Genomic DNA, 126684 nt, shown 5'->3' on the forward strand with positions numbered 1-126684 from the left:
ATATATATATATATATATATATATGTCTCTATATACCACAACATGTAGTTTTTACAATTTTGTAACGTTCGTGAATCGCCGGTCAACTTGGGTGATCAATTGTCTATATGAAACTTATTTCATTTAATCAAGTCTTAACAAGTTTGATTGCTTAATACGTTGAAAACATTTAGTCATATAAATATCTATCTCAATTAATATATATATAAACATGGAAAAGTTCGGGTCACTACAGTGCTACATCGTGCGGACGAGTACATTAATAGTCATTGTGAGCACCGATGGTCATGCGAGTACCATTCCCTCATTTGCGTGATGGTGTGAACCAAGTGCTGGTAGCACCATAGCGTGTGTATTTGTGTTAGGGTGTGAACCAAGTGCCGGTAGCACCATAATATGTTATGGTTAATCGCATTGCGTGCATTGTTTATCTAGCATTTACATATAGATTGTATGCTAATTGGTTATTGGTTTGTGTGTGTGATATTGTGTATGTGAATGCAAGTAAGTAAATTATATATGTATGTGTATAATTGTTGCATTCGCTAAGCATTTTGCAGACTCTCTCGTTGTTTATCTTTTTAGATTCGGGCGCAAATAAAGGCAAGGGTAAGCTCGGGGACTAGAAAACTCCCGCTTCTTGATTGCTAGAAGATTGCTTTTAGATATCGACCTAGGTTTAGGGTAGTTTAATCCAAAACACCATACCCGCCTTCTGTTTGGAAGTTAAACTCTTGTGAGTCGAAATTACTATACGGTTCTATTAAATGGGTCGTTGGAGTTCCATGGGTTTTTAAACCCGTTTTGATATTTAAACATGTGTAAATGATATTTTGAAGTCGTTTAATCAAGGTTGATAGTTATGAATTAAATTCGGTGTTAAAGTGATACATTGGAAGCGTTTTAAAGATGCAAGTGTTGGTATTGTTGTTGTTTACACTCTATAAAAAATATTATTTCATTTTTCGATAACAAGTTTGGGTCATTACAGGATTTTAACTATATTGTTTAATTGATCGTGAATCATTATAATTTGTTGAATAATGAGCATTTTGGATAATAATCTTTCACTCTCATTTGATGACAAAAATGTGTGATAATCTAAAAAAACTGAAGAACCTCCTAAAAACCCATAAAAAGACCTATAAACTCCTCATCTCGTTACTTTTGGTTATTCGATCATTTCGCGAGAATTTATTTCCACAAAAGTTACTTTCTCTATTATTGTTTTTTTATTTGGTATTGTGATTGCAGCTAGGTACCAGCCATGTTATGGCTGGTATGAATATATGACTTTAGAAAACGTGTATAGTGTTCAATGATCGAGTGAATCCTCAACTTTTACTGGTGGTGTTTATTTTTGGTACATGCCATCTTGGAACTCTAGGAATGAGTCGAGAGATGTTGGCGGAGGTTAGCGTTTGATCAAGAATATTGATGACATTCCTATAAATCTAATGGAGAGATACAATTTGATCGGGGATTAATTTAACCGGGGATTATAACAACATTCCTATATTTCTACTAGAGAGTTGAATCCTTGTGGGCCCACCATGGAATGATTATGGGCCATCATAATCATTCCTATATTTCTAATACCCAATCGGCCTCAACGGTTGCCATCATCAGCCTAGCTATTGATGTAGAGGAATTATAGGTGATAGATTAGGATTTTTGGGAGATTTACGATGATCGTAATGATTATACTCCCGAGATCGAAGTGGTGGGGATATCGAAGAGCATGATGATGAAGAGCTTGACATTAAGGAAGCATTAGAGGAGTGCTTACCTCTTCTGGAAGGTTGGGGATAATCTGTTTAGACAGGAGCTGCCGAAGAGAGTATACCTAGTTTTCTAAGCCGCACTTAAGGATACTCATTTATTAACTCTCGGGTTGGGTCATCCTTTTTCAAGACACTGAAAATAACTATCAAATACATATTATACACCACCCAAGGTGTAAATGATTGGATCACCTTACTGGTTCTTTAAACCTTTTCTACTGACTCCATATGCCGTTCGATAGGTGTGGTGGAGTTTGACCTACTAGGGAAAAAAAGATGGGGTTGAGTCAAACTCACAACTCGTTAATAGATAAGCACTTGTATTTTATTTTATTCTCTTATTTTCTTTTGCTTGTTTTTATTGAACAAGCATGGGTAGCTTTTAAAGGTCAGCATGCATGTACTTGATGTGCGAGCGGAGGTGTACGAAATATACTATTATTTTTACTATAAAATATTATACGATATGATACAAGTTTTAATTAATTTACGGATGGGATATACCTAAACCTTGCTACAACACTTATAGGCAGTGTACCTAATAGTAGAGTAGTTTAGCTTTTAGTAAGTCCGGTTCATTCCACAGAGAGCTAGTGATTACGTACTATGTTTTTAACAACTATATTTATATAATATATAATATATATATAATTATATATAGTAATATTATTATTATAAAAAGGGGGTTTACCGTTTAATGACCGGTTTGTCGATTTTATATTTTAAGCGTAAAGATGAATGACAATAATTAAAGTGCGTAAAATAAATGAAAAAATTTAAATGACGACATATAAAATTGCGAATAATAAAATGACAATAATTAAAAGTACGATGAGAAATATAATAAAAGTATTATGCTTATTTAAACTTCCGTAATCATGATGTTTAACGTTTGGATTTTAATTTATTACTCTGGGTTAATTGTCCTTTGTCCTGGATTATTTGAAACCTATCTGGTTTTTGCCCATAATAGTCAATCGGTCATAATTATAAAATGCTCGTCAAATTAACCTTATTCCCGAAGTCAAATATTTCAACTAATTAGGGATTTAGACTGTAACAAGGTTTTAATACTTTGTTAATAATTACACCAGGTTATCGACTGCGTGTAATCCAAGGTTTTAATACTTTGTTAACAATTACTCCAATTACCCTTGTATGTAATCCACCCCTGTTTTAATAAGATATGAACATTAATTTACCCACTTGATCAGTTTGAATAATCAAATACCCAACCCGAATAATTAATTAAATGATCATAAAAGATGTCGTATAACTGTCACTAAATAGGACATGCATAATCATTTAATAATTATTAGATTAACTAATTTGAAGATAGGTTCGACAGATTCCAATGAGTTGTCATTCGATTAGACAATACCCCCCATCTATTAATAGTCCATAGTCCAATGTCCACAAGTGTCAGTCTTTTTTCCAAACACTAATTATGGTACAAAATCCAATAATCCCGTCTTAATATTTAGTCCAACATCAGGATTACTTCGGCTTAAATAAGCATAATAATAACTTAGTTACGATACATTGATTTAAAAATGAAGAACATAGCTTACAGTGATTATTAATAGCGTAGCGTTACACGGACAGAGTTCCGACTTTAAAACCCGTAAAACATTCCTTATAATAACTCAATTATTATTAACTTAATATTATAATTATAAATATATATTATGTTTACAGAGAGAGAGAAAGAAAGAAGAAAAGGTGCAATGAACTCGGCAGAATACTGAGCTATTTATAGGACATTTTGTGAAATTGATCCCCATGCAAGTGCATGAGGTTTTAGTGTATTTGCCATGCACTTGCATGGGCTTGGTTTCCAACTCCAATTGTTTTCAAAACGTGGGCGGCCAACATATTTTAATATTTATAATATAATATATATAATTTTATATAATTATATATATATTATATTATATTCTTGTGCATAGTTGACTTGTAATTTTAGCTCTGTTGAGTTGTACGTTGTTACTCTTAGATATCTTGTACTTTACGTTCCGCGGCTTGTACTCTTGTCATTTTTAGACGTTATTCATCAATAAATTGAACTACTTGGATTGTATCTTGTACATTTGAGCTTTTTGGTCATTTGCGTCTTTAAATCTTTATTTGCGTCTTCAGTCTTCGCACTTACTTATTTAAACGAATATTACTTGAAAATAGAATAATTGCAACTGAAAATTCTACATATTTGAAGGATATTGTGCCTAAATATATGTTCATTTGGAGCACTATCAAATATCCCCACACTTGAACGTTGCTTGTCCTCAAGAAATATAGAACTTGAAATTAAATCACACTTCACTCGAATCACTTTTTTATTCTCACACTTTATACATCAGTGATTTTGATATGGTAGTATAAACAATGATAGTAATGATGTGGTTTACAGTCCCACATGACTATGAAAATTTAGATCCTTAGGGAAATTGGATCTTTATGAAAACATTTGATCTTTTGAAAATTCATTCTAGCTTTTACCCTAGATAAGTTTTCCGGAATAACCCTTCATCGGTGTTTGCAAAATATTTTTGTAGGTTTTGTGGGTTTCAGATTTTAAAATTTTAGCTTAAAACTTGTGGTTTTGTGTCACCCACTTGCTAACCTTGTATTAGGAAAGCACACGTCCAGTTTACTTGTCCCTTATATTACCTTTCAGTAAACGACCGTCTGGTTTTAAAGGAAAGCGTTGAACAAGCAACTATTTAGGCGATGTCTAATGACATGCAGATGTTCATGGTCCACAACGTGTCGGATGCAATTACTATCCTTTGTAGGAACAATAGCAAAGATCACCCTATAGTTTTTCGGTCTTGCATAAGGTCCTGTCTTCAACCATGCTATGCAACCACCGTTCTTACGGTTGACACCCGATTTGGTTCAGGTGACCTAATGAATTCCGATGAATTCTCAGGATTTTACGTTCAATGGTAATGAAAGAATTGAAAATAGGTTTTCAGAAAACAAATCAGTTTTAATTTGATCAAAATATTTTCTCGTTCAAGCTCTAGTTTAGATATCATCGAATTCCATGAGTTTGTAATTCTCAATCTTTAAGGTCAATCTCAAAGATTGGGTAATATAAGGCTTAAACGCTGATTTTTGATCTTTAAAGGAGATTATCCTTTCTGGGGGTCTGATTCATTAGTCTTATCAAGCTAATTTGTGCGGCGCCCTCCCCATTTTATGAGACAAATCCTCTCATGATTAGGATAAGTCTGACCACTTGGCGACCCTGTTTGATGCTGAGGTCCGTGGATTTCCTGCTGATTTTAGAGATGACTTTTCTAGATTTTTCGTCAACCTACAGCTGGTCTGGACGACAACTTCCTGACCTAAATCAAGAAGCGCATTTCTTTTTAAGAAGACGTTACTTCATTTTTAATGATGGAATTGATTCATCATGTAGATCCATCTTTTCTTTCAAATGTATTACAATAAACCAGGTAAAACTGATTAATATAGTTCAAAACAAAAGCACCTGCAATAACTTTACAGAAACATGTGATAGATAGTTTTTAATTGAATAACTTGGTACATTCTCCCCACACTTGGCTTTTTTCATGCGTTTTTTTATTTTTAATAAATAAATTCAAGCGTTTTAGTTGTTTCTCAATTTATGTCCTCTTTTTAGGGTAACAATAATTTCGGCATTAACACCTAGTTTATCGTTCATAAATATGTATAAACATGTTTTTGAATTCATTTAGTTGAAAATTTTCCAAATTTTCATAAAATTTAGAAAACAAACCAAGTATAAACCCAAGAGAATTTATAACCCTTCCCCACACTTGAGATCATGCAATGCCCTCATTTGCATGAAATCAAACTATAATTATAAATTCACGAGGGTGATTAGTGTAGCAAAATGATTAAAAATACCCAGTTTGTAATTGCAAAGCTCGTCGAATGATAGATGGAGCGCCTCATCGTTCATTACTTTTGTTATTTTATCACACATGTTTTTCTTCAAAAATGGTTGCTTTTATGAACTGTTTGCTAATCTATGAAAATATGTCTTTTACCCTAATTTATTATGCATTTTTATTAACGAGTTATGCACTAACCCGAACCCCGAATTTAACGTTAAGTGGGGTTAGATTTCCCCACACTTAGCTGACGACATGTGAAGTCGGTAGAATAAGTTCCATGAATTAGAATAGTGAGCCAATTATTTACATCTCGGGTGGTGTTTAATATATCAATGGGTTTAAAGTTTAGACCCACCCGATCGTCACTACTTAATTCTTTTTTAAGTGCAGCTTTTAGTAAATGGATATTTCTCTTTTCTGGTTCTTGGTCAAATGGATCGTTATACACTGACATACATATTTCTTTAGGGTGGACAATTCCTAACATTTCCTTCTGTTCATTCTCGGGATCAAAGTTTTCACCTCTATTACCCAATTGGGTGAAATCCGAGGTGTCATTATCTATTATAGTTCGTAGTTCATCTTCGGTAGATGACTCGTTTATTGAGAATATTGGGTTGGAAGGTTGTGGGATGGTGAATTTCGGGATCGAAGCAAATTCTTCTTCATTAACGGTCCTTATCGGTCCCACCACTTTGGTCTCGGGGGTAAGATTTTCAACGTTATCGTTTTCCCAAGAGTACAAATTTCGTCGGTAGAGGCTATATGTTGTGAAATTGGTAAAACTGAATAAAAAGTATCATCGGGATAATTGGTGATTTCGGAGCTCTCGAATTTATCAAAATTCAATGATATGATATTTTCTTGCACAATACTCCTCATATCAACATGTGTGTAGTCTGATAGAGTTTCAGCTTGCTTATTTGCAAACTCTCTCATCTGTTCATTTTGAGCATCAAATTCTTCGAGTTTGATTTTCATATAATCTAATAAATTTTCAGACACATAATTTTCCTCGTCCTCTGGTTGTTGACTTTGGATATATTCTTGGGAATAATCCTAATTTGAATTGTATTCCTCATAATCATTCCATTCAGGTTCTATGGGTGCATAATTTTCCATAGGAACGTAATAATAACATTCCCATGTTGAATGATAATCTCCACAGATTTCACAACCAGTTATTGTTTGGTCATTCATGATCTAAGATTGACCGAACGAATTGTCATCAACACCCATTTGAGAGTATTGATGTGATTGATTTTGGATATCAGAAAGAGTTTCCAAAATATTTTCGAGATTTTCCATAATACGCTTATTACCAAAATTTAGCTACAATGTGGTGCATTTACTAATTATTCTATTAGTTTCAAAACTAAAAATTATATAAGTTATCAAATTAATAGACTTTTCTGCTTTTGCCCACGTTTCGAATAGCCAATAGATGTAGCAGGTAGCCAGGACCCTTTAAATCGGAAGTCCACAACTCGCCACTAACAAATCCAACTATTACTACGAACCAGAAAATTAGCGTCTATTGATTTAAAAATATTTTTTTTTTATTTTTTATTTATTTTAATTTAAAGTACAATACTTACAACTAATAGAAATAAAAAGAAAATATTACGGAGTAGGCAAAAATGGGTTGGCAGAATCTTTCTTTGAATGCTTTGAACTTGTAAATCATATGGGGTTGAATATTGGTTTTTGTGTGTGACTCATTGAATTTGTGTAGGTAGTCAAGAGTCTCAGTGAACTAGCTAGCCTACTGATCCTACCACCCTTTTATTTTATTTTTTTATTTTTTTAACAAATTTTTTTTACGAATTTTAATATTAATTTTGTATAATACTATTTAGAACTTGTAAATTAAAATGAAATAGAAACAGACGAATTGAGTTGTTTACGTAGTGTGTTCATTGTCAGGGAATCTTTTTAATTCCCCAAGAGCATGTTTTCTTTTTAGTCAAAAGTTCCTCTTTTTATGAGCAAAATCCATGTGAGTGTGTTATGTAATATATTAAATAATACTCCCTTACAAAATAAGAAATTATATATTTTTAAAAAGATATAGTTTTAATAAAATATAGCATTTTTCACCGAGTCCCCGGCAGCGGCGCCAAAAACTTGATGTGCGAGCGGAGGTGTACGAAATATACTATTATTTTTACTAGGAAATATTATACGATATGATACAAGTTTTAATTAATTTACGGATGGGATATACCTAAACCTTGCTACAACACTTGTAGGCAGTGTACCTAATCGTAGAGTAGTTTAGCTTTTAGTAAGTCCGGTTCATTCCACAGGGAGCTAGTGATTACGTACTATATTTTTAACAACTATATTTATATAAAATATATATAATTATATATAGTAATATTATTATTATAAAAGGGGGTTTACCGTTTAATGACCGATTTGTCGATTTTATATTTTAAGCGTAAAGATGAATGACAATAATTAAAGTGCGTAAAATAAATGACAAAATTTAAATGACGATATATAAAATTGCGAATAATAAAATGACAATAATTAAAAGTACGATGAGAAATACAATAAAAGTATTATGCTTATTTAAACTTCCGTAATCATGATGTTTGACGTTTTGATTTTAATTTAATACTCTGGGTTAATTGTCCTTTGTCCTAGATTATTTGAAACCTATCTGGTTTTTACCCATAATAGTCCATCGGTCATAATTATAAAATGCTCGTCAAATTAACCTTATTCCCGAAGTCAAATATTCCAACTAATTAGGGATTTAGACTGTAACAAGGTTTTAATACTTTGTTAATAATTACACCAGGTTATCGACTGCGTGTAATCCAAGGTTTTAATACTTTGTTAACAATTACACCAATTACCCTTGTATGTAATCCACCCCTATTTTAATAAGATATGAACATTAATTTACCCACTTGATCAGTTTGAATAATCAATTACCCAACCCGAATAATTAATTAAATGATCATAAAAGATGTCGTATAACTGTCACTAAATAGGACATGCATAATCATTTAATAATTATTAGATTAACTAATTTGAAGATAGGTTCGACAGATTCCAATGAGTTGTCATTCGATTAGACAATACCCTCCATCTATTAATAGTCCATAGTCCAATGTCCACAAGTGTCGGTCTTTTGTCTAAACCCTAATTATGGTACAAAATCCAATAACCCCGTCTTAATATTTAATCCAACATCACGATTACTTCGGCTCAAATAAGCATAATAATAACTTAGTTATGATACATTAATTTAAAAAGGAAGAACATAGCTTACAGTGATTATTAATAGCGTAGTGTTACACGGACATAGTTCCGACTTTAAAACCCGTAAAATATTCCTTACAATAACCCAATTATTATTAACTTAATATTAAAATTAATATTATAATTCTAAATATATTATGTTTACAGAGATAAAGAAAGAAGAAAAGGTGTAATGAACTCGGCAGAATACTGAGCTATTTATAGGACATTTTGTGAAATTGATCCTCATGAAAGTGCATGAGGTTTTAGTGTATTTGCCATGCACTTGTATGGGCTTGGTTTCCAGCTCCAATTGTTTTCAAAACGTGGGCGACCAACATATTTTAATGTTTATAATATAATATATATAATTATATATATATATATATATATATATATATATATATATATATATATATATATATATATATATATATATATATATATATATATATATATATATATATATATATATATATATATATATATATATATATTCTTGTGCATAGTTGACGTGTAATTTTAGCTCTGTTGAGTTGTACGTTGTTACTCGGTTTATGTCCCGGTTTCGATTTTTTGAACGTCTTTTCGTACGCTTAGATATCTTGTACTTTGCATTCCGCGGCTTGTACTCTTGTCATTTTTAGACGTTATTCATCAATAAATTGAACCACTTGGATTGTATTTTGTACATTGTAGGTTTTTGGTCATTTGCATCTTCAAATCTTTATTTGCGTCTTCAGTCTTAACACTTATTTATTTAAACGAATATTACTTGAAAATAGAACAATTGGAACTGAAAACTTTACATATTGGAAGGATATTGTGCCTAAATATATGTTCATTTGGAGCACTATCAGTACTGATCATACATCACTTGATCTTGAAACTACCCCAATCCGTTTAACCAAAAACGGCGTACATTTTTTTTATAAGATAGGTCTCAATAGCATCCAAGTACACAACCATTTCAAAATAGTTTGTCGTATACAAATTATCATAATAACACGTTAACATTTTATCTCGACTCTTGGTTTACAAATGCCATCATACATCCTTACGAGAATGTATTTCACATACAAGGTTTTACTCGACACAACCAAACAATACGACCTCGAAACATTTATTCAACACCACGATTAAGACACGATAGCCCAACCCGATACCAAGAGTATAATCCCAAGGATCTACCAAATCCCCAATCCACATCCATATCCGAAAGCTACCCCATCGAGCCCAGGCGCTCCTACGCAACTAGTCTATCAACTAGCTAGCTTAACAAAACAATTCCTGTAAAAAGGTAAACAACGAGAGGGGTAAGCTTGAAGCTTAGTGAATGCAATAATTATACACATACATATATAATATACCTACTTGCAAACAATTACACACATACCGCATATACGCTAGTAATATAATTAGCTTACCATCTCAAGTACAAAGCTACAAACCTCCAATCCCACAACCAGCATAATCGTTAGCATATAATCGAACAATATAAATATGCTATACTACAACACATACACAACAATATGGTGAACCATACACCCGTCATGGTGCTACCGACGCTTTGGTTCACACCATACGCCTTAGTCATGATGCTACCGGCGCTTTGGTTCACATCACAACTTGAGTCATACTCATGTTAAAGTGCTACCGGCTCTTTGGTTCACACTCTAACAATTAACGCGAATGTGCTACCGGCGCTTTGGTTCACACCCTAACAATTTACACTTTAGTGCTACCAGCTCTTTGGTTCACACTACAACATATATGCCATGATGCTACCGGCACTTTGGTTCACATCATAGCACATTCGTACATGCTATGGCACTACCGGCGCTTTGGTTCATGCCATAACACACGTACTACTATGCTACCGGCTCTTTGGTTCACATCGTAGCACACCCGCACATACTATGGCACTACCGGCTCTTTGGTTCATACCATAGTATTCAAATAAATACATTATATACCTACGCATATAATTATTCCACTCACCTCGAGATGCCCGCACAAGTCATAATGTAAGTCGTCTCCAAATGCAACCGAGCAATCTTTTACCTATAATTCGCATATAGATATACACATAATCAACATACATTCTTTACAAGAGAATTCGACGACAATGCCCTTAACCAAGGGTTTATACCTACCTCCACAATCCACCCATTTAGACACCTAAAGTGCAAAGTACACCTTTTTATACTTTTAACGACACTCGAAGGTCCAAAACTAACGAGACTAGTTCCCGCGTTCCTGAAATACCAAAATACAACAACTTAGCCTTTAAACGCATATTATCTTGTATATTACACAAAAAACCCATTTCATAGTTGACCAAGTTTGACTTTATGGTCAAAATAACAATTTTAACCCGAAATCATTTTCAACGATTACTTTCATTCAAAAACTTCATTTAACACTTAACAAAAGTGTTTAACATCCCTTTGACCAAAACTAGTGTCATCATCAAGTTTGACCCAATTCAATTTACCCATTTTGAACAAAGTCATAAAAATGCCCAAACTAACCAATAAACACTAACACAAGTGAAAATGGCCCTAATACACGAATTAAACCAAATCACAAGTGTTAAACACTTAGCTTACCCAATTTGACACATAAACCCTAATTTTGACCCATTTCAAAATTAGTCAACCCAAATACACCCAAAAGGGTTCTAACACTTCCAAAATCACTAAACTAAGTGATTACACCCAAAACCAAAGCCTAATCATGGCTAAAACGTCAATCAACCCAAAACCCGCCATGTATCAAAAATAACTAGTTTTCATAAACCCACTTCATCATCTAAATGGGTTTTACAACTAACAAGCTCAAAACCGTAACTTGAATATCAAATCATAAAGATGAATTTCGGAGTTAGAACTTACCATCACTACCACAACATAGCCGTGAATGAGGAGAACAACATTAACTCTTGAGACTCGACATGAATCACCCTTCTTCTTCTCCAAAACCTTGATTCTCTCTTTAGAACCTCTTACTGTCTCACTAGGGTTTCAAATGAATGGGAAGGAAGAAATGAGAAGGAAATGAGGTTTGGATAAGGTTGGGATCAGTTTTATGGCCAAAAACCCGTCCACATGTGAAATACCAATTTTGCCCTTCATTTAACTCATTAAAAGGCTGAAAAGCATCAGATCATGCCTATTGTCGCACCGCAGAGTAAACCCTCCGCGTCGTGGCCTAAAGGGTGATTTTAGATCACATTTTCAAGCTTTCTGACCCTCAAAAAGCATCAGATCATGCCTGTTTCATCCGAACTTCAACAACTTGTTTTGGCCATAACTTTTTGACCGTAACTCCGTTTTCGATGAATCAAATATCGTTGGAAATGTAATAAGATTTCCTTTCTAATGGTAAGGTTTTGAACATCAACTCAAACTTTATTTGGGGTCAAAAAGGTACGTACACACCTTGTAACTCAAACAACGTCCAGTTTTCTTCGACATTCGAACAAGCAAAACGTACATGATTGGTACCCTTCATACACGCATCATACAATCATTTTTATACAATTATACAACCAAGTATGAACACTCTAAAGATCAATTATGTACCTCGGACATGTATGATGAAAAACGGGATGTTACAACTCTCCCCCACTTAAATTGGTTAACGTCCTCGTGATCCGCACCATCACTAGAAATTAAGCACTTCTCCCTCGAACACTTCCGCTTCCAACATGGAGTTACACATGTAGTAAATCACGCATCCGAATTCTCGCTTCGTACACTAACGCATCATTTTACAACAACCATACTTTATACTTCCACTCAACTAAAATTTCCACCACTCACTCGGAAGTACACCGTGGAAAGTTCATAATATTCTTCCTATGTCCTTATCATTCCATTGTTTTCAACGATATCGGGTAATCAATCCACGAAACAAAACAACCGCAACTGTTTGCTCCTACACTGAGTATCCAAACTCGTACCATACACCTCACAATCGTCCTAAAAGTAGAGCAATTCACGACAATCATAAATGTTCTCTATTCCAAGAACCAACCTCTCTTGTCTCCATAACCGGGTTATTCCTTCAACGAATGAAATTTTGGTACCGCCAAATAATCACACTGGGAACACAAACTTTCCCATCAATCGATCCGCACACGACCACCAGTCTCAGGATTAATTCAGGACGACATTAATACACCACGAACTAGGCAAAACATCAACACTCGACACAGGGTTTCTCCCTTAACCCTACAACACATCCACACACTACGGCTTCCTAGTACTAGCATGGAAACTATTCGTGTACTAGAATCCCGTCAACCACGAATTACCATCACAACAATTAGCAATTCATCGCGCGACCCACCGAATATCCTCCAACGCCGAGTAAATCTTCCTACTTAGACCGTCCGTTAGGGATGGTCTCGACATCTCAATGCAACCTACGGGTCACATCACTAGGGTACACACTCTCGCAACCAAACAACATCTGCGTGTCTCTACGTGAGATAATCAATACCGAAACTTCCGCCTCACAATCGTCCATAAAGTGGAATAATCCACTCGACAATTTCTACGATCACGTTTCCCGATAGGAAAATACATCATCCACCACAATATTGAACTTGTACCCATTCAATAATACTATCCGAGTTTTGTAGCAACCCAGCTTTTACATTATGAGAGCACCTGCAACAGCAACTTCATTCTCTCACTCCGAGATTTCAAACCTCACATTTGGTCTCACACCGCACAATGGTACTACACGACCATCTTACATAAGAAAACTTACAATTCTTTCGATCCCATCATCACAATCTTCAAGCATAACATTTGCGGAATTGTAACTCATGATCACAATGAACAATCTCGAGTCGTCATCAACAACCCATCACTCTTCCTCGTTAGGAACTCCGAATACCTATTGAGGCTTAGCACGGTACATTCCGACACTTTGCTATACGTAACACCACCGGACATTCCTCGGACGGTAGTAAAAATTCCCCACTTAGGTTTCAGCTCCACCTTCTCACCGCTAAGATGATAGCATCACGCGGAATTACCATTCCACAACACACATGATCATTCTCAACACTGATTATAAACACCGAATCACCGCAAACTCACTATAGGCTCTCAGAGCCGTCATACACAATCACTAGAGATGTCGTACACGCGACGACCTCGCACCTTCATACCACAAATCACAACTAACGGCCCTTTATCGTTCGCAAAGCGGACTCCACCAAAGTTCTACGTATGCCTTTAAGCCTAGGCATATGCCACTCCGCTTAATCAGTCGCGTATCTCAGTCGAGATCACTCGACCTTCCACGCAACGAACCTTTACCAACAATTGCTCACTCTCATGGAGAAGAGTGACCAATCCGACACAATAATTGCATCGACCGCAATATCAACACTTCATCATAGCCTTCGGCCTAACCGTCCACGAACTCCATTACCGGCTCACCGGTTATCTTCACCCATTTAACACTTAAGAGCAACAAGATTCGGTTATCCGTAACTTCCCAAGAAGTATTTACCGAAATGCTCTTAAACTTCGATTTTCATAACCGTCGAATTACAATCACTCGTCGATCACTATTGTAATCTCCGCTGCTTCTAAGGGCATATCACGGTCACCCTAAGCATAAAGTGATCACACCACTACCGGAGTTAACCATTACACTAGCAGGTATAAAGAGGCACCTGATGCTGTGTCATGCAGACTCCCACCACAATCTACCAAAATTTAGAACTCGATCTTTGGGTTCCATACACCCGATGTCGCCCACCTCTCCACAATAATGACCCGAAGTCATAACTACCCAAAAAACCTTACGGTTTATTGTCTTATCGAAGGTTTCTACCGATCACACACTACCCGCAATTTCCACAAGGCCAAACGATATAGCCTAATGAAACCTTCCGTCCTACACCAAGGAGATGCTCGGGAACACCAAGTCTTACTCCCTTTCTCACATCGGCACAACCACTACAACAAGGGATATTCCGTTAGGAATGTTACCCTATAATCCACAACCCAATAACACAATCATCATTACACGGGTCTCACTCACATGAGTTTAACGACCCGAAGAATCCTCGATTCACCAATTCCAAGGCAAAATTACCACTAGAATCCTCACACGATCCTCTAACCCTCTCACTATACCGAGTGTAACCTAATTCTACAATCATTAGACTCGATATGTTCCATCACGAGATTTAAGTCTTCGTCACATATACACTCACTAATCGGTCATCCTAGTTACAATGAGTAACTACAACGAATGACAATCTCAAAATGCACCCACTACTTAGTGTGACTAAGCACGCACCAAACTCGTGAGTTGGCTCACTCACTTAACTAAACGAATCCACCGTAACACTTCCCGACTCACAAGGAACTCAATGTGACAACAAGCACATCACCCGAGACAACTATAACCTAGGAACCATAAAAGATTCCTCACCCATCCCGATTCTAGCCCAACCATGCCACGTTTCCTCCGCTCAGTACTCGTTATGTCATGCTTGGTGTCAAGATACACGTTCGTAATAATGGTGATCGGTCACTATTACAAATGCGTACCTTACCATTTTCACATGGTCACGCAAAGTACTTTACCCAAACTGACGCAACATTCACACAAGATAACACGCGATAAATCCTAGTACCCGAATGACCAAAGTCCTTACCGTGAACTTGATCACTCAAAACCGTCAAACATTTGAATCTCTCCAATAGATTCATCCCTAGGACACCGCACTAATTAGATACATGTATATATATACACCTATATTCAATATAATAATAAATGTACACAAGTACACCGCAACAATAAGTCAACCTACAACCTAGGTGACTATCACTAAAACAATATCCAGGTTTACCTACTTACATCAGGCACTTTCAAATCTCAGTCTAACCCGTATTCCTACAAGTCTCGCAGATAATGCATAACCGCCAATAAGTCTAAGACTAGGCACCTATTCTAAGGTTACCTAATTCCCTTAGACTATGCTCTGATACCACTTGAAACAACCCCAGTCCGTTTAACCAAAAACGGAGTACATTTTTTTTATAAGATAGGTGAGACGACCCGTCCTAATTCATAAGGACGAATACAATAACATATGATTACATTGCGAGGTATTTGACCTCTAAATGATACATTTTACAAACATTGCATTCGTTTTTAAAAGAAAAACTTTCATTACATCGATAGTTAACAGGCATGTATACCATTTCATATTATATCAACTATCAATGACTTAATAATAATCTTGTTGAACTCAACGACTCGAATGCAACGTCTTTTGAAATATGTCATGAATGACTCCAAGTAATATCTTTAAAATGAACAAATGCACAGCGGAAGATTTCTTTAATACCTGAGAATAAATATGCTTTAAAGTGTCAACCAAAAGGTTGGTGAATTCATTAGTTCATCAAGAATAATCATTTCCATTAATTTAATAGACCACAAGATTTTCATTTTCATTTCTCATAAACATCATGCATCTGCATAAAAATCATTCATATGGATTGAACCCCTGGTAACCGACATTAACAAAATGCATCTAGAATATCTCCAAAACAGAACCACTCATCTGTAGAGAAAAATCGAAGTACTAAAGCAGTTCAAATTTTATGACTCGGGCGTGTCAAAGCCCATAGATCTATCTTTAGGATTTGCATCAATTAGTGGCAGTTATAATAAACACCAATTCTTAAGCTACCAAGTTCAACAAGGGCGGTATCCGATATAAAAATTCAACCATAGAATGTAGTTTGAATTACTTGTGTCTATTTCATCAAACATTTATAGAAGTGCATGTATTCTCAGTTCCAAAAATATATATTGCAAAAGCATTTAAAAGGGGGAGCAAATGAAACTCACAATACTGTATTTCGTAGTAAAAATAAATACGATGGCATTGAACATGTGCAAAGTTGGCCTCAGATTCACGAACCTATATTAAGTATATATATTTATATGTTGTTCAATATCTGTCTAGCAATTTAGGTCAAGTCGTAGTGTATCACAATCCTAATGCTCGAGATTATCATGCAAGAGTCAACAAAAGTATAATTGACCAAAATGACTTCCAAAATATATACATGTTTAATATATAACATAAATATAGTAGTTTTATATATTTAAATATATTTATTAGATTTTATTAGAGTAAATAAAATAAATCGTAAAAATTTATATTAAAATTTATATATAATAAAAATATACTTTTATATATATCTTAAGTAATAAAATTTATAAGGTTCTCTTAATATCATAAAAAATATAATGGTATGTATTATTAATGTAATTATATTACATGTGGTAAAATATCTTTGTATCACATATTCATTTGATAAAATAATATTGATAATAATAATAACAAGTAAAAGTTGTATTATTTTGTATTAATAATAATTATTATTATTATTCAACTAATAATAATAACAATATTTATATTTACTAATGACGATATTAATTATGATAAAATGATAATTCTAATCATGATAATCTTAATAATTTTGGTATTTTTTAATATTAACAGTAATAATAATATTTTATAAAAATAATAATTCTATTCAAAATGATAATTTTTAATAATAATAATACTAAAATGATTATAATATTTTATAATAACAGTGATATTTCTATTTAAAATGATAATTTTAATAAAAATGATGGTTTAAATATTAATGATACTTTTGATGATAAAAATAATAAAATGATAGTTTTGATAAAAATATTAATTACTTTAATAATATTAATAATAATAATAATAATCATAATAATAATAATAATAATAATAATAATAATAATAATAATAATAATAATAATAATAATAATAATAATAATAATAATATTGATTATTAGATAATAATAATAATAATAACGACGATAACGATAACGATAACGATAACGATAATCATTTTAACAATAATACTTTAAAATTATAGATAATTCAATTGACGATATCTTTTAATCCGTTCATCGAAATCATACACTTTCTAAATGAAAATTTATTAATTTTTCGCCAGCTTTCCAACGACATGCATATCATATACCTTATTTCAGTAGCATATGTATCAAATTCATAATTCATCAAAACTATCTACCGACGAAATTAAACATACAAGCTTGCATAATCATATATACTCGAGCACTAGTCAGGGATACATTACTAATAAAAGTTAAGTTATGAGTGCTCACGTATCAATATTGAGATTCAATATTGCAGGAAAGTACGTAGACGCAACGGAAATGATAAACACTAGATTGACCTCACGAAGATATCCCCGAACTTTACCTATAATCTCCATAGCAATAACCTATAATTCCCTTAGCTTTGACTCACTCGAAAACCATTTTTGAAATCGATTGGACATGACTTCATCGTAGTATTTTATGTATAAATACTAATAATAATAATATGTTAATAATAATAAGATTAATATTAATAATCTTAATATTATTAATAATAATATTAATAATATATATATATATATATATATATATATATATATATATATATATATATATATATATATATATATATATATATATATATACGGAGGAAGTAGAATATATGAGTGAATGTGTGTGTGATAAACAACTGAAATCGAGCGAACTTTATAGATCATTTCTGTCCCATGATTCCATGCGATCACATGGGTTTAGTGAGCATTTCTCATGCGATCGCATGAGCCTGTTGTCCAGCTGTCATCCATCGTTTTATCCTTGCCGACACTCGTTTATTAGTATTTAATATATATATTTATTTAATTTATATAATTATATATATATATATATATATATATATATATATATATATATATATATATATATAATATAATATTCACATGCATAGTTAGTTTGTAATTTTCGTTCCAAAGACTCGTACATTTACGCTCGACTTATGTCCTGGATTTGGTTTTTCAAATGACGTTTCGTACGCTATAAAATCTTGCACTTTACATTTCGTGACTCGTACCCTTGTCAAAATATAGACTAAAATCATTGATAAATCATATTACATGAAGTGTAACTTATACATTTGAGTGTTTTGGTTATTTGCTTCTGTAAATCAACTTCTCGTTGTTTATTAAAATATATTTAATAATATTTATATAATGTTACTTAAATCAAAACGTTTTATAATTATATTAATATTACTTTGTAAAATATATATATATATATATATATATATATATATATATATATATATATATATATATATATATATATATATATATATATATATATATATATATATATATATATATATATATATTCATATCTTTATTTAGGAATATAATTTATATATATATTTGGAGTATTTATTTATTATAATATTTAGTTTTTCAAAAACTAGTTATATTTATAATTTAAACTCGTTTAAATAATAGAAGTTATTATATCAAATAATGTTTTGAGTAATATGAAAACTAAATAATTAATTTACCAAGGGTCACGAGGCAATCACTGTAAAGTATGCTTTTGAAATTTAAACGAGAATCTTTATTAACTCTTGACTAACTTTCATTAATGACACTTTTGTAAATCATATTTCCAAATATTTCGAATACTGATAAAAAGGACAGATTTCTTAAATCGGAGTGGACCTCTCAATAGAGACTCGTAATCAGTGAATCTTGATAACTCAATCATTTGATATAATCATTCAATTTCGTCGATAAATATATCAAACATATACGGAAACAAATACGTTCATGTAAAGTATTATATGTCTAATACCTTGTTAACATTTTCAAGTTACAATATATATACATATATATATATATATATATATATATATATATATATAAACATATTCATTTATATAATGATTCGTGAATCGTCGAAACTTGGTCGAGGTTAAATGAATGCATGAACACAGTTTAAATTTCTTGAGATTCAACTTTACAAACTTTACTTATCGTGTCGGAATAATATAAAAATAAAGTTTAAATTTGGTCGGAAATTTCTGGGTCGTCACAGTACCTACCCGTTAAAGAAATTTCGTCCCTAAAATTTGATCGAGGTTGTCATGGATAACAACAAGAATGTTTTCATGACGAATATGAGTTGATAAATAGAATTTTATCATCATTGAGTAATATAGATAAAATAATTTGATTACACGAAGAGTATAAGTGAAGCTATCACAAAAAGTGAAATGAATAAATGCAGATTCATTTTAACCAGTGACGTAGTCACGGTTGCTTTCCGGATTTTAAGGAATTTAGAGAAAATCTTCTTCATACGATTTGGTCCTTCGATAATTAAGGAAATTTAGATCCGCTTTGATTAAATGCGATAATCTGTTTTGATTGCCCTGTCGAATATTTTACTATATATCCACCCTCTTCGTTTCCTTATTTCCACATCTCATACCTTCAATTCTTTCTCCCTCAATTCATACTTTGAAGCATTCGTCAGTATGCTCCATCCAGTTCTAATTCTTGATATACTTCTAACTTTTATATCTGTCATTCTTCTTTTTTATCTGCCACCGGAAGAATCTATTTACTTCTACTATACTCTTGGTTTTATATTGTTTTAGTCATCCCGTGTCTTTATATTGCTATATGCATCGATATATATACGGTTTATAATTTCTGGGTGGTTGTTGGGTTTTATATCTTCATTTATATTTCGATGTCTCTGCTTCTGTCTTTATATAATCATTGACATTCACAGTTAATGCTTTCTTCTATTTGCTGTGATTTACACTCCAATTTCTATTTCGGAGCTTCATTCTTTTATTTTCTCTTCTTCCCGTTAAGCACCGCATGTAATGGTTTAGAATTCGAAGATATGAATTTCGGAATGAACATGGTTAATGTTCTAAGAAAGAAATTGTAATGTCACAATCTTGATTTTTCAAATTACCAGAATACCTCGAAAAAGACCGAATCATCAAGAATTATTTTCTTGATATTTTAGAGGTTAAATAGAATACAAGAGTCGTGTAACATGGCACATGATAACGGTATGGTCTATGAATCGTCATGTCCCATTAGAAACTCAGCATGACTTACTGTAATATAATCACGTTGATCAAGTGTCATTATATTATAGTAACTCATGCTTCAGTTCCCAACACCACTTCAAAAACATTGATATTTTAAACTCGAAGGTTTCAGAATTTAGAAACTAAAATAGTTTCTTTTATGATGTAACACATATAGCGTGAAGAGATAAATAATCTCAGATGAGAATAGCTATGAATATATCTTCAGAAATATCGAGGATATTTATAATGAAAGATACGATGATATCTTAGAATATCTAAGGTCAGAGGAAGATGAAGAATATTGTCCTCAAGGGTTTAGAGTAAGGAGCAACGTATTCGTTAAAGACTTCAGTAGGCATTGAATGATTTAGATTCTTTGAAGGTAGATTTCATCTTTGTGATTTTTCTACATCCTCCTTCATGGTTTGCTCAATTCGTTTTCCAGTTCCAAACCTTCTCTTTTTCTGAGCTTTGCTAACACACTATTCTTTATCATCAAACTTTGGACCGGACCGGTCATCTACTGTTTCTGCTGCTTCATTCAGCTTTTCTAAAAATTCAGAGAACTAAATCGTAGATTGGGGTGTTTTTCAGAAACTTCACATTCGAAGTATATAAGTCTAGGAGATAGACGTTATATGTACACATATAACTGTTGGCGTAGACATGCTGCAAGATTTCAAAATACTGATTGCTGATTCCCAGTATTTGGCATGACAATTCTTGTTACAAGATGCGGATGAGTAAATGATGGAGTTTCGATAAATATATTGATTTTTAGGAAAGTCAAAGATCAGTGAAGTTGTTGGTAAGTTTATTGCTAATGTGGTGAGATATAAAAGGTTCACCGGTAATAATGATTAAGGGGTAATCGTCATAATAAGGCTTATTCGAATGAACAATTGAAGTTGATTTGTTGGAGCTGTGACAAAACTGTCTACTTTGAAAAGGGACTGAAAAGTTATTTTTGCTAATAAATGCCAAAGAATCTGACGCGAATACGTGTTTAAACTTTTACTTTGGTTTTCAAGAGTTTTTCAGGTACATAACTGTGGGTAACATGTGGTTGGATCATCATCTCGATTGTTCATTAATTGAAGTGTCTTCAGGAATTTCGAAGGGTTTGAACACAGATTGTAATCGTTAATATACCTATGATGTTCTAGAATTTTTGAATGATACGAATATTTTTCTGGGTTTTATGAATAGAAGTGATTTTCTATCACAGTTTTGAAATCAAAATATAGTTTTGAAAGATGTAGGAATCTAAGAGTGATGATACCGGTTATATCTCGAATTGAATTCTGAGGTTTCAAAAATCAGAATATGTAATTGGATTTGAATGAGTATGGTTGTTTTTGATTTCCATAAAAGAATGTATATCATTATGAAGGTAGTGAGTATAGTTGATGATTGCTGAATCAGAATCGAGGAACGTAACATATTAATTGTGAATTTATATCTCTCGGATATTACCTACCCGTTAAAAAAAATTTCACAAATAACATTTTTGTACAAATGAATTTTATTACAGTCTTTATGAAAATATATATGTATGTATATTTTCTTCAGATGTAATGTAGATTTAATGAGTTAATATTAAATTAAACTCATTTGATTTTCGGCTGGAGTTAGAAATGAATAATTTCTAAAACTTTAGAAATTTCCTAATTTTCTTGGATTATCACTTCATCGTAAATGAAATTATGAATCAATGCTTCATCATTCATTTTTTACTGATATTTACTCAGTGAATGATGTTGGTGTTCGTGGGATTCTTGTAAACTTCGCAAGATACGAATGATGTTCTCTAAAAAGTTTCCAGTATATCGAAAGTGTAAAATCAAATATGTAATTTAATAATACATTTAGTTTATTATGAAATGGAATTCATTGAATTGAAACAGAAATTGTAATTAATGATGCTTAAGTTGTTAACGAATGATGTACATCATAGCATATTAATAATATGAATTTAACCTAGTAGTATCTACCCCTTTTTAATTCATACATAATAGCTTCATACGAAAAGATATATTATGGTTTCAAAATTTATTTATATATAAGATATACATATAAATTCTTCAGTGAAAATGAGTTAATACTTCATAACTTGTTGATACAGTATAGTGATGATGTTTGTGGTGATTATAGATCAAGTTGAACTTGTGATTTGTAGGTGCTGCTGATGCTGACGATGCTGACGGCACTGACGGTGCTGGTGATGCTAACGGTATTGTTGATGCTACTGGTAAATCAATTCTAGCTTGTAAATCGTGCACCATTCCAGTCAGGGTTTCATTTCATCATTTCGCTCACTCATCTGGTTTACAATTAGAACTAGAATAAATAATCTCTAAAACTTTTAGAAACTATATATTCTTTGCAGAGTATTTCCTCGATGAAGTTATGAATCAATACTTCATCGTTTGTTGTTGTTGGTATCCCTTAGTTTTTACGGTGCGTATGATGTTGATGCTCTAGATACAGATTATGATGTTGAGGTGTGGGATGCGGATGTTGTTGGTGGTGGTAATGATTATGTTGGTGTTGATGATGGTGGTACTGTTGATGCCGGTGCTGCTGCTGGTATTTGTAACCTTTTCACCATATTCTCTAAAGCCAGTACCCGAGCGCGAAGATCTCTAACTTCTTCTATTACTCCAGGATGATTGGTGGTTCGGACGAGTGGGTGAATAAGATCTAGAATTTGAGATAATATGTAGTCGTGACGAGACACTCTGGAAATGAGAGAGAAAATGGTGTCTCGGACAGGTTCGCCGGTAAATGCTTCAGGTTCATCGCCAAGAGGGAAATGTGGTGGATGGAAGGGATCGCCTTCTTCTTGTCTCCAATGATTAAGTCGACTACGAACCCATCCCCAATTCATCCAGAATGATGATGGCTGATTGATTGATCGGTTTCGGTCACACTGCTTTCGGAGCTCGAGTGAAACTCCATATCGGAATCCGAGGAACTTGAACTAGTGGCGAGTTCCATTTCGTACGATTGAATAAAGGATATTTCGATATGAAATGATTTTCGACTTTCGGATGGTATTCTAATTATATAGAATATCTATATATATAGAACAAAATATTTCGTAGATTACGGAGGAATTTACGGAATATGTCAGGCAGAGTTTACAGTAACAGATACGCTAAGATATGAATTAGCAGATACGCTAAGATATGAATTTTGTCTATACACTATTCATGCAATCAATGCAGCAAGATGTGTCTAGACTAAGAATGATAAACATGTAATTTCCGACAAGAATGATAAGCAAACTTTTTGACATGCAGACACGGTCGAAGTCCAGACTCACTAATGCATCCTAACAACTATCAGCTAGACACACTAATGCAAGACCTGATTCGCTAAGACCACCGCTCTAATACCATATGAGACGACCCGTCCTAATTCATAAGGACGAATACAATAACATATGATTACATTGCGAGGTATTTGACCTCTAAATGATACATTTTACAAACATTGCATTCGTTTTTAAAAGACAAACTTTCATTACATCGAAAGTTAACAAGCATGCATACCATTTCATATTATATCAACTATCAATGACTTAATAATAATCTTGTTAAACTCAACGACTCGAATGGTACGTCTTTTGAAATATGCCATGAATGACTCCAACTAATATCTTTAAAATGAGCAAATGAACAGCGAAAGATTTCTTTAATACCTGAGAATAAACATGCTTTAAAGTATCAACCAAAATGTTGGTGAGTTCATTAGTTTATCATAAATAATCATTTCCATTAATTTAATAGACCACAAGATTTTTATTTTCATTTATCATAAACATCATGCATCTGCATAAAAATCATTCATATGGATTGAACCCCTGGTAACCGACATTAACAAAATGCATCTAGAATATCCCCAAAACAGAACCACTCGTCTTTAGAGAAAAATCGAAGTACTAAAGCAGTTCAAATTCTCTAACTGAGGTGTGTCAAAGCCCATAGATCTATTTTTAGGATTCGAGTCAATTGGTGGCAATTATAATAAACACCAATTCTTAGGCTACCAAGTTCAACAAGGGCGATATCCGGTATAAAAATTCAACCATAGAATGTAGTTTCGATTACTTGTGTCTATTTCGTCAAACATTTATAAAAGTACATGTATTCTTAGTCCCAAAAATATATATTGCAAAAGCATTTAAAAAGGGAGCAAATGAAACTCACAATACTGTATATCGTAGTAAAAATACATACGACGACATTGAACATGTGCAAAGTTGGCCTCGGATTCACGAACCTATATTAAGTATATATATGTATATGTTGATCAATATCTGTCTAGCAATTTATGTCAAGTCGTAGTGTATCACAATCCTAATGCTCGTGATTATCATGCAAGAGTCAACAAAAGTATAATTGACCAAAATGACTTCCAAAATCTATGCATGTTTAATATATAACATAAATATAGTAATTTTATATATTTAAATATATTTATTAGATTTTATTAGAGTAAATAAAATAAATCATAAAAATTTATATTAAAATTTATATATAATAAAAAAATACTTTTATATATCTTAAGTAATAAAATTTATAAGGTTATCTTAATATCATAAAAAAATATAATGGTATGTATTATTAATGTAATTATATTACATGTGATAAAATATCTTTGTATCACATATTCATTTGATAAAATAATATTGATAATAATTATAAAAAGTAAAAGTTGTATTATTTTGTATTAATAATAATAATAATTATTATTCTACTAATAATAATAACAAAATTTATATTTACTAATGACGATATTAATTATGATAAAATGATAATTCTAATCATGATAATCTTAATAATTTTGGTACTTTTTAATATTAACAGTAATAATAATATTTTATAAAAATAATAATTCTATTCAAAATGATAATTTTTAATAATAATAATACTAAAATGATTATGATATTTTATAATAGCAGTGATATTTCTATTTAAAATGATAATTTTAATAAAAATGATGGTTTTAATATTAATGATACTTTTGACGATAAAAATAATAAAATGATAGTTTTGATAAAAATATTAATTATTTTAATAATAATAATAATAATAATAATATTAATAATAATAATAATAATAATAATAATAATAATAATAATAATAATAATAATAATAATAATAATAATAATAATAATAATAATAATAATAATAATAATAATAATAATAATAATAATAATAATAATAATAATAATATTGATTATTAGATAATAATAATAATAACGATAATAACGACGATAACGATAACGATAACGATAACGATAACGATAACGATAACGATAATCATTTTAACAATAATTCTTTAAAATTATAGATAATTCAATTGACGATATCTTTTAATCCGTTCATCGAAATCATACACTTTCTAAATGAAAAGTTATTAATTTTTTGCCAGCTTTCCAACGACATACATATCATATACCTTATTTCAGTAGCATATGTATCAAATTCATAATTCATCAAAACTATATAACGACGAAATTAAACATACAAGATTGCATAATCATATATACTCGAGCACTAGTCAGGGATACATTACTAATAAAAGTTAAGTTATGAGTGCTCACGTATCAATATTGAGATTCAATATTGCAGGAAAGTAAGTAGACGCAACGGAAATGATAAACACTAGATTGACCTCACGAGCATACCCCCGAACTTTACCCATAATCTCCATAGCTATAACCCATAATTCCCTTAGCTTTGACTCACTTGAATACCATTTTTGAAATCGATTAGACATGACTTCGTCGTATTATTTTATGTATAAATACTAATAATAATAATATGCTAATAATAATAAGATTAATATTAATAATCTTAATATTAATAATAATAATAATAATAATATAAATCTAAATATATATATACGGAGGAAGTAGAATATATGAGTGAATGTGTGTGTGATAAACAACTGAAATCGAGCGAACTTGATAGATCATTTCTGTCCCGTGATTCCATGCGATCACATGGGTTTATTGGGCATTTCTCATGCGATCGCATGAGCCTGTTGTCCAGCTGCCATCCATCGTTTTATCCTTGCCGACACTCGTTTATTATTATTTAATATATATATATATATATATATATATATATATATATATATATATATATATTTATTTAATTTATATAATTATAAATATATAATATAATATTCACATGCATAGTTAGTTTATAATTTTCGTTCCAAAGACTCGTACGTTTACGCTCGACTTATGTCCTGGTTCCGGTTTTTCAAACGACGTTTCGTACACTATAAAATCTTGCACTTTACATTTCGTGACTCGTACCCTTGTCAAAATATAGACTAAAATCATTGATAAATTATATTACACGAAGTGTAACTTATACATTTGAGTGTTTTGGTTATTTGCTTCTGTAAATCAACTTCTCGTTGTTTATTAAAATATATTTAATAATATTTATATAATGTTACTTAAATCAAAACGTTTTATAATTATATTAATATTACTTTGTAAATATAAATATATATATATATATATATATATATATATATATATATATATATATATATATATATATATATATATATATATATATATTCATATCTTTATTTAGGAATATAATTTATATATATATTTGGAGTATTTATTTATTATAATATTTTGTTTTTCAAAAACTAGTTATATTTATAATTTAAACTCGCTTAAATAATAGAAGTTATTATATCAAATAATGTTTTGAGTAATATGAAAACTAAATAATTAATTTACCAAGGGTAACGAGACAATCACTGTAAAGTATGCTTTTGAAATTTAAACGGGAATCTTTATTAACTCTTGACTAACTTTCATTAATGACACTTTTGTAAATCTTATTTCCAAATATTTCGAATACTGATAAAAAGGACAGATTTCTTAAATCGGAGTGGACCTCTCAATAGAGACTCGTAATCAATGAATCTTGATAACTCAATCATTTGATATAATCGTTCAATTTCGTCGATAAATATATCAAACATATACGGAAACAAATACATTCATGTAAAGTATTATATGTCTAATACATTGTTAACATTTTCAAGTTACAATATATATACATATATATATATATATATATATATATATATATATATATATATATATATATATATATATATATATATATATATATATATATATATATATATATATATATATATATATATATATAAACATATTCATTTATATAATGATTCGTGAATCGTCGGAACTTGGTCGAGGTTATATGAATGTATTAACACAGTTTAAAATTCTTGAGATTCAACTTAACAAATTTGCTTATCGTGTCGGAATAATATAAAAATAAAGTTTAAATTTGGTCGGAAATTTCCGGTTCGTCACAATAGGTCCCAATAGCATCCAAGTACACAACCATTTCAAAATAGTTTATCGTATAAAAATTATCATAATAACACGTTAATGTTTTATCTCGACTCTTGGTTTACAAATGACATCATACATCCTTACGAGAAAGTATTTCACATACAAGGTTTGAGTCGACATAACCAAACGATACGACCTCGAAACATTTATTCAACACCACGGTTAAGACACGATAGCCCAACCCGATACCAAGAGCATAATTCCGAGGATCTACCAAATCCCCAATCCACATCTATATCCGAAAACTACCCCATCGAGCCCAGGCGCTCCTACGCAACTAGTCTATCAACTAGCTAGCTTCACAACACAATTCCTGTAAAAAGGTAAACAACGAGATGGGTAAGCTTGAAGCTTAGTGAATGCAATAATTATACACATACATATATAATATACCTACTTGCAAACACTTACACACATACCGCATATACGCTAGTAACATAATTCGCTTACCATCTCAAGTACAAAGCTACAAACCTCCAATCCCGCAACTAGCATAACCGTTAGCATATAATCGAACAATATAAATATGCTATACTACAACACATACACAACAATACGGTGAACCATACACGCGTCATGGTGCTACCGGCGCTTTGGTTCACACTATACGCCTTAGTCATGATGCTACTGGCTCTTTGATTCACATCACAACTTGAGTCATACTCATGTTAAAGTGCTACCGGCTCTTTGGTTCACACTCTAACAATTAACGCTAAGGTGCTACCGGCGCTTTGGTTCACACCCTAACAATTTACACTTTAGTGCTACCGGCGCTTTGGTTCACACTACAACATATATGCCATGATGCTACCGGCGCTTTGGTTCACATCATAGCACATTCGTACATGCTATGGCACTACCGGCGCTTTGGTTCATGCCATAACACACGTACTACGATGCTACTAGCTCTTTGGTTCACATCGTAGCACACTCGCACATACTATGGCACTACCTGCTCTTTGGTTCATACCATAGTATTAAAATAAATACATTATATACCTACGCATATAATTATTCCACTCACCTCGAGATGCCCTCACAAGTCATAATGTAAGTCGTCTCCAAACGCAACCGAGCAAGTTTTTACCTATAATTCGCATATAGAAATACACACAATCAACATACATTCTCTACAAGAGAATTCAACGACAATGCCCTTAACCAAGGGTTTATGCCTACCTCCACAATCCGCCCATTTAGACACCTAAAGTGCAAAGTACACCTTTTTATACTTTTAACGACATCCGAAGGTCCAAAACTAACGAGACTAGTTCCTGCGTTCCTGAAATACCAAAATACAACAACTTAGCCTTTAAACGCATACTATCTCGTATATTACACAAAAAAACCCGTTTCATAGTTGACCAAGTTTGACTTTATGGTCAAAATACCAATTTTAACCCGAAATCATTTCCAACGATTACTTTCATTCAAAAACTTTATTTAACACTTAACAAAAGTGTTTAACATCCCTTTGACCAAAACTAGTGTCATCATCAAGTTTGACCCAATTCAATTTACCCATTTTGACCAAGGTCATAAAAATGCCCAAACTAACCAATAATAACTAACACAAGTGAAAATGGCCCTAATACACGAATTAAACCAAATCACAAGTGTTAAACACTTAGCTTATCCAATTTGACACATAAACCCTAATTTTGACCCATTTCAAAATTAGTCAACCCAAATACACCCAAAAGGGTTCCAACACTTCCAAAATCACTAAACTAAGTGATTACACCCAAAACCAAAGCGTAATCATGGCCAAAACGTCAATCAACCCAAAACCCGCCATGTATTAAAAATAACTGGTTTCCATAAACCCACTTCATCATCTAAATGGGTTTTACAACTAACAAGCTCAAAACCCTAACTTGAATATCAAATCATAAAGATGAATTTCGGAGTTAGAAATTATCATCACTACCACAACGTAGCCGTGAACGAGGAGAACAACATTAACTCTTGAGACTCGACTTGAATCACCCTTCTTCTTTTCCAAAACCTTGATTCTCTCTCTAGCACCTCTTACTCTCTCACTAGGGTTTCAAATGAATGGGAAGGAAGAATTGAGAAGGAAATGAGGTTTGGATAAGGTTGGGATCATTTTTATGGCAAAAAACCCGTCCACATGTGAAATACCAATTTTTCCCTTCATTTAACTCATTAAAAGGCTGAAAAGCATCAGATCGTGCCTATTGTCGCGCCGCGGAGTAAACCCTCCGCGCCGTGGCCTAAAGGGTGATTTTAGATCACATTTTCAAGCTTTTTGACGCTCAAAATAGGCAATTGTCGCGCCGTGGCGATTCTGGTCGCGCCGCGGAGTTTGCCTGTTTCATCCGAACTTCAGCAACTTGTTTTGGCCATAACTTTTTGACCGTAACTCCGTTTTCGATGAATCAAATATCGTTGGAAACGTAATAAGATTTTCTTTCTAATGGTAAGGTTTTGAAACATCAACTCAAACTTTATTTGAGGTCAAAAAGGTACTTTAACGACCCGTCAAAGTACACTTGACGACCATCGTTATCTTGGTCCCACAGCTTGATCGAAACTCTATATGAATTTAATAAAACAACCTTGCATTCTTTATTTAAAAATGATTTCCTATAAAGGAAACCTACCAAAATGTATAAGTTTAAAAAAAAAAAAAAACTATACATAAATATTTTAACCAAAAGTTGACCAAAACAATGTCAACAATATCCACTATTAAATGTATCAAAATAGAATGCAAGTTAATGTTTAACAAAAGCTGCCATCATAAATATGCAGACCCTCTAAGCACAGCGGAAGCAATCAATCATGAACCTGAGAATAAAACATGCGAGTAACTGTCAACAAAAATGTTGAGTGAATTATAGGTTTAATATTGCAAACAATATTTAATTTAAACAATAAAAATTTATGTTTGAAACATAAAATCTCCTTTTTGGACCATAAAATTACATGCTAGAAAACATATAATAAAACATTATTCCATTTTCCGTGAGCCACCTGGTAACCACTTAACCCTTTATTTACCCTTGCCAAACACAATAAATAATATACACCGAACAAGTGTATCTACAACAAAATACGAAGTACTAAACATTCCGATTATAAATTGCTAGCGCGACTAGCTCGAAATGGGGTTGTCAAACCCGATAGATCTATCCGTAGGATTCGCGTTCACTAGTAGAAACTAGTGATTACAGTTACCAGACTAGGGAATATTTTTGTTCAACTCACAATGAATAATTTAAATCAACTTCCACTTGTGTCCAAAATATAAAATAAATTGCATGTATTCTCATCCTAAAAGAGTTAAAATAGAAAAATGAGACTATAACTCACCTTAATAGCAAAATAAGTAACCACACAAATATGCGAACAGCAAACGAAGTATAGTGATCAGGAATGATCACAATGCCGACCTATAAATAAAGCAGGTCGATATAAATAACTAACTTAGGTCAAGTCTTAGTATGATAACTATTTTACATGTTGCAAGTAGACATAGAACAACACTCAACATGCATCGGTTTGATCGGAACAACGTACGGACACATACTTTCTATTTATAGAAAGTTTCTATTTTTAGGAGATTTCCATTTTTGGAAAGTTTCTATTTTAGGAAAGTTTCTATTTTAGGAAAGTTTCTATTTTTGAAAAGTTTCTAAAATTAGAAAGCTTCTATTTTTAGAAAGTTTTAAGTTAGGAAAGTTTCCTTATTTAGAAAGTCAACAGAAGTCAACTAAAAGTCAAAGTCGACCGAAAGTCAACTCAAAAGTCAACTTAGTCAAACGTAGTCAACATTAATTTTAAAAGTGTAAGTTATAATAATAACATAAGTTATAATGTTTATTAAAGTTAAATATGAACAATTATGTCATAACATAAGTTTAATTAAATTAAAAAGATTTATTAAAGTTAACATAAGTTTAAATGATATAATTAATATAACATAAGTATTTAATTAATTAATTAAATATTAATCATAATATAAGTATTATTAATTAATAATAGATTTTAAATCACCTCGTAAGTATTATTAATTAATAATGAATTATTAATCATATCATAAGTTTCTAATTATAATTATTAAATCATATGTATTTAATAATTAAATTATAATTAAATAATAACTAAGCCTTATAATAATTAAATAATTAATTAATCCTTATTATAAGTCTAATAATAATAATCTCATAATATAAGTTTAATACTTATCATAAGTATTTTCCCATTAATAATAAAAGTATTATTAATCATAAGTTTAATTAAATCATAAGTAATTAATAAATGATATAATAAATATATCATAAGTCTTAAATTAAATTAATTACTTTTTATATCATAAGTAATTTATTAATAATTAAAATCATTATTTTTATCATAAGTCATATTTAATAACCATAAGTTTTAATTAAAAGTTCATCGGGTCATAACTTGAGCCCCGGGAATCAGTTTTCGGCGAGCCTTATATATATCTTCGCCTAACCAACCCACCCGACACACTAGTGTGCTCAAGAACATCCCAAGAACAGTCACCAAGTCGTGACTTACAGCTCTTAATCAGTTTGGACCTTTAATCCGCTCAAAAACGTGTTTTAGTCATAACGGGTGATCCGTGGCTCGGATTTCGATGACCCGAACATGCAAGTTCATCCCATCATCAATCCTAACACACTAGTACACCCTAAGGACTCTAAAAATGACCACAAAGTCGGACCATAACTGAACCAATTCGTTTTCATGATTTAATCTTAACAAAACACCAATTTAAGCATATCTTAAGCTCCGGGAATCGAAACGACATGAATCCGGAGTCTAAAATTAATGTATTGATGAGAGGAACTCATCTAAACACTTTAATTTCACTTTTATATCAGTTACATAATCAGAAATCAACGAATATGCTGCTGTCCCAAATTAATCAAACCGAAAACATATGTAATCGAGCATTTCTACGCATACAATCAACATTACAATAACATATAAGCATCATACTATCCATATAACATCAAAATACAGAAAATATAAGAAAAATTGAAAAGCTAGGGTTAGGGTTTATACCATAATCAAGAATTGATTAATATAGACGCGTAGAGAAGAACGAGAGCAATCCGTTGATGCTAAAAGCCCCAAATTCCAAGCTTGATTTGATGTTGAAATGATGATGATGGTGGATGTGTAGGTGACGGCCAAAAAGGAGAAAGGGAGGAGATGGGAGAAAAATTATAAAGGCTAGGTTATGTGATAACATGTAAATGAAAGTGAAATCTCAAAAATGAAAAACAAGGAGGCTATACCCCCTCCCATTTTCGGCCAAAAACTGAATGGGGTGGGCCCCATAGTGGCCCAATTTGATAAATGATAAAATCCTAGTGGCCCAAATGCCCGAACGAAACCCGAAACGCGAAAACACGACTACGCGATTGAAAATTCGGAGAGATAACAAATACGCGACGAAAAATATATATAAACACTATATATAATCATATGACATTAAAATATCATATTTAAAATAATTAGGACTTAAAAATCCCAAAAGCTCGACCGTTGGTTTGAAAACCGAAAAGATTCGCCGGATAGAAATCCGCGACACGTAGAGACGTGTAACTTAAAATATGAATACAAATATTCACATAACTCATAATAAATAAATATATATATTATTATAAAAATAATAATATAGGTCATAGAAATGACGTGGCACGAATAATAGCTGACGGTCGTTAAATAATTAACGGCAAAAGATAACGAAAAAAAAGTAGGGTAGTTACAGTACCTTCCCGTTACGGAAATTTCGTCCCGAAATTTAAGCAGGTGCAGGGGTTGACTCGGCATCTGAGAACAAATGCGGGTACTTCTGCCTCATCTGAACTTCACGCTCCCAAGTGAACTCGGGACCGCGTCTGGTGTTCCATCTAACTCGAACAATAGAAATTCTACTCTGCTTAAGAGTCTTAACCTCTCGACCCATAATTTCAACAGGTTCCTCGGTAAAATGAAGTTGCTTATCAACTTGAAGTTCCTCCAAAGGAATAGTCTCATCGGCCTCGGCCAAACACTTCTTCAAATTCGATACATGAAAAACGTCATGAGCAGTACTGAGTTATTATGGTAATTTCAAACGATAAGCCACGAGTCCAACTCTCTCAATAATCTCAAAAAGGTCCAACAAAACGAGGATTCAACTTTCCTCTCTTACCAAATCGTACCACACCCTTTCAAGGTGATACTTTCAACATAACACGGTCACCGACCTGAATTTTCCTTCTCTTATCGGCATAACTCTTTTGCCGACTTCTGGCGGTTCTCAATCCTTCCTTAATCTGTATGATCTTCTCAGTAGTCTAATGAATTTTCCTGGACCTGTGAGTTGAGCATCCCCAACCTCATTCCAGCAGACAAGAGACCTACTCTTTCTACCATACAGTGCTTCAAAAGGTGAGGCTTAAGACTTGCAGGATAGCTGTTATCATGAGATATTTTAAGCCAACGGCAAGTATCTATCCCAACCATTACCAAATCAATTACGCATGCCCTCAACATGCCTTCCAACGTTTGGATGGTCCTTTCATTTTGACCATCCGACTGTGAATGATAAGCGGTGATCATATCCAATTTAGTTCCCAAAGCATCTTGTAAGGACTGCTAAAACCTCGAAGTAAATCGACTGTCTCGGTCCAAAATAATCAATATGGGAACACCATGTCTCAAAACAATCTCCCTCACTTACAAACGAGTAAGCTTATTCATTGAATCAGTTTCCTTAATTGGCAAGAAATGAGTTGACGTAGTGAGTCGATCTACAATCACCCAAATAGTATCATAACTACCCACAACTCTCGGTAATTTCGTAATAAAGTCCATCGTAATACCTTCCCACTTCCACTCGGGAATTTCAGGTTGCACCAAAGGTCCGGACGGTTTCTGATGTTCGGCTTCAACATTAGCACATGTCAAACACTTAGCCACATAAGTAGCCACATCAGCTTTCAAATTAGGCTACCAATTCAGCTCCTTAAGATCATGATACATCTTTCCTGAACCAGGATAAATAGTGTACCTAGACTTATGAGCCTCCTATAGAAAAAAAAGTTGTCGCAGATCACCAAACTTCGGAACCCAAAGGCGTCCCGCAAAATACCGAGTACCATCGGTTCGTACCTCTAACTGTTTACTCAAGCCTCGCACCTTCCCGTTACAAAATTCTCCTCCTTCAAGGCTTCTTGTTGAGCTGCAAGAATCTGCCATGCGAGGTATGTTAGAATGGTCATATTTAAGGCTCTAAACCTACGAGGTTCAAATTTATCTTTTCGACTAAAAGCATCTGCCACGACATTGGCTTTTTCCCCGGAATGGCTAAAGGTGTTCACAATCATAATCGTTCAACCATTCAACCCATCTTCACTACTTCATATTCCACCGTCTTTGATCAAAGATATGTTGAAGAATTTTGTGATCCGTGTACACTGTACATTTGACCCCATATAAGTAATGTCTCCAATTCTTGAGTGCGAACACAACAGCTCCCAATTCTACATCATGAGTTGTATAATTCTGTTTATCAATCTTCAACTGACATGACGCGTAAGCAATGGCTTTCTTTCGTTGCATCAAAACACAACCAAAGTCTTGACACGAAGCATCACAATAGATAACAAAATCATCATTACCCTCAGGTAGTGATAATATCGGTGCAGAAGTTAACTTCTTCTTCAGAGTTTGGAAAGCAGACTCTTGTTCACTCTTCCACTCGTACTTCTCCCCCTTATGCGTTAAAGCGGTCAGAGGTTTCCCTATTCGTGAAAAATCTTGAATGAACCTTCTATAATAGCCTGCCAAACCTAGGAACTGACGAATCTGAGTAGGAGTTTTCGGAATTTCTCACTTCTCAATTACCTCAATCTTAGCAGGATCAACTTGAATTCCCTGGTTACTAGCAATATGTCCAAGGAATTGAACTTCTCTTAACCAGGAAGCATACTTAGAGAACTTAGCGTACAACTCTTCTTTTCTCAATATATCAAGCACTAACCTCAAATGTTCTTCGTGCTCTTCATCATTCTTAGAACAAATAAGGATGTCGTCGATGAAAACAATAACGAATTTGTCCAGATAGGGTCTACACACACGGTTCATGAGGTTCATGAACACAGCAGGTGCATTTGTCAATCCGAACGGCATAACAAGAAATTTGTAGTGACCATAACGGGTACAAAAAGCGGTTTTCAAAATATCGGTTTCTTTAACGCGCAATTGGCGATACCAGAACGGAGATCAATTTTAGAATAAATGGACGAACCTTGAAGCTGATCGAACAGATCATAAATTCTCAGAAGAGGGTAACGATTCTTAACCTTAAGCTTGTTCAATTCACGATAATCAATGCACAAACGAAACGAACCATCTTTCTTCTTAACAAACAAAACAGAAGCTTCCCAAGAGGAATGTATAAGGACGAATGAGGTATAGTTGCAGCCAACAAAGGAAGAAATATTGAGAGTAACCAATCGGTGGTAATGATGTTTAAGACAATTCCTTCAAAGGGAATAACGAGGATCATGAACTTCAAAGTAAATTTTCATTATATTTCCGAAAGGAAGACGTGCAAAAGGTGTGATCTTTCAACGACAGTGAACTTCCTCGCACAATGAGCAAGTCAATCTAGGATTCATCCTTATTCTTCAATTTATATGCGGATAAAAGGAAACGTGAATCGTGGACTATATAAAAAAAATAGTCGACTCCAGGTGAGATGAATCTCAAAAATGATTTCGTGCACCTCAAAGTACTGAATCATAGGGTTGATGTTGCGGTTGACAGCGAATATTGAGAGTAGAAACTCCTCAAACGGTCTAGTGTAATATATATACATGATACCCACTATAACAATAGTTGGGGTAGAAACCCACCTAGCGTCTTTTCTACAATAGGGTGAACACCGAGTGTACCCCCAAAAAAATTGATTTATCGATCTGCGTTTCAGCCATGTCCAACCATAAGAGGGAAAATTTTATGGGCGCAAAGACTTTCCAACAATTTTATAAAACCGGCATCCAAACTGGTGTAAGAATTTCTATCAATGAAGTTAATGGTAAATTTCATCCTTAAACGGAGGATGAGAAGAACTGGAATCCAAACACTCTGTAGAGTAATGCGAAAATTCTAATGTAATCAATCAAAGAAGTTTTTGAAAAAAAACTTTAAACGTCTGATGTAAGCCCATAAACGGAACGAATCTCTTAGTAAATTTAGAAGTATGTACAACGTGTACCATTTTACGTAAAACAATTTGAGTTAGCTAGACAACTCAATAAGAGTGGTTTTAAAATAATTTTGAAGGTATAATTTAGTGTATACTAGCCAAAATAGGTAAGGGTAAATTTATCCATTTGAATCCATACGTACATATATGATTTTATAAATTGTATACATGACAAAATATTTCATTACTTCTATTCGCCCATAAATCTCGTGAGAACCGCCCAATTACACAAATGTGTAAAAATTTTAATGAAAAGCAGGGTATCCGCATTTCAGAGGTTACGAGTTGAAGTAAGATCGTTGAAGCTCGGGTGAAGGACTTGAATTGTTTTGCGACATCTAATCAATAAATGCTACGAGGTCATGAAAACCAATGAGTTAAATGTTGTTTTGACTTTTATCAGAACATAAGTCATTGGGTCAAAACTATTCACATGCGAAGCTGTCACTAACAAGCGAGTTATAAATAATAAAACATGGGGTAGGTAGTTCGGTTAAGACGAGTCTCTCGTATATCAACAAATAAGATAATGAGAATCTTCCTTACTCATGTAATAACGTTAGAATTTCCGAATGAGTGGTGTACAAATTTTCTTTGACTCGCTTTCTATTCCTCATGTCACAATATTGGGACTTTTTATGAATTAACGTAATATAATCACGTTGGCCTGACGCCATTATATTTCACTAACTCATAGTTCCATTCCAATATCACTACATAAGGTCAGGAAAGGTGATCAACCTCGAATTTCAACACAATTTCCCTAAAACAGTTTCTTAAACAATGTGCTAAGGATAGCACAAGAGACAAAATATCATGAGTAACGAATAGGAGTAACGATGACATAGAAATGTCTTCGAAGTACCAAAAATCTCTAAAAGTCAAGAATGACGTTTTTCCGATTCGAAAACCAAAGCACCAGCGCACAAAGGCACAAGGGCACGTAATATAACAAGAATATTATATACCTAAACATAATAGCTGACATTGAAATGTCAAGCCTTTAGAAGTCAAGAATGACATCTCGCATAATATAACTCAAATGTTATATACATAACCAAAATAGATGACATAGAAATGCCGAGAATTCTAGAACACATAATGTAACTCAAACGTTATATCAATAAACACAATTTATGACATAGAAATGTCGAGAATTTCAGAAGTCAAGAATGACACCCCCTCGGTTTCACTATCTGAGGTGTTCTTGTAAAGATAAACTCGCATGCGTCGGAAAATACGTTTAAATCGGAATGGGAGTTCCTCCCTGATTTAGAACATAACAAAGGTGTATGTGTGATAACAATATACATACCAATACGATACAAATAATCACATATAATAATATATTATAGGCCGGGCTGTAGACTAGACTCACTAATGCACCCTATTGACTCGGGTAACGACATCAATGCAGCCTAATTCCCTACAACCAACGCTCTGATACCAACTTTAACGACCCGTCAAAGTACACTTGACGACCATCGTTATCTTGGTCCCACAGCTTGATCGAAACTCTATATGAATTTAATAAAACAACCTTGCATTCTTTATTTAAAAATGATTTCCTATAAAGGAAACCTACCAAAATGTATAAGTTTAAAAAAAAAAAAAAAACTATACATAAATATTTTAACCAAAAGTTGACCAAAACAATGTCAACAATATCCACTATTAAATGTATCAAAATAGAATACAAGTTAATGTTTAACAAAAGCTGCCATCATAAATATGCAGACCCTCTAAGCACAGCGGAAGCAATCAATCATGAACCTGAGAATAAAATATGCGAGTAACTGTCAACAAAAATGTTGAGTGAATTATAGGTTTAATATTGCAAACAATATTTAATTTAAACAATAAAAATTTATGTTTGAAACATAAAATCTCCTTTTTGGACCATAAAATTATATGCTAGAAAACATATAATAAAACATTATTCCATTTTCCGTGAGCCACCTGGTAACCACTTAACCCTTTATTTACCCTTGCCAAACACAATAAATAATATACACCGAACAAGTGTATCTACAACAAAATACGAAGTACTAAACATTCCGATTATAAATTGCTAGCGCGACTAGCTCGAAATAGGGTTGTCAAACCCGATAGATCTATCCGTAGGATTCGCGTTCACTAGTAGAAACTAGTGATTACAGTTACCAGACTAGGGAATATTTTTGTTCAACTCACAATGAATAATTTAAATCAACTTCCACTTGTGTCCAAAATATAAAATAAATTGCATGTATTCTCATCCCAAAAGAGTTAAAATAGAAAAATGAGACTATAACTCACCTTAATAGCAAAAGAAGTAACCACACAAATATGGTAACAGCAAACGAAGTATAGTGATCAGGAATGATCACAATGCCGACCTATAAATAAAGCAGGTCGATATAAATAACTAACTTAGGTCAAGTCTTAGTATGATAACTATTGTACATGTTGCAAGTAGACATAGAACAACACTCAACATGCATCGGTTTGATCGGAACAGCGTACGGACACATACTTTCTATTTATAGAAAGTTTCTATTTTTAGGAGATTTCCATTTTTGGAAAGTTTCTATTTTAGAAAAGTTTCTATTTTAGGAAAGTTTCTATTTTAGGAAAGTTTCTATTTTTGAAAAGTTTCTAAAATTAGAAAGTTTCTATTTTTAGAAAGTTTTAAGTTAGGAAAGTTTTCTTATTTAGAAAGTCAACAGAAGTCAACTAAAAGTCAAAGTCGACCGAAAGTCAACTCAAAAGTCAACTTAGTCAAACGTAGTCAACATTAATTTTAAAAGTGTAAGTTATAATAATAACATAAGTTATAATGTTTATTAAAGTTAAATATGAACAATTATGTCATAACATAAGTTTAATTAAATTAAAAAGATTTATTAAATTAACATAAGTTTAAATGATATAATTAATATAACATAAGTATTTAATTAATTAATTAAATATTAATCATAATATAAGTATTATTAATTAATAATAGATTTTAAATCACCTCGTAAGTATTATTAATTAATAATGAATTATTAATCATATCATAAGTTTCTAATTATAATTATTAAATCATAAGTATTTAATAATTAAATTATAACTAAGTCTTATAATAATTAAATAATTAATTAATCCTTATTATAAGTCTAATAATAATAATCTCATAATAAAAGTTTAATACTTATCATAAGTATTTTCCCATTAATAATAAAAGTATTATTAATCATAAGTTTAATTAAATCATAAGTAATTAATAAATGATATAATAAATATATCATAAGTCTTAAATTAAATTAATTACTTTTTATATCATAAGTAATTTATTAATAATGAAAATCATTATTTTTATCATAAGTCATATTTAATAACCATAAGTTTTAATTAAAAGTTCATCGGGTCATAACTTGAGCCCCGGGAATCAGTTTTCGGCGAGCCTTATATATATCTTCGCCTAACCAACCCACCCGACACACTAGTGTGCTCAAGAACATCCCAAGAACAGTCACCAAGTCATGACTTACAGCTCTTAATCAGTTTGGACCTTTAATCCGCTCAAAAACGTGTTTTAGTCATAACGGGTGATCCGTGGCTCGGATTTCGATGACCCGAACATGCAAGTTCATCCCATCATCAATCCTAACACACTAGTACACCCTAAGGACTCTAAAAATGACCACAAAGTCGGACCATAACTGAACCAATTCGTTTTCATGATTTAATCTTAACAAAACACCAATTTAAGCATATCTTAAGCTCCGGGAATCGAAACGACATGAATCCGGAGTCTAAAATTAATGTATTGATGAGAGGAACTCATCTAAACACTTTAATTTCACTTTTATATCAGTTACATAATCAGAAATCAACGAATATGCTGCTGTCCCAAATTAATCAAACCGAAAACATATGTAATCGAGCATTTCTACGCATACAATCAACATTTCAATAACATATAAGCATCATACTATCCATATAACATCAAAATACAGAAAATATAAGAAAAATTGAAAAGCTAGGGTTAGGGTTTATACCATAATCAAGAATTGATTAATATAGACGCGTAGAGAAGAACGAGAGCAATCCGTTGATGCTAAAAGCCCCAAATTCCAAGCTTGATTTGATGTTGAAATGATGATGATGGTGGATGTGTAGGTGACGGCCAAAAAGGAGAAAGGGAGGAGATGGGAGAAAAATTATAAAGGCTAGGTTATGTGATAACATGTAAATGAAAGTGAAATCTCAAAAATGAAAAACAAGGAGGCTATACCCCCTCCCATTTTCGGCCAAAAACTGAATGGGGTGGGCCCCATAGTGGCCCAATTTGATAAATGATAAAATCCTAGTGGCCCGAATGCCCGAACGAAACCCGAAACGCGAAAACACGACTACGCGATTGAAAATTCGGAGAGATAACAAATACGCGACGAAAAATATATATAAACACTATATATAATCATATGACATTAAAATATCATATTTAAAATAATTAGGACTTAAAAATCCCAAAAGCTCGATCGTTGGTTTGAAAACCGAAAAGATTCGCCGGATAGAAATCCGCGACACGTAGAGACGTGTAACTTAAAATATGAATACAAATATTCACATAACTCATAATAAATAAATATATATATTATTATAAAAATAATAATATAGGTCATAGAAATGACGTGGCACGAATAATAGTTGACGGTCGTTAAATAATTAACGGCAAAAGATAACGAAAAAAAGTAGGGTCGTTACAGGTACGTACACACCTTGTAACTCAAACAACGTCCAGTTTTCTTCGACATTCGAATAAGCAACACATACATGCTTGGTACCCTTCATACACGCATCGTACAATTATCTTTATACAATTATACAACCAAGTATGAACACTCTAAAGATCAATTATGTACCTCGGACATGTTTGATGAAAAACGGGATGTTACAGATCTTTCATGGATTTTTGCATTTCGCTTATAACCGCGGGGAAGTACTCGTTCCCTTATACTTTTCGCTCTCAAATTTACTTTATTTCGGATTTCATGTAAGTGAGGGTATGGCATAATCATATTAATTGATTATGTTAAGAGTATATGTAGAAGGTTTTTCCGTGTTTGAGCTACTCGGGAGGGTAACTAATCCGACTTATACTCTGATGTTTGCAGCCCAACAATATTATCACCTGGCTGTTTCCATCCCTTCTCTTGCCACCGCAAAATATTATTTAATATTATTTTTTAATTTAATCTTGCAAATTGGCAATTATAATCCAACGATGACAATGTTGAATTAGTATCTAGTAATTTAAATTATCACCATCGATCTACATTTAAAAATAACTTGGTAAAATTTCCGGGCGGTGTGGCGGAATAGCGTGATTAGTTTAGCGAAACGATAAAGGGGTGAAAAGGTGATTATTTAACTATAAAATAATGGCTAAGTCAATAAATAATTTAATAAAATAATGACTGCAATTTAAAACTGTGTAATCATAATTGAAAATTGCATAACCATTATTGAAATTACAAAACCTTTACAAACCTTTATTTGAAACTATTTAACTATTATTTAAAATTGTGTAACCATTATTCGTGTCTTAGAGTTTCATTAATATTTATACATATATTTATATTTTGGTTCCTACATTTTTTAAGGAAAAGTTTACTACTTTTAACAAAAAAATAAAGTGTTTGGTGTCTAGATTTACTTGTAAAAAATGTTTAATAAGTTTAGCAATAAAAAAAAGTTTGGTGACACCACAATTAATGCGAGTATGATCACGAGCTTGCTTATGCTTAGTAGGGTTACGTTTTTTGTTTCTTCATTAATATTTAGGGTTTATATATTTAATGTTACTTAATGTCACGTGACTAGCATAAGACTGAGACTCACGGCGAGGTTTAACAAAAGTTAAGGCATGGACTAATTTAGGACGTATTTTGACATTTAAGAATGATTATTGCAGTTATGTAAACACACGGACGTTTTGAACAAATATACATAAACACGAACGATTTGGCCAATTTTGTGTTTAGCGTTTCAAAAAACTGAAAAGAAATAAACAACTGGTTAAAATGAATGTTAATAAATCTGAAATTAAACAGACATGATTTACTAAATAAAGTTCGTTCGATTTACAACGGATAGTACAGATATTCTATTTTCTATTCTACGTATAATAAACCCTGTTACTTGTTCTGCGATAATCACCCAAAACAATTCGTTCGTCTATCTCAATTTCTTGTTCTTGCGATATAAACAATCAACAAGGATCTTCTCTTCAAATTAATCTTTCTATTTAACTTGTGATTTCTGTTTATAGATTTTGTTTTATTTCTTTGCTCTAAATTTGGTTACTGAGTTAGGGTTTATTGTTTTATTTATTATTGTTTTATAGTCGGATAAATTGGATTACCTCACTATTCGTAACCATAGATGATGAAATTTGTCCAGTGACAAGTGTCAAACGGGCACCTGATGGCCGCCACATCGCTATCGGCTTAAACAATTCCGATATCCAACTTTAGGATTCTACTTCTAACTGATTACCGGTTAATCATCTTATCATTCCACGATCCAACATTAATTTTTTTTTTTTTTTTTTTTTTTTAAATTTGTTCACTTAATTAATATCTTCATTTAAAACAGTTAAGAATAAGAACGTAGAAAGGTGGTCAGTAGGGATGACAATGGCTACCCGATACAGTGGATATCCATGCGATCCACCCGGTTCGTGATGGATATGGATAATCTAAATGAATATGGATACGGATATAGATGAACCTAAATGGATATAGATATGGATATGGATATGGATAGAAGAATATCATCCATGGATATATCCATTAACACCCAAAATACATACAAGAATACTTAAATATAGATATATGCAAACACTTTACTATTATATATGCATTTATCATTACCCATACATTTTGCTTTCAACCATATAACGAATTATGTATGATATATTACAACAAAACACGCATATATGATCAATTAAAGAGACAAACTACACAATTAATTTGTCATAGTCCATGTTTAATGGTATATATCTAACGAATTGTATTGTAACTTCGAAAAAGATTACACATTATATATATATGTTTGTTATATTACTTTTTTGTTTATATGAAATATTAGGAAATTTTATAACATTTTTCAATATCCAATGGATATCCATTAACCCGCTTAATCCACTGGATATGGATATGGATGGATGAACAAAAATTAAATGAATATTGATATGGATATGGATGAACAAAAACTAAATGGATATGGATATGGATACGGCCTCACTCGATCCATATCCGATCCATTGCCATCACTAGTGGTCTCCAATCTGGAATTGGATCATTGGATTGGAACAACCATATCCTCATGATCGGAGATATCGATGGCCGGATCATAGATAACGATGTTAGAATAAGATCCCATATAGTCGAAACATACTCGGGCCACCACTGAGAAGTTTGCGAGTTGAAATGGTCCACTTCGGGCCAACTATTAGCCAGTAGTGGAAACGACAATCTTGTTCACATATGGGATTGAGTAGTGGATTCTGTAAATGACCCGACTGGTTATCTTTACAGGCTAAAGGATCACACTTCAGCAGTAAAAGCACTCGCTTGGTATCCATTTCAGGCTAATCTTCTTACTTCAGGTGGTGATATATAAGCGAGAACGACTCTACATGAGACGTTTTAACAAATTTCATTTGCAGCGGAAACGTAATAATGTTTACATAATGAAATTCATATGTAAATAACAAATGATAAGTTCTAAACATGTGGACTCCAATGCATCAGTTAGCTAAACATCATAGGGCAGCACATAAGCTAATCTTCACCTGAGACAAACATGCTTAAAATGTCAACACAATGGTTGAGTGAACATCATAGGTTTTTATAATCAAAAAGTTTTTAGACTACAAGATTTAATTCAAAACATCAAAATATTCAATATGCCATGAGTTATAATATCGAACTAAACATTAACCCCTGACACTGTACGGGTGTCGGCAATCATTATTATGTACCCCCTTGACGATCACGCCAATGGGTAGAGACGTCACTCTCAATAGGCCTACTCACAATAATTAAGCTTGCAATATTTCAATTCCAGCAATTAACGATATTATGGCGGGGATTTGCATGTAAAGATATAATCAATGCAAGTTAACAAAATTCTCACGAAGTTGTATTTCAAATAGTTTAGGTACTTGTGTCTAAATTGTAAATCATTTAAAAGCAAGCATGTGTCTCACCCCAAGATTTATAAAATACATTAAAATATGTAAAAGATGGGCTATGAAGTTCACCTTAGTAGCAAGTAAGAAATTCCACGCAAGATGTAAGAACGGTGTATGTGTTCGGAGATCTCAACCTAGAGATATAACCTTTGATTAGTTAATGTCTAATAGACATAAAGTTTGTTTATTAATATAATGAATATATTTACAGTGACCGTTATTGTCAACAGACAAAGTGTATTTATTGATATAGTAACTATATTAACAGTTGTTTTCGAGAAAAGTTTCTATTTCTCAAAAGTTTCTATTTTTGGAAACCTACCATTTGTGGAAAGCTTCCACTTATAGTAAGCTTCTAGTTTTAGAAGTTCGGGTTATAATTCTTAACAAAATGTTGTACAATCTCGCCCAAACTTTGTTACTATCATGCAAGTCACTCGAATGATCTATTGTTACCGGGCGCCCAGGATTCTTGACCAGAATCTAAGTCATGGCATTTGAAATCCACAAGCGGTTCCCATAAGGCAACAAGGACCACCCTAGGCCACATGTCTCGGTGATGTTTGTAGACTTTGTACGTTACCTTTAATTATAACCTTCACGTAATATGTAACGACCCTGGATTTTCGAACGTTTACTTATTAATATTTATTATTAATACTTGTGTTTTATTGAATGTATTGCTTATATACATTTACTTGTTACCACGATTAACTTTGAATGCCCCGAAACGTCTTTGTGACACACATACTTTTCACAAATGATATTTTTAAATATCATTTACATTCATGATTAAGTTTTATTAATCATTTTAATTAACTAAGGTTACTAGTTAATTACTTGGACTTTATTGGATTTATTTGTTAATTAATGGAACTTGGACTTTTATTAGTGTTAATGGACATAAGAGCCCACCCTACACACTAAATGGATTAACTAGCCCATTACTCATGTAAGTATTACCTAAAAACTAAACTAGATAAATTAACTTGGTATGGAATCTAGTTACTTACACCTTTCCCATGTAAACACCCCTAATTACCAACTTTTGAGCCATAAACATGCAAGAACCTTGTGGACAATTTTCTTCCCCCTTGACCCTTGGAGACCGTCGGCCTTAGTAGGCCTTGAGGAGTATTTTTGTTTCATTTTTTGATTACTTCTTACTTGTATCCTCTCATTCCAAACACACACTCTTACTTGCAACTTTCTTTTTCTCTCATATTCTCTCATCTTGTAGGTAACTTGAACAAATATTTCTCTTCTTTTCCCTTACTAAAACAGTAACATATACTCATATAATCATCATCATCACTTGTTGTTCATTGTTGTTTAGTTACTTGTTGTTTATTGTTGATTACTTACTAGTTACTAAGAACCAAACTCTTTAGTTTGTTCTTCATTTATCTTGTTCATACAAGAACATACAAGAACATAAACTTTCTAGTTTATGTTCTACATTTAATGTTTGAAAGATTGTAAGTTCATGTGTTGTAAATCATTACTTGAATTCATGTTAGTAAACTTAAAGTTTACTTCCTTAAAGATCAAGACTTTGGCTTGAATCTTTAAAGTATGAACAACCATGACTTGTTACTTGTTTATCTAGCTTATTTCTTCATTTATTGCTCTTATAAATTCGTGATTCATATGGTTGTTGGTCAAGTGTTACTAGTTAACTTTGATCTCATTTTTCTTGAACTAAAGTTAACTTTATGATTTCAAGAACATGGAAGTATAACTTTCTAGTTATAACTTCATAAACTTATGAAAGATCTAAGTTCTAAAGCTTATGGTCTATTTATTTTGTCATAAACAAAAGCTTGTAAGCTTACATAAACTTTACAAGATGAAAATCTAAGTTTTGTAACTTATGGTTTCTCTAAAGTAAAGATTCAAGTATTATTACTTAGGATTTAACTTAATAACTTTAGATCTAGACCTTTAGGTCTTGGATCTTCAAGATCTAACTAAGAACTATGTTCTACATCTTAAGATCTTGATTAGTTAGTTTACTTTCAAGTTTTTAGTTCAATATTACTTTTATAGTTTATGTATGTGTCGGATCTAAGATTTTGATGTAACCTTGGTTCATCAAGCTACTTGCAACACTTAAATGAGTTGTGCTACATGTCTTAGACTTACACAAGTGTTATGATGGTCAAACCTTGGTTAATATGATGCAAACATATCAACGAGTTGTACACTTGAAGCTATATGCATCAAGGATGAGAACCGTGAAGAGCATCGAGCACCAAGAACCCACCGAAACCTACTGTTTACTGTTTTCTGGAACAGACCCGAATACTTGGGCTACTGTAAAGTTGATTTTCAGTTATCTCTATTCGAGTAGATAATTTTTCGTTTAAGACTCGTCTTAATCCGAGTTACAATTTAGGATTTATGGCCCTCCGATCGTCACTATGTCCTTTTAACGTTGTGCTGAAAATTCTGACCTACTCGCACTTAGACCGTCCCCACGGTCAAACGAAGACGAGTTTGCTTCTGGAATTTTTACCACAATTAGAGGACTCATATACGGAGCCATGGCTACAAGTCTTATCTTATTTCAGTAGGTATAGAGGCTGTGGTGACTGACCGAAGTCAGCCTTTGTTTTAAACTCTTTTCATGAACGAAACTTACTTTACACCTTTTGTTTGATGATGAATGATGATGACCCTTAAGACCTAATTTACATACATTTAAACCTATTGGGAGGATTTACTGACTTAGTAATATTTGACTTAGTTTGAGGACTTTCCGGACCTACGTACTTGCTTACTTCCCGACTCGACTTTACCACTAGTTTACCACTGTGAGTTATAGCATCCCTTTTTACTTTAACTATTTTGGGAACTGAGAATACATGCGCATTTTACATTTTACATACTAGGCATGAGTACTTAAACTTTATGTATGTGTGGGTTATACAACAGCATAAACATTCCCTTTAGCTCGGTAACGTTTAGTCATTGGTTTTTGAACCGGTGAACGCGAATCTTAGATATGGATCCATAGGGTTTGACATCCCCATTCGGGCTAGTCGCGCTAGCATTTAATGAGTATTTAATACTTCGTAAACATACGCACTCACCAAGTGTACTTTCAGGGGGTTTTAAACATTAAGTTAGTTACCAAGTGCCCACGGTTAAACATATACTTTATCATACTGTTTGAAACGCTCTTTGCAGCACTGAAATCTCGTGGCCTACCTTACATTACTGTTATACTTAAACTATAGCTCACCAACCTTTGTGTTGACGTTTTTAAGCATGTTTTTCTCAGGTGCTTAAGGTTAGCTGCTTCCGCTGTTGTACTAGTCTTGCTGTAGACACCCGCTGCTTTAGAGATGTCACCGCATGAACGTTTAGCTTGCATTCAAACATTAATACTTTTGAACTATGATTTGTAATGACCTGAGAGTCACGTACTATTTCTAATTGCTTCTGTTCATTGAGGCATACTTTTGATGTAAAACATTTGACGTTGGTTATGACGTCACATTTTTTCATGAATGCAAACTTGTTTTGAAAACGCATATAGTGTTTGACCTTGTAATGATCCTGTTGTTGATGGTCCGTACATGTTGATTTAGTACAGGGCGTCACATTTGGTATCAGATCATTGGTTGTAGGGAATTAGGTTGCATTAGTGACTCTAAGACCGACCCGAGTAGGATTCACTAATAGGACTAATCTACAACTTGCTAGTTTACTTGTTTCCGCTGAACTTACTGCATGCTGCTGCTTACTTTTACTGCTATATGCCGTATGCTATTACATGATTTTACTACTGCATGCTATTATCTGCTTTCGATTGCATGATACTTGTCGTTACTTACTGTTACACATGATCTAGACTGTTGTAGTTACTTGGCCTAATACGTGCTTGCTTTATGACTTACTGACATGGAAAATCTATTTTTCCTTGTTCAGATGTCGGATATTCCACCTGCTATCATTTTAGGCTGCGACACAGACTCATCAGCCACTTCACCTGCCGCTGTTGCCGATCCTCAGATCCCGTCGGCGACACACTCTAGTGACCCAGGTGCTTCGTCCTTCGAAGCTAGTAGTCATGCGCCTGCCCCAGTGGGTACTGCAGACGGAGCCCAGGACCTCCCGGAGATTCCAGCTCCACTTGCCCCGGTACCTCAGGAGCCACAGCACCATCCCGGTGGTGTTGTGATTCCCGCATAATTTGGGGAAGGTCCATTCCGTAATCAGTATCGTCATTGGTGCCGACGCGCTCCTGATGGACATTTGGTGTCGATCTCGCCTTTCAGATATCGACAGATGATGGCAGCCCGAGGAGAGCCAGTACAGCCACCTGTGCAGCCACCTACACATGATTCAGATGACCCATCATCCGATGACACATCCTCAAACGACTCTAGTGTCGAGGATTCCACCGATGACTCCGATGAGGAGGACCCCGATGATGCACCTGTTCAGCCACCCTCCACCTCGGAGAAGAAGCGGTACCGTTTTGATGGTACCGTCATTCCAGGGATTAATGGAGGTCGAGCATTCACTGATGCATATGGTTGGCGTCGTAGGGTTACCACCCGTAAGCGGTTGTGCCATATCCTGCTGATCCCTTCATCCGTAAGCCTTACCACTTCGCAGCCTCTACTTCTGGAGCCGGACCGTCTGCACCACCAGCTCCACCAGCACCACCCGTACCGACTGAACTTCCTACCCCACCATCTCCCACTGTCGAGGAACTGACAAGGGAGGTGGAGATCCTCCGTGTTCGGGTAGCTGAGCTCGAGGACCAGATGTCCCACGTATTGGACATCCTACACCCACCTTCACCGTAGGACTTTTGTAGTAGATTTCATTATGTAATCTCTTTTGTAGTTTCTTGTCTTACTTATGTATTGTACGAACCTACGCGAATGTATGAAACTTATTATTAATGAATGGAACTTTGTGTTGTTTACTTTTTGCACAAGTGTTCTATTTACGTTACTGTATGATGGATTTGTGGTACTTGTATCTAGTTGCTCTACTTAATTAACATGTGATGTGCTATTTCCATGTTGGTTGTTATATACTGTATTATTATATATTGAACGCTGGATTTTGACTTGAGTCAAAATGTTTGTTTAGAACACCATGGCCAACGGACGATCAACACCTACCGCAGCCCAAATCGAGGAGATGATCAATGAGCAAGTCACCGCAGCTTTAGCAGAAAGGAACCTCCAAGCTCCACCGCCACCGCCACCGGTTATTCAGCCCATTCGTAATTGGTGCACGTACAAAGAGTTCCAAAGCTGCAAGCCTCATAAATTTAGCGGAATGGAGCGGCCAGTTGGTCTCACTAGATGGTTCGAGAAATTAGAATATGTGTTTTGAGTTAGTAACTGCTCAGAAGTGAATAAAACCAAGTTTACTTCATGCACTATGTGTGACGGCGCACTAACATGGTGGAACATGTTGGCTCAAGCAAAAGGTATTGATGAGGCATTTGCTACTCCATGGGAGGAATTCAAAGGGGCCCTGATTGAGGAATATTGCCCTAGGACCGAGATCCAGAAGATGGAAATTGAGTTTATGCAGTTGAAGGTTGTGGGAAACGACCTCGATGGTTATAATCGTAGGTATTTGGAACTAGCCCTGATGTGTCCTACCATGGTTACCCCAGAGTTCAAGCGTATGGAAAGATATTTGTGGGGACTTCCTAAGTCCATTAAGGGAAACATTACCTCTTCCAAACCACCCAATGTCCCGGAAGCGATGTGCATGGCGCATATTTTAATGAACCAAATCATCAGCGATGAACCAGAGAAGGCTAAGTCTGAAGCGAGTAGTAGTGAGAAGCGCAAATGGGATAACAAAAGGGGAAGGACCTATGATCAAAACCCGGCGAAACGACATGAGGGTTTCAGAGGAAACAATAACGGTGGAAACCCCAATCCAAACACCAACTCAAACCCCAACTACAAGGGTACCCTACCACAATGCAAGCGGTGCTACAAGCACCATACTGGGTATTGTAACATTGTTTGTGAAAAGTGCCAACGGACTGGGCATATTGGTAAGGACTGCAAGGTCACCACCACGACTGGGAAGCCGAACCCCAATGGACCAAAAAAGTGCTACGAATGCGGACAAACGGGCCATTTTAGAAATGCGTGCCCCAACAAGCGAAGAGACGGTGGACCACCGTGTGGTAGAGCTTTCAACGTTAATGCAAGGGATGCACGCGAGAATCCCGACTTGGTGACAGGTATATTCACTATCAACAATCTATTAGCTTCTGTCTTATTTAATACTGGTGCCGATAGAAGTTATGTATGTAGACACTTTTGCGATAAGATTAATTGGTCGTTAGTCCCTTTAAAAGAGAGTATGCTTGTCGAAGTAGCCAATGGTAAACTTGAAAAAGTTAACCACATTAGTCGAGGAGCTATTATCAACATAGCTGGTGTAGATTTCGAGATTGATTTGATACCCATCAAATTGGGAAGTTTTGACATGATCTTCGGTATAGATTGGTTGACCAAGATAAGGGCCGACATTATCTGTGGAGATAAAGATCTTCATATACCACAAGGAGATGGTGAGCCACTGATCATTTACGGAGAGAGATGTACCTCAAAGCTGAACCTCATTAGTTGCGTGAAAGCGCAAAAGATCATGAAGAAGGGACGTCTTGCTGTCCTAGCGCATGTGAAAACATTAGAAACCGAGGTGAAGAGTGTGAACGATGTTCGAATTGTGAACGAATTTTCCGATGTCTTTCCTGAAGAATTGCCTGGATTACCGCCACCAAGAGCCGTAGAGTATCAAATCGATTTAGTGCCAGGAGCTGCACCTGTAGCTCGCGCACCTTATCGACTTTCACCTTCTAAGATGCAAGAGTTACAGAGTCAACTACAAGAGCTGTTAGATCAAGGATTTATCCAACCCAGTTTCTCGCCTTGGGGCGCACCTGTCTTATTTATGAAGAATAAGGATGGATCTTTCCGTATGTGTATCGACTACCGTGAACTCAACAAATTGACAATCAAGAATCGGTATCCTCTTCCCCACATTGACGATCTTTTTGATCAACTTCAAGGATCGAGCGTCTACTCCAAGATCGATTTGCGATCCGGTTATCACCAGTTGAGGGTGAAGGAAAGTGATGTGATGAAGACTGCATTCAGAACCCGTTATGGTCATTATGAGTTTCTCGTGATGCCATTCGGATTAACCAACGCACCTGCCGAGTTCATGGACCTCATGAATCGTGTCTGCAAGCCGTACCTGGATAAGTTCATTAGCGTCTTCATAGATGATATTCTCGTCTACTCCAAGAGCGAAGAAGAGCATGAGCAACATCTTCAATTAGTACTTAAACTCTTGAGGCAAGAGAAACTTTATGCGAAATTCTCCAAGTGTGAATTTTGGTTGAAGGAAGTCCAATTTCTGGGTCATGTTGTGAGCGACCAGGGTATCAAAGTTGATCCCACCAAGATTGAAGCTATCAGCAAGTGGGAGACCCCCACTACTCCGACTCATATTCGCCAATTTCTAGGTCTCGCCGGTTACTACCGAAGATTTATTGAAGGATTTTCTCTGATTGTGCGTCCTTTGACCGCACTGACTCACAAAGGGAAGAAGTTCATTTGGGAACCCGCACACGAATCAGCATTTCAAACCTTGAAGAAGAAGTTGACCACCGCACCTATCTTATCTCTTCCTGAAGGCAGTGACGATTTTGTCGTTTATTACGATGCTTCGAAAAGCGGTTTTGGTTGTGTACTGATGCAACGCACAAAGGTTATCGCTTATGCTTCTCGTCAAATGAAGATTCATGAACGGAACTACACTACTCACGACCTTGAACTTGGAGCCGTTGTATTTGCGCTCAAATTATGGAGACACTATTTGTATGGAACGAAAAGTACTATCTTCACCGACCACAAGAGTCTCCAGCACATGTTTGATCAGAAGCAACTGAATATGAGACAGCGTCAATGGATCGAGACACTAAACGACTATGATTGTGAACTTCGTTATCATCCTGGAAAGGCCAATGTTGTAGCTGACGCTTTGAGCCGAAAGGAGAGGATGGCACCTCTTCGTGTACGGGCTCTGAACATCACCATTCATTCAAATCTCAACAGCCAAATCCGAGTAGTCCAAGATGAGGCTCTCAAGGAGGAGAATATATCTCATGAACATTTGAACATTCTTGTCTCTCGATTCGAGGTTAGGGAGTCTGGACTCCGATGTTATGCCGGAAGAATTTGGGTACCTCTTTATGAAGATCTACGAAACCTTATACTTGATGAAGCCCACAAATCGAGATATTCGATTCATCTCGGAGAGGGCAAAATGTACCACGATCTTAAAGAACAGTATTGGTGGCCGAATCTTAAGAAAGACATTGCAACTTATGTTGGTAAGTATTTGACTTGTTCGAAAGTTAAGGCCGAACATCAGCAGCCCTATGGATTACTTCAACAACCGGAAATCCCGCAATGGAAGTGGGAAAGGATAACAATGGATTTCATCACCAAGCTACCAAAGACGGTGGGCGGATACGATACCATCTGGGTTATCGTTGATCGTCTTAACAAATCTGCACACTTTCTAGCGATGAAGGAGATGGATACAATGAAGAGACTTGCTCAACTATACATTAAAGAGGTTGTATCTCGTCATGGTGTACCTTTATCGATCATCTCAGATCGCGATCCCCGTTTTGCCTCTAGATTTTGGCGTTCTTTGCAAGAAGCCATGGGAACTCGTCTCGACATGACTACTGCATATCATCCACAGACTGACAGGTAAAGTGAACGAATGATTCAGACCTTGGAAGACATGTTGCGTGCATGTGTTATTGATTTTGGAAAGGCCTGGGAAAGGCATTTGCCACTCGCCGAATTTTCTTACAACAACAGTTATCACTCGAGTATTAATGCCGCAACTTTTGAAGCATTGTATGGCCGCAAGTGCCGATCTCCTATTTTTTGGGCCGAAGTAGGCGAAAAGCAAATCACCGGACCCGAGGTAGTCCATGAAACAACGGAAAAGATTGCTCGAATTCAAGCGAGACTTAAGACTGCCCGTGATCGTCAAAAGAGTTATGATGATCTTAAACGTAAAGACATTGAATTCAACGTGGGTAACCGTGTAATGTTGAAGGTTTCACCTTGGAAAGGTGTGATCCGTTTTGGAAAACGTGGAAAGTTAAACCCGCGATACATTGGTCCTTTTGAAATTTTGGAGCGTGTTGGACCCGTTGCTTACCGTCTAGACCTCCCGACACAATTGAGCTCAGTTCATCCTACCTTCCACGTGTCAAACTTGAAGAAGTGTCTTGCTGCACCCGAACTCATCATACCACTGGAAGAACTTACCATTGACGACAAACTCCACTTCGTGGAAGAACCTGTCGAGATTATGGACCGTAAGGTCAAAACTTTGAAACGCAACAAGATTCTGATCGTCCGAGTACGATGGAATGCCAAACGAGGACCTGAGTTTACTTGGGAGCGAGAGGATCAAATGATGCAGAAGTATCCTCACCTTTTCCCGACTCCTCCATCTACCTCAACTTAAAATTTCGGGACGAAATTTTCTTTAACAGGTGGGTAATGTAACGAATCTGTATTTTCCAACATTTACTTATTAATATTTATTATTAATACTTGTGTTTTATTAAATGTATTGTTTATATACATTTACTTGTTACCACGATTAACTTTGAATGCCCCGAAACGTCTTTGTGACACACATACTTTTCACGAATGATATTTTTAAATATCATTTACATTCATTATTAAGTTTTATTAATCATTTTAATTAACTAAGGTTACTAGTTAATTACTTGGGCTTTATTGAATTTATTTGTTAATTAATGGAACTTGGGCTTTTATTAGTATTAATGGACTTAACATCCCACCCTACACACTAAATGGATTAACTAGCTCATTACTCATGTAAGTATTACCTAAAAACTAAACTAGATAAATTAACTTGGTATGGAATCTAGTTACTTACACCTTTCCCATGTAAACACCCCTAATTACCAACTTTTGAGCCATAAACATGCAAGAACCTTGTGGACAATTTTCTTCCCCCTTGACCCTTGGAGACCGTCGGCCTTAGTAGGCCTTGAGGAGTATTTTTGTTTCATTTTTTGATTACTTCTCACTTGTATCCTCTCATTCCAAACACACACTCTTACTTGCAACTTTCTTTTTCTCTCATTTTCTCTCATCTTGTAGGTAACTTGAACAAATATTTCTCTTCTTTTCCCTTACTAAAACCGTAACATATACTCATATAATCATCATCATCACTTTTTGTTCATTGTTGTTTAGTTACTTGTTATTTATTGTTGATTACTTACTAGTTACTAAGAACCAAACTCTTTAGTTTGTTCTTCATTTATCTTGTTCATATAAGAACATACAAGAACATAAACTTTCTAGTTTATGTTCTACATTTAATGTTTGAAAGATTGTAAGTTCATGTGTTGTAAATCATTACTTGAATTCATGTTAGTAAACTTAAAGTTTACTTCCTTAAAGATCAAGACTTTGGCCTGAATCTTTAAAGTATGAACAACCATGACTTGTTACTTGTTTATCTAGCTTATTTCTTCATTTCTTGCTCTTATAAATTCGTGATTCATGTGGTTGTTGGTCAAGTGTTACTAGTTAACTTTGATCTCATTTTTCTTGAACTAAAGTTAACTTTATGATTTCAAGAACATGGAAGTATAACTTTCTAGTTATAACTTTATAAACTTATGAAAGATCTAAGTTCTATAGCTTATGGTCTACTTATTTTGTCATAAACAAAAGCTTGTAAGCTTACATACACTTTACAAGATGAAAATCTAAGTTTTGTAACTTATGGTTTCACTAAAGTAAAGATTCAAGTATTATTACTTAGGATTTAACTTATTAACTTTAGATCTAGACCTTTGGGTCTTGGATCTTTAAGATCTAACTAAGAACTATGCTCTACATCTTAAGATCTTGATTAATTAGTTTACTTTCAAGTTTGTAGTTCAATATTACTTTTATAGTTTATGTATGTGTCGGATCTAAGATTTTGATGTAACCTTGGTTCATCAAGCTACTTGCAACACTTAAATGAGTTGTGCTACATGTATTAGACTTACACAAGTGTTATTATGGTCAAACCTTGGTTAAGATGATGCAAACACATCATCGAGTTGTACACTTGAAGCTATATGCATCAAGGATGAGAACCGTGATGAGCATCGAGCACCAAGAACCCACCGGAACCTAGTGTTTACTATTTTCTGGAATAGACCCGAATACCTGGGCTACTCTAAAGTTGATTTTCAGTTAGCTCTGTTCGAGTAGATAATTTTTTGTTTAAGACTCGTCTTAATCCGAGTTACAGTTTAGGATTTATGGCCCTCCGATCGTCACTATGTCCTTTTAACGTTGTGCTGAAAATTCTGACCTACTCGCACTTAGACCGTCGCCACGGTCAAACGAAGATGAGTTTGCTTCTGGAATTTTTACCACAATTAGAGGACTCATATACGGATCCATGGCCACTAGTCTCACCTTATTTTAGTAGGTATAGAGGCCGTGGTGACTGACCGGAATCAGCCTTTGTTTTAAACTCTTTTCATGAACGAAACTTACTTTACACCTTTTGTTTGATGATGAATGATGATGACCCTTAAGACCTAATTTGCATACATTTAAACCTATTGGGACGATTTACTGACTTAGTAATATTTGACTTAGGTTGAGGACTTTCCGGACCTACGTACTTGCTTACTTCCCGACTCGACTTTAGCACTACTTTACCACTGTGAGTTATAGCATCCCTTTTTACTTTAATTATTTTGGGAACTGAGAATACATGTGCATTTTATGTTTTACATACTAGGCACGAGTACTTAAACTTTATGTATGTATGGGTTATACAACGGCATAAACATTCCCTTTAGCTCGGTAATGTTTAGTCATTGGTTTTTGAACCGGTGAACGCGAATCTTAGATATGGATCCATAGGGTTTGACATCCCCACCCGGGCTAGTTGCGCTAGCATTTAATGAGTGTTTAATACTTCGTAAACATACGCACTCACCAAGTGTACTTTCAGGGGGTTTTAAACGTTAAGTTAGTTACCAAGTGCCCACGGTTAAACATATACTTTATCATACTGTTTGAAACGCTCTTTGTAGCACTGAAATCTCGTGGCCTACCTTACATTACTGTTATACTTAAACTATAGCTCACCAACCTTTTTGTTGACGTTTTTAAGCATGTTTTTCTCAGGTTCTTAAGGTTAGCTGCTTCCGCTGTTGTACTAGTCTTGCTGTAGACACCCGCTGCTTTAGAGATGTCACCGCATGAATGTTTATCTTGCATTCAAACATTAATACTTTTGAACTATGATTTGTAACGATCTGAGGGTCACGTACTATTTCTAATTGCTTCTGTTCATTGAGGCATACTTTTGATGTAAAACATTTGACGTTGGTTATGACGTCACCTTTTATCATGAATGCAAACTTGTTTTGAAAACGCATATAGTGTTTAACCTTGTAATGATCCTGTTGTTGATGGTCCGTACATGTTGATTAAGTACGGGGCATCACATAATAGGTGTATGCACACAATGAATTTTTAATGTACTTAATATTTATATATATAGGTGATAATATAACTTAGTGTGATTAAAGTGTTACCATATAGATAGGTTTATAAGTTATAATAATAATATTATTACTCTAATTACTTTTAATTAATCAACCCTCATTATGTAATCTCATCATTACATGTGATATATATATATATATATATATATATATATATATATATATATATATATATATATATATATATATATATATATATATATATATAAGTAACTAGAGGGGGGTGAATAGTTACTTAATACGTTTTTAACACTTTTTCGATTGATCACCAAATTCGATTTAACTTTGATCAACCAACTCAACTCAAACTTGATGTGTATAGTGTATATGTTCAAAATGATAAATGAAGTAATGTAAAGAACATAGACACAAGGATTTATAGTGGTTCGGGTGGATGTTAACTAATTCACCTTAATCCACTCCCCGATTACACTAATCGAGATTTGTTGCTTCACTAAGCACTTTTCTCCAAACCCGGTGGAGATCCGATTTACAAGTCTTCAACTTCTTTGGTAGACAACAAATCTAATCTTTCAATCCCTTTGAAAGATCAACTCCAACCTAGATCAACTTGTCTTCACCTTGGACAAGTATTAATCTCCAAATAAGATTAATCAACTTCCTAAGTCCCTTTAAGGAAGTGGATCACTAAGCTAGCCTATGCTTCTACTAATTGAAGTTACAAGACTTATACACTTTGCAATGATGATCCTAACACAATACTAGGACATACATTACATTAAGTAAACTCACAAGATAAATGATTTTGATTAGTAAGTTTACAACAACCCAATTGTATATCTATAAGATTATAGAATCTTCTCTTGCTTGGTCACATTTGAGTAGTAATTGATGCACTTGTGATCACTGGAGATAAGCCTTTGAAATATGCAAGAGGTTCAGCTTCAAATGCTCTTAAATGTTTACCTTTTATAGTGAGATTCAAAAAATAGCCGTTGACACACGGTTGCCTGAACGGTCGACCGTGGTGCGACCGTGCGTGCTCCAGTCTAAATTAGGTATCTGTTGTATAGCCGTTTGACTCAAATTTGAACACCATATTTTGGCACCTTTACTCCTTCTAGCACCTGCAAAAGAAACCAAACATCCTAGACAAGTACTATATGCATTAAGCGTGTGAGATTTGGTCTTAATGCATGAAAGTGACTAATCATTCCAAAAGTGGCAAACCCAACATTCTTGGAGAAGTGTCTTGATTGATATTTAGGGAAATTTCAGTTTAGTCAAGACTTAGTTAGTCACATTAATGTCTTTGGTTCAATTCTAAAGACTAGTCACTATGTCATTAACTTCCTAGTTTCAATTAATAACAAGTCATGTTCTTTTTAAGTTTAGTTAGAGATTAATTAAGCAATGTCTCTATAAGATAATCATGAAGCATGTAGAGACATCAAAGTTAAGTCATAAGCAATCACCCTTAGTTAGTTAGACTAGATCAAATAGACAATTGACTATACTTTCATTGTGAACCATTTTACACTTAATCTATTGGAGTAGGTTAGTTACTTGAATCCTAACTAATGAGCACATAGCAAACATATTAATCAAGTTGAAAAGTTTATGAGTATTAAGCATATTGGCAAGTAGCAAGTAATACTCACATAGCAAAAGATAGTTATTCTAGGATCAATCATATAGATACTTGTATAACTTATAATTTAAGCACTTAATAAGTTTAATGTGCAATATGTAACATTACATGATTAATGTGTAAGCACACATTAATGTCCAACACATGCACAAGGGAAGAGCAATCTTTAGTTGGGACTTGGTGACTATCCTAAATGTATCTAAGTGTGTTTTAGGACTACAAGTTATTACTAGTTAATCTTGAGAGCATTGTTCCTCATTTAGCCTTAATTAATAACTAAGTCATTTCTAATAGCAATCATTGTTCTATTGACATTGGCTTAAGTGTGTTGGTACTTGATGATCATACTAAGGATATCTAGATAAGAATTAAGATCACAAGTCGTTGATTAACACTTATGTGTTATGCCTAATCTTGGTTAATTTGTCATTAAGATATCATTAGGCGCAATTAATCACAATTAGTGTTTTTATGACCAAACCTTGGTTGAGTATGAAGAAGGCATCTATTCTAAGCATGTTGAGAAAGGTTTCATGAATTACAGATGTCGGGAACTAGTAAAACTTTATTTGGTCGAAAAGGGTAACAGAGAAAACTGCGGTCGCACTGCGGTTGACCGTGGTGGCGATCGTGCAACTTGTTTTCACAAAACTGCGTTGCAATTCAATTTGGGTTTTCACGGTTGACTATGCGGTCGACTGTACCTCGACCGTACGTTTAGCTGAACTTTTAGTTTCATTCTTTAACCTATGTTTGACTTGGTCGTTTGCAAGATAAAGTATGAATTAGTGACCTTGCGTGTTTTATGTTAAGATGTCAGTCATCACTTATGCATATGTATGTGTCATCATCAAAACATATTCTTTGGTTAATCACACTTTGGTTAATCATACTTAAGTTTATCGTTTAGTGCATTAATCCACATTCAACCAACATTCTCCCCCTTTTTGATGATGACAAACATACAAGTGATGAGGAACATTTTGCTATAAATACGCAAGTGTTAACAATCAATTGTATCCATCTTTCTCCCCATTTTGTCGAAGCAAAAAGGTTAGCTCCCCCTAGAACTAAGCTCGCCCTTAGAACAAAACTCCCCCTTAAGTTGTGCATATTGGAAAAACATATATATTAAAACACAACAAGCACACATTTTATTCAAAGCAATCATGAAACATAGTAATGCATATATGAAAATATGTATGGAGGGTACAACAATTGAAAGTAGCTCTATTAAGCATGGGTGATGATGCATTTGGTTCCTGAGGGAAATGTGAGGTTCAGTGCGTTGAGATGCTTGAACAGAAGCGTCAAGCGGCGACCATAAGGATAGGATTGTGAAGGATCTTGTTTAAGATCTTGGATCCTGGAAGCCATTATGTAGGAAAGATTTACTTGTATGGACTTGGTTAAGCACCGCATGAGTCCAAGTTCAGTCATGGAAACTTTATCATCATCTTCTTTTCTAAAGAAAATGTTGTGACTTATGATCATTTTGCATGTTCCATACTCTGGTCGAATGTCATTGTCAAAAACTCCTTCTTGAGAGAGAGTACTTAGTTTTAGTTCTGGATCAATGAAGAGTGAGGTTAGTGCTCTTATTGGAATGAACTTTGGAAGGAGTTGTATATAATTTTTCGTATCATAGAACTCAGCTCCTTTTGTGGGCACTCTAAGGACGTAGTCAAATAGTTTAAGTGTCATCACATGGTCTTGATCAAGCAGAGTGAATTTTACCCTTCGGTCAGAGGTAAATTCAAACTTTGAATAGAATTGCTTGACAAGTGAAGGAAATGTGTAGGTTTTAAGTGAAAGAAATGATCCCCATCCAATTTTATCAAAATCACTTTGAAGAGTAGGATAGACATAGAACACTTCATGTTCTTCTTGGATGTGTCTTGAATCATCTTGAGAGTTCTTCTTTTCATCACATGGAAGTTTGTTGTGAAATTTTATCATTTTGAGATTTAAGTGATGTTTGGAGTTTGAGAAGATAAAGGGTTTTGGAGAGCTCATTGTTTTGAGGTGCAAGAAGTTCTTTGAGAATTCTCAATTTAAAGAATCTTGAGCAAGGATTTCCATCCATTTTGAGTAATTGTTTTGTTCAAGAATTTTAAAGAAGAAGTTAAATTTGATTTCTTTTAGATATTGTTTGTAAGTTAGTGGTATTGATTTGCTATAGGTGTGTATTTAATGAACCTTGAATGAATTGCAGTCAATCTGCTGTCACTGTCACGGTCAGCCGTGCCTGCAACCGCATGTTATCTGCAACACATTTTTATTTATTTAGTCTTTCACATTTTTGGGTAAGATTAAGGCATTATAAAGTTCAAATGCATTATGTCTACATCCAATCATAGAATCATAGCAAAATTGTCTTACACATTCCTTGCCATAATTATTCTTTTTCAAGGAATTCTTAGATTGATTCACTTGAATTTTCATCCTCCATATCGCTTATCTTGTAGGTCAACTTCTTTATTACTCCTTTCATCATCTTCATAATCTTTGACTCCTTTTTGAGATTCTTAATTTGTTCCTTGTAGATTTTTTCCATCTTTGCCATTATCTGACACGCTTGAACTTGTTCATCAGCTTCTTCGTCTTCACTGTCAGGTATCTCAGCATTTTCTCTACCGATCCTTACTTCTCCTGACGTCCTTTTTCGTTTTCAGGAGGTTACTTCTGAGGTTTTTGGTCCTTTGAATATGGCAAGTGTAGGATGAAAGTTATCACTTGTGACACCCAAATAATCAAACACTTTATTGAGATGTAGTCCATAGGGTAATGCACGAATGGTTTCCGTAACAGTTCCGTTCATTCTTGATGCCATGAGATATGCCATATTTACTTTGATATCATTTTCTAAGCACCACATCAGAGCAAATTGAGTGGCGTGGACATTTGAGTGATTGCCTGATTTGCAATAGATGTTGTGGATGATGATTTTGTTCAAAGTGTCATACTCAGGACGAAGGTGTTTTCCTTGTACTCCAGATTTCTCAATTTCAGTTCTTGGAGCATCATTTTTGCACAGTGTATCGATTAGAGGAGTTTTATTTGAAATGAAGTCAGGAAGGTTCGAAAGATCATGTAGTCTGTTGTAGAACATTTCTGCCTCAGTGGGAACATCCAACATGATCCCGAAATCCTTGAGTGAATAACGATAATTAACGCCCAGAAGATTGAAGAATACTTCATCATTCATAAAGTTGAAATTAGCGTAAAATTCTCGAATAAGTGAGGGATTGGATAGGGCGGTTTAGAGTGAGAAAATATTTCCATTTGAGTTTTTCAAACTGCCTTACAAGTTTAGGCATTTCGGTGTGAGCGACTCTTCTCCCGTCGGCAATTTTTCTGCCTGTAAGAAATTCAATGTTGTTGGCAATTCTCTCTTTAGGATCAGATGGTTGATCATATGAGTCTTTTCTTTTTGCTACAACAGTCTTGCCTTTTCTTCTAGCCATTTTCTACACAATGATACTTTAGATTAGTTCAAGGTGTATACTTCAATTGTAGCTAACAAGTTTTGCAAACTTAAATTATCATCAATACTTAGGTGTTTTGATGTTAATATTCTTCACATTTTCACTCTTCATTAGTGTCAATGAGTTTGCTACTAGATTAAGATTTTCACAAAGTTCATATGTGTTCTAGACTTTTGAAATCATCGTCAACACATGTTTTGACATTCAAAATTATTACACTCAATTTGCAATAATGTCATTCATATCATATGAACAATGCTTCTATGGAAATCTAACCTAGATGTATAATGAATCCTAGAATTATCCAAAGTTAAATTAATACATAGATATACAATAATCATTACCACAATCATTTCTAAATTGTTCTTCAAGAACAATTTCAATTGTTTGCATCAATTTAGGTTTTGATTCATTCTAGTTAGGGTTTCTTCATAACCCTAATTCATCATACAAACACAATTAAATGTTAGGAAAGCAAGGATTAATCATACCGAAAGTAGGAATTGAAATTGAAGGAATGAGCATTCTTCTCCGTGCGGTCGATCTCCTCAGCCGTGTGTAGGTGTGTGTGTTTTGAAGTGGGTTGAAAAGAAATAAAAGTGAGGGTTTAGTTTAATTTAAAGCAGAATCAGGCCACGCACGGTTGAAGCACGGTCGACCATGGTGTTAGCCGTGCAGATATACTCACATGTACAGGACAGGAGTCTGCGGTCGTGTATACGATCAGCCTTGGTGCTGCCGTAGATCCTTCTGATCACTTGTTTCTTCACTTCTTCTTTCTTCGAACGCGTTTTGACGATTCTTAGGCTCTATAGAATACTTGAGGACAGGTTTTCTTTTCCTAACATTGAATGATTACATCCTCCTGATATTTAATCATCAATGACACGTAATATACTATATCTATATGTATGTATGTATGTATGTATGTATGTATGTATGTATGTATGTATGTATGTATGTATGTATGTATGTATGTATGTATATATATATATATATATATATATATATATGTGTATATATATATATATATATGTGTGTGTGTGTATATATATATATATATATATATATATATATATATATATATATATATATATATTCATATTTAATCATTCATATAGTATACACAAAACGCATTAATCTAGTATTTATCATGCAATATATATTTTCACATAAACACACAATCCTAAGGCAAGTAAGCTTCCTACACTAATCTTTTGAAATCATTTTTCAAAAACAATTTTGCATTTGTAAGAAAAACCTTTCATTAATACAAAGACTTTTTGAGAAGGTTATTCTCATTAGCATTTTGATCATTGTTTTTGATTGATTTTAAGATTACTCAATCCTTGACTTATCCCTACCATGGAATTGCTAGCTTGGTCCATTTTTCTCATATTCTCAATTTTATTAATAATGGACAATGGACTTTGATTACAAGATTTGTGTTTGATAGAGTCGTGACATATATTCATTTCATGTTTATCTCTTGATGAATCACAAATAGTTATCCTTTCAAGTTTTCTTTTCAAGGTGTTATTTTTATCAATTAAAACTTTGTTAAGTTGTCTAACTTTGTGTAATTCTTTCTCCAAAAGTTTTACTTTGTTACGACTACTATCATACACAAATTTAATGGTCTTGTAATCATCTAACAATTCTTCATAATTAGAAGGATAGAATACATGTACCTCATTGCAATCCATGCTTGAGACGCCATCTTCTTTGAATGGAGATTCAACCTCTTCTTCACTTTGACCATCTTGATCCAAATCATTCAAAGAACTCATGAGGCAAAAGTCTTCATTTCCATCCAACCCTTTTGCTTGAGAATCACCAACCTTTTCCAAATCCTTCCCAATTCCTTTACCCTTTAAACTTCTAGAGTTTAAATCTTCTTGAGAACATAGTGAATCCCAACATTCTTTAGCACTTTCACATGAAATTATCTTTAACCTTTTTTACTAGGCAGAATTTCATGAAGTAGTGAAATTGCATCAAATTGTTTCAAAATATCATTGTTTTGAAATGTTCACTTCACTAGCCTTGAACTATCTTTTGGTACAAAGTCTCCTACTTTGATTATTCTCCACAAGTAGTAATCCTTGAATTTGAGATAAGACTCAAATCTTAATTTCCACACATCAATATTCATCTTATCAAAGATTGGTTCTTCTTTCACAAATTCTTCCAAGTATCCCATAGTTTGAGTTAATCCGAGAATCGCTGACTCAAGTTTTTGCACAAAACGAATTTTGACGCTTTCGCGATCATTTGTAGTGCAATGTTTTGAGCAACCGCTCTGATACCAATTGTAAGTAACTAGAGGGGGTTGAATAGTTACTTAATACGTTTTTAACACTTTTTCGATTGATCACCAAATTTGATTTCACTTTGATCAACCAAGTCAACTCAAACTTGATGTGTATAGTGTATATGTTAAAAATGATAAATGAAGTAATGTAAAGAACATAGACACAGGGATTTATAGTGGTTCGGGTGGATGTTAACTAATCTACCTTAATCCACTCCCCGATTACACTAATCGGGATTTGTTACATCACTAAGCACTTTTCTCCAAACCCGGTGGAGATCCGATTTACAAGTCTTCAACTTTTTTGGTAGACAACAAACCTAATCTTTCTATCCCTTTGAAAGATCAACTCCAACCTAGATCAACTTGTTTTCACCTTGGACAAGTATTAATCTCCAAATCAGGTTAATCAACTTCCTAAGTCCCTTTAAGGAAGTGGATCACTAAACTAGCCTATGCTTCTACTAATTGAAGTTACAAGACTTATACACTTTGCAATGATGATCCTAACACAATACTAGGACATACATTACATTGAGTAAACTCACAAGATAAATGATTTTGATTAGTAAGTTTACAACAACCCAATTCTATATCTATAAGATCATAGAAGTTTCTCTTGCTTGATCACATTTGAGTAGTAATTGATGCACTTGTGATCACTGGAGATAAGCCTTTGAAATATGCAAGAGGGTCAGCTTCAAATGCTCTTAATTGTTTGCCTTTTATAGTGAGATTCAAAAAATAGCCGTTGACACACGGTTGCCTGAACGGTCAACCGTGGTGCGACCGTGCGTGCTCCAGTCCAAATTAGGTATCCGTTGTACAGCCGTTTGACTCAAATTTGAACACCATATTTTGGCACCTTTACTCCTTGTAGCACCTGCAAAAGAAACCAAACATCCTAGACAAGTACTATACGCATTAAGTGTGTGAGATTTGGTCTTAATGCATGAAAGTGAGTAATCATTCCAAAAGTGGCAAACCCAACATTCTTGGAGAAGTGTCTTGATTGATATTTAGGGAAATTTCAGTTTGGTCAAGACTTAGTTAGTCACATTAATGTCTTTGGTTCAATTCTAAAGACTAGTCAGTATGTCATTAACTTCCTAGTTTCAATTAATAACAAGTCATGTTCTTTTTAAGTTTAGTTAGAGATTAATTGAACAATGTCTCTATAAGATAATCATGAAGCATGTAGAGACATCAAAGTTAAGTCATAAGCAATCACCCTTAGTTAGTTAGACTAGATCAAATAGACAATTGACTATACTTTCATTGTGAACCATTTTACACTTAATCTATTGGAGTAGGTTAGTTACTTGAATCCTAACTAATGAGCACATAGCAAACATATTAATCAAGTTGGCAAGTTTATGAGTATTAAGCATATTGGCAAGTAGAAAGTAATACTCACATAGCAAGAGATAGTTATTCTAGGATCAATCATATAGATACTTGCATAACTTATAATTTAAGCACTTAATAAGTTTAATGTGCAATATGACACATTACTTGATTAATGCGTAAGCACACATTAATGTCCAACACATGCGCAAGGGAAGAGCAATCTCTAGTTGGGACTTGGTGACCATCCTAAATGTATCTAAGTGTGTTTTAGGACTACAAGTCATTACTAGTTAATCTTGAGAGCATTTTTCCTCATTTAGCCTTAATTAATCACTAAGTCATTTCTAATAGCAATCATTGTTCTAGTGACATTGGCATAAGTGTGTTGGTACTTGATGATCATACTAAGGATATCTAGATAAGAATTAAGATCACAAGTTGTTGATTAACACTTATGTGTTATGCCTAATCTTGGTTAATTTGTCATTAAGATGTCATTAGGCGCAATTAATCACAATTAGTGTTTTTATGACCAAACCTCGGTTGAGTATGAAGAAGGCATCTATTTTAAGCATGTTGAGAAAGATTTCATGAATTATAGATGTCGGGAACTAGTCTAACTTTATTTGGTCAAAAATGGTAACAGAGAAAACTGCGGTCGCACTGCGGTTGACTGAGGTGGTGACCGTGCAACTTGTTTTAACAAAACTGCGTTGCAATTCAGTTTGGGTTTTCACGGTTGACTATGCGGTCGACCGTACCTCGATCGTGTGTTTAGCAGAACTTTTTATTTCATTCTTTAACCTATGTTTGACTTGATCATTTGCAAGATAAAGTATGGATTAGTGACCTTGCGTGTTTTATGTTAAGATGTCAGTCATCACTTATGCATATGTATGTGTCATCATCAAAACATATTCTTTGGTTAATCACACTTTGGTTAATCATACTTAAGTTTATCGTTTAGTGCATTAATCCACATTCAACCAACAATATATATATATATATATATATATATATATATATATATATATATATATATATATATATATATATATATATATATATATATATCCATACCTACATGTTACATATACATATACTCTTTATTATTATGTTATGTATATGTTTATAGCTATAATATATATGTATATATTTTATGTATGTGTTACATATACTTAAGTGTAAAGATGGTACATATATATACATATAACTACTTATCAACTTTTTGTAATTTCTTATAATGTATACATGATACATATACACATGCTCATACATATATATTTTCTTTTTAGGTTTTACTAACTTCATATACATATACATACTTACTCATACATACACTCAACGTACAAATACATACATGTATACACATACATACAGACGCATGTATATACATACATACATACATACATACATACATACATACGAGTATACCTACCCTATACATATACATACGTACGTAAGCATGCATGTATTATTATCACATAAAATCATAACCTTATTATCATATTCAAGTTCATAATTCATAATACTTAATCTTAACATAACTATCATCATGATCAATTCATAATTCGTAATCTTTTAACCATATTCATCTTATTCATAATCATTAATCATAATATTTACTCATATTCATAATCCCTAACTTATTAATCTAGTTTTATGATAATCATAATTATTTATAGTTTATATTCATAACACTTTATTCATAATAATTAGCTAGTTCAATATCATAATAACCTAACCATAATACTTATAATTCAACATACTTAATCTTATTTATCATAACCATAATCTTTAGCTATTTTCATCTAGTTCATGATCAAATTATAATCATACTTATTATCAACAACATAACAACTTAAAAGTAATAGATTAAAAAGCAAGATTAAGTTAAGGTTCTAGGTATACCTCAACAAGATTAGAATCAAGAAGATGTGATGAATATGGACCGAAACAAACACAGAATCCAATCAGCAAAACACGACCCAAACAGGAGGTTAATGGGTCTGTTTTGTCACGCAAACAAGCAGGAAAATAGGCAGCAACACGCAGCAAAACAAGTCGATCTTGGGCTGTCTTTTGATCACAAAAACTTGCAGGAAAAACAGGAGGAACAGCAGGAAAAAATGTAGCAATTTCAGCAGCAAGAAACAACCCAAACGAATGGGTTTTTGGGCTGTTTTGGGTCACAAGATATAGCAGAAAAATAGCAGCAGGAAAGCGACTTTAAGGGCTGTTTGGGTGTCAATTACAGCAGGAAAAAGGAGCTATTTTTGGGTCAAATAAAAGGATGGTGATGGGATGCAAAACTGCCGACGGAAAACAAGGAAAAATGGAGGGATTTATGGTTTAATGTGTGATGCAATTGTGAATGAGAAAAGATCAAGCTAATGGGTCTTTTTATAAGAGATTAAGAAGTGTTGTAATCACATTAGGATTGTTAGGAAATAACTTAGTGATCAAGGACTACTTGGAGAGAAAGGATTAAGAGTTAGGATTAGGATAGGATTAGTTTACTTAGTGATCAAGTTATTCTTTTTTTTTAAACACCTTGGCCGATTTTATTTACATTTATATTATTTTTTTATATAATTCAGCACTTATATATATATATATATATATATATATATATATATATATATATATATATATATATATATATATATATATATATATATATATATATATATATATATATATATTACTACTTGATAAGTGTCATTAATTTATCATTTTTGTTCTACAAGTTTAATTAATTTTATTTGTTTCCTCACTGTTTTAAAAGTTTAACAAAAATGACACATTTTATTAGTTACAATGCTACATGTATATATATATATATATATATATATATATATATATATATATATATATATATATATATATATATATATATATATATATATATATATAAAATTTATCATTTTTGTTCTACAAGTTTAATTAATTTTATTTGTTTCCTCATTGTTTTAAAAGTTTAACAAAAATGACACATTTTATTAGTTACAACACTACATGTATATATATATATATATATATATATATATATATATATATATATATATATATATATATATATATATAATTTGATTAGAGTAGAGTTTATAATAATAGGGTTTATATTATTATTAAATAAATATTAGGGTTAGGGTTTAAGGTCTTAAGTTACTAGCATTAATTTACAGGAGGCTTAATTAGTCGAGCACTTATTATATCTGAATAAAAACCCTAACTATAATACACAGAACAAGATAATGAATCCTAAGGCAATTTAGTATATTCAGAATGGAAAAATGAGGGTTGTTATAGTACCTCCCCGTTAATAAAAACTTCGTCCCGAAGTTTTAGGTAGACTTCTCGGACGCATCTACGGTTGAGAAGAGATGGGGATATTTCCACTTCATTTGGTCTTCACGTTCCCAGGTATACTCGGGGCCTCTCCATGATTTCCAATAGATCTTAACAATAGGCTTTGTTTCAAGCCTCTAACCTCACGATCCATAACCTCTATTGGTTCTTCAATGGAATGCATTTTATCATCAATGCGGATATCATCCAAGGGAATAACAAGTGTGTCATCAGCAAGACACTTTTTAAGATTCGAGATATGAAATGTATGAACTTTAATTAATAGGAAGTGTTAACTAAAAATTACCATTCAGTCAATGTTTTGTTAAAGCAAAGTTTACACTTAATTACGGTGGGGATCTACATTTTCATCCGTATGAGGCCTCCAATAAAACTCTTTCACATCGTGATACATTTTACTAGAGCCTGGGTGAATAGAATACCTAGTCTTATATGCTTCATCCAAGACTAGTTCTCGAAGATTTTCGAAGATTGGGACCCAGATTCGGTTATCGAAATACCTTGTTCCGTTTCCCTTGAGTTCAAGTTGCTTTTCGAGACTTTTAAGTCCCTCGAGTTGGACATTCTCTTCCTTCAATGCCATAAGTTGTGCTTCACGGATTTGAGATGTAAGATTCGTACGAATACGTATTTTTAAAGCTCGGACTCGGATCGGTTTGGCACGATCCTTTCTACTAAGGGCATCGGCAACTACACTCGCCTTACCAAGATGATATTTAAGCTCACAATCATTTAATAATTCGACCCAATGCCTTTATCTCATGTTCAGTTGCTTCTGGTCAAAGATATGTTGAAGATTTTTATGATCGGTAAACACCGTAAATTTTGTCCCGTAGATATAATGTCTCCACATCTTCAATGCGAATACCACAGCTCCTAACTCTAGGTCATGCTTGGTATAGTTCTTCTCATATTTCTTCAATTGTTTAGATGCATAAGGTATAACTTTGTTACGTTGCATTAAGACACATCCGAAACCTTGGTTCGAGGCATCACAATAGACTACAAAATCATCGGTGCCATCGGGTAATGATAGAATCAGGGTTGTGGTCAATTTATCCTTTAAAGCAGATCCCTGTTCTTCGAACCACTCAAACTTCTTCCCATTATGAGTTAGCTTGGTGAGGAGTTTTGCTAGAATAGAAAGATCCTTGATAAATCTTCGGTAATAACCAGCAAGTCCCAAAAATTGGCGAATATGTTTCGCACTCTTAGGAACTTCCCAGTTTTGAATAGCGGTGATTTTCACTGGATCGACATGTATTCCTTCACTATCAACTACATGTTCGAGAAATTGTACGGTTCGTAGCCAAAATTCACACTTGGAGAATTTGGCGTACAGTTGTTCCTTCTTTAAGAGCTCTAGAATCAATCGCAGATGTTTCTCATGCTCTATCTCACACTTGGAATAGATTAAGATGTCATCGATGAAAACTATCACAATTTGGTCAAGATAAGGTTTGCATACATGGTTCATAAGATCCATGAATACAGTAGGAGCGTTCGTTAAACCAAAAGGCATGACAAGAATATCATAATGTCCATAACGAGTTCAGAAAGTAGTCTTAGAAACATCAGCTTCTTTGACTCTCAATTGATGATAACCCGACCTAAGATCAATCTTAGAATAGATTATTGATCCTTGCAGTTGGTCAAACAGGTAATCAATGTGCGAGAGTGGATAATGATTCTTGATGGTTAGCTTGTTGAGTTCTCAGTAATCAATACACAATCTCAACGTGCCATCTTTCTTCTTAACGAATAGAACGAGTGCACCCCACGGAGACGAGCTAGGACGAATGAAACCTTTCTCCAAAATTTCTTGGAGTTGGTTGGATAATTCTTTCATCTCAAGTGGAGCTAAGCGGTATGGTGCCTTTGCAATAGGTACAACGCCGGGGGTCAAATCGATCTGAAACTCAACCTGTCGTCAGGGAGAGAGACCAGGGAGTTCTTCAGGAAACACTTCAGGAACGAAGCATGCCTTATAAGGGTGTGGAGACCTTTCCTAGCATGACGCGTTTTGGGACCACAATTGCAGCAGATCTCATGAGAACTATGCAGTTAACGTGCTCAGGTGAGAGCACTAATAGGATGGGTGACCTCCTGGGAAAGTGCTCGTCGTGTGTGGTTGCCAAGAAAAATCTGTGTGCCTACGGGCAAAGCGGACAATATCATGCTACGGGGAACGTTTACCGGGGATGTTACAAATGGTATCAGAGCCAGGCCCCAGACCAAACGTGCACAGCGAGGACGTTGTGTCCCATTAGGGGGGAAGATTGTAACATCCGCATTACATCCATCCCACATCGGTTGGAGAGGGGAACGAAGCATGCCTTATAAGGGTGTAGACACCTTTCATTTAGGACCACAAGAGCAGCAGATCTCATGAGAACTCTGCAGTTAAGCGTGCTCAGGCGAGAGCACTACCAGGATGGGTGACCTCCTGGGAAAGTGTTCGTCGTGTGTGGTTTCCAATAAAAATCCGTGCACCTACGGACAAAGTGGACAATATCATGCTACGGGGAACATTTACCTGGGATGTTACATATATTGGCCGCATGAATATTATAACATGGTATCAGTTGTTTTCACGCTTCCAAAACCCTACGCCTAACTACAAGAATTCATCTACTGCTCCTTTTTTTCCTGTAAGCCTGCACCTAAACTGCAAGTTTATTGTTTATTTTTTTTTATTCTCTGTTTCGTGCCTAACTGCAAGAATTCATCTACTGTTTTTTTTCACTGTATGCCTACGCCTAAACTGCAAGTTTATTTTATTTATTTTTTTATTCTCTATTCATGTGTCTCTGGTATTGTTCTTCGTACCTTATTCTTCATGGCAGCCACTCCTTATGATAAAATATATACATTGACTTCGGTCACCCATCTCATACCTGTAAAGCTTGATTTAGCCAAGCTCAATTACCCGCAATGGAAAAAGCTATTCACAACGCATTGCATCGGTTTTAATGTTTTAAAGTTCATCAATAGCACTAGCACAACTGAAGAAAAGGCAACAGAGGCATGGCTTAAAGTCGATGCTGTGGTCTCTACGTGGATCTTTGTTACTATTTCAAAACCATTGCTTGAACGTGTCTTGAACTCTGAGCCACAAACTGCATATGATGCATGGCAATTCTTGGAGAAAATTTTTCAGGATAATAAACGCTCCAAAACTATGGAGCTTAACGCTGAACTTCGATCGTCTAGATATTGGTGATATGTCTATCGAGGCTTACTTCCGAAAAATAGATTAAATTGCTGCTCACCTTACTAACCTTGGATCCACCATTGAAGATTCAGATTTGGTTTTGTATACGGTTAATGGATTGAACGACAAATATACTCATGCTAAACACATCATTCTACATTGTGAGCCATTTCCTACACTAAATACAGTTCGTTCCATGCTCACGATGGAAGAGATGACCGAAAATCGAAAGAATCTTTCGTCCAATCACATTGCCTAGTCCTCCAATCCTACGGTTCTTTTGGCTCAATCAACAGATTCAACTCCATCAACAGGCTCGGCTAGGCCACCGCAAACCAACAATCGAAGTACAGGCTCATCGACTCAAGTATGCAGGAACCTTTCTAGAGGTTTTTGCCCATTTGCGGACCAGTGTCGTTTTCTTCATCAACAAGTCAATCGGTCCAATTTTGCACGAAATAATCAAAACAACAATAATACTTATCGGACCAATAGCTTATCCCAAACCCAGCTACTTAATATTATAGCTTCCCAGTAACAACAACTCGCCTCTCAGGCCCACTCTGTCAGGACCAGTTCGTCCGGGTTGGCTCAATTTCATAACGGGTTGGCTCACTTTCCTAATGGACCTGTCCCATTTGGTAATTCCAGGCCGCAAGCACATGTCTCTAGACCTCCTAGTTTCCATAACGGGCCTGTTTATAATGGCCAAACATATGGGCAAGCTGCCACTAGCCCACATACCTATCTTGCGGGCTGACCCACTTCATACGGATCGTTTACTGTGGATTCGCAAGCTTAGAATTAGGCAACTATTCTTCCTAATGCATTTAGTTCCATCACACTTCAGGACTATGGGGCCGCAGGGTGGAACATGGACACAGGTGCGTCATCTCACCTTACTTCATGCGTTAATAATCTAAGTACTATATTTAATAATCGCATGTATCCGTCAGTCGCTGTTGGTGATGGGAATTCCATTCACGTTACCAACACCGGCCATAGCATGTTTCCTACCTCTCACCGCCCATTACACTTATATAATGTCTTTGTTACCCCCAATATTGTAAAAAATTTGATTTCTGTCCGTCAGTTTACTCGCGATAATAAAGTTTCTGTTGAATTTGACCCGTTTGGTTTTTCTGTGAAGGATTTCCAGACTCGACGCCTTCTGCTCCGATGTGATAGCACCAGAGATCTCTACCCATTCACACCTAATGCATCATCCTCCAGCCCTCAAGCTCTTGTCACCAATCATGTTATGTGGAACCAACGTCTCGATCACCCGGGCAATGATATTTTTCGTCGTTTAGTTTCCAATAAAGACATTATTTGTAATAAAACGGAGTCTTCCTTGTTCTGCCATGCATGTCAACTTGGCAAACATGTGCGACTTCCTTTTTCCATTTCTAGTAATACTATGTCTTCTGCATTTGATATCGTTCATTCTGATTTATGGAAACCACCTGTATCTAGTCTTAGTGGTTTGAAATATTATGTTATTTTTCTTGATCATTATACGCATTATGTTTGGGTTTTCCCATTACGCAACAAATCTGACGCATTTAACAAATTTACGTCTTTTCGTACATATGTTAAAACTCAATTCAATAAAGAAATTAAAGCTTTCCAATATGACCAAGGCGGCGAATTCGATAACTCCTCCTTCAAACAACTTTTCCATGACCATGGCATCCAACTACGTCTTTCGTGCACACAAACCTCGCAACAAAATGGGAAATCCGAACAAATGTTACGTACAATCAATAACCACATACACACACTCTTATTTCAAGCTCATCTTCCCCTCACTTACTGGGTGGAAGCACTACACATGTCTGCCTACCTACTAAATATTCTTCCATCTTCTGCCATTCAACATGAAATTCCCCATACACGTCTCTTCCACACCAAACCTGACTATTCTACTCTACGCGTTTTCGAATGTCTCTGCTACCCTCACCTTAATCACACTTACAAACTTGCTCCCCGTTCCACGCCTTGTATCTTTCTCGGTTACCCTGATAATCACCGTGGGTATCGCTGCCTTGACCTCACCACCAATAAAGTCATCATCTCTCGTCATGTCACGTTTGATGAAACATCCTTTCCATTCAGTTCCATGACTCTTACTAAACCTCCTTCCTACACATTGTTAGATACCGCGCCTCCTAACCTTTTCTCTCGCACCCTTGTCCCAAATGAACCGCCACCACCAAATACTCCGACTTCTTCGGCAGGTTCTCCTCCTGTCGTGCCCTCCCCTATACCACCACCACCACCACAACCACAAAATCCTCCATCCACCTCCACTCATCCCATGATTATGCATACCCGTGTTGGCACAACCAAGCCTGTCAACCGATTAAACCTTCATACCTCCACCATTTCTCCAATTCCTCACACTTATTCTCATGCTCTTAATGACCCTAATTGGAAACATGCTATGATTGACGAATTTAATTAATAATAGTACTTGGAAACTTGTGCCTCGACCATCGGACACGAACATATTTCGTTCCATGTGGCTCTTCAAGCACAAGTATAACGCAGATGGTACACTGAGCCGTTACAAGGCTCGATTGGTTGCTAACGGTCGCAGTCAGCAGGTTGGTATTGACTGTGATGAGACTTTTAGTCCAGTTGTTAAACCGGCTACGATTCGCACTGTTCTTAGCCTAGCTGTTTCTCGACACTGGCCGATACATCAGCTAGATGTCAAGAACGCATTTTTACATGGTCAGCTTACATAGACTGTTTATATGCACCAACCACCGGGGTTTCGTGATACTCGTTACCCTGATCATGTATGTCTTTTACAGAAGTCTCTTTATGGTCTTAAACATGCCCCTAGTGAAATGTCCAGTTCATATTGATTATAAACGTTCCATATTAACTGATTTCGTTGCGAGGTTTTGACCTTTATATGAGACGTTTTTCAAAGACTGCATTCATTTTTAAAACAACCATAACCTTTATTTTATCAATAAAGGTTTTAAAAATATTACGTAGATTATCAAATAATGATAATCTAAAATATGCTGTTTACACACGACCATTACATAATGGTTTACAATAGAAATATATTACATCGACATATGTTTCTTGAATGCAGTTTTTACACAATATCATACAAACATGGACTCTAAATCTTGTCCTTATTTTAGTATGCAACAGCGGAAGCTCTTAGTATTCACCTGAGAATAAACATGCTTTAAACGTCAACAAAAATGTTGGTGAGTTATAGGTTTAACCTATATATATCAAATCGTAACAATAGACCACAAGATTTCATATTTCAATACACATCCCATACATAGAGATAAAAATCATTCATATGGTGAACACCTGGTAACCGACATTAACAAGATGCATATATAAGAATATCCCCATCATTCCGGGACACCCTTCGGATATGATATAAATTTCGAAGGACTAAAGCATTTGATACTTTGGATGGGGTTTGTTAGGCCCAATAGATCTATCTTTAGGATTCGCGTCAATTAGGGTGTCTGTTCCCTAATTCTTAGATTACCAGACTTAATAAAAGGGGCATATTCGATTTCGATAATTCAACCATAGAATGTAGTTTCACGTACTTGTGTCTATTTTGTAAATCATTTATAAAACCTGCATGTATTCTCATCCCAAAAATATTAGATTTTAAAAGTGGGACTATAACTCACTTTCACAGATATTTCCTTCCTCGGAAATAAGACTTGGCCACGGATCGATTCACGAACCTATACAAATATGTATATATATATATCAAAGTATGATTAAAATATAATTACAACCATTTTTATTATGTTTTAAAGATTTGAGTGTATTAAGTCAGCTGTCCTCGTTAGTAACCTACAACTAGTTGTCCACAGTTAGATGTACAGAAATAAATCAATATATATTATCTTGAATCAATCCACGACCCAGTGTATACACGTCTCAGGCTAAATCACAACTCAAAGTATATATATTTTTGGAATCAACCTCAACCCTGTATAGCTAACTCCAACATTACTGCATATAGAGTGTCTATGGTTGTTCCAAATAATATATATACATGGGTCAATATGATATGTCAAAACATTTGCATACGTGTCTATGGTATCCCAAGATTACATAATATATTAGAATACATGTATAATACAATATAAGTTAGCTAGGATATGATTTGTATAGATTTGTTAAACATTTCCCGTAGCTATAAAGATCAAAAATATCCAATCTTGTTTTACCCATAACTTCTTCATTTTAAATCTGTTTTGAGTGAATCAAATTGCTATGGTTTCATATTGAACTCAAATTTAAGAATCCAAGTAGAAAAAGTATATGTTTATAGTCAAAAATTTATGTTACATGTCAATTACTAAAGAGGTAGTCATTTCCGTCGAAAGAACGACATCTTGATGACCATTTTGAAAAACATACTTTCACTTTGAGTTTAACCAAGATTTTTGGATATAGTTTCATGTTCATATGAAAAATAATTTTCCCAGAAGAACAACTTTTAAATCAAAGTTTATCATAATTTTTAATTATCCAAACCAAAACAGCCCCCGGTTTCACTACGACGGCGTATATCCGATTTTATGGTGTTCATCGTGTTTCCAGGTTTTAAATCATTAAGTTAGCATATCATATAGATATAGAACATGTGTTTAGTTTGATTTTAAAAGTCAAGTTAAAAGGATTAACTATTGTTTGCGAACAAGTTTAGAATTAACTAAACTATGTTCTAGTGATTACAAGTTTAAACCTTCAAATAAGATAGCTTTATATGTATGAATCGAATGATGTTATGAACATCATTACTACCTCAAGTTTTCTGGATAAAACTACTGGAAATGAGAAAAATGGATCTAGCTTCAAAGGATCCTTGGATGGCTTGAAAGTTCTTGAAGCAGAATCATGACACGAAAACAGTTCAAGTAAGATTTTCACTCGAAATAAGATTGTTATAGTTGTAGAAATTGAATCAAAGTTTGAATATGAATATTACCTTGAATTAGAAAGATAACCTACTGTAAATAACAAAGGTTCCTTGATCTTAGATGATTACTTGGAATGGATTAGAAAGCTTGGAAGTAGACTTGAAAACTTGGAAGTATTCTTGATTTTTATGAAACTATACTTATGGAATTTATGAAGAACACTTAGAACTTGAAGATGGAACTTGAGAGAGATCAATTAGATGAAGAAAATTGAAGAATGAAAGTGTTTGTAAGTGTTTTTGGTCATTGGTATACGGATATGAAATTTTGTTTTCATGTAAATAAGTCATGAATGATTATTCATATTTTTGTAATTTTATGAGATATTTCATGCTAGTTGCCAAATGATGGTTCCCACATGTGTTAGGTGACTCACATAGGCTACTAAGAGCTAATCATTGGAGTATATATACTAATAGTACATACATCTAAAAGCTATGTATTGTACGAGTACGAATACGGGTGTATACGAGTAGAATTGTTGATGAAACTGAACGAGGATGTAATTGTAAGCATTTTTGTTAAGTAGAAGTATTTTGATAAGTGTCTTGAAGTCTTTCAAAAGTTTATGAATACATATTAAAACATTACATGTATATACATTTTAACTGAGTCGTTAAGTCATCGTTAGTCGTTACATGTAAATGTTGTTTTGAAACCTTTAGGTTAACGATCTTGTTAAATGTTGTTAATCCATTGTTTATTGTATCAAATGAGATGTTAAATTGTTACATTATCATGATATTATGATATATAATATATCTTAGTATGATATATATACAGTTAAATGTCGTTACAACGATAATCGTCACATATATGACTCGTTTCGAAAACATTAAGTTAGTAGTCTTATTTTTACATATGTAGTTCATTGTTAATACACTTAATGATATATTTACTTATCATTTAACATAATTAACCAAGTGTATCAATATCTTAATATGATTCATATGTACCTAGTAAGACGTTATAACGATAATCGTTATATATATCGTTTTCGAGTTTCTTAATTTAATAGTCTCATTTTTATGTATATAACTCATTGTTAAAATACTTAATGAGATACATACTTATAATAAAATCATGTTAACTATATATATAACCATATATATGTCATCGTATAGTTTTTACAAGTTTTAACGTTCGTGAATCACCGGTCAACTTGGGTGGTCATTTGTCTATATGAAACCTATTCCAATTAATCAAGTCTTAATAAGTTTGATTGCTTAACATGTTGGAAACACTTAATCATGTAAATATCAATTTCATTTAATATATATAAACATGGAAAAGTTCGGGTCAATACAGTACCTACCCGTTAAATAAATTTCGTCCCGAAATTTTAAGCTGTTGAAAGTGTTGACGAATCTTCTAGAAATAGATGCGGGTATTTCTTTTTCATCTGATCTTCACGCTCCCAGGTGAACTCGGGTCCTCTACGAGCATTCCATCGAACCTTAACAATCGGTGTCTTATTTTGCTTAAGTCTCTTAACCTCACGATCCATTATTTCGACGGGTTCTTCAATGAACTGAAGTTTTTCATTGATTTGGATTTCGTCCAACGGAATAGTGAGATTTTCTTTAGCAAAACATTTCTTCAAATTCGAGACATGAAAAGTGTTATGTGCAGCCGTGAGTTGTTGAGGTAGCTCCAGTTGGTAAGCTACTGGTCCGACACGATCTATAATCTTGAATGGTCCAATGTACCTTGGATTTAGTTTCCCCCATTTACCAAATCGAACAACGCCTTTCCAAGGTGAAACCTTAAGCATGACCATTTCTCCAATTTCAAACTCTATATCTTTTCTTTTACTGTCCGCGTAGCTCTTTTGTCGACTCTGGGCGGTTTTCAATCGTTGTTGAATTTGGATGATTTTCTCGGTAGTTTCTTGTATTATCTCCGGACCCGTAATCTGTCTATCCCCCACTTCATTCCAAAAAATCAGAGACCTGCACTTTCTACCATAAAGTGCCTCAAACGGTGCCATCTCAATACTAGAATGATAACTGTTGTTGTAGGAAAATTCTGCTAACGGTAGGTGTCGATCCCAACTGTTTCCGAAATCAATAACACATGCTCGTAGCATGTCTTCAAGCGTTTGTATCGTCCTTTCGCTCTGCCCATCAGTTTGTGGATGATAGGCAATACTCATGTCTAGACGTGTCCCCAATGCTTGTTGCAATGTCTGCCAGAACCTTGAAACAAATCTACCATCCCTATCAGAGATAATAGAGATGGGTATTCCATGTCTGGAGACAACCTCCTTCAAATACAATCGCGCCAACTTCTCCATTTTGTCATCTTCTCTCATTGGCAGGAAGTGTGCTGACTTGGTGAGACGATCAACTATTACCCAAATAGTATCATAACCACTTGCAGTCCTGGGCAATTTAGTAATGAAATCCATGGTAATGTTTTCCCATTTCCATTCCGGGATTTCAGGTTGTTGTAGTAGACCTGATGGTTTCTGATGTTCAGCTTTGACCTTAGAACACGTCAAACATTCTCCTACATATTTAGCAATATCGGCTTTCATACCCGGCCACCAAAAGTGTTTTTTGAGATCTTTATACATCTTCCCTGCTCCGGGATGTATTGAATATCTGGTTTTATGTGCTTCTTTAAGTACCATTTCTCTCACATCTCCAAACCTTGGTACCCAAATTCTATCAGCCCTATATCGGGTTCCATCTTCCCGAATATTAAGATGTTTCTCTGATCCTTTGGGTATCTCATTCTTCAAATTTCCTTCCTTTACAATCCCCTGTTGCGCCTCCTTTATTTGAGTAGTAAGGTTAGTACGAATAATTATATTCATAGCTTTTACCCGTATAGGTTCTCTGTCCTTTCTACTCAAAGCGTCGGCTACCACATTCGCCTTCCCCGGGTGGTATCGAATCTCAAAATCATAATCATTCAACAGTTCAATCCACCTGCGTTGTCTCATATTCAGTTGCTTCTGATTAAATATATGTTGGAGGCTTTTTTGGTCGGTATATATAATACTTTTGACTCCATATAAATAATGCCTCCAAGTCTTTAATGCAAAAACAACAGCACCCAATTCCAAATCGTGAGTTGTATAATTTTGCTCGTGAATCTTTAATTGTCTAGATGCATAAGCAATCACCTTCGTTCGTTGCATTAATACACAACCGAGACCTTGCTTTGATGCGTCACAATAAATCACAAAATCATCATTCCCTTCAGGCAATGACAACATAGATGCCATAGTTAGCTTTTTCTTCAATAACTGAAACACCTTCTCTTGTTCATCCTTCCATTCAAATTTCTTCCCTTTATGCGTTAATGCAGTCAAGGGTTTTGCTATTTGGAGAAATCTTGGATGAATCTTCTGTAGTAACCACCCAATCCTAAAAATTGACGTATATGCTTCGGAGTTTTTGGGGTTTCCCACTTTTCAATGGTTTCGATCTTTGCCGGGTCCACCTGGATACCTTCTTTGTTCACTATGTGACCGAGGAATTGAACTTCTTCCAACCAAAATGCACACTTTGAAAACTTAGCGTACAGTTTTTCTTTCCTCAATACTTCTAGCACTTTTCTCAAATGTTCTTTGTGCTCTTGATCATTCTTTGAGTAAATAAGTATGTCATCGATGAAAACAATGACAAACTTGTCAAGATATGGCCCACACACTCGGTTCATAAGGTCCATGAACACAGCTGGTGCGTTAGTCAATCCAAACGGCATAACCATAAACTCATAATGACCATAACGCGTTCTAAAAGTAGTTTTTGGAATATCATCCTCCTTTACTCGCATTTGATGATATCCAGAACGTAAATGGATTTTCGAATAAACCGACGAGCCTTGTAGTTGATCAAATAAGTCGTCAATTCTTGGCAGTGGATAACGGTTTTTGATGGTAAGTTTATTCAGCTCTCTGTAGTCAATACACAACCTAAATGTACCATCCTTCTTCTTGACAAACAAAAGAGGAGCTCCCCATGGTGATGTGCTTGGTCGAATGAAACCACGTTCTAATAGTTCTTGCAGTTCTTTCATCTCGCTGGGTGCGAGTCTGTAAGGAGCACGAGCTATTGGTGCAGCTCCTGATACAAGATCTATTTGAAATTCAACAGATCGATGTGGAGGTAGTCCCTGTAATTCTTTTGAAAATACATCGGGAAATTCTTTTGCGACGGGAACATCATTGATGCTCTTTTCTTCAGTTTGTACTTTCTCGACGTGTGCTAGAACAGCATAGCAACCTTTTCTTATTTGTTTTTGTGCCTTCAAATTACTAATAAGATGTAGCTTCGTGTTGCCCTTTTCTCCGTACACCATTAAGGGTTCTCCTTCTTCTCGTACAATGCGAATTGCATTTTTGTAACATACGATCTCTGCTTTCATCGCCTTCAACCAGTCCATGCCAACTATTACATCAAAACTCCCTAACTCTACTGGTATCAAATCAATCTTAAATATTTCGCTACCCAGTTTAATTTCTCGATTCCGGCATATATAATCTGCTGGTATTAATTTACCGTTTGCTAATTCGAGTAAAAATTTACTATCCAATGGCGTCAATGGACAACTTAATTTAGCACAAAAATCTCTACCCATATAGCTTCTATCCGCACCCGAATCAAATAAAACGTAAGCAGATTTATTGTCAATAAGAAACGTACCCGTAACAAGCTCCGGGTCTTCCTGTGCCTCTGCCGCATTAATATTGAAAACTCTTTCGCGGCCTTGTCCATTCGTGTTCTCCTGGATTGGGCAATTTCTAATAATGTGGCCCGGTTTTCCACATTTATAACAAACTACATTGGCATAACTTGCTCCGACACTACTTGCTCTGCCATTACTCGTTCCGACACCATTTGTTCCTTTTGTTCTGTTAACCCCTAGTCTGTAGACCTCACACTTCGCCGCGCTACGACCATTTCTTTTATACTTGTTGTAAAATTTGGTGCAGAACCCCGAGTGACACTTTTCACACCTTTGGCATAGCTGCTTCTGATTGTTGTTGTTGTTGCGGTTGTTATCGTTGTTGGGATGATTGTTGTAGTTATTGTTGTTATTGTTGTGCCGTTTGTTGTAGTTGCGATTGATGTTGCGATTGTTGGGATAGATGTTGTTTTGGTGACTCTTATCACCGTTTTCCTCCCACTTTCTTTTGACTAACTTCACGTTGGCCTCTTCGGCCGCCTGTTCTTTCATTCTTCCCTCAATCTGGTTCACTAGTTTGTGAGCCATTCTACATGCCTTTTGTATGGAGGCAGGCTCGTGTGAACTTATATCTTCTTGGATTCTCTCCGGTAACCCTTTCACAAACGCGTCGATCTTTTCTTCCTCATCTTCGAACGCTCTCGGAAACAATAGGCACAATTCTGTGAATCGTCTTTCGTACGAAGTAATATCGAATCCCTGTGTTCGTAACCCTCTAAGTTCTGACTTGAGCTTATTGACCTCGGTTCTGGGACGGTACTTCTCGTTCATCAAGTGCTTGAATGCTGACCACGGTAGCGCGTAAGCAGCATCTTGTCCCACTTGCTCTAGATAGGTATTCCACCATGTTAACGTAATACCTGTGAAGGTATGCGTAGCGTACTTCACTTTGTCTCCTTCAGCACACTTACTTATGGCAAATACCGATTCAACTTTCTCGGTCCACCGTTTCAATTCGATTGGTCCTTCGGTCCCATCAAATTCAGAAGGTTTGCAGGCAGTGAATTCCTTGTAGGAGCATCCTACACGATTTCTTGCACTGTTAGCTATATTGTTAGATTTAGAGTTATTGTTGGTATGTAGCGCGGCCTGTACTGCGGCTATGTTTGAAGCAAGAAATGCACAAAATTCCTCTTCGCTCATATTCAAGGTGTGTCGAGTAGTCGGTGCCATTTCCTTCAAAATAGTCAAATGAAACAATTTAATCATACATAATATTAAGAGTAGTCAATAGTATCTCGTAGCATAATATGAACTCATTTATAAAAGCTTTTTTTTCATATTAGCGTTTTATAAGTTTTAAATTCGGGTACTACCTACCCGTTAAGTTTATACTTAGTAGCTAATATACAATTCAACTACTACAATTCCATATGAAAAACTGATTATAATAATATATCACATACAAATATTCTTCAAACTTACAACTTCGCTATATTACATATAACATGAAATATAGTACACTATGATACGGGACAATTTTGAAGATAAATCTAGTTAATACGCAAGTTGTTCACCAAAGGAAATAAAGACACGTAATTCATAAGTCCAGAAACAAGTCATGCATTCTGGTTTTACTAAGACGACTTCCCATCCTTGGTCTTGTGGAGAATAACCGTTATGACCATTAGCTAGGCAGCATGTTGTAATATTGTCAAAAGGACGAGGGTTTTGTAATGTCCAACAGCCCCGTAATAATCTAAAAACCTTGTTTCTCACCCCAACTACTGAATCCGTCACTTGTGGGAAAGTTTTATTTAAAAACTGCAATCTGATGTTCTTTTTCTCACTTTGGTAAGAAGTGAACATCACTAACCCGTAAGCATAACATGCTTCTTTATGTTGCATGTTAGAAGCTCTTTCTAATTCACGAAATCCTATGTTGGGATATGTTGAGTCAAAATAGGTTCTTAACCCGTAGCGTAAAATTGCATTTGGGTTCCCCGCATTTAACGCTATAAAGAAAACACGGCGTAACTTAAAGTCTCCCCAATGTGATATACCCCACCTATCAAAGGAAAGCCTTTTATAAACTAAGGCATTTCTGGAAAGTCTTTCAAATATTTGACAAGTTAATTTCGCCATAACTAAATGTGGTGATGAATTCTGACCGACTCTAGACAAGATTTCCTCAATCATATCCTCTGGTAGGTCTTCTAAAATATTCGGTTGTCTACCCTTAACGTCCATTTTGTTTTTATACTGTAAAATAGACAAGGATTAGATTCGTAATAACAAACAATACAAGCAATTTTTACATAGAACATAAAAGTACAAGCACGCTACAATACATTTATTACACAACATGCTCACAACCCTCTAATCTGAATCACTGGTTTCTTCTTCTTCGGACTTGGTTCTTTTTCCTAATATTCTAGGGATATATGATGTTCCTCTAATACGAGTCTTCGTTTTCCACATTGGTTTAGAAAAACCTAGTGGTTTAGAGGTTCCCGGGTTATTGTCACGATATTGAAAATACGGGTGTTGACGGTACATATAAAGTTCATCGGGGTCGGAATCAGATTTCTCTATTTTGATGCCTTTTCCCTTATTATTTTCTTTTGCCTAATTAAATTGGGTAGGGGTAATTTCTATAACATCATCGGAATACTCATCAGGATCCAATTCATCAGAAAATTGGTAATTTTCCCAATATTTTGCTTTCTTAGCGAAAACACCATTGACCATTATTAACTTTAGTCCATTGGTTGATGATTTTCTTTTATTTGACCGGTTTTCTGTGGTTCCTACTATTCCCCCCTCTGGAACCTCTTCTTCTTCCAGTTCCTCTTCTTCTGGTTCCTCTTCTTCCGGTTCCTCTTCTTCCGGTTCCGTTTCCTCTTCTTCCGGTTCTTCGGGAACTTGTGAATCTTGCCAATATATATTCGACTCTTCGTTATTATTAGGTGAGTCAATGGGATTTGTGCTAGAGGTAGACATCTATCACACAATATCAAACATGTTAAGAGATTAATATTGAAATGTCCCGTTCTTATTGATTAAAAACGTTCCATATTAATTGATTTCGTTGCGAGGTTTTGACCTCTATATGAGACGTTTTTTTCAAAGACTGCATCATTTTTAAAACAAACCATAACCTTTATTTCATAAATAAAGGTTTAAAAAGCTTTACGTAGTTATCAAATAATGATAATCTAAAATATCATGTTTACACACGACCATTACATAATGGTTTACAATACAAATATGTTACACCGAAATCAGTTTCTTGGATGCAGTTTTTACACAATATCATACAAACATGGACTCCAAATCTTGTCCTTATTTTAGTATGCAACAGCGGAAGCTCTTAGTATTCACCTGAGAATAAACATGCTTTAAACGTCAACAAAAATGTTGGTGAGTTATAGGTTTAACCTATATATATCAAATCGTAACAATAGACCACAAGATTTCATATTTCAATACACATCCCATACATAGAGATAAAAATCATTCATATGGTGAACACCTGGTAACCGACATTAACAAGATGCATATATAAGAATATCCCCATCATTCCGGGACACCCTTCGGATATGATATAAATTTCGAAGCACTAAAGCATCCGATACTTTGGATGGGGTTTGTTAGGCCTAATATATCTATCTTTAGGATTCGTGTCAATTAGGGTGTCTGTTCCCTAATTCTTAGATTACCAGACTTAATAAAAAGGGGCATATTCGATTTCGATAATTCAACCATAGAATGTAGTTTCACGTACTTGTGTCTATTTTGCAAATCATTTATAAAACCTGCATGTATTCTCATCCCAAAAATATTAGATTTTAAAAGTGGGACTATAACTCACTTTCACAGATTTTTACTTCGTCGGGAAGTAAGACTTGGCCACTGGTTGATTCACGAACCTATAACAATATATACATATATATCAAAGTATGTTCAAAATTTATTTACAATACTTTTAATACATTTTGATGTTTTAAGTTTATTAAGTCAGCTGTCCTCGTTAGTAACCTACAACTAGTTGTCCACAGTTAGATGTACAAAAATAAATCGATAAATATTATCTTGAATCAATCCACAACCCAGTGTATACGTATCTCAGTATTGATCACAACTCAAACTATATATATATTTTGGAATCAACCTCAACCCTGTATAGCTAACTCCAACATTCACATATAGAGTGTCTATGGTTGTTCCGCAATATATATATAGATGGGTCGACATGATAGGTCAAAACATTGTATACGTGTCTATGGTATCTCAAGATTACATAATATACAATATAAGTTGATTAGGTTATGGTTGGAATAGATTTATTACTAACTTTCACGTAGGTAAAATGAGTAGTTTTTATCAATCTTGTTTTACTCGCCATTTCTTCGTTTCTAATCCGTTTTGAGTGATTCCAGTGGCCACGGTTTCGTATTGAACTTAAATTTATGAATATAAATAGAAAAAGTATAAGTTTATAGTCGGAAATACAAGTTACAAGTCGTTTTTGAAAGAGGTAGTCATTTCCGTCGAAAGAACGACATCTTGATGACCATTTTGAAAAACATACTTTCACTTTGAGTTTAACCATGATTTTTGGATATAGTTTCATGTTCATAAGAAAAATCATTTTTCCAGAAGTATAGCTTTTAAATCAAAGTTCTTCTTAGCTTTTAATTATCCCAACCAAAACAGCCCCCGGTTTTACTACGACGGCGTATATCCAGTTTTATGGTGTTTATCGTGTTTCCGGGTTTTAAATCATTAAGTTAGCATATCATATAGATATAGAACATGTGTTTAGTTGATTTGAAAAGTCTAGTTAGAAGGATTAACTTTATTTGCGAACAAGTTTAGAATTAACTAAACTATGTTCTAGTGATTACAAGTTTATAACGTTGAATAAGACAGCTTTTTATGTATGAATCGAATGATGTTATGAACATCATTAATACCTCAAGTTCCTTGGATAAACCTACTGGAAATTATAAAAATGGATCTAGCTTCAAAGGATCCTTGGATGGCTTGAAAGTTCTTGAAGCAGAATCATGACACGAAAACAATTTCAAGTAAGATTTCCACTCGAAATAAGATTGTTATAGTTATAGAAATTGAATTAAAGTTTGAATATGATTATTACCATGTATTAGAAAGATAACCTACTGTAAGTAACAAAGGTTTCTTGATATTAGATGATTACTTGGAATGGATTTAGAAAACTTGGAAGTAAACTTGCAATCTTGGAAGTATTCTTGATTTTATGAAACTAGAACTTTTGGAATTTATGAAGAACACTTAGAACTTGAAGATAGAACTTGAGATAGATCAATTAGATGAAGAAAATTGAAGAATGAAAGTGTTTGTAGGTGTTTTTGGTCGTTGGTGTATGGATTAGATATAAAGGATATGTAATTTTGTTTTCATGTAAATAAGTCATGAATGATTACTCATATTTTTGTAATTTTATGAGATATTTCATGCTAGTTGCCAAATGATGGTTCCCACATGTGTTAGGTGACTCACATGGGCTGCTAATAGCTGATCATTGGAGTGTATATACCAATAGTACATACATCTAAAAGTTGTGTATTGTACGAGTATGAATACGGGTGCATACGAGTAGATTTGTTGATGAAACTGAACGAGGATGTAATTGTAAGCATTTTTGTTAAGTAGAAGTATTTTGATAAGTGTCTTGAAGTCTTTCAAAAGTGTATGAATACATATTAAAACACTACATGTATATACATTTTAACTGAGTCGTTAAGTCATCGTTAGTCGTTACATGTAAATGTTGTTTTGAAACCTTTAGGTTAACGATCTTGTTAAATGTTGTTAACCCAATGTTTATAATATCAAATGAGATTTTAAATTATTATATTATCATGATATTATGATGTATGAATATCTATTAATATGATCTATATACATTAAATGTCGTTACAACGATAATCGTTACATATATGTCTCGTTTCAAAATCATTAAGTTAGTAGTCTTATTTTTACATATGTAGTTCATTGTTAATACACTTAATGATATATTTACTTATCATTTAACATAATTAACCACGTGTATCAATATCTTAATATGATTCATATGTACCTAGTAAGACGTTATAACGATAATCGTTATATATATCGTTTTCGAGTTTCTTAATTTAATAGTCTCATTTTTATGTATATAACTCATTGTTAAAATACTTAATGAGATACATACTTATAATAAAATCATGTTAACTATATATATAACCATATATATGTCATCGTATAGTTTTTACAAGTTTTAACGTTCGTGAATCACCGGTCAACTTGGGTGGTCATTTGTCTATATGAAACCTATTCCAATTAATCAAGTCTTAATAAGTTTGATTGCTTAACATGTTGGAAACACTTAATCATGTAAATATCAATTTCATTTAATATATATAAACATGGAAAAGTTCGGGTCAATACAGTACCTACCCGTTAAATAAATTTCGTTCCGAAATTTTAAGCTGTTGAAAGTGTTGACGAATCTTCTAGAAATAGATGCGGGTATTTCTTTTTCATCTGATCTTCATGCTCCCAGGTGAACTCGGGTCCTCTACGAGCATTCCATCGAACCTTAACAATCGGTATCTTGTTTTGTTTAAGTCTCTTAACCTCACGATCCATTATTTCGACGGGTTCTTCAATGAATTGAAGTCTTTCATTGATTTGGATTTCGTCTAACGGAATAGTGAGATCATCTTTAGCAAAACATTTCTTCAAATTTGAGACGTGGAAAGTGTTATGTATAGCCGCGAGTTTTTGAGGTAGCTCCAGTTGGTAAGCTACTAGTCCGACACGATCTATAATCTTGAATGGTCCAATGTACCTTGGATTTAGTTTTCCCCGTTCACCAAATCGAACAACGCCTTTCCAAGGTGAAACCTTAAGCATGACCATTTCTCCAATTTCAAACTCTATATCTTTTCTTTTACTGTCCGCGTAGCTCTTTTGTCGACTCTGGGCGGTTTTGAATCTTTGTTGAATTTGGATGATTTTCTCGGTAGTTTCTTGTATTATCTTTGGACCCGTAATCTGTCTATCCCCCACTTCACTCCAATAAATCGGAGACCTGCACTTTCTACCATAAAGTGCCTCAAACGGCGCCATCTCAATACTAGAATGATAACTGTTGTTGTAGGAAAATTCTGCTAACGGTAGGTGTCGATCCCAACTGTTTCCGAAATCAATAACACATGCTCGTAGCATGTCTTCAAGCGTTTGTATCATCCTTTTGCTCTGCCCATCAGTTTGTGGATGATAGGCAGTACTCATATCTAGACGAGTTCCTAATGATTGTTGTAATGTCTGCCAGAATCTTGAAATAAATCTGCCATCCCTATCAGAGATAATAGAGATTGGTATTCCATGTCTGGAGACGACTTCCTTCAAATACAGTCGTGCTAACTTATCCATCTTGTCATCTTCTCTTATTGGCAGGAACTGTGCTGATTTGGTGAGACGATCAACTATTACCCAAATAGTATCAAAACCACTTGCAGTCCTTGGCAATTTAGTGATAAAATCCATGGTAATGTTTTCCCATTTCCATTTCGGGATTTTGGGTTGTTGAAGTAAACCTGGTGGTTTCTGATGCTCAGCTTTGACCTTAGAACACGTCAAACATTCTCCTACGTATTTAGCAACATCGGCTTTCATACCCGACCACCAAAAATGTTTCTTGAGATCCTTGTACATCTTCCCCGTTCCAGGATGTATTGAGTATCTGGTTTTATGAGCTTCTCTAAGTACCATTTCTCTCATATCTCCAAATTTTGGTACCCAAATCCTTTCAGCCCTATACCGGGTTCCGTCTTCCCGAATATTAAGATGCTTCTCCGATCCTTTAGGTATTTCATCCTTTAAATTTCCCTCTTTTAAAACTCCTTGTTGCGCCTCCTTTATTTGAGTAGTAAGGTTATTGTGAATCATTATATTCATAGATTTTACTCGAATGGGTTCTCTGTCCTTCCTGCTCAAGGCGTCGGCTACCACATTTGCCTTCCCCGGGTGGTAACGAATCTCAAAGTCGTAATCATTCAACAATTCAATCCACCTACGCTGCCTCATATTCAGTTGTTTCTGATTAAATATGTGTTGAAGACTTTTGTGGTCGGTATATATAATACTTTTGACCCCATATAAGTAGTGCCTCCAAGTCTTTAATGCAAAAACAACCGCGCCTAATTCCAAATCATGCGTCGTATAATTTTGTTCGTGAATCTTCAATTGTCTATACGCATAAGCAATCACCTTCGTTCGTTGCATTAATACACAACCGAGACCTTGCTTTGATGCGTCACAATAAATCACAAAATCATCATTCCCTTCAGGCAATGACAATATAGGTGCCGTAGTTAGCTTTTTCTTCAATAACTGAAACGCTTTCTCTTATTCATCCTTCCATTCAAATTTCTTCCCTTTATGCGTTAATGCAGTCAAGGGTTTTCTATTCTGGAAAAGTCTTGGATGAACCTTCTGTAGTAACCAGCTAGTCCTAAAAACTGGCGTATGTGTTTCGGAGTTTTTGGGGTTTCCCACTTTTCAACAGTTTCTATCTTTGCCGGATCCACCTTAATACCTTCTTTGTTCACTATGTGACCGAGGAATTGAACTTCTTCCAACCAAAATGCACACTTTGAAAATTTAGCGTACAATTCTTCCTTCCTCAATACTTCTAACACCTTTCTCAAATGTTCACCGTGTTCTTGATCATTCTTTGAGTAAATAAGTATGTCATCAATGAAAACAATGACAAACTTGTCAAGGTATGGTCCACACACTCGGTTCATAAGGTCCATGAACACAGCTGGTGCATTAGTTAAACCAAATGGCATGACTATAAACTCATAATGACCGTAACGTGTTCTGAAAGCAGTCTTTGGAATATCATCTTCTTTCACCCGCATTTGATGATACCCGGTGAAATGTCCCGTTCTTATTGATTAAAAACGTTCCATATTAATTGATTTCGTTGTGAGGTTTTGACCTCTATATGAGACGTTTTTCAAAGACTGCATTCATTTTTAAAACAAACCATAACCTTTATTTCATAAATAAAGGTTTAAAAAGCTTTACGTAGATTATCAAATAATGATAATCTAAAATATCCTGTTTACACATGACCATTACATAATGGTTTACAATACAAATATGTTACATCGAAATCAGTTTCTTGAATGCAGTTTTTACACAATATCATACAAACATGGACTCCAAATCTTGTCCTTATTTTAGTATGCAACAGCGGAAGCTCTTAGTATTCACCTGAGAATAAACATGCTTTAAACGTCAAAAAAATGTTGGTGAGTTATAGGTTTAACCTATATATATCAAATCGTAACAATAGACCACAAGATTTCATATTTCAATACACATCCCATACATAGAGATAAAAATCATTCATATGGTGAACACCTGGTAACCCACATTAACAAGATGCATATATAAGAATATCCCCATCATTCCGGGACACCCTTCGGATATGATATAAATTTCGAAGTACTAATGCATCTGGTACTTTGGATGGGGTTTGTTAGGCCCAATAGATCTATCTTTAGGATTCGCGTCAATTTGGGTGTCTGTTCCCTAATTCTTAGATTACCAGACTTAATAAAAAGGGGCATATTCGATTTCGATAATTCAACCATAGAATGTAATTTCACGTACTTGTGTCTATTTTGTAAATCATTTATAAAACCTGCATGTATTCTCATCCCAAAAATATTAGATTTAAAAGTGGGACTATAACTCACTTTCACAGATTTTTACTTCGTCGGGAAGTAAGACTTGGCCACTGGTTGATTCACGAACCTATAACAATATATACATATATATCAAAGTATGTTCAAAATATATTTACAACTCTTTTAATATATTTTGATGTTTTAAGTTTATTAAGTCAGCTGTCCTCGTTAGTAACCTACAACTAGTTGTCCACAGTTAGATGTACAGAAATAAATCGATAAATATTATCTTGAATCAATCCACGACCCAGTGTATACGTATCTCAGTATTGATCACAACTCAAACTATATATATTTTGGAATCAACCTCAACCCTGTATAGCTAACTCCAACATTCACATATAGAGTGTCTATGGTTGTTCCTAAATATATATAGATGTGTCGACATGATAGGTCGAAACATTGTATACGTGTCTATGGTATCTCAAGATTACATAATATACAATACAAGTTGATTAAGTTATGGTTGGAATAGATTTGTTACCAATTTTCACGTAGCTAAAATGAGAAAAATTATCCAATCTTGTTTTACCCATAACTTCTTCATTTTAAATCCGTTTTGAGTGAATCAAATTGCTATGGTTTCATATTGAACTCTATTTTATGAATCTAAACAGAAAAAAGTATAGGTTTATAGTCGGAAAAATAAGTTACAAGTCATTTTTGTAAAGGTAGTCATTTCAGTCGAAAGAACGACGTCTAGATGACCATTTTAGAAAACATACTTTCACTTTGAGTTTAACCATAATTTTTGGATATAGTTTCATGTTCATAAAAAAAATCATTTTCAAAGAATAACAACTTTTAAATCAAAGTTTATCATAGTTTTTTTTAATTAACTAACCCAAAACAGCCCGCGGTGTTACTATGACGGCGTAAATCCGGTTTTACGGTGTTTTTCGTGTTTCCAGGTTTTAAATCATTAAGTTAGCATATAATATAGATATAGAACATGTGCTTAGTTGATTTTAAAAGTCAATTTAGAAGGATTAACTTTTATTTGCGAACAAGTTTAGAATTAACTAAACTATGTTCTAGTGATTACAAGTTTAAACCTTCGAATAAGATAGCTTTATATGTATGAATCGAATGATGTTATGAACATCATTACTACCTAAAGTTCCTTGGATAAACCTACTGGAAATGAGAAAAATGGATCTAGCTTCAAAGGATCCTTGGATGGTTTGAAAGTTCTTGAAGCAGAATCATGACACGAAAACAATTTCAAGTAAGATTTCCACTCGAAATAAGATTGTTATAGTTATAGAAATTGAATTAAAGTTTGAATATGATTATTACCTTGTATTAGAAAGATAACCTACTGTAAGTAACAAAGGTTTATTGATCTTGGATGATTACTTGGAATGGATTTAGAAAACTTGGAAGTAAACTTGCAATCTTGGAAGTATTCTTGATTTTATGAAACTAGAACTTTTGGAATTTATGAAGAACACTTAGAACTTGAAGATAGAACTTGAGAGAGATCAATTAGATGAAGAAAATTGAAGAATGAAAGTGTTTGTAGGTGTTTTTGGTCGTTGATGTATGGATTAGATATAAAGGATATGTAATTTTGTTTTCATGTAAATAAGTCATGAATGATTACTCATATTTTTGTAATTTTATGAGATATTTCATGCTAGTTGCCAAATGATGGTTCTCACATGTGTTAGGTGACTCACATGGGCTACTAAGAGCTGATCATTGGAGTGTATATGCCAATAGTACATACATCTAAAAGCTGTGTATTGTACGAGTACGAATACGGGTGCATACGAGTAGAATTGTTGATGAAACTGAACGAGGATGTAATTGTAAGCATTTTTGTTAAGTAGAAGTATTTTGATAAGTGTCTTGAAATCTTTCAAAAGTATATGAATACATATTAAAACACTACATGTATATACATTTTAACTGAGTCGTTAAGTCATCGTTAGTCGTTACATGTAAATGTTATTTTGAAACCTTTGGGTTAACGATCTTGTTGAATGTTGTTAACCCATTGTTTATTATAACAAATAAGATGTTAAATTGTTATATTATCATGATATTATGATATATAATATATCTTACTATGATATATATACAGTTAAATGCTGTTACAACGATAATCGTTACATATATGTCTCGTTTCGAAATCATTAAGTTAGTAGTCTTATTTTTACATATGTATTTCATTGTTAATACACTTAATAATATATTTACTTATCATTTAAAATAATTAACCAAGTGTATCAATATCTTAATATTATTCATATGTACCTAGTAAGACGTTGTTATAACGATAATCGTTATATATATCGTTTTCGAGTTTCTTAAATTAATAGTCTCATTTTTATGTATATAACTCATTGTTAAAATACCTAATGAGATACATACTTATAATAAAATCAGGTTAACTATATATATAACCATATATATGTCATCGTATAGTTTTTACAAGTTTTAACGTTCGTGAATCACCGGTCAACTTGGGTGGTCAATTGTCTATATGAAACCTATTTCAATTAATCAAGTCTTAACAAGTTTTATTGCTTAACATGTTGGAAACACTTAATCATGTAAATAACAATTTCATTTAATATATATATATAAACATGGAAAAGTTCGGGTCACTACACCCGGAATGTAAGTCAATCTTTGAATAAACAGACGAGCCTTGTAGTTGATCAAATAAGTTGTCGATTCTCGGTAGTGGGTAGCGGTTCTTGATGGTAAGTTTGTTCAACTCTCGGTAGTCGATACACAACCTGAATGTACCATCTTTCTTCTTGACAAACAAAACAGGAGCTCCCTACGGTGATGTGCTTGGTCGAATGAAACCACGCTCTAAAAGTTCTTGTAATTGGCTTTGCAGTTCTTTCATCTCGCTGGGTGCGAGTCTGTAAGGAGCACGAGCTATTGTTGTAGCTCCTGGTACAAGATCTATTTGAAATTCAATGGATCGATGTGGGGGTAATCTCGGTAATTCTTTCGGAAATACATCGGGAAATTCTTTTACGACGGGAACATCATTGATGCTCTTTTCTTCAGTTTGTACTTTCTCGACGTGTGCTAGAACAGCATAGCAACCTTTTCTTATTAGTTTTTGTGCCTTCAAATTACTAATAAGATGTAGCTTCGTGTTGCCCTTTTCTCCGTACACCATTAAGGGTTTTCCTTTTTCTCGTATAATGCTAATTGCATTTTTGTAACAAACGATCTCTGCTTTCACTTCTTTCAACCAGTCCATACCGATTATCACATCAAAACTCCCTAACTCTACTGGTATCAAGTCAATCTTAAATGTTTCGCTAACCAGTTTAATTTCTTGATTCCGACATATATTATCTGCTGAAATTAATTTACCATTTGCTAATTCGAGTAAAAATTTACTATCCAAAGGCGTCAATGGACAACTTAATTTAGCACAAAAATCTCTACTCATATAGCTTCTATCCGCACCCGAATCAAATAAAACGTAAGTAGATTTATTGTCAATAAGAAACGTACCCGTAACAAGCTCCGGGTCTTCCTGTGCCTCTGCCGCATTAATATTGAAAACTCTTCCGCGGCCATGTCTGTAGAGACCCGTCTTAATCCATCCGGACGAAGTCCATATCGATTACAAACGATTCACAACAATTGATTACATCGCGAGGTAATTGACCTCTATATGATAAATTTTACAAACATTGCATTCGTTTTTAAAAGACAAACTTTCGTTACATCGACAGTGGACAGGCATGTAAAGCATTTCATAATATATCCAAATATAATTGACTTAATAATAATCTTGATGAACTCAACGACTCGAATGCAACATCTTTTGAAATATGTCATGAATGACTCCAAGTAATATCTCTAATATGAGCAAATGCACAGCGGAAGATTTCTTTCGTACCTGAGAATAAACATGCTTTAAAGTGTCAACCAAAAGGTTGGTGAGTTCATTAGTTAATCATAAAGAATCATTTCATAATTTTAATAGACCACAAGATTTCATACTTCCATTTCTCATAATCATACGTCCCATGCATAGAGACAAAAATATCATTCATATGGATTGAACACCTGGTAACCGACATTAACAATATGTATATAGAATATCCCCATCATTCCGGGATCCTCCTTCGGACATGATATAAATTTCGAAGTACTAAAGCATCTGGTACTTTGGATGGGGCTTGTTGGGCCCGATAGATCTATCTTTAGGATTCGCGTCAATTAGGGTGTCTGTTCCCTAATTCTTAGATTACCAGACTAAATAAAAAGGGGCATATTCGATTTCGATAATTCAACCATAGAATGTAGTTTCACGTACTTGTGTCTATTTTGTAAATCATTTATAAAAATTGCGCATGTATTCTCAGCCTAAAAATATAAAGGGTAAAAAGGCAAATGAAACTCACCTATTGTATTTTGTAGTAAAAATACATATTACGACATTGAACAATTGTAGGGTTGACCTCGGATTCACGAACCTATATCATTTGTATATATATTAAAACATATAATCGTAATCGAACAAAATATATATATTTTGATTATATATTAAGATTAATACTCTTATATAAAATTTTATTATTATGCATAATATGTTATATGTTATAATACTTATTTGATGTGTAATTAAATTATATCAATATACATAATATTATATTAGTTGAAACACGATTTTACGTAATATTAATATACTTAAATATTAAATATGTTTTTATATAATTCCTTTTCTTTGCAAAATAGTTATGATATTAATACTAATAAGGATAATAATATTTATAATTCTAATAATGATAATAATAATAATGATAATATTGATAATAATTTTTAATAAAGGTGATAAGTTTAATGATAAGATGAAATTGATAGTTTTCATAAAAATAATATTTTTAAATAAAATGGTAATTTTAATAATAATGAAACTTTTAATGATAATGGTAATGATAATACTAATAATAGTAGTAATGATAATAATACTTGTATTTTAATATTAATAATAATAATATTAATAATAATAATAATAATAATAATAATAATACTAATGATAATAGTTGTAATAATAATCTCACTAATAATTGTAATAATATTATTAAGAATGATTCTTACATTAATAATAATAATGAATAAAATGATATTTCATTTAATCATAACTTAATTATATTTATATTTATAGCCATAGTTTATATTGTCGTAAACCTAATCGTACTTATAATTGTATTTCTCGGTTATACATATATATATATATACCTTAACTATATCCATTACCGTAGCCATAATCATATTCATTTTATTCTTCCATAATTTAAGCATCTTTTAAATCATAATCAAAATCACAATAATAATAATAATAATAACTAATAATACATAACAATAATAATAGCATAACAATACTAATAATAATAATAATAACAACAATAATTACTAATAACAATAATAATAATAATAATAATAATAACAATAATAACAACAATAATTACTAATAATAATAATAATAATAATAATAATAATAATAATAATAATAATAATAATAATAATAATAATAATAATAATAATAATAATAATAATAATAATAATAATAATAATAATAATAATAATAATAATAATAATAATAATAATAATAATAATAATAATAATAATAATAATAATAAGGAACTACCTTAAAGGTTCAAAAACATAGCAAAACCGACTAAGCCGGGACTTGAACCCGAGACCACCCGTATACCAACACACTCCTTAACCATTCAAACCATAATGTTTTTCTGTTATAGGCCCACTTGAATAAATTATAACCCGAGTTCCTTGATCATCCTCTTCATTAATAATTTCGATCGACCAGAGGATGTTTACCATGATATCAATAGAGAAATGGATTGGTTTTCAAGATTGATAAAATAGACAGAAACGATTTTTATTTGCTGTTTTAAGATTATCATTAAAGAAAAGAAAAAAAAAATAATTAAGTCGAAACAGCAGTAGCTGTAATCGTAAAAAAAATATAATGAACTCAAGTATGGTTTTCGATTTTAAGACTGTTTCACAGAAAAATTATAATATGAATTGTGTTGCAATTGCTTCATAGAAACGTTCTGCAAACTCAATTGAATCTAAAACATCAAACTGAAATCAAATTTCGCTATGAACAATATTTTTGACTTTTGAAATTTTAGAGTTTGACTTCGAAATTAGTACTCAATATAAAGAATTGGTTTTTGAAACTTTGTAGGTAGATTGAGTGAGAAATTTCTAGCATAACTGCATTTTTAGTTTTTGACATTTGATGTGAAATCGAACTTTTAATAATTTGGGTTCATTACAGAGTATATCGACTTCTGTAAAAGAAAAACTGGGTTTTTAATTACGAATTGAATAAAATGGGAAATTGTAATTTATAATGTAGATGAAGACTTTAATGATTTCATCCATAACAATGAAAAATTCGATTAATTTATAATCTGTCGACAGCATTCTATAATCAAACAAGGAGAAAGAAAAAAAATATAAAAAAAAAAAAATAAAGTTGAGATCGACTTGTACTAGTTTTCTACTGAATTGATAATTTGATGTTAACAGCTAACAGATTAGAGATAAGATCCAAAAATTAGTACAGTGGAAAGGAGATGTGATACTGAATTCCCCCCTTTATCTGATTCTTTTACGTTTTAACTAAATTTTTGTAATTAATTTTAATTATTATAATACTATTAAATAATTAGTAATAATAATGATAGAACTAATAATAAGGATATTTAATAATACTAAAATCAGGATAATACTATACTGGTAATAATAAAATTCATATTATTAACTAAAATAATAATTACAATAATGATAATATTAATAATAACAATATAACTGATAATAATACTTATATTATTAATGATAATAAATAAATAATATTAATAATAAGGATAATGATTTTTATTAAATAATAATGTTAACACTATATTTTAGCAATAACTAATGACATTTAACTTACAACTAAATTATACTTTTAATCATTCTTATTTATATATAAAGCTTTTATTTTGATATTCATAACTTTAAAATTATAAGTATAATATTAATAATACTAATATTAGTAATACTAATTAATATCAATAATAATGAAAGCAATAATATTATTATAACAACTATATTTTTAGCTTTTTAATATATTAGTATCTTAATTTATCAATTATATCATGGTTTATATATAATTAAATAATTATACACTATATATATATATATATATATATATATATATATATATATATATATATATATATATATATATATATATATATATATATATATATATATATATATATATCTTAATATTTATACGTAGAAATCATGTAGGTTCATTTTAAATTACAACATAACTATTATGTAGTTTGTCTTACATTTTTAATTCCAACTGATTAAGCATACATTATTAATTTAAAATATTATCTGTACACATATTTTTATTTTTAATTATATATTTATATATAAATATATTTACATATTTATTTACACATGATTGTTCGTGAATCATCGAGAATGGTCAAAGGTCAAAATAAATATATGAACATCGTTTCAAATTTTTCCAGACTCAACATTACATACTTTGCTTATCGTGTCGTAAATATATAAATATTAAGTTTAAATTTGGTCGGAAATTCCCGGGTCATTACAGTACCTACCCGTTAAAGAAATTTCGTGCCGAAATTTGAGTGAGGTGGTCATGGTTAACAATAAAAATGTTTTCATGACGAATATGAGTTGATAGACATAGTGTTATCATCGCTGAGTAATATGGATAAAACAATTCGATTAATCGAAGAGTACGAATGAAGCTATTATGAAATAGTAGAATGGGTAAATGCAGGTTCGACTTAACCGGTGACGTAGTCAAGGTTGATTTCCGGAAATCAAGGGATTTAAAGAAAATCTTAGAAATCTATAAGATTTGATTCTTCGTCGAGTAAGGAAATTAAGATCTCTATAATTAAATACGGTGATCTGCCTCGATTACCCTGACTGATATTTCCATTATAAATTAACTCTTCCGTTCCATTATTCTCACCATTCCTATATTTTCTTTCTTTGTTCATACATCCAAAAGATTGTGAAAATGCTTAATCCAGTTCTGATCCTTGTCCTTATCCTTACTATCGTAACAATCATTCTCCTTTTCCAACTCCCACCAGAAGAATCTGTTTATTTCTACTATGCTCTAGGGATTATTATATTTATAATCCTCCCGTATCTTTATATTGCGATACGCACTGACATCCACAGTTTGTAATTTCGGTGTTGTCATTGGGCTTTATATTTTATCTTATACTTCGAAGTCCTTGCTTCTATTTTTCTATAATCATTGTCATTCCCAGTTAATACTCCCCCTATTTGCTGCGATTTATACTCCAATTTCTATTTCGGAGTTTTGTCCCTTCGTTTCTTCTTCTTGCGGTTGGGCATCTCTTGTAATGGTCCAGAATTTCACAGATATAAGTTTCAGAATGAACGTCGTTAATGTTTTAAGAAAGAAACAGTAATAGCACAATTTGACTTGTCAAATTACCAGAATTCAAGGAAAGATAGGACTATCAGAAAATATGTCCTTGATATGTTTATAGATCAGATAGAATGTAAGAGTCGTGTAACATGGCTCATGATAACGGTATGATCTGTGAATCATCACGTTCCATTAGAACTCAGCATGACTTACTGTAATATAATCACGTTGATCAAGTGTCATTATATTATACTAACTCATGCATCAGTTCCCAACATTATTTCAATAACTTTCATATTTTTAAGCTTAAAAGTTTACAGAATATAGAAACTAACAGTTTCTATATGATGTAACACTGCTATTGCGAAGAGATTAATGATTTCAGATAAGAATAGTTATGAAAATATCTTCAGAAATATGGAGGATATTTATAATGAAAGATACGATAATATCTTTGAATATCTAAGATCAGAGGATGATAGAAACTATTGTCTGCAAGGGTTTAGAGTAAGGAGCAAGATATTCACTAAAGACTTTTTAGCAAACATGGAGTCATTTGGATTCTTTGAAGTCAAACTTATTCTTTGTGACTTGTACACAGCTTTCTTTATAGTTTCGCATAATCTGCTTTTTGGTACTAAATTTTCTATTGAATGTTTCCAATATAATGATACACAGGAAGCACGAAGAGGTATATAATTTCGGACGAGAATATTTATGAAAATATCCTCAGAAATGTCGAAGATATTGATGATGATATTTTGGAATTTCTAAGTTCGATGGTTGATGGAGAAAGATTTTCCGCAAGATTTTAACATGACTTCGGAGCAAGATATTCTCTAAAGATTTCATCGGATCCAGAATTACCTGGATTCTTTGAATATAGGGTTTGGTCCTTGTATTTTTTCCTTGGTCTCCTTCGTTGTTAGCTCAATCCGTTTTCCAGTTCCAACTTTCCTGAGCTTTGCCAACATACAATTCTTTATTATCAACTTCTGACGATTAAAGTCGTTTACGGTTGCCTACAGTTTCTGCTGCTTCATTCAGCTTTTTCAAAGTTCAATGTATTGATTTGTAGACTGAGTGCTTTTCAGAATTTCATAATGAAAGATCATAATTCTAAGAGATGAATGTTATACATATAACTGTTGATGTAGATATGCTGTGAGTTTTCAAAGAACTGATTGCTGATTCCCGGTAATTGATATGGCAATTCTTGTTACAAGATGCAGATGAGTACATGATGAGACTTCAATAGATAAATATAGTGATTGGTCGGAGGGATTTAAACCAAGGAGCGACGAGGTTGCTGGTGCGTCTACTGATAATATGGTGGAATTTAAAAGGTTCCCCGACAACGATGACGAAAGGCAGACTTATATATCAAGGCTATAATAAGGCTAATCCGAAAGAAAGTCGAGGTTGACTTGTTGGAGCTGTGACAAAATTGACTAATTTTGAAAAAGGAATTGCAAAGTTATTTTTGGTAATAACAATGCCAAAAAATTTAACACAGATACGTGTTTAACGTTTACTCAGGTTCCGAGTGTTTTCAGGTGCATAACTATATGCATTAACCTTTTCTTCCGTACATGAAGTGCGGTTGGTTCATCCTCTCGATTGAGGTGTTTTCAAGAATCATAAAAGGTTTGAAAATAGACTGGAATTGTCAAGATACAAATAAGGTTTAGGATGAAATCAAGTGGCAACTTGAAGAATTATTTAGTTTCATATGTTATAATCAGTATTTTAATTCATTTTGATTGTCCAATATTATTCGTCCACAGTTAACAGTTCAATAATTTATATACAGTTTAATATATAATATTCGAAGTAATTAATACATGTCGTGACCCGTATACGTCTCAGACTCGATCACAACTCAAAGTATATATATTATTGTAGAATGAACCTCAACCCTGTATAGAGAACTCGATCATTACTGCATATAGAGTGTCTATGGTGATTCCAAATAATATATATAGATGCGTCGATATGATATGTCAAAACCTTGTATATGTGTCCCGATATTTAAAGTGCGTAAAATAAATAACAGAAATTAAATAACGATAAATAAAGTGCGTAAAGTAAATAACAGAAATTAAATGACGATAAATAAAATTGCGAGAATGTAAATTGCGATAAATAAAATGTAATCAGTTAGCTAGGAACAGTTAGCTAGGATTTTGTTAGCGTGGATTCTTAATAGAATTTCATATTGTTAATTAATCAGTTTCTAATCAATTTTTATTGTGTCCATTATTTCTTCGTTATGCCACTTGATGGATTCTGATAGATCAAAATCCAAATATGTAATTGGATGAATATGGTTATTCTATGGTGAACGGATTTGTATATCGGTGGATGTAAGTAGGATAGTATATGACTTGTTGAAACAGATTCGAAGAACGTACAATGTAACTTATTAATGTGAAATTTAAATAGTCCACGGGTATTACCTACCCGTTAAAATATTTTCACCATTAACAGTTTGTACAAGAGAATTTTTAATTACAATCTTTATGAAAACATATATACATATATATTTTCTTCAGATTTATTCATGGATTTAATGAGTTAATATGATATTAAACTCATTTTCTTTTCGGTTGGAACTAGAATAAATAATCTCTAAAACTTTAGAGATTACATATTCGCCATGTCGAATGAAGATAAATGAGGTAGAACGATACGTAGAACGAAGATCATACTCAAAGTACATATGATGATATTGAAGCATGGATTGTTGATGGTACTGGTGCTGTTATTGATTGTACTGTTGGTGCCGGTGATGTTGCTGAAGCTGGTACATTTTGCACCATATTTTCCGAATAGATTTTTCGAGCGCGAAGTTCGTTGACTTATTACTCCAGGATGATTGTCGGTCGGAACGAGCGGATGAATAAGGTTCAGAATTGTGGATAGAATATAATCTTGTCGAGTTACCCTGGAAATGAGGGTGAAGATGGTGTTTCGGATTGGTTTGCCAGTGAATGTTTCAAGTTCTTCACCCAACGAACAATATGGTGGGTGAAAGGGATCGATTCTTATTGTCTCCAATGATTAATTAGACTACGAACTCATCATATGAATTGGGGATGGTTGGTTGGTTGATTCATTCTGGTGACGCTGCTTTCGGAGCTTAGGTGAACGTCCACATCGGAATAGCTGTCGGAATAACTATCAGAATAGTTATCGGAATTCGAGGGACTCGAACTAGTTGAAGGATTTATCCCATACGATCAGATGAAGGATTTTCGATAAGAATTAGATTATAGGATGTAGATTAGTATCCTGCAATACATAATTTACATATGCATATATAATACTAAAATCTCATAAGTTACGAAGGAATCTACGGAAGTTGTCAGGCAAAGTTACAGTAACAGATACGCTAAGATATGAAGTAGCAGATACGCTGAGATATGAATTTTGTCTATACACTATTCATGCAGTCAATGCAGTAAAACATGTCTAGACTAAGAATGATAAGCAAATGATTCTCTAAGAATGATAAGCAGGTAATTTTTGACACAAAATGATAAGCAAAACTTTTGACATGTAGACACGGTCGAAGTCCAGACTCAATAATGCATCCTAACGACTTATCAGTTAGACACACTAATGCAGACCTGGTTCGCTAAGACCTCTGCTCCGATACCAACTGTAGAGACCCGTCCTAATCCATCCGGACGAAGTCCATATCGATTACAAACGATTCACAACAATTGATTACATCGCGAGGTAATTGACCTCTATATGATAAATTTTACAAACATTGCATTCGTTTTTAAAAGACAAACTTTCGTTACATCGACAGTGGACAGGCATGTAAAGCATTTCATAATATATCCAAATATAATTGACTTAATAATAATCTTGATGAACTCAACGACTCGAATGCAACATCTTTTGAAATATGTCATGAATGACTCCAAGTAATATCTCTAATATGAGCAAATGCACAGCGGAAGATTTCTTTCGTACCTGAGAATAAACATGCTTTAAAGTGTCAACCAAAAGGTTGGTGAGTTCATTAGTTAATCATAAAGAATCATTTCATAATTTTAATAGACCACAAGATTTCATACTTCCATTTCTCATAATCATACGTCCCATGCATAGAGACAAAAATATCATTCATATGGATTGAACACCTGGTAACCGACATTAACAATATGTATATAGAATATCCCCATCATTCCGGGATCCTCCTTCGGACATGATATAAATTTCGAAGTACTAAAGCATCTGGTACTTTGGATGGGGCTTGTTGGGCCCGATAGATCTATCTTTAGGATTCGCGTCAATTAGGGTGTCTGTTCCCTAATTCTTAGATTACCAGACTAAATAAAAAGGGGCATATTCGATTTCGATAATTCAACCATAGAATGTAGTTTCACGTACTTGTGTCTATTTTGTAAATCATTTATAAAAATTGCGCATGTATTCTCAGCCCAAAAATATAAAGGGTAAAAAGGCAAATGAAACTCACCTATTGTATTTTGTAGTAAAAATACATATTACGACATTGAACAATTGTAGGGTTGACCTCGGATTCACGAACCTATATCATTTGTATATATATTAAAACATATAATCGTAATCGAACAAAATATATATTTTTTGATTATATATTAAGATTAATACTCTTACATAAAATTTTATTATTATGCATAATATGTTATATGTTATAATACTTATTTGATGTGTAATTAAATTATATCAATATACATAATATTATATTAGTTGAAACACGATTTTACGTAATATTAATATACTTAAATATTAAATATGTTTTTATATAATTCCTTTTCTTTGCAAAATAGTTATGATATTAATACTAATAAGGATAATAATATTTATAATTCTAATAATGATAATAATAATAATGATAATATTGATAATAATTTTTAATAAAGGTGATAAGTTTAATGATAAGATGAAATTGATAGTTTTCATAAAAATAATATTTTTAAATAAAATGGTAATTTTAATAATAATGAAACTTTTAATGATAATGGTAATGATAATACTAATAATAGTAGTAATGATAATAATACTTGTATTTTAATATTAATAATAATAATATTAATAATAATAATAATAATAATAATACTAATGATAATAGTTGTAATAATAATCTCACTAATAATTGTAATAATATTATTAAGAATGATTCTTACATTAATAATAATAATGAATAAAATGATATTTCATTTAATCATAACTTAATTATATTTATATTTATAGCCATAGTTTATATTGTCGTAAACCTAATCGTACTTATAATTGTATTTCTCGGTTATACATATATATATATATATATACCTTAACTATATCCATTACCGTAGCCATAATCATATTCATTTTATTCTTCCATAATTTAAGCATCTTTTAAATCATAATCAAAATCACAATAATAATAATAATAACTAATAATACATAACAATAATAATAGCATAACAATACTAATAATAATAATAATAACAACAATAATTACTAATAACAATAATAATAATAATAATAATAATAATAATAATAATAATAATAATAATAATAACAATAATAACAACAATAATTACTAATAATAATAATAATAACAATAATAATAATAATAATAATAATAATAATAATAATAATAATAATAATAATAATAATAATAATAATAATAATAATAATAATAATAATAATAATAATAATAATAATAATAATAATAATAATAATAATAATAATAATAATAATAATAATAAGGAACTACCTTAAAGGTTCAAAAACATAGCAAAACCGACTAAGCCGGGACTTGAACCCGAGACCACCCGTATACCAACACACTCCTTAACCATTCGAACCATAATGTTTTTCTGTTATAGGCCCACTTGAATAAATTATAACCCGAGTTCCTTGATCATCCTCTTCATTAATAATTTCGATCGACCAGAGGATGTTTACCATGATATCAATAGAGAAATGGATTGGTTTTCAAGATTGATAAAATAGACAGAAACAATTTTTATTTGCTGTTTTAAGATTATCATTAAAGAAAAGAAAAAAAAATAATTAAGTCGAAACAGCAGTAGCTGTAATCGTAAAAAAAATATAATGAACTCAAGTATGGTTTTCGATTTTAAGACTGTTTCACAGAAAAATTATAATATGAATTGTGTTGCAATTGCTTCATAGAAACGTTCTGCAAACTCAGTTGAATTTAAAACATCAAACTGAAATCAAATTTCGCTATGAACAATATTTTTGACTTTTGAAATTTTAGAGTTTGACTTCGAAATTAGTACTCAATATAAAGAATTGGTTTTTGAAACTTTGTAGGTAGATTGAGTGAGAAATTTCTAGCATAACTGCATTTTTAGTTTTTGACATTTGATGTGAAATCGAACTTTTAATAATTTGGGTTCATTACAGAGTATATCGACTTCTGTAAAAGAAAAACTGGGTTTTTAATTACGAATTGAATAAAATGGGAAATTGTAATTTATAATGTAGATGAAGACTTTAATGATTTCATCCATAACAATGAAAAATTCGATTAATTTATAATCTGTCGACAGCATTCTATAATCAGACAAGGAGAAAGAAAAAAAATATAAAAAAAAAATAAAGTTGAGATCGACTTGTACTAGTTTTCTACTGAATTGATAATTTGATGTTAACAGCTAACAGATTAGAGATAAGATCCAAAAATTAGTACAGTGGAAAGGAGATGTGATACTGAATTCCCCCCTTTATCTGATTCTTTTACGTTTTAACTAAATTTTTGTAATTAATTTTAATTATTATAATACTATTAAATAATTATTAATAATAATGATAGAACTAATAATAAGGATATTTAATAATACTAAAATCAGGATAATACTATACTGGTAATAATAAAATTCATATTATTAACTAAAATAATAATTACAATAATGATAATATTAATAATAACAATATAACTGATAATAATACTTATATTATTAATGATAATAAATAAATAATATTAATAATAAGGATAATGATTTTTATTAAATAATAATGTTAACACTATATTTTAGCAATAACTAATGACATTTAACTTACAACTAAATTATACTTTTAATCATTCTTATTTATATATAAAGCTTTTATTTTGATATTCATAACTTTAAAATTATAAGTATAATATTAATAATACTAATATTAGTAATACTAATTAATATCAATAATAATGAAAGCAATAATATTATTATAACAACTATATTTTTAGCTTTTTAATATATTAGTATCTTAATTTATCAATTATATCATGGTTTATATATAATTAAATAATTATACACTATATATATATATATATATATATATATATATATATATATATATATATATATATATATATATCTTAATATTTATACGTAGAAATCATGTAGGTTCATTTTAAATTACAACATAACTATTATTAATTTAAAATATTATCTGTACACATATTTTTATTTTTAATTATATATTTATATATAAATATATTTACATATTTATTTACACATGATTGTTCGTGAATCGTCGAGAATGGTCAAAGGTCAAAATAAATATATGAACATCGTTTCAAATTTTTCTAGACTCAACATTACATACTTTGCTTATCGTGTCGTAAATATATAAATATTAATTTTAAATTTGGTCGGAAATTCCCGGGTCATTACATTGTCCATTCGTGTTCTCCTGGTTCGGGCAATTTCTAATAATGTGGCCCGGTTTTCCACATTTATAACAAACTACATTGGCATAACTTGCTCCGACACTACTTGCTCTACCATTACTCATTCCGACACCATTTGTTCCTTTCGTTCTGTTAATCCCTGGTCCGTAGACCTCACACTTCACCGCGCTATGACCATTTCTTTTACACTTGTTGCAAAATTTGGTGCAGAACCCCGAGTGATACTTTTCACACCTTTGGCATAGCTGCTTCTGATTGTTGTTGTTGTTGCGGTTATTATTATTGTTAAGATGATTGTTGTAGTTGCTGCTGTTGTTGTTGTTATTGTTGGGCCGTTTGTTGTAGTTGCAATTGATGTTGCGATTATTAGGATAGTTGTTGCGATTATTGTTGTAATTGCTGTTGTTGTTGTATTGGTGATTCTTATCACCGTTTTCCTCCCACTTTCTTTTGACTTGCTTCACATTGGCCTCTTCAGCAGTCTGTTCTTTAATTCTTTCTTCAATCTGGTTCACTAGTTTGTGAGCCATTCTACATGCCTGTTGTATGGAGGCGGGCTCGTGTGAACTTATATCTTCTTGGATTCTTTCCGGTAATCCTTTCACAAACGCGTCGATCTTCTCTTCCTCATCTTCGAACGCTCCCGGACACAATAGGCATAATTATGTGAATCGTCTTTCGTACGTGGTAATATCAAATCCTTGGGTTCGTAACCCTCTAAGTTCTGTCTTGAGCTTTTTGACCTCGGTTCTGGGACGGTACTTCTCGTTCATCAATTGCTTGAATGCTGACCACGGTAGTGCGTAAGCATCATCTTGTCCCACTTGCTCTAGATAGGTATTCCACCATGTTAACGCAGAACCTGTGAAGGTATGCGTAGCGTACTTCACTTTGTCCTCTTCAGTACACTTACTTATGGCAAACACCGATTCGACCTTCTCGGTCCACCATTTCAATCCGATCGGTCCTTCGGTTCCATCAAATTCCAAAGGTTTGCAGGCAGTGAATTCTTTGTTGGTGCATCCTACACGATTTCCTGTACTGCTAGATCCAAGGTTATTGTTGGTATGTAGCGCGGCCTGTACTACGGCTATGTTTGAAGCACGAAAGGCACGAAATTCCTCTTCACTCATATTCATGGTGTGTCGAGTAGTTGGTGCCATTTCCTTCAAAATAGTCAAATGAAACGAGTTAATCATAGAGAATATCAAGGGTATTCAATAGTATTTCGTAGCGTAATATGAACTTATTTATAAAAGCTCTTTCTTCATATTAGCGTTTTATACTCTTTAATTCGAGTAGTACCTACCCGTTAAGTTCATACTTAGTAGCTAATATACCATTTCAACTACTACAATTCTATATGAAAAAACTAATCACTAAAAAATATATATCACATTCAAACCTTTATACAATAACTTGCAAACTTACAATACCGCTATTTTATATATAGCATGAAATATAGCACATAAAACTTTGATACAAAGTAGTTGCGAAGATAATTCTAGTTAATAAATAAGGCGTTCAGCAAAGGCAACAAAGACACGTAATTCATACGTCCAGAAACAAGTCATGCATTCTGGTTTTACTAATACCACTTCCCATCCTTGGTCTTGTGGAATGTAACCGTTGTGACCGATAGTATGACAATGTGTTGTAACGTCTTCAAAAGGAAGAAGGTTACGTAATGACCAACAGTCTCGTAATAACCTAAAAACCTCATTTCTTACCCCAATTACCGACTCCGTCACTTGTGGGAACGTTTTGTTTAATAGTTGTAGCCCGATGTTCTTTTTCTCACTTTGGTGAGAACCGAACATTACTAACCCGTAAGCATAACATTCTTCTTTATGTTGCATGTTAGCCGCTTTTTCTAAATCATGAAGTCCTATATTCGGATACATTGAGTCAAAATAATTTCTTAACCCGTTGCGTAAAATAGCATTTGGGTTCCCCACAATATATGCGTCAAAGTAAACACATCGTAACTTATGGGTTTCCCAATGTGATATCCCCCATCTTTCAAACAAAAGCCTTTTATAAACCAAGGCATTATTGGAACGTTCTTCGAATGTCTTACAAACTGATTTTGCCATAAATAGTTGTGCCGAGGAATTCTGACCGACTCTAGACAAGATTTCATCAATCATGTCTCCGGGTAAGTCTTCTAAAATATTGGGTTGTCTATCCATTTTGTGTTTTTATACTGTAAAATAGACAAGAGTTAGATTCATAAAAGATACTTATTAATACAAGCAATTTTTACATATATCGTAAAGCATAAGCACACTATATTACATATATTACACCGCACAAATACAACTATCTTATTCCAACTCACTCGTTTCTTCTTTTTCAAACTTGGTTCTTTTTGCTAAGTTTTTAGGGATATATGATGTTCCCCTAATACGAGCCGTCGTTTTCCACATTGGTCTAGAAAAACCTGGTGGTTTAGAGGTTCCCGGGTTATTGTTACAACTTAAGAAATACGGGTGTTGACGATACATATAAAGTTCATCGGGGTTGGAATCAGATTTCTCTATTTTTATGCCCTTTCCCTTATTGTTCTCTTTTGCCTTTTTAAATTCAGTTGGGGTAATTTCTATAACATCATCGGAATCCTCGTCGAGATCCGATTCACCGGAGAATTGGTAATCCTCCCAATATTTTGCTTCCTTGGTGGAAACACCGTTGACCATAATTAACCTTGGTCGGTTGGTTGAGGATTTTCTTTTACTTAACCGTTTTATTATTTCCCCCACCGGTTCTATTTCTTCTTCCGGTTCCTCCTCCTCCGGTTCCGATTCTTCTTCCGGTTCTTCTTCGGGAACTTGTGAATCAGTCCACGAATCATTCCAAATTACATTTGACTCTTCATTATTATTAGGTGAGTCAATGGGACTTGTATTAGAGGTAGACATCTATCACATAATATCAAACACGTTAAGAGATTAATATATCACATAATATTCACATGTTAAAAATATATAGTTTTCAACAAAATTTGTTAAGCAATCATTTTTCAAGTAAACACGGTCGAAGTCCAGACTTACTAATACATCCTAACAAACTCAATAAGACACACTAATGCAAAATTCTGGTTCTCTAAGACCAACGCTCTGATACCAACTGAAATGTCCCGTTCTTATTGATTAAAAACGTTCCATATTAATTGATTTCGTTGCGAGGTTTTGACCTCTATATGAGACATTTTTTTCAAAGACTGCATTCATTTTTAAAACAAACCATAACCTTTATTTCATAAATAAAGGTTTAAAAAGCTTTACGTAGATTATCAAATAATGATAATCTAAAATATCCTGTTTACACACGACCATTACATAATGGTTTACAATACAAATATGTTACACCGAAATCAGTTTCTTGGATGCAGTTTTTACACAATATCATACAAACATGGACTCCAAATCTTGTCCTTATTTTAGTATGCAACAGCGGAAGCTCTTAGTATTCACCTGAGAATAAACATGCTTTAAACGTCAACAAAAATGTTGGTGAGTTATAGGTTTAACCTATATATATCAAATCGTAATAATTGACCACAAGATTTCATATTTCAATACACATCCCATACATAGAGATAAAAATAATTCATATGGTGAATACCTGGTAACCGACATTAACAAGATGCATATATAAGAATATCCCCATCATTCCGGGACACCCTTCGGATATGATATAAATTTCGAAGTACTAAAGCATCCGGTACTTTGGATGGGGTTTGTTAGGCCTAATAGATCTATCTTTAGGATTCGCTTCAATTAGGGTGTCTGTTCCCTAATTCTTAGATTACCTGACTTAATAAAAAGGGGCATATTCAATTTCGATAATTCAACCATAGAATGTAGTTTCACGTACTTGTGTCTATTTTGTAAATCATTTATAAAACTGCATGTATTCTCATCCCAAAAATATTAGATTTTAAAAGTGGGACTATAACTCACTTTCACAGATTTTTACTTCGTCGGGAAGTAAGACTTGGCCACTGGTTGATTCAAGAACCTATAACAATATATACATATATATCAAAGTATGTTCAAAATATATTTACAATACTTTTAATACATTTTGATGTTTTAAGTTTATTAAGTCAGTTGTCCTCGTTAGTAACCTACAACTAGTTGTCCACAGTTAGATGTACAGAAATAAATCGATAAATATTATCTTGAATCAATCCACGACCCAGTGTATACGTATCTCAGTATTGATCACAACTCAAACTATATATATATTTTGGAATCAACCTCAACCCTGTATAGCTAACTCCAACATTCACATATAGAGTGTCTATGGTTGTTCCGCAATATATATATATAGATGGGTCGACATGATAGGTCGAAACATTGTATACTTGTCTATGGTATCTCAAGATTACATAATATACAATATAAGTTGATTAGGTTATGGTTGGAATAGATTTATTACTAACTTTCACGTAGGTAAAATGAGTAGTTTTTATCAATCTTGTTTTACTCGCCATTTCTTCGTTTCTAATCCGTTTTGAGTGATTCCAGTGGCCACGGTTTCGTATTGAACTTAACTTTATGAATCTAAATAGAAAAAGTATAAGTTTATAGTCAGAAATACAAGTTACAAGTCTTTTTTGAAAGAGGTAGTCATTTCCGTTGAAAGAACGACATCTTGATGACCATTTTGAAAAACATACTTTCACTTTGAGTTTAATCATGATTTTTGGATATAGTTTCATGTTCATAAGAAAAATCATTTTTCCAGAAGTATAGCTTTTAAATCAAATTTCTTCTTAGCTTTTAATTATCCCAACCAAAACAGCTCCCGGTTTTACTACGACGGCGTATATCCAGTTTTATGGTGTTTATTGTGTTTCTGGGTTTTAAATCATTAAGTTAGCGTATCATATAGATATAGAACATGTGTTTAGTTGATTTTGAAACTCTAGTTAGAAGTATTAACTTTATTTGCGAACAAGTTTAGAATTAACTAAACTATGTTCTAGTGATTACAAGTTTATAACGTTGAATAAGACAGCTTTTTATGTATGAATCGAATGATGTTATGAACATCATTACTACCTCAAGTTCCTTGGATAAACCTACTGGAAATGAGAAAAATGGATCTACTTCAAAGGATCCTTGGATGGCTTGAAAGTTCTTGAAGCAGAATCATGACACGAAAACAATTTCAAGTAAGATTTCCACTCGAAATAAGATTGTTATAGTTATAGAAATTGAATTAAAGTTTGAATATGATTATTACCTTGTATTAGAAAGATAAACTACTGTAATTAACAAAGGTTTCTTGATCTTGGATGATTACTTGCAATGGATTTAGAAAACTTGGAAGTAAACTTGCAATCTTGGAAGTATTCTTGATTTTATGAAACTAGAACTTTTGGAATTTATGAAGAACACTTAGAACTTGAAGATAGAACTTGAAAGAGATCAATTAGATGAAGAAAATTAAAGAATGAAAGTGTTTGTAGGTGTTTTTAGTCGTTGGTGTATGGATTAGATATAAAGGATATGTAATTTTGTTTTCATGTAAATAAATCATGAATGATTACTCATATTTTTGTAATTTTATGAGATATTTCATGCTAGTTGCCAAATGATGGTTCCCACATGTGTTAGGTGACTCACATGGGCTGCTAAGAGCTGATCATTGGAGTGTATATACCAATAGTACATACATCTAAAATCTGTGTATTGTACGAGTACGAATACGGGTGCATACGAGTAGATTTGTTGATGAAACTGAACGAGGATGTAATTGTAAGCATTTTTGTTAAGTAGAAGTATTTTGATAAGTGTCTTGAAGTCTTTCAAAAGTGTATGAATACATATTAAAACACTACATGTATATACATTTTAACTGAGTCGTTAAGTCATCGTTAGTCGTTACATGTAAATGTTGTTTTGAAACCTTTAGGTTAACGATCTTGTTAAATGTTGTTAACCCAATGTTTATAATATCAAATGAGATTTTAAATTATTATATTATCATGATATTATGATGTACGAATATCTCTTAATATGATCTATATACATTAAATGTCGTTACAACGATAATCGTTACATATATGTCTCGTTTCAAAATCATTAAGTTAGTAGTCTTATTTTTACATATGTAGTTCATTGTTAATACACTTAATGATACATTTAATTATCATTTAACATAATTAACCAAGTGTATCAATATATTAATATGATTCATATGTACCTAGTAAGACGTTATAACGATAATCGTTATATATATCGTTTTCGAGTTTCTTAATTTAATAGTCTCATTTTTATGTATATAACTCATTGTTAAAATACCTAATGAGATACATACTTATAATAAAATCATGTTAACTATATATATAACCATATATATGTCATCGTATAGTTTTTACAAGTTTTAACGTTCGTGAATCACCGGTCAACTTGGGTGGTCATTTGTCTATATGAAACCTATTCCAATTAATCAAGTCTTAATAAGTTTGATTGCTTAACATGTTGGAAACACTTAATCATGTAAATATCAATTTCATTTAATATATATAAACATGGAAAAGTTCGGGTCACTACAAATATATCACATAATATTTACATGTTAATAATATATAGTTTCCAACAAAAATGTTAAGCAATCATTTTTAAAGAAAACACGGTCGAAGTCCAGACTCACTAATGCATCCTAACAAACTCGATAAGACACACTAATGAAAATTTTTCTGGTTCTCTATGACCAACGCTCTGATACCAACTGAAATGTCCAGTTCATATTGATTATAAACGTTCCATATTAATTGATTTCGTTGCGAGGTTTTGACCTCTATATGAGATGTTTTTCAAAGACTGCATTCATTTTTAAAACAACCATAACCTTTATTTTATCAATAAAGGTTTTAAAAACATTACGTAGATTATCAAATAATGATAATCTAAAATATACTGTTTACACACGACCATTACATAATGGTTTACAATAGAAATATATTACATCGTCATATGTTTCTTGAATGTAGTTTTTACACAATATCATACAAACATGGACTCCAAATCTTGTCCTTATTTTAGTATGCAACAGCGGAAGCTCTTAGTATTCACCTGAGAATAAACATGCTTTAAACGTCAACAAAAATGTTGGTGAGTTATAGGTTTAACCTATATATATCAAATCGTAACAATAGACCACAAGATTTCATATTTCAATACACATCCCATACATAGAGATAAAAATCATTCATATGGTGAACACCTGGTAACCGAAATTAACAAGATGCATATATAAGAATATCCCCATCATTCCGGGACACCCTTCGGATATGATATAAATTTCGAAGTACTAAAGCATCCGGTACTTTGGATGGGGTTTGTTAGGCCCAATAGATCTATCTTTAGGATTCGCGTCAATTAGGGTGTATGTTCCCTAATTCTTAGATTACCAGACTTAATAAAAGGTGCATATTCGATTTCGATAATTCAACCATAGAATGTAGTTTCACGTACTTGTGTCTATTTTGTAAATCATTTATAAAACCTGCATGTATTTTCATCCCAAAAATATTAGATTTTAAAAGTGGGACTATAACTCACTTTCACAGATATTTCCTTTCTCAGAAATAAGACTTGGCCACGGATCGATTCACGAACCTATACAAATATGTACATATATATCAAAGTATGATCAAAATATAATTACAACCATTTTTATTATGTTTTAAAGATTTTAGTGTATTAAGTCAGCTGTCCTCGTTAATAACCTACAACTAGTTGTTCACAGTTAGATGTACAGAAATAAATCGATATATATTATCTTGAATCAATCCACGACCCAGTGTATACATGTCTCAGGCTAAATCACAACTCAAAGTATATATATTTTTGGAATCAACCTCAACCCTGTATAGCTAACTCCAATATTACTGCATATAGAGTGTCTATGGTTGTTCCAAATAATATATATACATGGGTCGATATGATATGTCAAAACATTTGCATACGTGTCTATGGTATCCCAAGATTACATAATATATTAGAATACATGTATAATATAATATATATTAGCTAGGATATGATTTGTATAGATTTGTTAAACATTTCCCGTAGCTAAAAAGATCAAAAATATCCAATCTTGTTTTACCCATAACTTCTTCATTTTAAATCCGTTTTGAGTGAATCAAATTGCTATGGTTTCATATTGAAATCTTATTTAAGAATCCAAACAGAAAAAGTATAGGTTTATAGTCCAAAATTTAAGTTACATGTCAATTACTAAAGAGGTAGTCATTTCCGTCGAAAGAACGACATCTTGATGACCATTTTGAAAAACATACTTTCATTTTGAGTTTAACCAAGATTTTTGGATATAGTTTCATGTTCATATGAAAAATAATTTTCCCAGAAGAACAACTTTTAAATCAAAGTTTATCATAGTTTTTAATTATCCAAACCAAAACAGCCCCCAGTTTCACTACGACGGCGTATATCAGATTTTATGGTGTTCATCGTGTTTCCAGGTTTTAAATCATTAAGTTAGCATATCATATAGATATAGAACATGTGTTTAGTTGATTTTAAAAGTCAAGTTAGAAGGATTAACTTTTGTTTGCGAACAAGTTTAGAATTAACTAAACTATGTTCTAGTGATTACAAGTTTAAACCATGGAATAAGATAGCTTTATATGTATGAATCGAATGATGTTATGAACATCGTTACTACCTCAAGTTTTCTGGATAAAACTACTGGAAATAAGAAAAATGGATCTAGCTTCAAATGATCCTTGGATGGCTTGAAAGTTCTTGAAGCAGAATCATGACACGAAAACAGTTCAAGTAAGATTTTCACTCGAAATAAGATTGTTATAGTTATAGAAATTGAATCAAAGTTTGAATATGAATATTACCTTGAATTAGAAAGATAACCTACTGTAAATAACAAAGGTTCCTTGATCTTATATAATTACTTAGAATGGATTAGAAAGCTTGGAAGTAGACTTGCAAACTTGGAAGTATTCTTGATTTTTATGAAACTATACTTATGGAATTTATGAAGAACACTTAGAACTTGAAGATGGAACTTGAGAGAGATCAATTAGATGAAGAAAATTGAAGAATTAAAGTGTTTGTAAGTGTTTTTGGTCGTTGGTATATGGATTAGATATAAAGGATATGAAATTTTGTTTTCATGTAAATAAGTCATGAATGATTACTCATATTTTTGTAATTTTATGAGATATTTCATGCTAGTTGCCAAATGATGGTTCCCACATGTGTTAGGTGACTCACATGGGATGCTAAGAGCTGATCATTGGAGTGTATATACCAATAGTACATACATCTAAAAGCTATGTATTGTACGAGTACGAATACGGGTGTATACGAGTAGAATTGTTGATGAAACTGAACGAGGATGTAATTGTAAGTATTTTTGTTAAGTAGAAGTATTTTGATAAGTGTCTTAAAGTCTTTCAAAAGTGTATGAATACATATTAAAACACTACATGTATATACATTTTAACTGAGTCGTTAAGTCATCGTTAGTCGTTACATGTAAATGTTGTTTTGAAACCTTTAGGTTAACGATCTTGTTAAATGTTGTTAACCCATTGTTTATTGTATCAAATGAGATGTTAAATTGTTACATTATCATGATATTATGATATATAATATATCTTAGTATGATATATATATACAGTTAAATGTCATTACAATGATAATCGTTACATATATGACTCGTTTCGAAAACATTAAGTTAGTAGTCTTATTTTTACATATGTAGTTCATTGTTAATACACTTAATGATATATTTACTTATCATTTAGCATAATTAACCAAGTGTATCAATATCTTAATATGATTCATATGTACCTAGTAAGACGTTGTTATAACGATAATCGTTATATATATCGTTTTCGAGTTTCTTAATTTAATAGACTCATTTTTATGTATATAACTCATTGTTAAAATACCTAATGAGATACTTACTTATAATAAAATCATGTTAACTATATATATAACCATATATATGTCATCGTATAGTTTTTACAAGTTTTAACGTTCGTGAATCACCGGTCAACTTGGGTGGTCAATTGTCTATATGAAACCTATTTCAATTAATCAAGTCTTAGCAAGTTTGATTGCTTAACATGTTGGAAACATTTAGTCATGTAAATATCAATCTCAATTAATATATATAAACATGGAAAAGTTCGGGTCACTACACCTAGGGCCTGGTTTCAGCGGTTTTCAGGGTACGCTCAGCGACTTGGTTTTCAGCATAGTCGATGTGATACATCTCTATTTATATATCGGCAGGGCACAAAGATAGCCTACTTATTGCTTTATGTTGATGATATTGTACTCACCGCTTCTTCTACAGTTTTACTTCAGCAAATAGTCGACTCCTTACATAAGGAGTTTGCAATGACTGACTTAGGACCGCTTAATTATTTTCTCTGGATCTCTGCTATACGTAACTCTACTGGGTTGTTTCTCTCTCAGAAAAAGTATGCACTTGAGATTCTCGAGCGTGCTCAGATGACTAATTGTCATCCATGTCGAACTCCTGTTGACCCAGGATCTAAACTTATGGCTGATGATACTCCAGTTTTAGATCTGACTCTTTATCGTAGTCTTGTAGGTGCTTTACAGTATTTAACATTTACGCAACCGAATTTATCTTATGGCATTCAACAGATTTGTTTATTTATGCACGATCCTCGGGAGCCGCATTTGACGGCCCTCAAACGGATCTTACGTTATGTTCAGACTACTCTTCATATGGGTTTACAGTTGTTTGCCTCTTCCACTAGTACTTTGGTCGCATACTCGGATGCCGATTTGGGCAGGCTGTCCCTCTACTCGACGGTCCACTTCTGGTTATTGTGTGTTTCTTATAACAACTTGTTATCTTGGTCTTCAAAGCATCAGCTCACTCCGTCATGATCAAGTGCTGAGGCTGAATATCGCGGGGTCGCTAATGCTGTTGCTGAAACTTGTTGGGTTCGGAATTTGCTTCGTGAGGTTCATTGTCTGCTTTTCTCTGCTACTTTGGTTTACTGCGATAATGTCAGCTCGGTTTATCTCTCCAATAACCCGGTCCAACACCAACGCACCAAAAATAACAAGATTGACATTCACTTTGTTCGAGATTTAGTTGCTCAGGGTCAGGTTCGTGTGCCTCATGTGCCTTCTCGCTATCAGTTTGCCGATATCTTCACTAAAGGCCTCCATACTACTCTATTTGACGAGTTTTGTTCCAGTTTGAGTGTCCGTCTTCCTCCCGCTCAAACTGCGGGGGGGATGTTAGACGATACTAGGAAGCCCACAGGGCTTCAGTCCATATTCTATTAGCTCTTTTGTAAGGCTTTAGTCCATTTATAGTTTAGGGTTATGTCTCTATATATTAAGCATTGTACAGACATTATTTCTCAATCAATATACAAATTATATTGTCCGCATGATATTATAACAAAAGATGACAATTGTATCAAGTTTTGGAGCGTAAAAACGGGTGCCCGCTTGAACTCGGTTGACACTGGGTCACAAGTAGTTGCACTTTTATGGAACAATAATGAGTGTGAGCTGCTGAGCTCACACGGGTCCCCACCGAACCAGTTGACCCTATGGAAGTACGCATCGTTGGTCAAGATGACCGAACTTACTGGTCATACTTCGAGAGTTCTCTTTATGGCACAGGTAGAGTCAAAAGTCAAACGGTGTATGTGTAGTCAAATTTGAAAAGAAAGTCAAACACGGGTTACTAATGATGATATTAACAGTAACGATGTGTTTGCAGAGCCTAAATGGATGTACAGTTGCATCTGCAGCAGCAGGAGATGAGACGTTGAGATTTTGGAATGTGTTTGGGCAACCTAAAGTTGCACCTAAAGCCTCTCCTCAGCCAAATCCTAACTTGAAACTATTTCGTTAATTAGTTGACAAGTACATTTACCCATAGACTGATATATAATTACACTAACATGTGCTAATATGTAAATATATATGCTAGATTTGTTTATATTTTTCAGGTTTTGTAACCGTTGTAACTCTGCAGATATTAGAGACCGGTAAAGGGAAGGAAGATTTACTAGTAGGCTTGAAGAGTAAAATGATTGTGATAATTTGATCCTCTTATTGACGAATTTAATGTAATCATTTTGATTACTAGTAGTTTTTTTAGTGTTTTGTATGATGTATGCTTTTATTTTAACTTTTTACTTGTTGCTCAATGAATGTCATAGTATATCTAGATATGATATATCTTGTATTAAACTAGTTGTATATCAGACTATACTATATGCTTTATTGGCATCAATACACTATTAAGTTTTGGTGTTTGGCTAAATTAGCTGAGTTCACGCGGGTATATCAGAGTATACTATATCTTGTGTTATATCCTATGTTTGACTAAATTAGGTTTTTGTGTAATGATGAATAATCAGTTTTTTTTAACGGCGATATCGACATAGAATGCTCTCATTTGTCATTCACACACGCGTTAGGATGAAACTCAAATCGCGACGAATCGAAGGTTGAGAATATCTCCCAGAGACCTTCTCAAATCGCATTGATGTTGACAGTACCATCAAATGTGGGAAACTCCTTGCTTGGAGTAAAAATCAAACCTGGGTTGGCAGTACTACAAGTTAGATCTCACCCCATACCAATCAAGCCGATGTTCGGTGGTGAATTAATCATTAATTAATACGTCAAACATTATTGAAGAGAAAGATATTTCCATCGGATCATTGACTTTACTACTGGAATTGATTAACCCTAATGGCTTCATCTTCAAACCCTAATCCTAAATCGATTCTTCCATCAACTAAGTTTTCTTTAATGATTCATGTTATTAATTTGTGATTAAATGTTTGATTGATCCTGTATTATTAGGGATTAATTAATTAACAAATTAATGCAAAATAATCAAAATTTTATTTTTATACATCTTCTAGTGCTTTTAATAGAATCTGATATCACAATTTCATTTTAGGTTGCAACTTGCAAATACAAGATACCCAAATATATATTGAAAATCAATAACCTGTTTGGACTTCAATCATAAGTCCGACACAAAAAAACCTATCATACATACAAGTATCATGTTCTGTCATATATATTATACACTACACTGATGCATACACATACAATATTACAATCACATTGCAATATCAAATACTTTGTTCGTTGGCTAACATCATGAACGAACACTTCGGAACTCAAAAATATCATAAATTTATTATTGAACTAGAGGATGGTTTTAGGTGGTTGGCGTGTCTTTTTAATAAGACGTTTAGAAGCTATAGAATGCCCACAGAATGGAGATGCAGCGAGATTATCCCCATCTTCAAAAATAAAGGGGATGCACAAATCTGCAGCAATTACAGAGGCATAAAATTACTTAGCTATACCATGAAGCTTTGGGAGAGAGTGATTGAGACTAGACTTCGACGCGAAACTACAGTTTCGAAAAACCAATTTGGTTTCATGCCAGGGCGCTTTCGATGGAGGCAATTCATATTATTAGAAGCGTCATGGAGAAATATAGGGAAAAGCAAAAGAACCTAGAGATGGTCTTCTTAGACTTAGAAAAGGCCTATGATTGTGTTCCGCGAAAGTTGATCTGGAAGACCCTTAATGTTAGAGGTATCCGAAGTAGATATATTAGAGCTATTATGGATATGTACGAAGGGGCTAAGTCCTGTGTTCGGAAGCCTGTAGGAAACACGGAGTATTTTCCGATAGAAGTAGGCCTGCACCAGGGATCTGCCCTTAGTCCTTTCCTTTTCGCTTTGTTTCTCGACGAGCTGTCTCGAGGAATACAAGAGAGCATCCCTTGGAGTATGATTTTTGCCGATGATATTGTGCTTGTAGCGGATTCCAAGGAAGAGCTCAATAGAAGACTAGAACAATGGAGGGGGGCTTTAGAACAATATGGTCTACGGATCAGTAGACAAAATACGGAATATCTTAGGTGTGATTTCGACAGGGTTGAGGATGAACAAACGCTGAAGTGAATATCAGCATTGGGGACCAAATCTTGCACCCACAAGATTCGTTTAGATATCTAGGCTCGGTCCTCCACAAATCGGGTAGGATAGACGAGGACATGACCCATCGTATTAAAGTAGGTTGGTTAAAGTGGAGGGCAGCAAAAGGGGTCTTGTGCGATAAGAAGATATCGCTCAAATTGAAAGGGAGATTCCTCAAGGTGGCAATTAGACCTGCCATGTTGTACGGATCGAAATGTTGGCCAATGACGAAGGCCCAAGAGAGAAGGATGGAGGTGGCAGAAGTGAGGATGCTTAGGTGGACGTGTGGTAGAACCATGTTAGATATGATCCCTAATGGTGTGTTTAGGGAAAACTTTGGTATCGGAAGCATCATAGACAAGTTAAGAGAATAACGGCTTCAATGGTTTGGGCATGTGATGAGGCGCCCACGAACTGCCCTGTTTAGGAGAGTCAACGCACTCACGGTCGACGACGTAAGGAGAAGGGGTAGACCTACTCGTAGGTGGGTGGATAGACTAAGGCTCGACATGAAGGAGCTTTTGCTGACCGAGGACATGACTTCTGATAGGGATGCGTGGAGGGCTATAATTAGAATTGTTGAGTAGGGTTGCTTTATACTATTATTATTATTATTATTATTATTATTATTATTATTATTATTATTATTATTATTATTATTATTATTATTATTACTTCTACTATTATAATACTCTTATTATTATTACTTTTTACTATTACTACTATTAGTATTTACTTTCCACTATTATTAGCATATTTTTATTATTAATTTATTAGTATTATTAGTATAAGTATTATCAATATTAATATTATTACTATCTTTATTAGCTATTAGTACTAATATTATTATTAGTATTACTATTACTATCACTTTTATTATTTCAATGTACTATTTTTAGTAATATTAACGAGCAAGTTTTTGTATGTATGCCTAGATGTTGGTTTGTTTGTATGTATGTGCGTATGTTTATGGATGTATGTATGTATGTATGTAGGTTTTGTTATGTATGTCATTATATTTATGTATGTAGGTTTTGCTTATTTATGTACGTATGCAAAGAGGATGTTTGCTTATGTATCTTCTTTCTTAGTGATCTATGTATGTATGTCTATGCTTGTATGTATCTTCATGCTGAGTGATTTATGTATTTCTCGTTTTTGAGTCTTACCCTGACCTCTTCTTGGTATGTGTTTTGTATGTGTGTGCAAGTATGTGGGATGTAGGTTTGGATGTGTGTGTGATGTATGTACGCATCTTTATGTTTTTTAGTTTGTTTTTGTATGTATGCATGTTTTGTTTGTTTGTAGGTGTGTATATATGTATGCATGTATGTATGTTTTTGTTCATAGGTTTATGGATGGCTTGGCATGTATCAACGCATACAGATGTAGGGATGTATGTTTTTGCATGTATGTATGCTTATGTAGGTATGTATGTATGGATAGATGTGCCATTACCCGGATTTTTCCATGTTTATATATTGAACAATATTAATATTTACATGATTAAATGTTTCCAACATATTAAGCAATCAAACTTTTTAAGACTTGATTAATTGAAACGAATTTTATGTAAACGTGTGACCACCCAACTTGTCCGATGATTCACGAACGTTATAGCTTGTAAATAACATGATAATATATATATGAACTTATATATATATTTAACATGATAAAATGATAATTAAGTATCTCATTAAGTATATTAACAATGAACTATATACATAAAATGAGACTACTAACTTAAGGATTTCGAAACGATATATATACGTAACGATTATCGTTGTAATAACGTCTTAATATTTATATATCGTATTAAGATATATTAACACACTATGTTATCCTGATAATATAATAATTTAACATCCCATTAGATATAATAACAATGGGATTAATTACATTTAATAAGGCCGTTAACTTAAAGGTTTCGAAACAACACTTACATGTAACGACTAACGATGATTTAACGACTCAGTTAAAATGTGTGTGTATATATATATATATATATATATATATATATATATATATATATATATATATATATATATATATATATAGTGTATTAAGATGTATTAATACACATTTGAAGGACTTCAATACATATATCAAAACATTCTTACTTAACAAAAATAATCACAATTGTATTCCCATTTGTTTTCATCAAGAATTCTACTCGTATTCGCTCGGTATTTGCACTCGTATTATACCCAGCTTCTAGATGTATTTACTATTAGAATAAACCAATGAAAATCTACTCCTTAGCAGCCTTAAATGATTAAAGAACATGTGGAACCAACCATTTGTCAAGTAGCATGAATTATTTAGCAAGAAAACAAAATTAGGAATCTTTTCTTTCTTTATAAATTAAAAACATTTTTATGCATACACACCATTTCTTCATTCCATTTTCTCATACTTACACTCCCAATTCTCTCTCAAAATACTCCTAACTTCATACTTGATCATCTCCAAGTATTTTCCCCATCATTTAGCTTCAATTACAAGCTTTAATCATCATAAAAACAACCTAGAATCAAGAAGTTGCAAGATTACTTCCAATCTTTTTAATCCAATCCAACAACTCATCAAAGATCAAGCACTTTCATCTAATCTCAGTAACTTTTCATTATTAATCAAGGTAATAATCATATCTAAGCTTTGGTTTAATTCCTATAAACATAACTACCTTAAATCAAGTAGTAATCTTACTTGCACTTGTTTTCGTGTCATGATTCTGCTTCAAGAACTTCCAAGCCATCAAAGATCCTTTGAAGCTCAAGTTATTTTCTCATCATTTCCAGTAGGTTTACCTACTATACTTGAGGTAGTAATGATGTTCATAACATCATTCGATTCATATATATATATATATATATATATATATATATATATATATATATATATATATATATATATATATATATATATATATATATATATAACTATCTTATTCGAAGATTTAAACTTGTAATCACTAGAACATAGTTTAGTTAATTCTAAACTTGTTCGCAAACAAAGTTAATCCTTCTAACAAAACTTTTAAAATCCACTAAACACATGTTCTATATCTATATGATATGCTAACTTAATGATTTAAAACCTATAAACACGAAGAACACCGTAAAATCGGACATACGCCGTCGTAGTAAAACCGGGGGCTGTTTTGGGTTGGATAATTAAAAACTATGATAA

The 126684-nt window shown here is 33.3% G+C and overlaps 1 pseudogene; it reads left to right on the top strand.

The window, feature by feature from the left end:
- Positions 1–43582: 43582 nt before the first annotated feature.
- Positions 43583–121586, top strand: LOC139900844 (cell division cycle 20.2, cofactor of APC complex-like; annotated as a pseudogene).
- Positions 121587–126684: the final 5098 nt, after the last annotated feature.

Source organism: Rutidosis leptorrhynchoides, chromosome 3, assembly GCF_046630445.1.
Source record: "Rutidosis leptorrhynchoides isolate AG116_Rl617_1_P2 chromosome 3, CSIRO_AGI_Rlap_v1, whole genome shotgun sequence".
NCBI classification, from domain to species: domain Eukaryota; kingdom Viridiplantae; phylum Streptophyta; class Magnoliopsida; order Asterales; family Asteraceae; genus Rutidosis; species Rutidosis leptorrhynchoides.